The sequence below is a fragment of the Dendrobates tinctorius genome, unplaced genomic scaffold, assembly GCF_039654945.1.
Source record: "Dendrobates tinctorius isolate UK_male_01 unplaced genomic scaffold, ASM3965494v1 ptg000203l, whole genome shotgun sequence".
Taxonomy (NCBI): domain Eukaryota; kingdom Metazoa; phylum Chordata; class Amphibia; order Anura; family Dendrobatidae; genus Dendrobates; species Dendrobates tinctorius.
This window is the reverse complement of record NW_027361870.1, coordinates 26,599,872-26,727,518: the sequence shown is the minus strand read 5'-3', so window position 1 is coordinate 26,727,518 and position 127,647 is coordinate 26,599,872. Positions and strand designations below refer to the sequence as shown.

The 127,647-nt window shown below is 45.7% G+C and overlaps 1 protein-coding gene across 5 annotated transcripts; it reads right to left on the bottom strand.

Moving 5' to 3' along the window:
- Positions 1 to 6,143: 6,143 nt before the first annotated feature.
- Positions 6,144 to 66,991, bottom strand: RTN4 (reticulon 4). 5 transcript variants are annotated; one of them, XM_073553909.1, is made up of 9 exons: positions 66,460 to 66,991; positions 52,017 to 52,073; positions 48,526 to 50,586; positions 24,192 to 24,399; positions 17,817 to 17,955; positions 16,183 to 16,252; positions 13,048 to 13,094; positions 12,874 to 12,932; positions 6,144 to 7,274 (listed from the first exon to the last, which is right to left on the bottom strand). In XM_073553909.1, the coding sequence occupies exons 1-9, from the start codon at positions 66,818 to 66,820 to the stop codon at positions 7,232 to 7,234; spliced, it is 3,045 nt and encodes a 1,014-aa protein (XP_073410010.1). In that variant the 5' UTR covers positions 66,821 to 66,991; the 3' UTR covers positions 6,144 to 7,231. The 5 variants fall into 5 exon arrangements, with proteins under 5 accessions (XP_073410010.1, XP_073410011.1, XP_073410012.1 ...); XM_073553910.1 differs by lacking the exons at positions 48,526 to 50,586; positions 52,017 to 52,073 and adding an exon at positions 60,411 to 60,446 and having other exon boundaries at positions 66,460 to 66,975; XM_073553911.1 differs by lacking the exons at positions 48,526 to 50,586; positions 52,017 to 52,073 and having other exon boundaries at positions 66,460 to 66,971.
- Between the last annotated feature and the right edge of the window lie 60,656 nt (positions 66,992 to 127,647).

Genomic DNA, 127,647 nt, shown 5'->3' with positions numbered 1-127,647 from the left:
CAGACGGACAAAATTCCGACATCGATTTTTTGCGGTCACCCTAATGGACAGTGACAAGTCCTGCAGCGGTTCGAAAGGAGCCTCCTGTAAGACCCCCAAGAACCAGGTTAAGGACCCATGATCCCATTGGCCTTCTATAAGGAGGCGCCACATGGGAAACTCCCAGAATGAACGTCTTGACCTGAAGTTTGGTGGCAATTATGCGTTGGAAAAGTAGTGACAAGGCCGAAATGTGACCCTTGAGCGAGCTAAGCGCGAAGCTTGATTTTAATTCAGACTGAAGGAATTCCAATATGGCCGGAATGAAAAAAAAAACACCAGAGGTGATCGACCATGATCCTTGCACAGCGAAAAGAAGGTTTTGCCAGGTGCGGTGATAGATGCGCATGGACACAGGCTTCCTAGCACTAATCATGGTGGAAATCACGTCGTGAGAGAACTGAGCCTGTGGTAAAAAACCAGGATTCAACGGCCACGCCGTCAAAGACAGGACCCCGGAGTTCTGGTGGAAACTCAGGCCCTGCGAAAGTAGATCCATGCGATCTGGAAGTCGCCAGTAGATGTCGGCGACCAGTTGTATTAGTTCTGCATACCATGCTCGGCGCGGCCAATCTGGCACGACTAGGATCACTTGTACTCCCTTCCGCTCTGATCTTCTTGATGACCCTCGGACGCAAGAAAAGAGGGGGGGGGGGGGGGGAGGAAGATGTACGGGAACCGGAGCCATGGCAGAATTAGGGCGTCCACTCCGATGGCGCATGGATCGTGCAATCGAGCAATGAACCAAGGAACCTTGTTGTTTAGTCTTGAGGCCATGAGATCCACATCCGGAGTCCCTCAACAATGACAAATCTGCTGAAAGACTTCCGCATGAAGAGACCACTCTCCCGAGGCGATGCTTTGGCGACTGAGAAAATCTGCCGTCCAATTTTTTACTCGGCCCAATGGAGGATGTGACTCACTTCGTGCATGGCCCTCCTGCTACGGATACCTTCCTGGCGGTTAATATACGCTACAGCCGTGGCATTGTTGGATTGGATCCTGATGGGGTCATCTGCGAGGAGATGGTGGAAACTCCGTTAGAGCTAATCTGATCGCTCGTATTTCCAAAATGTTGATGGGGAGACGTGACTCGACCCTTGTGTCGTGTGAGACAAAAGACCGCACCCCAGTCGAGAAGATTTGCATCAGTGGTTACTACCAACCATTTTATGGGGAGAAAAGACTTCCTGTGATTCAGGGAGGACCTCAGTGTCCACCACCTGAGGACTTGCCTGACCCGCAGGGACAGAAGGATCCGACGATCCAGGGAGAACGGGTTCTTGTTCCAAGCCAACAGCAACGCATGTTGTAAGGAACAGAGGTGGAACTGTGCAAATGGAACTGCATCCATCCTTGCCACCATCTTTCCGAGAACTCCCATGCTGAAATGAATAGTGAAAAACCGGTTGATAAAGAGTCCGCTCTGCCCATAGTAAGGCTTGGGGCCTTTCTGGAAGGAGAATGACCAACTCGCAGGAAGTGTCCAAGATCATTCCTAAAAAAACACATGTGCTGAGCAGGTTTTGGGAAAGACTTTTCGAAATTTATGTTCCAGCCCAGGCGAGAAAGTGTATTACTGTTATGTCCACGGATTCCTCGCAGGCTGGGACGCCCTTGATGAGCAGGTCGTCCAGATACGGTAACACCGCCCCTCCCCGCGAGTGGAGAATGGCCAGGACCTTAGTAACGACTCTGGAGACATTGGCGAGTCCGACGGGCAAGGCAACGAACTGGAAGCATTGCTCGTGAATTGCAAAAAAACGCAGGAACTGCTGTGAGGCGGGCAGATCCGGAATGTGAAAGTAAGCGTCCTTGGTGGATGCTAGGAACTTTTCCTTTTTCCATGGAAGTGACAACTGACCGGAGGGATTCCATTCGGAGTCGCCGTACTTTGACAAACTGATTTAACAGTTTGGGATCCAGAATGAGTCGGATCGTCCCATCCTTTTTGGGAACCACAAAAAAAGGTTTGAATAAAAATTTCAAGAACCTCTTGTGATGAGGGCCCGCAATGATGACTTCGTACCTTATCAGAGCCTGAACAGCCCGAAGGAAGGCTCTTGTCTTTTCCTTGGGGGATAGGAAAGGAAAGAACCGAGTTGGAGGGGAGAAAAATTCTATCTTGTATCCGGAGAACACCAGCTACCTGACCCACTCGTTGTGGGCAACTGTGAGGTAAGTGTGGCTGAAGGAAAGTAGGCGGCCAACTTTGTCGGTGTCTACCGGAAACCGCAACAAGTCATTGGGTAGATCTATGAGATCTGGCTCCCCTAAATCCAGAAGCCCTAGACCTGGGTTTCCAAGAGCGGTTAGGTCTGTATGAGACCTGGGAGCCTCTGTCTCTTCGCGGGGACCGACCTGATCTGGAAGAGAAGGTAGAGGAGGACCAACCGGAATTGTTGAGTAGATCGAAGACGCGTCTGCTGTTGGTTGCGAAACGGCCGAACAGCCCTTGTGTTGACAAAGGAATTTACTTTTCCCTCCGGTAGTATCAGAAAAGAGCTGGTCCAGTTTCTCTCCAAAAGGACGACCCATTTGAAAGGGGAGAAAAGACAATGCTCTTTTAGATGTGGCATCCGCCCGCCAGCCGCGGAGCCATAGGGCTCCTGTAATGGAGGTCGCATTAGCGGCAGTTTGAGCCGCGCAGTTGGCAGCATCACCAGAAGTGTCTACTGCAAAGTCCTCTGCGCGAATTATCTGCCTGGCGACAGTGGTCGCCTCCGGAGGAAGAATGGTGCCCTGGAGGGAAGTAATTAAGGCTTCTGCCAAAGCGGCCATTGTCTTAGAGACCCAAATTGCCGCGACAGAAGGCAAGATAGTCAATTTGACGATCGGAGGGGTTTCTGACTGAGGAACCCTCAGCAACAGATAGGAGCGTTTTAGAAGCAATACGTGATACAAGAGGGTCCACCGGAGGGGACTGTAACCAAATCCTTCATTAGGTCTGTATCAATAGGGTATTTAGTCTGAGTAGACTGTTGCCCTGAGAACCATTTACGTGGCCGGTCCCTATGTTTCTGGATGGCTGGTAATCAACCTACACACACGCTTGGTTTTTGATAAATGAGAGTGTGTGCTGGAGCGGGAATATTTTCCTCATCCAACTTCAGAATTCTGTTGACTGAATCTATAAGAGAATCAAGCGACTCCTGATCAGATGTGGGATTCTTAGGGGCTGACGAGTCAGATTCAAATTCAGAGTCGTGCTCGCTGTTAACCTCAGAAAAAGGCGAGCAAGAGACAGGAGGCGCCGATGCTGAGGCGCGAACGTGACTGGACGTGTCATGGGTCAGCTTTTCCAGAGACCTGATCATCCCTTGAACGAGGATGGCCCCTGCTGGTGGTTCTGACTTAGTCCTCCCGGAGGGAGAATATAGCCTGGGTCAGAGACTTCACCGACCGTGAGAGGGACGCGGCCCCCTCAGGGGTGCCATGCGCAGGAAGCCCTTCAGCAACGCGCCGAGGCGTTGGAGCGCATGCCGGGTCACAGTCCATGTATAACAGATTAGTCTGTCCACTAGGTAATGCAGACTTGCAAATGGTACACACGGTAAAAAAAAAACGCAGTGTGCTTAATAACCGCCTGTTTAGCCTCCTTAGATTGAGGCATAGCGCTCCTGAAAGGGTTAGAGGCAGAGTCTGTCTGCAGCTGCAGAGAATGTGCAGGGAAAGGGTTAAGCTTTAATCTGAGGGCAGATGCAGCTTACCCACGGTCCAGTGCCGTGTCCCCCCGGGAGGGATAGCGGTGGTCCTGTGGTGTCACCCGGTATCCGGCTGTCCAGAGCAGGCCTAGAGCTCCTGAAGAGGTTAACGGCCGCTGATGGAAAAGGACATGGCCCCCGAGATTAGAATTGCGCGTCTCGTAAAAGGTGAGAGGTGCCAAGAGGAGAGGGCGGCAACATTAGCGCAGGCGGCGCTAGTCAAATTGCGGCCTAGTAGGCCGGAAAAGCCGGGGTAGGGGTCGGGGACAGGGAGAGGGCAGCGCTAGTGGGCGGCGCCATTTAAATTGCGGCCTAGTAGGCCGGGGGCTAAATTTCTGGCCTACCCGAGTGCTGAGAGCGGGTGGGGGCCACGATGGGGCGACGGTGCACCGCCGCTGACGCCAAGTCAGCGCTTCTCCCGAGGCAAGAACCCGACCCCATACCTCGACTCCTGAGCTCAGGCAGGTCGCGCTCCGCGTTCTTCCAGCTGCACGGTCCCATCCTCCGGGCGATGCAGCAGAGCTGGAGGAGGTCTTAAAGGGGTATTGCTCAATCGATCCACCCTGTGGTAGGGGGATGGAGCTGTGTGGGGCTGATTCAGGGCATCGGAAAGCGCTGCTCAAGTCCTTCTCCATGCACTAGCCCTCGTATCCGTGGAGTACCGTAAGGGAACCATCGTCAGAGGAATCAGCCCCATTCGTCGCAGGAAAGTGTACGTGAAGGGTTACTCCACGTGGTTGCCTGTTGTTGGTTCGGGGGAGAGCGGGCCGTAGAAAGGAACCGTCGCCCCCTTCTCTCCGTTAATTAAAAAATAAAAATTTACAGACAATTCAAAAATAAAAACGGTGGGGTCTGAACCCAGACCCAAGTGCCTCATACAGACACTAAGCAAGAACTGGAGAAATCCCAGCCAGCGAGAGGGTGTACACTGCAGGGGAGGAGCTAACTTTTTTTCTGGTTTACCTAGTGTCCTCCTAGTGGTAGCAGCACAACACCCACTTTCTCTGTGTCCCCCATTGAGGCGTAGGAGAAATTTTAGGGAACACAAGGTACACACATTTATTTCACACATAAGTATGATATTTTCCATGGCTTTTGACCTTTTTTCATATTCTCCATTGATGTCATTGTAAGAGTTAAAGCATATTTCCTCTTTAATGTCTCTTCAAGGCTAAGGCCTCATTCAGATGTATGTGAATCATGTAACTTGACCTATTTGTGATTTTTCATAGATCTATATTTAAAGGGGTTTCCAGGGACTACTTAAGGAAAGGCTTACCAGTGCAAAAAGAGAACCATGCATCAATTTTTTCATGTTAAACAAGACCCACAAGGTAATGAGTAATAACTCTGCAGCACTTTATATACATCATATGTCAATTCACAATCCCCCTTAACCAATGTTCTGCAGGCACGATCTGAGCAAAGCTGTATTCCATTAAGTTTCAGGCTGTAGAACAGTTTGGTCAGTCAGCAACTTGACATAAAAGGTTTATACAATGAAAAATAGTACATCCCATCCACAAGAAAGGTCGTAAATATTACTTACAAGCAACTATAGGACATGTCAGCCCGAACAGTTACACTGTCTTTTCTGATTGTAGTAGCTTTTCTTTTCTTCATTTGGTCCAATTTTCCTTTACCCAATTTTGTGCTACACTTGTAACAGGGGCCAAGGACTCCTTTGCATCAGCCAGAGCATGACATCATGGAATCCTGTGGGAACAGTGTCTGAAACCTGTCCTTCCAGGCGATCACTGGCCTCATCCTAACCCTAGTCTTTTGAACTGTCAAAGGAATCCCTTAGATGTTATAAAAAGAAATAAGAGCTTTTTATATAAAAGCCATCCTGAAGTTCTGACACTTCTTGAGTTTCAAGCAAAAGACCTCAAGAGACTAAAATCTGTACTTCCCGAATTAAATAGTTGTAATAAAGGTCATAAAACCTTAAAATCCAGGGGTTAGCGCCGATGCCTTGCAGCGCTGAGGTTCTGGCTTGAAATGCCACCAAGGACAACATCTGCAAGGAGTTTGTATGTACTCCCCGTGTTTGTGTGGGTTTCCTCCGGTTCCACAGATTTCCTCCCACGCTCCAAAGACATAGTGATAGTGAATTTAGATAGTGAGCCCCATCGGAGACAGTGATGATGTGGTCTATAAAGTATGCGAAATATGACGTCACTGTATAAGTAAGCATAATGAGGAGACATTTTGATAACCAAATTGCTTGATCCTTCTAGCCTCAAAAATCTACCATAAGGGAAGACACAGGAGATGGAAAGCCCTAAGGTAATTAATATCTAAGGTTAGCTTTAGAAGTGATACAAGTAGGCAGATAACCCACTCAGCCAGGTGAAAAATTCATGGATGTTTGAACAAAACACAAAACACGAGATCCAGCAAGTTTAAACAAGTTAAGGTCTACAAGCTTTATTGATACTTGTTTTTCTTATATTTATACATACAGTATCACAATGCATTCCATAGTCTTGCTTCAGCACATTCCTGCAGCTCAGAAACACTTCACGTTTATTATTTTTTATCCTTTTTTTTTTTTTTTTTGCAATGAGCGACTTTCACCCAAACAAATTTGCAGCGTTCAGCACTCGGTCCACAGAAAGCTGAAGCCGCTGTAAATGCATTTGTGCCAAAAACTCATCTCCAGAGCATTAAAAACGTGGAAGTTCCCAGCCTGGTATACATGACTACATTGTTCGTTAGATGCTAGTGTTTCTAGGAGTAGGATGTCCTGTAGGTGTATGTGCTATTGAGCTACAAGTTAAGAATGTCATTTATGGTTTGTTTCATTTCTAAAAATAAAAAATAAGGAAAGCACTGTGGGAGTGACTGACGGAGCCAAGCTCTCTGAACACACTATAGATATTGTCAATTGATAAAACAATAAAAATCACAAGGTCGAGCTACCATCATACCGAACAGAAGCCGTGGTTGTTTCTTTAGGTATGGGGGTTCGCTTTGTGGTGGGTTCAGTGCTGGGAGGGCTTAAGATGCAGAGCGCTGCGCACCTGGGGCGCCAGATCTACACTGAAGCAAATCTTCACTTGCTAGTCATACACAGTGCAAGAACGTGTTAACATTACGCCCATGAAAGCTCGGTAAGTCTACTTTTGAAGCACAATATACAGCATGCTAGAAAACTAAGAGGAGTTCTGTATTAAACAGTGCTTCACACAGGAGAAACAGAAAAATAGTTTCAAACCCTTACGTAGCAGCTTACAATACTTAGAATGAAACACATGGCTGTAAAAACAATTGTTTCTTCCTTGAACACTGCGTTGCAAAAAAAAAAAAAAAAAAAAAACACCAAAGGAAAAAAATGAATTGGGGGAAAAAAAATGATCTGGGAGATTGCACTGCAATGTCAAGGCTGGTCTTCCCTGACCCACCCTGTGTAATCCAAATACACAGCGCCTAAATTCACAGGCTCCTATTGGCGTCTGCGGCAAACTTGATTTGTTTAGTAGCGGTTAATCGGTTTTGCGTTTCAGTCCAGGGATTTTAGAGAGAATCCTATAAAGAAAAAAAAAAAAAAAAAAAGGAATAGGGAAATCAGTGCACACTCGTAACTACCACTTTAATTTTATAAGGAGCTTTCTGTGGAATATGACATTGGATGGCAGGTATCAAGGTATCATTCAGCTTCCTACGACCTACACTACCATATAGGCGGCTTAGGAGGGTGATATTACTGACAGAACAGGCTGCAATAAAAGGCACCATCTTTTGTGCTCTTATAATAACAGAAAAGGTAATACTCTAAGTCTGCAGTGTGATTTCTATAAGTGTGTTCTAGAAGTGTGAAGATTAATTTAAGAATTAAAACCAGAAGGATGTATACAGACTGTGCACTGCTACCTGCCACCATCGCACTCTAACAAGCATCTCTATTCTTCCGACAGGTATGTCCATCCACCCAGCTCTCCTGCTGTCTGTCTATGAAGGGCACACAGTGCATCACCCAGCTTTGCACATAGACTTGCCTCTGCACCTAGCATTCACATGGTATGTCCATCCACCCAGCTCTCCTGCTGTCTATGAAGGGCACACAGTGCATCACCCAGCTTTGCACATAGACTTGCCTATGCACCTAGCATTCACATGGTATGTCCATCCACCCAGCTCTCCTGCTGTCTGTCTATGAAGGGCACACAGTGCATCACCCAGCTTTGCACATAGACTTGCCTCTGCACCTAGCATTCACATGGTATGCCTTTCAGCTAACCCCAGCTTACCCCAGTGTTATTTATGACCTTGTTTGCTCTGGCTTGATCATATGCATCTGGTCCACTCTTAATTGTCTGACCAAGAAGAGTAGAGACCACTCCTCTCTGCTTCACACCTGACTGCACTTAGTTGTACATATATTGCAGAGCACAAGTCTGCATAAAGACTTCAGTCTGCAGTGTGATTTCTAGAAGTGTGTTCTAGAAGTGTGAAGATTAATTTAAGAATTAAAACCAGAATTGGAACTGAAGGTAACTGTACACAGTCACTGTAAACAATGTTTCTGCTTGTTTTCACCCCTATAATCCTTCACTTTCTGCTAATTCCCCTAATCCCTACTCCTAGTAAGGAACTGTTCATCTCTTCTTCAATCCTCCCCATCCACCTCACCTCCGCCTCAAAACTGTTCCTTAACATACAATCCTCTGTCTCCAAACACAGACAGCCCCCTCATTCCCTCTCCTCCTCCCACCTGCTAACACTTTCTCTGCTCCTTCTCACTGCTGGTGATATCTCCCCAAATCCTGGTCCTCATCACCACATTCCCACAGTCATTTCTACCTCCCATCCACGCTCTATCACAACCTTCCGTAACCTCTCCAACCTTATACCCATTCACCCAGCCCCGGCTTCCCCATTCCCACTAACAGGAGCTCTGTGGAACGCTCGCTCTGTCTGCAACAAGCTTTCCTACATCCATGATCTTTTTGTTACTACCAAACTTTCCTTCCTCGCCATCACCGAAACCTGGCTCACCCCTTCTGACACAGCCTCTCCTGCTGCACTTTCATATGGTGCCTTCCACCTTTCTCACACACCCCGCCCCAGCAGCAAACATGGCGGAGGAGTTGGTTTTCTCCTGTCAGATACCTGCTCCTTCACCCCAATCCCACTGCCACCCTCTGTTACCCTCCCTTCCTTTGAGGTGCACTCTGTGCGCATCTACTCCCCCTCCAACCTCCAACTGGCTGTCATCTACCGCCCCCCAGGGCCAGCCACCACCTTCTTTGACCACTTCACCACCTGGTTACTTCATTTCCTTTCCGCAGACATCCTTACTATCATCATGGGCGACTTCAACATCCCCATTGACACTTCCCTCTCAGCTGCCACTAAACTCCTATCTCACTTCCTCCTTCGGCCTCACTCAATGGTCTTCTACAGCCACCCACAAAGATGGCCACACACTGGACCTCATCTTCACCCGCCTCTGCTCCCTATCTAACCTCTCTAACTCACCTCTTCCTCTCTCTGACCACAACCTTCTCACATTCTCTTCCCTCTTCACTCTATGTCTACAATCCCCACCCCACAAACTCTCACACCCTCGCAGAAATCTTAAACACCTTGACCTACACTCATTCTCTGGATCCCTTCTCCCTCTCACAGATATAAGTTCCTTACACAATGCGGATGACGCTGCCGCTCTATATAACACCACAATAGCTGTAGCTTCGGAATCCGCTGCCCCACTTACACATACCAAAGCTCGCAAAATCAACAGACAGCCCTGGCACACCAGCCTGACCAAAGAGCTGAAGCGAGCTTCCAGGGCTGCTGAGCGCAGATGGAAAAGATCCCACTCCAACGAGCACTTCATCGCATTCAAACAGTCCCTCACTACTTTCAAGACCACACTCGCCACAGCTAAACAAACCTACTTCTCATCTCTCATATCCTCCCTGTCTCACAACCCTAAACAGTTATTCAACACCTTCAATTCTCTCCTCCGCCCCCCAGCACCTCCTCCCTCCCCACTCATCTCAGCTGAAGACTTTGCCTCATTTTTCAAGCAGAAGATTGATAACATCAGAGAAAGTTTTGGTCAACAACCCCCAGAACCCTTCCTCCCGACTTCCCAGCCCTCCACCTTCAAAACTAACTTCTCCACCATTACAGAAGATCGACTCTCCACTCTACTCTCAAGATCACATCTCACCTGTGCACTCGACCCGATCCCATCCCACTTCATACCAAACCTCACCACAGTCTTCATCCCAACCCTAACCCATCTCTTCAACCTATCACTAACAACTGGTGTTTTCCCCTCAAGCTTTAAACATGCCTCCATCACACCTATCCTCAAAAAGCCCTCTTGACCCATCCTTTGTATCTAGCTATCGCCCTATATCACTTCTCTCCTACGCCTCCAAGCTACTGGAACAACACGTCTACCTTGAACTGTCCTCCCATCTCTCTTCTTGCTCCCTCTTCGACCGCTTACAATCTGGCTTCCGGTCACACCACTCCACTGAAACTGCCCTTACTAAGGTCACCAATGACCTCTTAACTGCCAAGAGCAAGCGACACTACTCTGTCCTCCTCCTCCTGGACCTGTCGGCTGCCTTTGACACAGTGGACCATTCCCTATTATTACAGACCCTCTCATCCCTCGGCATCACAGACTTGGCCCTATCCTGGATCTCATCATACCTAACAGACCGGACATTCAGCGTCTCCCACTCACACACCACCTCCTCACCTTGCCCCCTATCTGTCGGAGTCCCACAAGGTTCAGTCCTTGGGCCCCTGCTGTTCTCTATTTACACCTTTGGCCTGGGACAGCTCATAGAATCTCATGGCTTTCAGTATCATCTCTACGCTGATGACACACAGATCTACATCTCTGGACCAGATATCACCTCCCTACTAACCAGAATCCCTCAATGTCTGTCCACTATTTCATCCTTCTTCTCCGCTAGATTTCTGAAACTCAACATGAACAAAACAGAATTCATCATCTTTCCCCCATCTCACGTGACCCCCCCTACGAACCTATCACTTACAGTAAATGACTGCCCACTCTCCCCAGTCCCACAAGCTCGCTGCCTCGGAGTAATCCTTGATGCTAATCTCTCCTTCAAACCACATATCCAAGCCCTTTCCACTTCCTGCCGACTTCAACTCAAAAATATTTCACGAATCCGTTCATTCCTCACCCAAGAATCTGCAAAAACCCTAGTCCATGCCCTCATCATCTATCGCCTTGACTACTGCAACCTCCTGCTCTGTGGCCTCCCCTCAAACACTCTCGCACCCCTCCAATCTATTCTAAACTCTGCTGCCCGACTAATCCACCTGTCCCCCCGCTATTCCCCAGCATCTCCCCTCTGTCAATCCCTTCACTGGCTCCCAATTGCCCAGAGACTCCATTACAAAACCCTAACCATGACATACAAAGCCATCCACAACTTGTCTCCTCCATACATCTGTGACCTCGTCTCCCGGTACTTTCCTGCACGCAACCTCCGATCCTCACAAGATCTCCTTCTCTACTCCCCTCTTATCTCCTCTTCCCACAATCGCAAACAAGATTTCTCTCGCGCATCACCCCTACTCTGAAACTCTCTACCACAACATATCAGACTCTCACCTACCATCGAAACCTTCAAAAAGAGCCTGAACACCCACCTCTTCCGACAAGCCTACAACCTGCAGTAACCACTGATCGACCAAACCGCTGCACGACCAGCTCTACCCTCGCCTACTGTATTATCACCCATCCCTTGTAGATTGTGAGCCCTCGCGGGCAGGGTCCTCTCTCCTCCTGTACCAGTTATGATTTGTATTGTTTAAGATTATTGTACTTGTTTTTATGTATACCCCTCCTTACCTGTAAAGCGCCATGGAATAAATGGCGCTATAACAATAAATAATAATAATAATAATAATAATAATAATAAATGAAAAATGGCTCCAAGCTGATATACGTGCACGACTGAGGCTGCAGCACCATCATGCATGAGGCTCGTGTAACCGGACCAAAATCCTATGACTTATCAGAGCAATGATTCAGCCTAGAATAAGGCTGAGTTCACACATGGCGTTTTTTTCGCGTTTCCGCGGCGGGTTTAACCGCGCGATTTTGACGTGAAAAATAAGCATCCCATGCATTCCTATGGGATTCCGCAATGCTGTGCTAATGCTGCGGTTTTTACCGCGGCGGAATCACTTCGCGGTAAAAAACGCAGCATGCTCATTAATTTTGCAGAATCACAGCGATCCCGCACCCATAGGAATGCATTGTTCTGCTTACTTTCCGCATGTGGCTGTGCACACCATGCGAAAAGTAAGAACATTTGCGGATGGTACCCACGGTCCGGAGGAGAGGAGACTGTCCTCCGGGCGGGGGTTACCATGTCCCGTAAAAAATAGAATTTAAAATAAAAAATATTGTTATTCTCACCTTCCGACGTCCCGCGCAGCCTTCCCGTCTCTCTCCACGCTCCCGGTCAGCCTTTGCGAGCGATTACGTCCGTTCTCGCGGGATTGCGAAGTCTCGCGGTCATTCGCGCAACGTCATTGCGCATGACCGCGAGACGTCACGATCCCGCAAGAACAGACGTCATTGCGGTAATTGTCACAAAGGATTACTGGGACCGGGAGCGGAGAGAGGCGGGAAGGCAGCGAGGGACGTCGGAAGGTGAGAACAATAATATTTTTTAATTATTTTTTACATTCTATCTTTTACTATTGATGCCGCATAGTCGGCCTCAATAGTAAAAAGTTGGTCACACTCGTCAAACACTATGTTTGACGAGTGTGACCAACCTGTCAATCAGTTCTCCAAGCGATGCTCCAGATCGCTTGGAAAACGCTAGCAATTCTGCAAGCTAATTATGCTTGCAAAATGCTAGTTTTTCCACGGGAAAATCGCAGGAATTTAAAATGCGATTTTCCCGCGGAATTAAATTCCGGAATTCTCGCGGTAATTTCTGCGAGAGTTCTGCTATGTGTGAACCTAGCCTAAAGGTTATATGTCTGCTTATACCTCAGGGCGTGCAGGCCGCTACCAGAAAATTGACTACTACAGCCGGATAATATACAATATCATAATTGTTTTCACTCCCGAGTTTAGTCATTTGTATAAGATAAAGATACTTACAGTTCTGATACATTTTTAACATTCTTGTTTACGATTGCTAGGTAGTGATCAATCTGAGTCTGGAAGAAAAAAAAAAAAAAAAAGATAAAATGGAGTTAGTTATTTCAGTAAGAGGACGATTCTCCAGGGCACAAGAAAACTACTCTGCTTTCAAAAAAATTATTGCTGTCTTACCTGATGTCTTTCATAAATTACTGGAATACTGAACAAAGAAATCAGTGCTGGGGAAAAAAAAAAATTAAAAAATGAATGCGTGAATAAAGTCCAAATGTTTTTTTCAATCAGAGTACAGTTTTATGTAAGGGTGTGTGCACACGCTGCAGTTTCTGCTGCGGTGTACAGTACCATTATTCCCTATGGGAATTAAAAATCGCTGTGCAGACGCTGCAGAATTTTCCGCGTGGATTTTGCTGCGGTTTCAAATCCGCAGAAAGAATTGCATGTCAATTCTTTCTGCGGATTCCGCAGCGGTTTACCATCTCCTCCATTGTGGAGATGATAAACTGCAGGCTAATTCGCAGGTAAAACCGCAGGTCTTTTGACCTGCGGATTTATCTGCGGATTTTGCAAAATCAGCGCTGATGAATCCGCAGCAGAATCCGCAGCGTGTGCACACAGCCTAAAGGTGAGCAGCAGCCGCCATCGATCATTAAGAAATAATCGAACAATTGACAGAAATGTAGCCAAGCCAAAAGGATCAATGCCCACGTTAGGGGCCTTACATGACAGCAATGTTATCTAGGACCTGCTGTCGCGCACTATTTTACAGCTTTGATTTAGAGCCAAGTTGCTACTTGCTTGGCACATGCAGATTGCATTGGAGTCTATGGAAAGCGAGTCACTGGTGACAGTAAAATCCAGCTCATTTGGAAACCTTTGTGAATTGTCGCAGCCATAGGAAATTAGGTGCTCTGTCGCCATGCGCGGCAATTTCAGTGTCGCCCGAGTTTTGCCTACAGATATCTCACTACACAGCCCCATATAAAACATAGGCGCAGACCAACTAAGCATTTACATAGGGCAAGTCACAGCCAGACTGACAGCAGATTCTATCCCAGGAGAACAAAAACCAGGAATGGAAATGAAAAACCTCCTGATCCTTTTTTACAGATCGATTAGGTGGGAAGGACCCACAGAAATCAGGTGGACAGTTGCTCCTTCCAATGTCTTCGGTTTGGCTGACTAAGGTCTAAGAGAGCCTGAGCAAACCTTCCTGCCATTTCACAACCAAGTAGACATAATAGTGCAAGCAGACGCTCCTACGACGCCACGGACAGCAGTGACCAAGTGTGCACACGTCCCAGATGTGGAAGGTACAGTGCAGCCTTCACTACACTTATCCAAAAACGCAGTATGGTAGGAATAGCCACCATGTAAAAGGTTATATGATTGGATGTGTCATCTATGCATCTCAACTGGAAACAGGTTAAGTAATAAGAGCTGAGGGAATAAACTACATGGGGCCCATCATTCAGTACTGCATTACTTACATCTATGTTGATCATGGCAGGGTTTCGCCAACTCAGTTTTGTGTTTATACATGCGGGGTATGCTGGCTCATTAAAGGCCTTCGAAAGAAAGCCATACTTCAAGTCACCAGAGGGTTCATTGGTGAAAGAATCTGACCAGTGTTAGGTGTAACATCAAGTGACAAGAATCACTGCTCATCTGCACACCTGAGGGAAACTCAGGAGTGAGCGCGGTCATCAAGGGTACATGCCCACCATCAAAAACAGCAGCATTTTGAACACAGGACACAATAGATATGTATTTAGGTGCAGTAAATCCACGTTCAGTGAACACATGGGAATTATCCTGCGCGATTAGAACGAATCGAAATTACACGGTGTCTAAAGAGCTGCTAATTCCTGCTCGTGGGAACGCAGCCCAACACTTCTAAATGACCATCATTACTGATCTTACTCTCAATAGACGCATGGACCGCCATGATTCAGTGTAGGCAACAGCCATGTACAGGGTGAAGCACAAACCGTCAGGATTCAGTGTGGGAGACAGCCATGTACAGGGTGAAGCACAGACAGTCAGGATTCAGTGTAGGCAACAGCCATGTACAGGGTGAAGCACAGACCGTCAGGATTCAGTGTAGGCAACAGCCATCTACAGGGTGAAGCACGGACCGTCAGGATTCAGTGTAGGCAACAGCCATGTACAGGGTGAAGCACAGACCATCAGGATTCAGTGTAGGCAACAGCCATGTACAGGGTGAAGCACAGACCATCAGGATTCAGTGTAGGCAACAGCCATGTACAGGGTGAAGCACAGACCATCAGGATTCAGTGTAGGCAACAGCCATGTACAGGGTGAAGCACAGCCCGTCAGGATTCAGTGTAGGCAACAGCCATGTACAGGGTGAAGCACAGACCGCCAGGATTCAGTGTAGGCAACAGCCATGTACAGGGTAAAGCACAGACCATCAGGATTCAGTGTAGGCAACAGACATGTACAGGGTGAAGCACGGACCGTCAAGATTCAGTGTGGGAGACATCCATGTACAGGGTGAAGCACGGACCGTCAAGATTCAGGGTGGGAGACATCCATGTACAGGGTGAAGCACGGACCGTCAAGATTCAGGGTGGGAGACATCCATGTACAGGGTGAAGCACGGACCGTCAAGATTCAGGGTGGGAGACATCCATGTACAGGGTGAAGCACGGACCGTCAGGATTCAGCGTGGGTGACAGCCATGTACAGGGTGAAACATGGACCGTCAGGATTCAGCGTGGGAGACAGCGATGTACAGGGTGAAACATGGACCGTCAGGATTCAGCGTGGGAGACAGCCATGTACAGGGTGAAGCACGGACAGTCAGGATTCAGCGTGGGAGACAGCCATGTACAGCGGGATAGGATTTTATCGCAATGTTGCCAACAATAAAATGAAGAAACCTAGGACAGCACAGATCATGGCGATGTACGCTGCTATGGAGAGCAAACGCTAACGACACTGAATTAGATAAACCATTGAGCAGACCCCTGCACTACAGGATTTTGTTTTGCACAATGAAAAGTAGACTTGAACATTACAAAATAAGGTTCAATGCTGATATCCCAGCACAGCTCAGAAATGCATTAGAAAGCTTGGGATCCCACCCTAACCAGATGAATCAGGAGATGTTACGGGGCTAAAGATTAAATTAACACATTTTATAATAATAAAAAAAATAAAAAATAATACGCTATCTCGTGTGTACTATATATCCCCCATAACTTGGCATTTATTTTTTTCTACTAAATACACTGATGTTTCTATAGTGACAATCATAGTAAAAATAAAAGCGGTCCTACTCACCCAGGATCAGTAAGGTCAATCCATTAAACAAGGCACCAATATAGGTGAACACCCACATCAGCACTGCAAACTGAACAGGAGACGGAGGTTAGTAAACTAACAAGACTGCACCGTCATAACACTAAAGTACAATGATAGATTTATTTAATGATGAGATTTATTGTGACAAAAGCCAACAAGAGTCATCAGTAACGCTCGCTGCTGATCGGCCAAAAAGTATATAGTGACCTTTAAGTAAAACTTAAGAACATGATTGAACATGGGAGAGTTTGAAGAGTCACTTCCAGAGAGCGGCATAGGCCACGGCTGCATAGGGTTACATGGGATCTGCTAGGAATAGGACTGAAGTCTGCCCACATGCCAACATGTCCTCAGGTTACAGGCTAAGGCAGACGGTCGTCCATGTCACTGCTGCTCGAGTCGCTATCGTCACAGACAGATTATCCTGTTATATAAATTCCTTGTTGTCATTAATGCTCCACTTACACATTATGTGACGATATGGCCACCTAAACTACCTGAGAAGTATGAACAGATTGATAAAAGAAAAGCAGAATCTCAAAAAGATCCAAAATGGTTTGGATTCAAAGATGCTTTTACCAGTATCTCAGGGGATGGTCTGAGGAGCAACCGAGCCCCCGAGGTTTACCCGGCTTTCTGGATGCTGCAGATTTCTCCCACTCAAAAAATACTGACAGGTGAGTACAGGAGGTACGTTTGCCAGGAATCTCAACCATAGGTGTTAGAGGTTGGGAAATCAGATAAGAAACAGCAGGGACCAACACTATCAATGAATCTCTGTACACCACTGCGGAATATGCTGGTGTTATATGGGCAACACAACATGGAGGAATAATCTGATGTGAAGGTGGAAGTGGCACGTTCTCTGCAGCCGGTTTACAAGGGTCTATAGATGGCGGGTGGTGAGGCTAGGAGCACTACTAAAATGAGAAGTCTGGTGAAAAATGTGGAGGTTTCAGGGTGTGTCACGCTGCTGGCAGAAGATCCAGGAGATCGTCTGCACTGTTAAAGCTTTATTAAAAGATACATCAATGCGTTTCAGGGTCACACTGAGCGCTTTGTCACGATATTATAGCATATACATAGACCACCTGAAACCCGGCAGAAGGCTGTCAGCAGCAGCTTTATGCATTTCCAGACACGTCTGATGTAGGCGTTGTGTGCAGGACTCATTTATTATGTAGTGTGAAAATGGAAAATCTAAAAAGATATAGTATAACCTGTCTATGGGACTGCCGGTCCAGCCAGTCCGACACTAAGCTCGCCTTTATCCGGCTGTCCAATGGACTGAATGAAGCAAAAGATTGAGAACCTGCCCCTCTGAGACATACAAGATGGGGCACCGCTGAGCATGGTTTTGGGTTATGGAGCCTCATTCCTGGAATCATAGAGGTCTCTGTGGTTTGATCCACAACGATCACTAAAGCAACCCTTATCCAGAGGGACTTACTATCCTGGGAAGAACACTTAATTGTTCTGCCTCTAGATCACTCCGTGACAGCACAGGGGAAACAGGAGAAATAAGATAGAACCGCAAAAGTATAAGTCTAAGTATATAAAAAAAGACACTCTAGATACACATCTATCCACTCACTGTCCATTGTGACACGTACCTTCAGAGAGTCCACCAAATCCTCCACCAGGAACAGGCGCCTCAGCTCCTTGATCGAGCTGTTGACGTGGGACAGGGCAATATTACAATACTTCTGGACCAGGTCTTCAGACACCACCACATTGGAATCTAAATAGGCTCTAAAGAAAAGCAGAGAACAGACCAGATCAGTGCCCAAAAGCCAAGCACACTTCTCACATGATAAACAATTACTGTACAAAAAAAAAAAAAAAAAAAATACTAAAAAATACTAAAAAATATATATAATAATTTGACAGTATATGCTCAGAGCTATCCAGCCTGTCTGAGCGGCAGGTGTCGCACATATTAGATGGTCGCCCATCTCAGCATCTTTGACACATTTAGGGTCTGCTCACATCAGATCTATATATCCCGACCACCCTTGCGGACTCCCCACACACAACGAAGATTTTTTTGCCTTGTATATCATTCATGTCCTGTATCTACTGTATACAAAGAAAATTTCCCAGAGAGCACAAACTAATGACATAGTGGAGTGCAATGTCCACGGTCTCAATGTCTGACTGCTTACAGGGATCCTACCAAAGATTTCACGCTGCCCGAAAAACAGATTGCAAGTCAAAGGAGTGGCGTGTGAGGTACCAAGGGAAAGGGGCGTATGACCCCTGGATCGGGGCAACAGAGGGCGATGGAAATTTTATTCATAGTTAGTGGAACCAAAAAATTGACAATTATGCAGCGACAAAATAAAAAAAGTGTTTCAACCCTACCAGGGTCTTTGTCACAAGGTCATCGTTTGTAGGGTAGGGTTACTCACAAGGATCTATGGAGTAACGTCCACAATATAGGGGTCTATAGGATGCCTTATGTAAGGTGCTGTATTTCACGGTTTCAATGGCGCTCCGGCAACCCTGTATTGGCATCTTGTGTGGCGGGAGCTGCTCTTCCTATACAGCAGCATCTACACATCCACCCCCCAACTAACGTAGAACAAGGAGCACGTCTAGACAAGTGTCGGCAGCAGCTTAATTTATCGGTGTGGTGACGCACACCAACCCAGCCAGGTGAGGATCACTCTCACCCCTTTCTCCACTTGCAGAAAATGTTATTACGCTGTGCGCTTTTTTTTGCCCCCAAACACAAGGCATGCTAACCTCACCAATCCGCCACCACTACTGCTCCAACACAACTCTGGATCGGTTTCTACTTCCTGGACATGTGACCACTGCAGCCAATCACTGGCTGTAATGGTATTACCTTGCAGCAAATACCCAGAGTACGTGAGCTTCTGTGGTGTGGCTCTTAAAGCAACAGAACGTCAATAAGTTTCCACTATTGTAAATGCGCAAAGAGAGCTCTGCACTAAAATCCATAGTAACACACATGTAACACAGATTTGTGATGGATCGGCAGCATAGGATCTGCATGTATTAGCAGGAAATCCATTACCCCAATGCATAAATATACTAATAGGGGAAACGATTCCCGTCTCAAACTCTTCTTGCTACCTACCCAAACTTCTACCCCTAATGCTCAAGTCCTGGAGAACTCGGCTGTCATCACAAGAACAGAAAAGCTGCTGCCAGATCTTGAGATGAATCCAGTGAGAAGCTATTAAGTGGTGATACAACATTACAGCTTCCCTCTCCGCCATCACCCAGCACGGGCTGTGAAGTAGCTTACCAAAAATAACTGCCCTCTGTAAAACGAGAACGCTCCTTGGGACCCCGACCCCGCACACCCTGCCATACACATTCAGCACAGGAAAGCACAGAGACTAAGCAGAATAAGACCCAGCTCACAGCTTCTGACATGTTCAAAAAGCTCCTGATGGGCGCACCAATACGTGTCCGTGGGACCCCTCCAAGGACCCAGCGCACATCAAAGGATGTGCTTCTGGGCTGTCCTGGATAGGTACGCGCTAGTGTACCTTCTCCCCATTATACAGTAAAAGGTTGTTTACAAAAAAGAACAGGACTTGAAAAACAAAAATAAAATTACAGTAGAAAAATAAAAATTCTAAAAAAAAAAAAAATATGAATACACCATGCTGTAAACCTTTAAAATGTGCGTTAATAACTAGCAATTTTAAGACTTTACCAAGACATACAAAAGGAGATTTCTATCGTACAGGTGAACACAGCCTCAGGGTGACGCAGTGGTACATTTTTCAAAATTCGGTTCTGATAACAATCGGCGGCAAATACTGTATTTGCAATATTCGCCGAACGTCATTGGAATCAATGGGAGTAGAAACGACCGAATATGTTCAGAATCAATCGTCAAACTCGGCAAGAATAGGGTATCCATATGGCAAATTCAACTTCCGAACATATTCACTCAACTCTACACATGGGTGGCTTCAATTAAACTAAATTTGCCAGCCACTGTTTGCCAGTCACGCGTTAAGAACCAAAGCGCTGCGGGAGCCATTTCATTGCCAAGTTCCTTTAGACATTTAAAAAGGGGTAACATGTTCATCTTCCACATCAGATGACACGGGGGGCCGGTAATGTCATGTGTTGCCGGGTCGTATGCACGTGTCCTATAATGAAGAGGACGGATGATTACGTCCCAGCTGATGATACGGATACGTGATGCGGCTGGCCCGCTCAGCTCCCGATGCGGAAGTGAGCAGAGCCGGTTTGCCACTTTAGGCTATAAGTTCAGCTAAACATTACTAGCACAGTAGGCTGAAAGGCCAAAACAGTACTGCAGAGAGGACTACATTGAGCTAATGGGGATATTTTTGGTACAGAGGGGGGAAGATGGGTCAAGCTGTTAGGCATTCCTGTTCTACATGACTCCTCAAGGTCACCAGGCTTACCCTAAACTGTGCGGTATGTGGAGCATGTCTCCATAAGGGGAATTCGCTAGAGACGCACTGTGGGGGCAACTAAAAAAAGGGCATCCATGGCAGTGAGCAGTGTCAGCATCTACACAGACAGGCGAATCACAAACTTAGATCTAATTGGACCACATGGATCATCTTAAAAGAAAGCGAGTGGGGATGAACCGGATTAAGCAAACAAATGAAAATTATATAGCAAAAATATAATATACACATTTTGCTTTATCCATAGAAACATTTTGCCCATGCACTGGTAACCCAGCAATTCAATGGATGAAGATGACAGTCTGTGGATGAGTGTGATACTGGAGAAACATCAGTAGAGATCCAGGGGGCTCCCTGCAGCCAAAGTAAAGCCCCCGTTACACACAGCGAGATTGCTAGTGAGATCGCTGCTGAGTCACAAGTTGTGACCGGCCCCCCTGCCGGGTATCGCTGATCGTGTTCGAATGGCCTGGACATTTTTTTGATCGTTGGTCTCCCGCTGGCCAGCACGCATCGCTGCGTGCGGCAGGTGGTTGATCAGCGACCTGGTAACCAAGGTAAACATCGGGTTTCTAAGTGCCGCGTGGCGCTTAGAAACCCGATGTTTACCTTGGTTACCAGCTCCCTGCACCAGCGCGCTGGTATCTTAACGTACACTGCAGGTAACTAAGCAACGTGCGTCACTTGTTACCCGCGTGTCGCTGTCCTGATCGCTGTGATCATGTAGCGACACACCAGCGATCCTGACAAGTTCATATCGTTGTCAGGATCGCTGGTGAGTCGCTATGTGACGGGGCCCTAAAATTTGCAAGAAACTTTTAGGATTAAGTTAGCCACTTTAGAAATTTCTGGCATGTGGCCAGTAAGAATTTTATGTTGGCTTTTTGCAGATTCTTACTGCAAAAAGTCTCCAGGGGGGTATGAAATCACCGTACATGGTGTCAGCCTGCGCCGTCTATTAATCATCACCGACTCATTCATTTGGCAGGAAGTTAGATATTTCTTAATATTTCTTAAGTAGAATTCCAAAAGCAGAAGTTTCAGTAGGGTGAAGGCGAGGGGACGGGCATGAAAGTCTGACTGAGCGCAGATTGAGTTTTTCAGCCTCCACCACTCGGAGACAAATTATGTATGAGACAAGACTATAGAATGGAGACAGTAACCCTGTGGCCTAAATATACTTGTATCATGGCTGGAAGAACAGCAGCTGCGGAGCTCGGTCCCACCACGTATAAATATATGGGGGGGTTTAGTGTACGCAAGTCAAGTGACACATGAGCAATGCTCTTTGCATAATAAATATTAATAGCAATGGGGAGATTCAGTGTGTGATATTACAGTCATGGATATATAAAATACAGCAAAAAAGGTTAAAAAAAAAATTGTGAATAGACAAATATTCACAGAGCACAGTGTGGTCTCCATGACCAGGAACAGACCGCTACCTCATCACAACCGACGGGTTACATAATTTCAAACACTCACAGAAAGAACAGATAATTTCCCGTATTAATCAGACAATCGTTGACCTCAAGCCTATAATCATAGATCGGCCCCAGGCGCGGCTCCACAAAACGCCCCACATGGAGGACTCTGCCCTTGGGTTAGGGTTAAAGTACAAAATCATTCCTGCTTCACTAATGTATTACACAGAGATGTGTGCGGTGCGATATCACAGGATGGTATAGAAATCGAAACGCGGCAGACTTGTGAGAGTGTCTGTAGCATCCAATCACAATGCAGCTTTCATTTCATATTCTGCTCTTCAACATTTAAAAGGTGAGCTGTGATTGGTTCCTACAGGAAACCTGGATTTCGAGAAAAGAAAAAAAATGAAAGCTGCTCTGTGATTGGACAGTTTTCAGAAGTTTCCCCAAATTGTGTGACTCAAGGCAGATTTTAACTTTGGCTACACCTGATGCAACACAACCCAAGGAAAAAAAGTAATAGGCAAAGAATGAGAAGTGTTCATTCATTGTCTTCTGCAATGTTGCTCAAGTGACCCCTGAAATATGGATACACCTTGTGGCGGTGCGATTGCTTTTACGCTTGTTTGATCAAACTTGTGTGTACTATTACTTTATATTTACTTATTGCAGGGTACTTGCACACTGTTATCTTGGATCCAGCGTTATTTCCCCTGATCCCCTCCTGCAGGATCAGACACACCATGAGCCAGGTGGCTAATGCTCCCAAAAAGATTACTGCAGGCAATAAGAGCAAGTTACACAGCCGATCATATGGCACCACAGCATCATTTCTCTGGCTTCTTAAAGGAGTTGTTCACTACTAGGAAAACCCCTTCTTAAAAATAAATGTTCAGCCCTGAGCCTATACTCCCCCTTCCGTGCCGGCGTCGTGCCAGCAGTGGAATGACACATGACGCCCGGCGCCCAATCAGCGTCCCTGTCTCCACCTTCAGACAAACTGAACATGAAGAGTAAGTCCATGCTGCAACTGATCCCGGACAAACTGATCATGGACAGGAAGTCTGGGATTAGTTGCAGCATTGATTTACACTTCATGTTCCGTTTGTCTGAAGGTGGAGACCGTGACGCCAGCGCTAATTGGGCATCGGGCATCACATGTCGTTCCACCACATCATAGTCCTGATGAGAGCAAGTGCCAGCAAGCTTAAAATGATCTTACCTGACGAAGGAGCGTTTTGCTCGTTCATCGGGCGATCGGCAGTCAGTTTACCTTGCCCGAGCGTTCCTAGGAATGCTCGTTCCCAATAACTGGCCAGTATAAAGATATCTAAACATTCATCAACATTGCTCAAGGTTAGGCCGTCATTGGCTAACGACTTATCTAACAGATAACACATTTATGGCACATGGAAACTTTGAGATTCCACGCAAAAGTCTTTTCTGCCTCATTACTAATAATTATAACCCCGATCGCACTGCCTGCTTTATGTTGGACCCACACACCAGAAATAGTACTTGTGACAGTCAAAAAGCTTTACAGAAAATTTTTTTTTTTATTCCCAAATAGATTTCATTGGAGATTTACAAAGAAAAAAAAACGTTCTGTATTCTGCTTGGTGCATGACATTCATAAAGTACCATTGCCAGTGTTTTTAGCTTTTCTGCTGCTGTGTAATAAACTGCAACACGAATAAGCTCAAGTGAACGCGACTGGCCGCCTGAAGGGCTGCAATTTAGGGAAACCTTAATAGGGCATTTACACTGGCCCATAATCTGACAGATTCTGATGGTATAAACCCATAATTCAGGACAACCAACCATTTTGCCTTCTGTAAACACTTGCCTGCCATTGTTTGCCAGTCGTGAGTTAAGAAGCAAAACGCTGCAGGAGCTACTTCATTACTAGGACTGGTGGGGGTCCCAAAGAACACCCCTTCTAAGCTGAGCTATTAACATTGGGTAACTCATTAACAAACATCATGAAGGGCTTTCCAATGGGATTTGTGGGCAATTTCTGTTTCAGAAGTACAGTGTAACGTTAGGTTGTACAAGAGCAGGGACCATCATGTGAATGAAGAGGCAAAAAAAAAAAAAAACCATTACATGATAATGTGACTATACCACTTACTTGAATGGGTGTCCTTCATCGGACTTCTGAATGGCTTGCAGAACCCCTTTGTATATTCTAAAGCTGATGGAGACAGAGAGCAGGCCCAGGGCGATATATGCAGCCACACTGACAATGCTAAAGACGGTCAGAGACAGCAGCAGGAAGAGGCTGACACCGAACACGGCTCCTGATTTCTTAATGTCCCGCCAGTACAGGAGGTCAACAACTAAAGAAAAGGAAAAAAAAAAGTCAGAGACAGAACAGTTTGAAACAGCAATATTTAAGTCCAGGAACACAGTAAAGTAGACAATATATGGTTTACCCAACCCGGGGAGCAGAGTATAACACAGAGGTACAACTTAGACAGTGGTCTTTCGAATACATGCTCAGAAGCTTATCCTCCCATCCCCTGTACACATGCACATAATCTGAGGGGTGTAGGACACCAAGCCCCTGCCAATGGTAATGGGAAGGTGAAAATCAACGTACCCGATGCAGATAGGAGTTCCTGCCCCTATACACATACCCAATGCTCATCCACTCCCATCAAAATTGGTTATAAAATTAATCTCAGTAAGATCAATCCGCCAAACCAAATATATGGTAGTCTATGAAATGTAAAGTCATTGACACCTTTGTATAGCCCATCAGTTGCTATTTGAAAGCGTTTTTATTCATATCAGGTCACTTAAGAAGCCGCCGTCTCCGGAGATTGCTTCCCTGGACAGCAGCAGCCACGCTAACTTGATAGTTCACTTTATATGTGATGTTCCGCAAAGCTGACAGACGCGGAGTTATTGGAGCAAAGGGGCTGGTACGCAGCTGATGTGCTCCGCCATACCCAGAGCACTTAAGCCTCATTTGCTTATAAGTGAAAATGCACATTACTCGGGGATGCAGCAACAGATAGACGATATAAAGGTGTTGAATCATTTATATTTCAAAGACCAGCATATGTCCATGAATGTGGGCTTGGTGGAAAGGTTGAATTTTATTGACAGATTTTCTTTAAATCTCAACATTTTGGCAACTTTCCTGTCAATTAGTTTTCTTCTCATCTATAGTGTTCACTACATGAAGCTGGGTACATACCAACAGTATGCCCCAAAACAAAAAGAAACAATGGTCTGTCCTTTAGAAAGCTTTATAGATGGTAGTGATCATTATAAAAGAAACATTGGACTAATACTTACCACTGGAAACCCCACCGCCACCTCCCATAGCCTCATCTTGGAATGGAAGTGATGATGTCCTGAAATCTGAGACCAGTCGATTGTCAGAGACCAAAGCTTGGGGACTCCCATCACTTCCACCTGTGACCAAGACCATCTGAGCAGGGGGCTTGCAGTGGCACCATTGCTCCCTTATAATGATCCCTACCCTCTAATAGTCTTCTAGAGCTGTAGACGACCCCTTTAAGCAGCACATTTAAAAAAGTGCAAGGAAAGGATTGAGAAGGCAGAGTACATCACATTGGGCACAAACAGGGTTAACTGGAAAGAGAATCAGATACACGTGTATAATATCCCCGCAGGATCACAGACGGTGTCAGACAATGGGTTTCATTTGCTTCTAAATATGGTTTAGTTCACAGTAAGATAAACATGGCAAAGCCTCATTACACAATAACGCACAGGGAACGTGCCAAGCATGAAGGACAGCAAGGCTCCGCTCCACCATGGATGAGAAGGTCTGCTGGTAGAACCATTAATCCAAGTCTCGTGCACTGTCTGAGCCACACGTGGTGAAACGCTCCTGGTGCTGGTCGGCGGTCGTTTAATAGCCGGTTTCCACTGGCAGACCGCTCATCAGACATGTACTGTAACCGGTCGGCCACATAGGCCACCATAGTGCTCGGCAGTGCGAGTCTTGTTTATAAAGCACAATGCATCGCCGAGAACCACCATCATTACATCCAAGGAACAATAGTTTTGCTTGCCCGCGACCAGCAGCCGGTTGACACTGCAAGATTTTCAGGAAGTGAGCGTTCCAAGGAAAGTTGGTTTACGGTAATCTGCCATTACCATCAGAGTGGTGACCCATAATCATTGTAACATTATTGCGTTAAAGGACTCCTGGATCGTGTCATCAACAGCATGAACAACAAGATCTGCTAACTTCCCATCCTCCACCCCGAGAGACTACCAGCTGGCCAGTAGTATGCCAACACCTCTGAAACTGGACTCTCTCCGCTTCTACCGGATACCGGTTGTACAGAAGTGTGACATGCGAGCTCTCAGGGCTCTGTTGGACATAGCTGGACTCACAATTGAATGGATGTACACTCCATTTATATGCCCCCATAAATGTAAAATGTAAATGTCGGCCAAATCCGCAGATTTTGATGGGACTGACTGATCGTTCATGTGTCCCCATCTCTGGACTGTCCCCTGATGTCGGGAAACGAAGATCAGAGGGTTGGATTTCATTATTCCGATCGTTTAGTTCCCTGGAAGATAAATTGCCACTAGGTGATTCTGGTTGAGCCTCCCTGAGAGAGAACACCGGAGAGCTTGGCCACACTAAGTATGGGGGTGAGACGACCTTTTAGCCAACAGCTATCTATTGTGTATGACCAGTTTACAGTGAATCCATCACCAGATTGCTATTGAGAGAGAGCAGCATGATGTAGGGTCTAAAAGACCCAGATTCCAGTGACTTGCTGGCCTGTTTGCTGCCATTTTTATACAATCAGTTTCCTCTGCTGCAGATCTAGCGGTGCTCACAATGCTGAGCTCTGTATAACTCCACCCAGATGATCAGTTGGCAGCTTTCTGTCAATACAATATTGGGGGCGGGGTTAAACAGTTGACTAAGGCATGAGACGCCTTGTCCTGTAGTCAATCTCCTGCTGATAAAATACTGATTTCATTGAAAGCGAAACACAGCCTAATAAGGGACATCACTGGAATCAGGGTTTGTGTCCCTACATCATGCTGTTCTTATATTACACAGCAATATGTTGACGGATTCCCTTTAACTTTAATAAAAACTAAAATATGAGCTAGGAACATAAAAAAGGACTTGTTCTCATACATAATAAAGCTATAATTTGGCACTAAACACCATTCATCCTCTCCACGGTACTGCAGACAATATGCCATAACTAACCCTCATCCAATGCCACATCCAGTCCTTTTCTAATAGGCAATCTCTCAGCAGATGATCATTACAGTAACGATAGTCAATGGGATTCCCGAAATTGGGGATTGTGGACCTTCTGGAGACAAAGCAGGCAATTCTAGAAAAATATCTTCCATATTTAATACAATACTCTCCAAGTGCCCGTATAATTGTGACTTGTGTAATGAGAATATTCCATCCAAAATACCTTTCTAGGTATGAGGAAAGGACAACCATGATGTAGATTACCTACAGGTCCTCAGAAACTAAAGCAGTCAGGCTAGAGGCAGACATAATCCGACAGGCCGGAAGGGGCTGCAGCCATTTGTTCTTCTGGCTCAGAGCAAATTCTAATGAGGCCGAGGAATAGACCCGGTCTATGGGGGAAGCAGGGAATGAATGTCACTAAGAACACATGGCAGCGGGAAAGTGACACCATGCTGACTCCGGTAATCTTTAATCCACAAATTACTGAGACCAGGAAAAGTCTGCAGCTCCCAACATAGAAGGCAATGACAATATTCCACTTGCGCCTCACCAGCAGCCATGGCTCCACAGACTAAAGATGTGGCCGTAACAGAATAAACCGTGTGCTAGATTAATATTGGAATGTTTCATAGCTCTCCTCTAGAGCAGACATCAATACTAGTCCAGGGACAAGTTCTGATGCAAGACCGGACATTAATATCAGCAATCATATAGCGTCCAAGATCTGATACGCTGGGCACGTGCCACCCTCCGCCATTTGTGGTAGCACCTCACATCACTGCCAGCTCAGGTTGTAGAGTGAAAGTTATAGGACGTGTAGGGATTGGGCGTGCAGGAGGGATTGGGCGCGCAGTATCATTGCCGTCTCCAAATCTCCCATTCATTCAAGTATATCGACAGCTGGCAAGTAAGGTGCCCACTAGTGAAATGGGCATTATGTCATTTAACTACAGGGACATTTTATTTTTTTTAGGCAATACTAAATTTAGTAAAATAACTACCACTGCTGGAATATATAAGGGCATCCACATGGCAATAGTAATGCAGACAGGATGCAGCACAGTAAGGTGTAGAATAATATACTGAGCCTCTATGTAATAGCAGTGCCGTCCTCCGACAACCCACAGTCACCGTTACCAATTATCCTCATCAGATGGCGAGTGACCCCCCCTCAAAGACCCTCCAAACACTGTCGATTGCTCATAAGAACAAAAATACGGAAGGATCAAAAAGGAGAACTTCCATATAGCGGCTGCAGCTGGCGACATTCGGTAAGGAGGGATGGAACAGAAGTGGCATCTGCTAGCACTAAAAATAGCCGCCTGCATCCATGCCTGCCATGTAAAGCTCAGGCTGCGGGAACACAGAGTCCACACTCCACCAGTGTCAGGAATACACTAGAATGTCACCCAGACTTTGCAGGATCAAAATGCAAACAAAAAAGAAAAAAAAAAAAAAACGACAAAGTAAAATCGGAATAAAAGAAAAAAGTAGCAAAGCTGCCTAAAGGGAAGGGAGAAAAAGCCAAATCCCCACTAATACATGAAGGGGGCCAGGAACGGAGGGTAGAAGGGGTTCATGCACACATCTGAGCCCACAGAAAGCACTGACCGGTCTTGGAGTCCATCTTGGAGCTGCTCGCATGCAGTGGGACCTTCCACAGCTGACTAACTGGAACTCCTATTACTTCCTGCTGGAGCTTTCAGGAGGTCACAGTGAACACACCAGTGCCTGCTGTGACTCAGCCATGGGCAGAACACACCCCCAGACCCCAGACTAGCAGCATTCACAAGCTGGACACAAGAGGGGGAGGGGACGGCTAGAGAGTCTGCCAGGACCAGATCATACAGCAGCTCTAATGAGGGTCTCACTAATGTACCACCAGAATGCTTCCCAACTACATGGCAGCAGCCAGGGAGCAATCCTAGTACTACACATATATAGCATCAGCACAATACCACCGGTATGGCCGACTTACAGACCCGGTCATGCCGTAAAGAAGCTCTGGTTCCCTTTGCTTGTTCTTACATGGTTACTTTATAAGGGAGAAGGAGACGTCTGGCAGCAGCTTATTTATCCGTAGAACAAAGATTGCCATTGTCTCCCGCTCTACAGATTGGATTGTTTGCGGATGCTGCCAAAAATTAGATTTCTATCTACTATGTAGCAAGTATGTAGCAAGGTGAAGGCGGAGAGCTCTGGATCCACAGATATATACATGTACAGCATTTTCCTATGAGGAATGGCTGAGGTTCTGCGCACATTTAACCCTTTGCATTGCAAAATCCAAAAAGGAAAATCTGCATCCTAGTTGCTTCATGAGTATGTACCTTGGAGACCGAAGAAAAAGAATGCCTCACAACTGCACAGAAATTCGCATGACAGGGGTCCCCCACATGTGCCCCCTTTACCTAACCTGAAGGGCACCCTGTCATCTCAGACGCCTGAGAGAGCCAGAGTTGCCCATCTCTTCCAAAAACACTTGGGGTCAGAGGCGTATCCGGGGGGGGGGCAGCCGGGGCAGTTGCCCCGGGCGCAGCCAGCAGGGGGGCGCAGTCAGGCCGCCTAATGCAGCGGTCCACAGTATCTCCCCCCGGCGGCTGCGTTCTGCCGCCCCCCCGTCCTGTGTGTCGGCTGTTCTCTGAGTCAGCTGTCAAGCTGACAGCCGACGCAGAGGAGGCCGCGCTGGCTCCCAGGCAGCAATTGTACTTGGTGTCTATACAGACGCCAGCACAACTGAAGCTCTAACTGCTGGTTCAGAGCGATGTCAGCAGCGTGATCAGGTCATGTGATCATGCTGCCGACGTCACTCCCCGGCACCCAGAGCGAACGCTGGTGGTAAGTGTGCTCCTCTGTGGAGCTGAAGAACCACCGAAGATGGGAGATGGGGCGGTGTTCATGAGTGGGGGGTTAATGAGTGGGGATGGGGGTTAATGAGTTGGGGGTACATAATGTGTGGGGGGATTTGGAGTGGGGATGGGGGGTTATTTATTGTGTGAGGGATTTGGAGTGGGGATGAGGGATTTAATGTGTGTGGGGGGATTTTGAGTGGGGATGGGGGGGATTTGAGGACACAAAATGAAGAGTATGTATGAGGGCATATATGAGGAAACAGTTTGCGGGATGGATGCAGACAGTAAGGGGTGTGAACGGGTAAATGTATGTGGACACAGTATGAGTAGCGATGGGAAAAATGTATGTGGACACAGTATGGGGAGTGAGGGTGATGGGATGTGTGCAGACACAGTATGGGGAGTCAGGGGTTTGTGTGAGCAGACAGTATAGAGAGTGTGGGGGTAAATATATGAGACAGTATGGTGAACAGGTGGGATGTTAGAGGAGACAGTATGAGGAGGGAGGAGAATAGTGTGAGGCGACAGTATATTGCAGATATTTGTATTTAGGGGCATTATAATGACACTTCTATCTTTAAAGGCATTGTGTGGAGATTTGCTGCAGAAGACGGGAGAAGATGGAAGTCTGCAGAGACGAGATGTGGATGAGAAAACTCATCATGGGGTCGGGACAAGAAGAAAAGGAGAACGACTCCAGAGACGACATCATCTATAAGGTACCTGGATGTAAATGTTATTTGTGCTACTGACTTATTCTCTTGTTTTTATTTATGTTAGGAACATTAAAGGGGTTGTCCAGGTTTGTGATGAGTCTGCAGACATTCTATGACTGCAGACTTCTGAATTCTCACAGTGCTAACTAAACGCTGTTAGGATTCTCTTGTGCCGGTAATTTACATACATGCGGTCACATGCTGACTAGACATGGCCTCACTCAATGAAAATGAACGGAGCGAGGACGGGCACGTCTAGTCAGAATGTGGTCAGAAGTATATAAATCACATACCTGTGCTGACCTGACTGTCCATCGGCAAAGGAGAGTCCTAAAAGTGTGCAGTGCATTCGTTGTGAGAATTCAGAAGCTGCAATGTCAGGATTCAGCTCTGCAGGTTCCGGTAGTCATCACATGGACACTTCACTCATATGCAGTTTTCATAGTTATGGTCTTGTGACAACGAGCTTCTCTTCCTGCTTCTCTCAGTTTTTTACTGAACATTGAGAGCATTAGGGAGAACAGCTCGTGGGTACATGACTAACTGTGCAAGTCCCATATGTGCTGGGGGGGGGGGGGGTGCCAAAACAAAATTCTTGCCCCGGGTGCCAGAAAGCCTAGATACACCTCTGCTTGAGGTACATGGTTATTTCACCAGGAACGCAACTACTAGATGTCTCTGGTTAATTTCACTGCCTGGAGAAGGAAGGATCAGAGAGGATAGCGGTGAGGGGAGAGAAAAAAAAACAACAAACTTTTCAATAATATTGAGGGCATCCATAAATATAAGGTCTCGAGTGACCGTTTTGGCTGATGACTACATCCTCCGACTCTCCCATACATAGGAACACTCGGCTTGGTTGAGCGCTCCCATCCTCCTCCTCATCTACCCAAACAAAAAAAAGGATCAGATATTTCAAAAGGAGTAACCGCCATTTACATTTTGTTTGAGTGATTTGGTTCTCTCTGTGCCAGAAACTCAAAATTCTCAGTTCTGAGGTAAAATCTGTATTCAGTGCAGACACTTTCCAGTTACTGTGTAACTGCAGAGCCTTAAATTCTTTGTGCGTAATTCACTGCAGATTTTACAGCTCATAAGCTGCTACATGTGAATATCCTCTCACAATTCAACTATGGGATCAAAACCAGAATGCAAAATCCTAGTGTATATCACTTTAAATTTCTTCTGCACCTTAAGGCCATGTTCACACATCAGTATTTGGTCATTTTTTATTTCAGTATTTGCCAAAACCAGGAGTGGAACAATCACAGGAAAAGTATAATAGAAACACGTCATCACTTCTGGATTTATCACCCACTCCTGGTTTTGACTTCCAAATACTGCGGTAAAATACTGACCAAATACTCAGCGTGTGAACATGGCTTTAGGTTCATTTACATGGGGCGACGGGCCCATCAACAAGCGATGCTCGTCCATATAGAGGCTGGTGGGTGCTTGCATGGACAGGTGAAATGTTATGGGGACAGAAGAAATGTTAGTACAACCATTCTCTCCTTACAGGATTACATCATCAGCAGCATATATCGTAATAAAGAAGCTTTTGCCCATTTACTGGGTACTGGCTGGCATGTTGACACGGCCAATCAGGGATGAGTGTGATTTGATAAAACAGTTTCGTACTCGAACCAATAATATTCTATGGCACACGTCAGAATTTTTTTTTCCTTGGACAGGGTGGGGCAGAATGGCAGAGTTTCATCCAATGTTCAGATCACACTTGGCTATGGAAGTCAACGAGTCTGCGGAAAACATCGGCCTGCACTCTGATGACGTCTAAGTGCAGTCCGATTTTCGCAGACTGACAATGGAGAAGACAGAAATTCTCTCTCCATCTTCTCATCCAAGGGAATCAGACTACACTGACACAGATTACATTCCGATCAGAATGTCGTTAGCATAAATCGTCCCGATGAGAGAATTTATGACGTCCATATGCATGAGCCCTAATATTTGGTGACAGACTCCCAGCCCATCTAGATGCGCCTAAGCATTTGTGCTTGATGACTTGATAAGATTAGGAGTAATAGGAGGGGGTGGGGGAATAACACAGAGTTATGGACCTTTGCACTGCAGACTAATTCCTCCATAAAAATTGCAGTTTAGTCTGATAATCAGGGCCAAAAGCAAAGGTTTCTTGATCCCTTGTCACAAACCGCCCTTGTGAGGTCATTTTTTGCACCGTCCACACCCCCTACCCCCACACATTATATGCAATAATTATATCACTCCAAGACTGGATAGGTATTGTACATAGACAAGCAGAACATCAATGCAAGGGTTAATTTATAAAGGGCAACACATATTCTAAGTGAGCAATATCTGTCCTGAGTGACCCATGATGGACACATCCTTGCCAGCAGGGGAGGCAGATTAGTGCCAGCAGGGAGCACATTATACTAGATGATTTTCATGTAAAGGCCGAATGTCAGCAAAACACAGAACAACCAAGGTGCAAACTGTATAAAAGGTGGTGGGAAAATAAATGGTTAAAAAACAAAGAAAAAAAAAAAACAAAGAAATTAAATCTGTAATTCTGGTTGCTGCAGCAAAATGCACATACTCAGAGGCAAAAGCTGATTACCACGTCTTAGACTAAACCTTTCCTAAGGACAACAGTAAAGCAACAAGCGGCTGCGATTTCCAAGGGTAAATGGAAAAAAAAAAACACACAAACAAAAAAAAACAAAAAAAAAAACCCATGAACAGAACCTGTACCTCTTTTCCTCCAGGTGCTCAGCTCGCCTGCCATCTCTGATGAAGAATAAGACCTTGGTTACAATGAAATCTGCAGCATACCCCTACAGCAGAGCCGACGCAGCCTGCAAGCCTCACACACGGACTGTGGACTGGCGAGCAGACAGATTACCCTCTGCTCCAGTGCTCAAGGGTCACCTGACTGCCACATGGGCGTGCAGCATGTGATGTAAACAGGAGCCGGCCACCGGGATCACTAGCCAAAACCCCTCTGCTGACAAGCAGTGACTGACTACAACATAATATAGCACTTTCCTAACTCAGGTCTATGGCCACTTTTGTTAAAGGGTGCGTACCAAGTTAAAGAAGCCCTCCTCCTCCCATCAAAGGTTTTATCCTCTTAATATATTGCAGTCATCATATTATATAGCATTGTGTACTTACAATTGCTCATTTTCCCTTCTGCCCAGCTGATTCTTTTCTTTGCAGAAACAGGAAGTCTCTTTTCCGTCCAGTTATCATTCCCATCTCTTGACCTAGCTGCTCCCTCCACCTCTGCCAGGTACTTTTGCAGTGACTTATGTCTCCTGCAGGGAAATATTGACCTCCTGTTTCTACAGAGCTTGGGATTCAGCTAGTCAGCTTTTAAATCAGTGATTTCTCTGAACTAATGAAAAAGAGAATAATTATCTGGGTAGAAAGGCAAAATGAGCAACTGTAAGTACACAGTGCTATATAACATGATCAATTTGAAAAAGGGGTAATTCAGTGATCACTGAGGGTCTGACCACTAGAGATCTTGAGTACACAGATCCCCAATCTGAGTTGTCAAATACATGCACCACAGCTCAATTCTCCCTCTACAAGGCCGTCGCAGATTGCCGAGTACGGTGCTTACCAACGCCGGCTGCCCCCACCTACAGTGAATGGAGTGGATATGCAGACACTGGACCATAGGATTCTATGCTGATGGTGCTCTTCAGAGCCCCGTTCTCAGGATTGGTGGGGTTCCAATCAATAATTTAGCCCCTACCTAGCCTATTGATAGCTGATTACCTTCGTTCAGACCCTCTAAGGCCACGGACACCTATTGCGGCTATATTTTTTTCATGCCAGGAACTGTGTTTGTAATACAGATCAGAAAACATGGCTGTAGTACGGTAATGTGAACCTCACCTTACATTAATGTTGGTGGCATTTAGGGTATGTTCACACGAAGTGAAATCTGCTGCGTTTCCGCAGCGGTTTTGGCTCTGCGGAAACGCAGCAGACTCTGCTGCGTTATACAGTACCTTTATGTTCAATGGGAAAAAAAAACCACAGTGCACATGCTGCGGATTTTTCCGCGTGGTTTTGCTGCGGTTTACAATCCGCAGCATGTCAATTGCTTGGTGCAGAAACACTGCAGTTTTACACCTCATCCATTATGAGGTGTAAAACTGCAGGACTTTTGTCCTGCGGATTTACCTGCGGTTTTGTCTCCAAAATCCGCACACCCAAAAAAACTACGTGTGCACATATCCTTACCGGCCAAGTGATTATGCGTATGGGTATCTGACTCTCCGCATAGCTGTCGACAAAGGGGGGGGGGGGGGGGGGGGGGGGGGGGAAATAAAAAATGATCGGACCTGTTAAAATTTTAATATGACCAATCGTTTGATTGCACTGACAGGAGTGTATGTGAAGTCCAGCATGTGGTTAATAAGGGACAGAAGAGGGAGAGGTCAGTCGGCAGCCCCCCTTTATTCCTGATACATCCAATATTATGGCTCTATATTAGTTTTTTATAGTTATTTAAAGGGAACCTGTCATGTTGAAAATGTTATCTGATCTGGAGGCAGAATGCTATAGAGCAGGGGGAGCTGATCAGATGTGATTTTTTTTTTGCAGGAAGAGTTTCAGTAAAACTTGCAGTTTGCATACATTCGAGCCGATTCAGTGATTGACAATCTTCACTGTATGATTCGATATGCACAGATAGCTGTCAATCACTAGTAGAACCGCCCACTTGACTCATGTGTGTATACAAACAGCAGTTATACTGCGTTTTTTCCAACAATCCAATATAGGATTCTGCTCAGCTTCTGCTTCACTACACCATGGTGTCCACAGATGGGCCTGCATGTACAGTGTGACAGGTTGCCTTTAGAGGCGTAATACAGAACCCATACATCTATAAATCCACTTATGCTCTACTCATTCCAAGGCAGATGGGTCAGAACGTCAAACCCTCCACACAGTACTAGGAGCAATAGAGAAATCGCACTAGAATCTAGAAGACCCACCTCCCTTCTCAAGCAAGGTGTGATCAAGCCGAAGAGTATGCTGAACAAATAAGCTTCAAAAAAAAAATGTTTGGACACATTGACTGATATGCACAGTGGCTCAGTGGTTAGCAATGCGCGGTGGCTCAGTGAATAGCACTGTTGCTTTTCAGCGCTGGGGTCCAAGGTACAAATCCCACCAAGGACAACATCGGCAAGGAGTTTGTATGTTCTCCCTGTGTTTTGTGTGGGTTTCCTCCGGGTTCTCCGGTTTCCTCCCACACTCCAAAGACATATCGATAGGGAATTTAGATTGTGAGCCCCATGGGGACAGCGATGATGTGTGCAAACTAAAGCGCTGCGGAATATGTTGGCGCTATATAAAGAGATGATTATTTTATTATATGATTCAAGGCAGATCATAGGCACGATTCACTTTTTTAATCACTGTGTGGTGGGAATAATGATTATGATGATCATAGAGCAGAAGCGGTTTTCATTCATGATCTTCCATGTAGCCTTTATAAACTAACATTTCATAAAACAAAACAGTGGCCAGATTAAAAAAAAAAAAAAAAAATTATATATATTTTATATACCTACAGCCACCCACAAAGATGGCCACACACTGGACCTCATCTTCACCCGCCTCTGCTCCCTATCTAACCTCTCTAACTCACCTCTTCCTCTCTCTGACCACAACCTGCTCACATTCTCTTCCCTCTTCACTCCATGTCTACAATCCCCACCCCACAAACTTTCACACCCTCGCAGGAATCTTAAACACCTTGACCTACACTCATTCTCCGAATCCCTCCTCCCTCTTACAGATATAAGTTCCTTACACAATGCGGATGACGCTGCCGCTCTATATAACACCACAATAGCTGTAGCTTTGGAATCCGCTGCCCCACTTACACATACCAAAACTCGCAAAATCAACAGACAGCCCTGGCACACCAGCCTGACCAAAGAGCTGAGGCGAGCTTCCAGGGCTGCTGAGCGCAGATGGAAAAGATCCCACTCCAACGAGCATTTCATCGCATTCAAACAGTCCCTCACTACTTTCAAGACCACACTCGCCACAGCTAAACAAACCTACTTCTCATCTCTCATATCCTCCCTGTCTCACAACCCTAAACAGTTATTCAACACCTTCAATTCTCTCCTCCGCCCCCCAGCACCTCCTCCCTCCCCACTCATCTCAGCTGAAGACTTTGCCTCATTTTTCAAGCAGAAAATTGATAACATCAGGGACAGTTTTGGTCAACAACCCCCAGAGCCCTTCCTCCCGACTTCCCAGCCCTCCACCTTCAAAACCAACTTCTCCACCATTACAGAAGATCGACTCTCCACTCTACTCTCAAGATCACATCTCACCACCTGTGCACTCGACCCGATCCCATCCCACTTCATCCCAAACCTCACCACAGTCTTCATCCCAACCCTAACCCATCTCTTCAACCTAACAACTGGTGTTTTCCCCTCAAGCTTTAAACATGACTCCATCACACCGATCCTCAAAAAGCCCTCTCTTGACCCATCCTCTGCATCTAGCTATCGCCCTATATCACTTCTCCCATACGCCTCCAAGCTACTGGAACAACACGTCTACCTTGAACTGTCCTCCCATCTCTCTTCTTGCTCCCTCTTCGACCGCTTACAATCTGGCTTCCGGTCACACCACTCCACTGAAACTGCCCTTACTAAGGTCACCAATGACCTCTTAACTGCCAAGAGCAAGCGACACTACTCTGTCCTCCTCCTCCTGGACCTGTCGGCTGCCTTTGACACAGTGGACCATTCCCTATTATTACAGACCCTCTCATCCCTCGGCATCACAGACTTGGCCCTCTCCTGGATCTCATCATACCTAACAGACCGGACATTCAGCGTCTCCCACTCACACACCACCTCCTCACCTCGCCCCCTATCTGTCGGAGTCCCACAAGGTTCAGTCCTAGGGCCCCTGCTGTTCTCTATTTACACCTTTGGCCTGGGACAGCTCATAGAATCTCATGGCTTTCAGTATCATCTTTATGCTGATGACACACAGATCTACATCTCTGGACCAGATATCACCTCCCTACTAACCAGAATCCCTCAATGTCTGTCCACTATTTCATCCTTCTTCTCCACTAGATATCTGAAACTCAACATGGACAAAACAGAATTCATCATCTTTCCCCCATCTCACGTGACCCCCCCTACGAACCTATCAATTACAGTAAATGACTGCCCACTCTCCCCAGTCCCACAAGCTCGCTGCCTCGGAGTAATCCTTGATGCTGATCTCTCCTTCAAACCACATATCCAAACCCTTTCCACTTCCTGCCGACTTCAACTCAAAAATATTTCACGCATCCGTTCATTCCTCACCCAAGAATCTGCAAAAACCCTAGTCCATGCCCTCATCATCTCTCGCCTTGACTACTGCAACCTCATGCTCTGCGGCCTCCCCTCAAACACTCTCGCACCCCTCCAATCTATTCTAAACTCTGCTGCCCGACTAATCCACCTGTCCCCCCGCTATTCCCCAGCTTCTCCCCTCTGTCAATTCCTTCACTGGCTCCCAATTGCCCAGAGACTCCATTACAAAACCCTAACCATGACATACAAAGCCATCCACAACTTGTCTCCTCCATACATCTGTGACCTCGTCTCCCGGTACTTTCCTGCACGCAACCTCCGATCCTCACAAGATCTCCTTCTCTACTCCCCTCTTATCTCCTCTTCCCACAATCGCATACAAGATTTCTCTCGCGCATCACCCCTACTCTGGAACTCTCTACCACAACATATCAGACTCTCACCTACCATCGAAACCTTCAAAAAGAGCCTGAAGACCCACCTCTTCCGACAAGCCTATAACCTGCAGTAACCACCGATCGACCAAACCGCTGCACGACCAGCTCTACCCTCGCCTACTGTATTATCACCCATCCCTTGAAGATTGTGAGCCCTCGCGGGCAGGCTCCTCTCTCCTCCTGTACCAGTTATGACTTGTATTGTTTAAGATTATTGTACTTGTTTTTATGTATACCCCCCTCACATGTAAAGCGCCATGGAATAAATGGCGCTATAACAATAAATAATAATAATAATAATAATATACACACACACTACCTCCGATATATTTTTCTAGATTGTGTAGTATTCCTTACTGAACTGCAGGTGGCGCTACAGTCACAAATTTCTACACCCACACTACCACAAGAAGTGGAGATGCTGCAGTTTTTAAAAATAGACAACCTTTTGCCCACTCCCACTTAAGGAGCCTAGGGAAGAAAAAAAAAAAAAAAAAAGTCTAAAATTGCCATCTATATACACCGGTAATTTTTTTTTTTTTTAAATCACTTCCCAAGCAATTTTTTAGTTTTGCCCGAACCCTTCTTCCGAGAGCCATAACTTTGGTTTTCTAAGTTTTTCTGCCAACATAGCCACAAGGGAGCTCGTTTTTTGCAGGAAGAGTTATTTTGAATACCACCACTAAACTAACAAATGAGGGGGGGAAAAAAACGCCAAGGTTGGTAAAGTGGTGAAAAAATAGGCAAATACGCCATGGTTTATAAAGTTTTGCTTTTTAGGGCATTTGTTGTGCGGTAAAAATGACCTGGATTGACGATCAGTACGATTACTGAAATTCACAAGTGTTTTCCAAGACCCCTAACATTTTTACCTTTCATTGATGTCGTCTGTGGGTACATACAATAAAAATACTGTTTTCCTTAGGGAGGTGGAGACTGTAAAACTTCAATCTTTTTCTTCCCCCTCTGAGTTTCCCGTATGGGTTACTGCAGGTTAAATTCATAAACTGGATTTTAAAGGGTTACAGGAATAGCAAACTTTTTTTTTTTCCTTTAAATGGGGGGGTTGGAATTTCAGCCCCCAGCACACATTTTTTTAATCTTAACCCCTTCCCGACCTGTGACAGCGTTTGAGTCATGAAAGTCTGTGCCAATCCGACCCATGACGCACACCCTGTGTCATGACTTCAAAGCCCCCGTGCGGGTTGGGTGACCAGGGTCAATAAAAGGTCACCTGACCCGCAGGTACAGGGGGCTTTGTAATTCACCACAGGGGGCGTGGCTTCGCCACCACGAGGCTACGATCGCTCTGATTGGCTGTTTCACTTTTAATAGCCAATCAGAGCGATAGTAATATTTCATCAATGAAAATTGATGAAATATTACAATCCAGCCATGGCCAATGCTGCAGTAGCATTGGACATGGCTGGTGACACCGATCTGACCCCCTCCCCCCACCGGCGATCGCCCCCCCGCCACTGAATGACAGCGGTGATCTGCCGCCGGTGTCATCATCTGCCCCCCCCCCTCCCCGCCAGCTTCCGATTCCCCCCCAGGTACCTTCCCTTCTGAGTCCCCCCGTCGCTCCCGGTGTCCCGCGGGTCCGGATCATGGGCGCCACCATCCTGGAAAATGGCAGGCGCATGCACAGTGCGCCCGCCCGAATCTGCCGGCTGCAGATTCCATTCTTTCATTTTGATCACTCTCACAGTGATCAAAATGAAATAAAAAGTAAATAAACCCCCTGATTATCACCCCCATAGGTAGGCACAACTAATAAAATAAAGAAAATAATTTTATTTTTCCATTAGGGTTAGGGTTGCAATTAGGGTTATGGCTAGGGTTGGGGTTAGGTGTGTGTTGGGGTTAGGGTTGGAGATAGAATTAAGGGGTTTCCACTGTTTAGGCACATTAGGGGTCGCCAAACGCAACATGGTGCCACCATTGATTCCAGCCAATTTTGCGTTCAAAAAGTCAAACGGTGCTCCTTCCCTTCCAAGCCCCGACGTATGCCCTAACAGTGGTTTACCCCAACATATGGGGTATCAGCGTACTCTGGAAAAATTGCACAACAACTTTTGGGGACTAATTTCTCCTGTTACCCTTGGTAAAATAAAAAATTGGGGGCTAAAAAATTATTTTTGTGGAAAAAATTTTTTTTCATTTTCACATCTGCATTATAAACTTCTGTGAAACACTTGGAGGTTCAAAGTGCTCACAACACATCTAGATAAGTTCCTTGGAAGGTCTAGTTTCCAAAATGGGGTCACTTGTGGGGAGTTTCCACTGTTTAGGCACATAAGGGGCTCTGCAAACGTAACGACGACCGCAGACTATTCCATCAAAGTCTGCATTTCAAAACGTCACTACTTCCATTCCGAGCCCTGCCGTGTGCCCAAACAATGGTTCCAACCCACATATGGGGTACCAGTGTACTCAGGACAAACTGTACAACAACTTTTGGGGTCCAATTTCTCCTTGTGAAAATAAAAAAAATTGCGGACTAAAAAATATTTTTCTTAAGAAAAAAACAATTTTTTTTTATTTTCACGGCTCTGCGTTATAAACTTCTGTGAAGCACCTGGGGGTTCAAAGTGCTCACTATGTATCTAGATAAGTTCATTAGGGGGTCTAGTTTCCAAAATGGGGTCATTTGTGGGGGTGCTCCAAAGTTTAGGCACACAGGGGCTCTCCAAACACAACATGGTGTCCTCTAACGATTGGAGCTAATTTTTATTTCAAAAAGCTAAATGGCGCTCCTTCCCTTCTGAGCCCTGCCGTGCGCCCAAACAGTGGTTCCCCCCCCACATATGGGGTACCAGCGTACTCAGGACAAACTGGACAACAACTTTTATGGTCCAATTTCTCCTGTTAGCCATGTGAAAATAAAAAATTGCGTGCTAAAAAAAAATTGAAGAAAAAAAATGATTTTTATTTTCACTGCTCTACGTTATAAACTTTTGAGAAGCACTTGGGGGTTCAAAGTGCTCACTACACGTCTAGATAAGTTCCTTAAGGGGTCTAGTTTCCAAAATGGGGTCACTTGTGGGGGGGTTTTCACTGTTTAGGCACACAGGGGCTCTCCAAACGCGACATGGTGTCCAATAACGATTGGAGCTAATTTTTCATTCAAAAAGTTAAATGGCGCTCCTTCCCTTCCGGGTCCTGCCGTGCGCCCAGGCAGTGGTTTATGACCACATATGAGGTATCGGTGTACTCAGGAGAAATTGCCCAACAAGGATCCATTTTATCCTGTTGCCCATGGAAAAATGAAAAAAACTGAGGCTAAAAGATGTGTGAAAAAAAAAAATACTTTTTTTACAGATCAATTTGTGAAGCACCTGGGGGTTCAAAGTGATCACTATGCATCTAGATAAGTTCCTTGGAGGGTCTAGTTTCCAAAATGGGGTCACTTGTGGAGGAGCTCCAATGTTTAGGCGCACAGGGGCTCTCCAAACGTGACATGGCAACCGCTAAATATTCCAGCATATTTTCCATTCAAAAAGTCAAATGGAGCTCCTTCCCTTCTGAGCCCTGCCGTGCGCTCAAAAAGTGGTTTATAACCACATATGAGGTATCGGTGTACTCAGGAGAAATTGCCCAACAAATTTTAGGATCCATTTTATCATGTTGCCCATGTGAAAATGAAAAAAAATGATGCTAAAAAAATTTGTGTTGGAAAAATTAAAATGTCCATTTTTTCCTTCCACGTTTCTTTAGTTCCTGTGAAGCACCTGAAGGGTTAATAATCTTCTTGAATGTAGTTTTGAGTAGCTTGAGGGGTGCAGTTTTTAGAATGGTGTCACTTTTGGGTATTTTCTGCCATATAGACCCCTCAAAGTGACTTCAAATGTGAGGTGGTCCCTAAAAAAAAAAAAAATGGTTGTAAATTTTGTTGTAAAAATGAGAAATCGCTGGTCAACTTTTAACCCTTATAACTTCCTAACAAAAAAAAAAATTTTGTTTCCAAAGTTGTGCTGATGTAAAGTAGACATGTGGGAAATGTTATTTAGTAACTATTTTGTGTCACATAACCCTTTGGTTTAACAGAATAAAAATTCAAAATTTGAGAATTGCAACATTTTCAAAATTTGTCCCAGATATCTGATTTTTTCACAAATAAAACGCAAAAATTGACCTAAATTTACCACTAACATGAAGCCCAATATGTCACGAAAAAACTCTCAGAATCGCTAGGATGCGTTGAAGCGTTCCAGAGTTATTACCTCATACAGGGACACTGGTCAGAATTGCAAAAAATGGCCAGGTCATTAAGGTCAAAATAGGCTGGGTCATGAAGGGGTTAAGGCATTTGTACTACATACTGCAATAGCACAACAAGGCTGTGCACAGTGTGTAAGTGACGGTCTCCTATGAAGTAACCGCACTGCCATGTAAATGTTGTCAGAATGGCAGCCGCGATCGGCTCCGGCTAGTAAAGGACAGATGTTAGTTATACTTGTCAGCATGTTCCGAATGTGGAGAGGAATCAGCTCCCGAACCCTCGCCACACAGACACCAGTGTGGACATACACTTGTGACCACATGCACCAAAGGGGTTAAAGGGAAACAGTCACTGGATTCATGCTGCCCAAACTTCAGGCACCAGGAATCCGAGGCAGGCTGTGCCATCGCATCCAGGTACGTCTCTCTTAAATCGCATAGTTTTAGAAAAAAAACAAAAAACACCGGTTTGACTAGTATGACGTGCCCCCAGACAGCTTCTTCCTGCACCCATTTGTTGACAGGTCTCTCCCATGTGTGTACAGAGCCTGACCCATAAACAGAGTAGATCATATGCACAATACTAAATGAATGGCCTGTAGGGGGCGCTGTGAGAACACCCAAGAGAAACCTGGCGTCATGTTCCCTCAGCTGCGTATATTAGTTTTGCTTGCTAGCACGTGTTCATTATAAGGATAACGTCCTTCATGCCTTCAGTTGGTTTTTCCTCGCCTTCTTTCGAGAGCGATAACTTTGATTTTTTCCGTTGAAGTAACTGTATAGCGGCTTCTTTTTGCGGGATGAGTTGAAGTTTTCAATGACACCTTGAAAGTCAACATACAATGAACTCAAAAAAATTGGAGTGGGGATTCAAGGGCGGTAAAATTGTGGAAAGAAATGCAATTCAGCTATTGTGTTTTTGTTCTTGTTTCTACAGCAGCATAGATTGTGTGGAAAAAAAAAAAAAAAAAACACCAGACAATACGATTCTCCAGGTCTGACCAGTCCGAGATTTTACTTGGAGCTTTGTGAAGGCTTTTTCTCTTACCATTTTGGGGTACATATGACATTTTGAACGCTAATATTGCATTTTTGGCAGAGTTGTGGCAACTGAAAATGCAAATTTGACATTTAGATTTTTCTTATCTTTACAGAAGCAGAAAAACTAAAATTTATTTCTTATACAATTCTAGAGTATTGTTTTTAATGACGGTAAAAAAAAAAAAACAAAAAAAAAAAACACGTACTTTATTCTACAGCTACCTTAAAAATAATGGGTGCGTGGAAGAGCACACCGCCAGGACTAAGCATGTTAAATGCCGCTGTCAGAAACAGACAGCAGCATTTAAGGGATTAACAGCAGCAAGTGGAACATGACAGTGGACATACCAGTACGTCCAGTGTCAAGAAGAAAAAAAAAAAAAAAAAAAAAAAAAAAAAAAAAAAAAAAAAAAAAGGGTCTGCCCTCTCCTGCCCATTTAAAATCTTAAATCAGGAGACAGAAGTCTAATAGTGGACGAAGGGCAACGGTCCAGAGTAGTATACTTTATTGTTTTTGCATTTATTTTTTAATTTATGCCGCACACTGGGCTATGCGCTCACGATCAGGATTAGTAGCGTTTTGGATACAGCGCATTTTTGCTGCATCCAAAACGCTGCTTTCTAATCACGCAGGTAAATATACACGTGTTCACAGTTTCCCTCAAGTTATCTGCAGACGCACAGTGGACAAGGGAATTTCCAGAAATCGCATCCACTATGATGTAACATCTGGTCGCTGCGGTTTTGATGCTGCATATATACTACTGTGAGTGGTGGCAAAACTGCAGCAAATCCTGATGGTGGGCATGCACCCTAATAAAAGGGGTTGTTCAGTAGTGGGCAGTCACTAACCGTGCCATGAAAATATAAGCAAAGCCATCTCATTTTATAAGTGAACTCCTGGCCTAGCATTATTTCTCAGAACCTCATCCCTTCCCCCCGCACCCAATGCACCGATACCAGCTGGATCATGCCTACTACTCCATTTACGGGAAAGAGTGGCTGGACCGTGCACTTTCCACAGCTTTTTCTTCACAGGATTGTTTAGCCTGATTGTCTAAGTTGTTAATTTTTACATCCAATTTAGTTAGTACCTGTAACCTCTGAAATGTGAAGTGCTGTAGAATATGCTGGTGCCATAAAGATTGTGATTTTCCGCCCTACCGGTTAGGAGAAAGTGTAACACCGGTGTTCTATATGTGAGCAAGGCTAATCGTTATAAGAACATGCTGACTGTTCTGCAAACTATGTGTAAGTTCACACAATACAGTTTTTTTGGGGTTTTTTTTTTTTGCACATGATTAAAACAAAAGCGAGAAGTTTATGGCCACGTGCACACATTGAGTATTTGGTGAGTTTTTTACCTCAGTATTTGCCAAAACCAGGAGTGGAACAAAGGAAAAGTAGAATAGAAACACATCACCACTTCTGTATTTATCACCCACTCATGGTTTTGGCTTACAGATGCTGAGGTAAAAAACCTCCCTAAATACTCAATGTGTGCACGTGGCCTTAACAGAAGGCGTTTCCAACATTTTTTCCCCATGTTCAAGTAACCTCTAATAGCAGGTGGGGAAATGCCTAAAGGAGCTGCCCAATGGACGACTCTTCCTACAAACCCAATCCTTTGCCATGCCAGCCAGACTAGGTGTCGTAGCCTCCTGTAATGAGGGGACCAGTCTGTAGTCCCGTGGGCAGCATGAAATGGCTGTCAGGTTCCTATTAATCAGGCAGCCATAACAACACAACACTCTCCCTGTTTACAGAGATGGCCTTGGGAGAAACAACAAGCTCCATCAACATAGACAACTGTTTTCCCTGAAGACCAGCATGAAAATAGAACAAAGTACAAGAGACTCAGCACAATGTTTTACAGGTAGATTAGTAGAGGCCTCCAAATAAAGCTTAAGGGACTATGAGCACAAAATGACTGTTCAGACTAAGTACAGGCGCTCAGTGCTTCATGGCGGGGCCAATCATGTACATACACACACACGGTCAAAATTGTTGGTACCCCTCATTTAATGACAGAAAAACCCACAATGGTCACAGGAAGAACTTGAATATGACAAAAATCAATAGTAAATAAAATCTATGAAAATGAACAAAAGAAAGTCAAACATGGGTTTTCAACCATGCTTCTGCAGACTTTTAAAAAACAAACCTCATGAAATAGACCTGGACAGAAATCATGGTACCCCTGAAAGTGAAAAAAGGGACATGTTAAATGAAGGCGAGTCTACTAATTAACATCACAGGTGTCTACAATCTTGGAGTCAGTGAGTGGACATGTACAGAGGGCTACAGATACTCACTGTGCTGTTTGGTGACATGGTGTGTATCACACTCAACAAGGACCAGAGGAAGCGGAGGAAAGTTGTCTCAGGAGATTAGAAAGAAAATGATAGACAAACATGTAGAAAGTTATAAGACCATCTCCAAGCAGCTTGATGCTCCTGTGACTACAGTTGCACATATTATTCAGAAATTTAAGCTCCATGGGACTGTAGCCAACCTCCCTGGACGTGGCCGCAGGAGGAAAATTGATGACAAATCAAAGAGAAAGATAACAAAAGAGCCCAGAAAAACTTCTAAACAGATTAGGCCTGTTTCACACTTCAGTTTTTCACAATCAGTCAAGATCCGCCGATTTGCCAAAAAAACAGATCCGCCATTTTTATTGGCGGATCCGTTTTTTTCCCCATTGACTTTCATTATCAGCGGATTTTGACTGATGATCGTCCGTTGCGTCCGTATTTTTGGCGTCCGCCGAGATCACCAAACGGACCATGCAACATTTTTTTGCTGTCCGGATCCGCATTTTCCCCTTTTAACCCTGAATCAAGTCTCGCTGCTGGATGAAATTTCTCTCTCTGTACATACCTTCCCTGCCGTACTCCCGCGACTTCAGCCATTATCGCGCGATACCTTCACTGCTGTACTCCCGCGACTTCATCGCGCGATGCCTTCATATCGCAGCCATGGACCCCCGCTCCAACATGCAGGTACTCTGCTATATCGCGCCGATACGCTCTCTGCGAGGGTTCCTTTAAATTTTAACCATCGGTGGATCCGTACATCCGCCATTCCGGTGACACCCGTTCCTGTCAGTCTGCCTGCGGATCAGTTTTCCGCTATTTTGGCGGATTTAGACTGACAAGAAAAACTGATGTGTGAAAAATGCCTTAAAAGGTGAACTTCAAGCTCAAAGAACATCAGTGTCAGATCGAACTATCCGTCGTTGTAGGAGCTAAAGTGGACTTCATGGGAGACGAACAAGGAGGGCACCATTGTTGAGAAAAAAAAAATAAATAAATAAAAATAAATCATAAAAAAGCCAGACTGGAATTTGCCAAACTACATGTTGACAAGCCACAAAGCTTCTGGGAGAAAGTCCTATGGACAGAAGAGACAAAAATGGAACTTTTTGACAAGGCACATCTGCTCTATGTTCACAGATGGAAAAGTGAAGCATATCAAGAAAAGAACACTGTACCTACTGTGAAACATGGAGGAGGCTCTGTTATGTTCTGGGGCTGCTTTGTTGCATCTGGCACAGGTTGTCTAAAATCTGTGCATGGTACAATGAAATCTCAAGACTATCAAGGGATTCTAGAGAAGAAATGTCCTGCCCAGTGTCAGAAACTTGGTCTCAGTTGCAGGTCATGGATCTTGCAACAGGATAATGACCCAAAACACACAGCTACAAAACACCCAAGAATGGCTAAGAGGAAAACATTGGACTATTCTGAAGTGGCCTTCTATGAACTCTGACCTAAATCCTATTGAGCATCTGTGGAAAGAGCTGAAACATGCCATCTGGAAAAGGCAACCTTCAAACACGAGACAACTGGAGCAGTTTGCTCTTGAGTAGTGGGCCAAAATACCTGTTGAGGGGTGCAGAAGTCTCATGGACAGTTACAGGAATCATTTGATTGCAGTGATTGCCTCAAAAGGTTGTGCAACAAAATATTAAGTTAAGGGTACCATCATTTCTGTCCAAGCCCATTTCATGAGTTTTGTTTTAAAAATTCTGTAGAAGCATGGTTGAAAAGCAATGTCTGACTTTCATTTGTTTATTTTCATAGATTTATTTATTACTTGTCAGATTGAAGTTATTTCTGTCACCATTGTGGTTTTTTTTGTCAAACAAGGGGTACCAACAGTTTTGACGACGTGTGTACACCTTCCCAATTGCTTGGTTTCCATCTATCTCCACTAGTGAGGAATAAACATGCAAAGACATGGTGTTATTTGAGCATGCTCGGGTGCTAACCAAGTGACTTTGGTGTGCTAAATATGTTTGAGTCCCCAGCGGCGGTTTGACAGCCACAACACATGCAGAGATTGCCATTTTGTTAAGCAATCCCTGCATGTGTTGCAGCTGTCGAACAGCCGCGAGACATGCATCCACGGGGACTCGAACATATTTTTGAGCAAGCCAAAGTTACTGTTAGAACCCGAGCATGCTCGGAAGCACTGAGGGACTTCGTTTAAACTGTCCTTCTGTGCCGGCAGAGCCCCTTTAAAGTATGGTGGAGAGGAAACCTAGAGACACATGCACACACCGTTAGTAAAATATTAACTAAGCTCAAAGACTGGCAGAACATGACAATCATTACCTGAATTCTGGAATTTGCCAGATGCTGGAGAAACAGTAGATGGAGAACCATCTTTATCTTTACTGTCAACACTAGTTTCTTTTGCAGGTGTCAGAGGCTTAGAAACAGGTTTTCCAATGATGACTGGATCAGACTCTGCTTTGCTCAAGTCCACTATATTATCAAAACTTTCAGTTTTGTCCTTCACAAACACTTCTTCCTTCACCTTAGGCTGTTCCTTCGGGATCTTGTCTTCCAACCATTTTGGCACCTTAGTACCTACTTGTATGTCACTAGAAGGCGCAGAAATCTCTTTAATAGGTGCAATAGTGGATGGAATCTCAAAGTCTTTGAAGTTATCAATCGTTTCAAATTCTTCCATTTGGTGACGCTTCTCTGGTTTCAATATTTGGGCAACTGGTTCCTCTGCTACAATATCAGACACATTCTCAGAGCTGTAGGACTGTAGGTTTGACTTGACCGGTGAAAAGTCCTTCCATTTTAGATCACTTATCTGTTCCTTTTCTGAGGCAATGTTGTGTTCAGTACCCAACATTGGATTAGCAGCTTCCTTAGAAATCACTTCAGCTTCCCAGAGCTTGTATGAAGGTTCGCTTTGTTCAGACTCTGGGGAGCTTTCATCAAAGTGTGAGGCAAACTGAGAGTCAAACTCACTCTTTAAGGCCTTTGAGAAATCAGTAGCCACCTGCTCTGGAATGGTTTCCTTCACGAGGTCACACGCTATAGATATGTATGACGTTTCTAGCTCTACTGGTGCCTCCTTTACAGCTTCCACATGGACGGGAACTTGTTCCTGTGCTTTTGAGCTTGCTTTATTGATAGCTTCTTCATAAGAAGGTGGCTTTTCAGACTCAAACTTTAGCTTTTCTTCATTCACAGGGGTTATGCGTCCAACAGGTGAGACGTCAGGCTGAGGGGCCACAGCATCAAGACTAACAGAAGCTGATGTGAGGGGAGCTTCCATGACAATGTCAGGCAAAATCGGTGAGGAAACCGTATCTGAATCCTCAAACAGTGCCACATTCTGTACTGAAGGACTGACATTTTCTTGTGAAACATTAGCAGAAGTTTGCACCAAATCAATTTTTGGTTCATAGGAGAGCTTAGGTACACCAATGTCACTTTCATATGCCTCTTGTACGATATCTGGAGTAAGCCCTTCAGGTTTGCTCGCAGCGCTTCCATGTACATTAGTCGTAACATAGTCGACTTCTTGGTCAACAAGGAATGGGTTAACTGTTGCAACATTTGAACCTAGGCGAGAAGAAGGGATGTAAGACTTACATTCTTCCATTTTTTTCTCATCAGTTATGTTGTCAGACACTTGATTTCCGCCAAACGCAAATGGATTTGTCTGCTGTAAAGGAGCAAAGATTTCATAATTTGAGGAATCTGATGTTGCCTCAGGCGAGGCTGGAGAAATATCATCCGATATATCTACATCCCTTTCTTCATTATATTTTTCAGTGGATTCAAAATTCAGCATAGCAATGTTGCTTTTAAGGTCTACAGAAGCATCTTTTAGTGCAAATTCAACACCGTGGCCCCCTTTGCTTGCAATAGGCTTAAAATCCACATACTGTTCATCAAGACCTTCTTTGAAATCTGTAAACTCTTCGTGAGGTGGCCCAACAGATTTAAGCATTCCTGAAAACATCTCTTTAGCAGACTGCCCAAATAATCTTGTGGGGTCAGCAGAAGCAAATTCAGGAATAGATGTTGGGTGTTCGATAGCATGACCTCTCTCAGAATAGAAAAGATCCTCCATTTTGTCTTTGTGGTCTGTGACTTCAGCAAAATAACATTCCCTGCCACTACTCAACTTCTCTACTACAGGGAAATCATCTATGGTCCTTGACATTGAATGCTCATCACTAATGAGATCTTTAAAAGCTTCTTGTGTAGTGGAGTCAACAGGAAACCCGACAAGCTGCTCTTTGGAAGAATTGGCAGAAAGAAGAGGCAAAGAATGAAGGAAAGAAGACTCAGGCAGCAAAGATGGAAGCTTCTCTTGGTCAGAAGGCATAGTGCTAGAAGGCTGCTGCAAATCCATTACAATGTCTGTGACGACGAACAGAAAAGGAAAGGTCAGTAGAAGACAGAAGCAAGTTACGTCACAGTAATCTCAACATGCAAGAGATAAAAGACTGAGATTATGTCAATGTCTCTAACAGATCGGTACCAGTCACCACAGATTTTACCAATGAGTTCCATCACTGTTTCCTGAACTCCAGTCCTCAGGGCCACCAACATATGATTCAGGATTTCCTTCATATTGATTGCACAGGTGAGAGAACCTGTAGCAATGTCTAACACCTTGATAATTATTCCATTACCTGTGCAATAGTAAGAAAATCCTGAAATCATGAATTTTTTTTATGGGGTTGTAATGGCTGGAGTTTTGAAAACAGTGAGTTACATAAATCTTCCTTCACTAATCTCCTGGTAAACAATATATGGCATTATGGATAGGTGGAGCCCTAGAGATACGTTTCACATTTATGCAAGTGTTTTTCCCATGTTTAACATACACGGTCCCCGAGTAACCCAAGTGGGGGAGGTTGTATGTCTTTTTGTCCCTTCCACTGTATAGGATACTGCCATATGACTTTTTACAATAGGCCCCTATCACTTACGCATGAATCCGTTTACATATGTGCGTCAGTTGTACGACTCTAGACTAAATCTTTATCATGAAAAGGGCCCGACATTGTCTTTTTATGGATTTTTTTTCCCTACTGCCATATGAATGAACTAAGTACAGTAATGATTGCTAGGGAAGAGATGTAGGCTAACCTTGGCAAAAAGATGTGACATATGGGCCCTCAAACCACACCCGATGAACGGGATGTCAAGAAAACCCATGTCATTATGCCATATTGGGAAATACAGATGTCATGGGGGAATGGTGCCCTGATCAGGAAGAAAAAAACCCTCTGATGGCCTTGTAATGTTACTTGTGATGAGTGAACGAGCTTGGATAAGGTGTTAGCCAAGCATCTTGGGCGTGCTCGAGTAATATGTTCAAGTCCCCAATTGCTGCATGCGTTGGGGCCGTCTAACAGCTGTGAGACATGCAGCCGCGGGGACGCAAACATTTTACTCGAGCACGCCCAAGATACTCAGATAGCACCTTATCCATGCACGTTCACTCATCACTAAATATTACATGTTCATTTTTCCTCCAGAAACCACGCAAGGACAGAAGTCTGGCCAGCTGAGCCCATCCCATGAAACATCAACTCTTGGCTGGGGGCGTTGAGAATGTGGTGATCAGCCGATTGCCTTTCATACTAGTGTAGACAATTTTTATGAAGAGCGGCTTCATAGTGTTGAAGGTGATAAAGAGCCGCAGTGTAAGCTGTAACACGTTCATCTGTTCTAAAATCTGTGGTGAGCAGTACACATGGATGTAGTTAGAGAATAGAAAGCTTATCTAGCCCTTCAGCTATAGAGCAAGAGTGTTAGTGCCATGAAAGTACAGAACTTGCCTGAAGAGGAGTGCATCAGAGGTGCAGATGAAGCAGGAATAGGAAAGAGGTTCACATCTGAAAAACAAACACAAAGAACTCAGCAGAATTACACACCATGCTCCGCACCGAAGAGAGAACGGATGCAGAATATCAATCTGGAAAATGCATGTCAATCTCAAAAAAAAAAAAAATAAGATGTGACTGCATTTTAATGGGGGGGGGGGGGGGGGGAGGAATTAAATATAGCATGCAGCCATATTCTTCCTACCAGAAAGACTAAAGTTATGACGGACTCCAATCTGGAGGATTCATTGGGTGCCACAGGTGGTTGTCATGCGAAATTGTGCTGTGGGGTTTGTTGCTTTTTTTTTTAAAGTAGTAAAAATGCAAATGTGCAGTCTAATACTAATCTCCCCAATGTTATCTTTACGATAAGCCAAGATGATCACACCTGAGTTTTTGACTTGAAAACACTTCTCATACATTCCCAATCATGTACATTAATATGTTAGGAATTCTTGATTGCACCACATCCGATCAGCAGTAATATGAAGAAGCAGGCACAGCCCTTCCCACGCCAAGAGCATTTTCAGCACATGTAACAGAGCTGACTTTGCCTTTTATTTTTTTGAAGTGTATTTTCTATGGTGAATGTATTGTAACCTTATGTAAAATCACAGATCTAATGCTACTGATTTATGCGCTGGTGTGCAGTTTCTCCTGTCCCCAGGACAGGATGCTTTTCTCCACGACTCGGAGCAGCTGAGATTGGCCTGCTACCACCTTCTTCCAGGACATGACAGCATCCTGAGACTTTTTTGCAGACTGATGATTGAGAGATGGCAATGTGCACCAGTTTCTCACATGTCATGTACAGCAAGTCCCCTGTAAGGCTGCGTTCACACTTCGCGGGTTTTTTGCGGCGGTTTTAAACACGCGATTTTGCCGCGAAAAATGAGCATCCCGCAATGCTGTGCTAATGCTGCGGTTTGTTCCGCAGTAAAAAAACGCAGCATGCTCATTAATTTAGCGGAATCGCGGCGATCCCGCACCCATAGGAATGCATTGTTCTGCTTACTTTCCGAATGTGGCTGTGCCCACCATGCGAAAAGTAAGCAGAACATTTGCGGATGGTACCCACGGTCCGGAGGAGAGGAGACTGTCCTCCGGGGTGTGGGTACCATATCCCTGTAAAAAAATAGAATTAAAATTAAAAAAATATTGTTATTCTCACCTTCCGCCGTCCCGCGCAGCCTTCCTGTCTCTCCATGCTCCCGGAATCTTCCGGTCCCAGAAATCCTTTTCGAGAATGACCGCGATGACGTCACGGTCTCGCGGGAGCACGACGTCTCGCGGTCATTCGCGCAAAGGATTACTGGGACCGGAAGATGCCGGGAGCAAGGAGAGAGGCGGGAAGACTGCGTGGGACGCCGGAAGGTGAGAATAACAATATTTTTTTACATCCTGTTACTGCTGATGCTGCATAGGCAGCATCAGTAGTAAAAAGTTGGTCACACTCGTCAAACTCTGTTTGATGAGTGTGACCAACCTGTCAATCAGTTCTCCAAGCGATGCTCCAGATCGCTTGGAAAACGCTAGCATTCTGCAAGCTAATTACGCTTGCAAATCGCTAGTTTTTCGGCGGGAAAAATCGCAGGAATTTAAAATGCGATTTTCCCGTGGAATGGAATTCCGGAATTCTCGCGGTAACTTCCGGGAGAGTTCCGCTACGTGTGAACGTAGCCTAAGACAACCATTCAAAACTGCATTGAACAAGGAGCTCCTAAAAGGGTGGACTCTTCAGAAGATGGCTAATATGTACAAAATATACCAACATTGAAAAACATACTGAAAAATCAGATCTGGATAAGAGTCAAAGACGTGGCCATATAGAGAGGTTGCACAAGTGACAAAAAAAAAAAAAGTGTCCTGTGCATTTTAACTCCAAGTAGGGGCTCATTCACATGTCCGATTTTTCCATGTAAGGGAAGACATCTAAAAGACAAAATTTCTCCACCTTCTCTATTGTTACAGTCTGACAATGAAACCACACTCAGAAATCCTACGTGCTTGTTGCCATTTTTTCACAGACCTACTGATTTGCACTTTCGATTTCGTTCCAACCCTTGGAATCGGACATGTCTAATATAAATGGCCCATAGCCTATCACAAATACAAGAGCGAATTTTGAAAAACCAGCACCGATGCGCAGAAATCGGACACATGAATGAGCCGATATTACCATGGCAGTCAATATGCCCGCATAGCTGCATCGTGGCGTGTGGTGCACCTACACATTAACACTATGCACGCAGCAGTAACAATGCCACACTAACCTTATAGGCCTCTGTAGTGTAGGAAAGGTCAGGATTTCAGAAGTGACAATTTCTACTTGTGCAAAATGCCTTGTGGCAACCAAGGGACAAACAGTAGCCAGTCTACTAACACTTTAGAAAAAAATAAAATAATGGGGCAAGTGACACTAACCACATCACAGAAGGAACGCCCCATCTGTAGGACTCCACGTCCGGTATAGTCATTCATTCTTTCCTCATCATGTACAAGCACGAAATACAATTCTGCAGTTCCCCCTTTCAGAATTGAGTAGTAGTTTCCAAAACTAAATAGGGAAATGAGATTGTCGCATTTCTACTTCCCCTTTATAAAGGCCACAAATAAAGAAATAAAGGGGAGCTAAACATGAAACAAACCTGAGAGGCCACTTGCAAGCAATTTACTTCATCATACGGAGAGCGATCAACAAGGAAATAATGGAATTTGTCCAAAGAAATTACTCGATCGGTACTAGATTTCTAATCAGACGCCCAGTCCTTGAGAAAACATACTTTGAAAATGTGATTATATGAACATATTGGGAGAGACCTGTCAGTTTGAGAGCGGAGTGATTAGAAGCTGAGGGGATGGGCCTTGTACAGGTCATCCAAGATGCATTGTCTCCAGTACGGCTTTTCAAATTAAGTTTTCTCTGAAACACTGCAGCAACACGGCCGTGTCCAATTCATGCTAGCCTTGGTTTAAGTCCAGACTTGGCAGATTAGCAGATCTATGCTGTGAACGCCGCAACATGTTTTGTTTTCACAGCACAACCCTGTGAAAGTCCTCAAAAATATATACTTGAGCTGCCAGGAGGGCTTCTCTGGAGGGATTGTGTATTGGGCCTTGTCCAACAATAAAAAGGTTTGCGTTTTTGGTAGATATCTGATGTCCCATGAAGGACTTCTTATCCAGGTGTCTCAGCACTGGGACACTGGATGTGCACATAAAAAGGTATCATTTTTCACGTCAGGCCTATACAGCCATATCACAACCATTAGTAACTTCCTCCTGGTGGGTTCCCTTTAGGACCACCACAGGAGGGTCAAGACTAGAGCAGCAGGTCTGATGTCAGATGGTTGTGGAGAAAGTGGTGTGAAACGTAGCAAGAATTAAACAGAAATGGCTTATTAATTAGACAGCTGCCGTGGGCCACATTTCACTTGTGATTACACATTTGGTCGTTTCTTTGCGCACATAACAGAGGCCATTGTCGGAAAATGTTAGGAAGGACAATGGTGTCATCTCATAGTACTAGGGGCGACGTGTGACTGTGCTCAGTTACATAACCCGAAAACCACAATATTACACAACTTATACTGAAGGAGATAAATCTCACAAACAGACAAACCGGACAACCACAGACAAGAGGACGTGACTGTAGATGTATTGTGAGGAAAGGCTGGTGACACAACCCAACATGTCACACAGGACGTCAACTCACCATAACCCCCAACATGGAAGTACAAGCAGGAAATGGGACGCACAGTTCCTGCACACAATTATTTGGAGAGGGTGAGGGGATGGTGAGGGAGACTGAATGTATGATTAGGAGGCACTCTGGTAGGTAAAATTATTACGTGGCACTATTACTGACCAAAAGAGAACATCTGCTTAATCATTTTTTCAGACACTAAAGCTGGAGTCACACATAGCAATCTCAATAGCGAGATCGCTGCTGAGGCACAACTTTTGTGACACAACAGCGATCTCACCAGCGAGATCGCTGTGTGTGACAGCGAGCGGCCCCCCTGCCGGTATCGCTGAAAGAAACCTCTGGACTTTTTTTGTCGCTGGTCTCCCGCTGGCCAGCATGCATCGCTGCGTGTGACAGGTGGGAGACCAGCGATCAGCTGTAAAAAAAAAAAAAAAAAAAAAAAAAAATATTGTTGTTCTCACCTTCCGACGTCCCGCGCAGTCATCCCGCCTCTCTCCACGCTCCCGGTCCCAGTGATCCTTTGCACGAGTGACCGGGAGACCGTGACATTCTCGCGGTCATTCTTGCAAAGGATCACTGGGACCAGGAGAGTGGAGAGGCGCGGGATGGCTGCGCGGGACGTCAGAAGGTGAGAATAATATTTTTTCTTTTACAGTAATTCTATTTTTTTACAGGGATGGCATCAGCGCTAACGAACACAGCGATGCCGCGCGCTCGGCATCGCTGTGCTAATCGCTGGTGAAGCTGTCTGACAGCTCACCAGCGATCACATAGCGACTTACCAGCGACCCTGACACGTTGATATCGTTGTCAGGATCGCTGGTAAGTCGCTATGTGTGACTCCAGCTTTACTGTTGGGGGGCACTTTCTACAATTTGACACCATTATAGTTGGAGGCAGCACGTGTATGGTACTATTGTTTCTGGAGCACAATCGGCATTGCAACATTTTTATTTTTTAACAATTAGCATTCAACATAATGGTGACAGAATTATAGGGTGTTAGGGAGCACAGAAGGTACAGTGTCAGCAGCAGGAAAACACTATGGACATGATGTAAAGAGTATTAGAAGAAAAAAAAAAAAAAAAGTTATAACTAGGTAAAGAGGAGTTTTGCACTGAAGCAGCATCATGGTGTTGGCTGGCCAAATGGAGAACGTGAGGAACAAATATCTTGCAAGGCATGAGATGCAACTGTTGGGCATTTTGCCTGCAATTGCATAACATTATTACTTACTTCCCATGTGCTTTGTTGCACTGAATTTAACTTAAATACTAGCACCCACCGATATCTGACATACCAATCCCCTGTGATCTTGTTCAAACTCTATGGCTGCTCAAAAAAATTAAAAACAAAACAAACAGTACATGCCCCACAAAACCCAGTAAAAGGACCAGGTAGTTTTGGATGACCAGTGCTCAGAGGTAACCGGACAGAAGACACTGAACTTTCACCTGTGAGATAACAGGATGCTGCATCCAGGTACGATCATGTCCGTTCAGCTCTAGTAATCTGCCATCAATAGATTCCTCCATTTTATGTGAGACTAATGATTGCACCAGAACACACCATTTCTGTATACAAGATTTGCTTTCTTAATTTAAGGAAATTATAAACGAGGTCTGGAAGGGGGGAGGGGTGAATCAGTAAAATCAAAAAGGAGGACAATATCCATTAGATTCCCAGTAATTAACACCCACACATTACCAGAACGCCTGTGCCAAATGCACAGAACTACACATTTATCCAAAAGATTTCAGCCCTTTGATTCTGGAGAAGTTATGTAAAAAAGGCCATTAATCCTAAAATACAAGAAAAAGACTTCTTATAATTCTCAGTTTTTTTGGTTTTTCTTTCATTCTCGTAGTCCATGGTTATCGCCACTACCAGATAAATTCAGTGTGATGATTATTCTCCTCCGGAGCCCGTGGCAGGTAAACCACGTATATATAATGTGCCCTCAGCTCTAGTGACTGCACCGCATCTGTAGAAACTCGTGGTGGACGTCTCTCGGGGTGGGAAGGGGAATCCACGCTGCTCTACAGATGGCCGATTCATACAGTGCCTACAAGTAGTATTCAACCCCCTGCAGATTTAGCAGGTTTGATAAGATGCAAATAAGTTAGAGCCTTCAAACTTCACACAAGAGCAGGATTTATTAACAGATGCATAAATCTTACAAACCAAAAAGTTATGTTGCTCAGTTAAATTTTAATAAATTTTAAACATAAAAGTGTGGGTCAATTATTATTCAACCCCTAGGTTTAATATTTTGTGGAATAACCCTTGTTTGCAATTACAGCTAATAATCGTCTTTTATAAGACCTGATCAGGCCGGCACAGGTCTCTGGAGTTATCTTGGCCCACTCCTCCATGCAGATCTTCTCCAAGTTATCTAGGTTCTTTGGGTGTCTCATGTGGACTTTAATCTTGAGCTCCTTCCACAAGTTTTCAATTGGGTTAAGGTCAGGAGACTGACTAGGCCACTCCAACACCTTGATTTTTTCCCTCTTGAACCAGGCCTTGGTTTTCTTGGCTGTGTGCTTTGGGTCGTTGTCTTGTTGGAAGATGAAATGACGACCCATCTTAAGATCCTTGATGGAAGAGCAGAGGTTCTTGGCCAAAATCTCCAGGTAGGCCGTGCTATCCATCTTCCCATGGATGCGGACCAGATGGCCAGGCCCCTTGGCTGAGAAACAGCCCCACAGCATGATGCTGCCACCACCATGCTTGACTGTAGGGATGGTATTCTTGGGGTCGTATGCAGTGCCATCCAGTCTCCAAACGTCACGTGTGTGGTTGGCACCAAAGATATCGATCTTGGTCTCATCAGACCAGAGAACCTTGAACCAGTCTGTCTCAGAGTCCTCCAAGTGATCATGAGCAAACTGTAGACGAGCCTTGACATGACGCTTTGAAAGTAAAGGTACCTTACGGGCTCGTCTGGAACGGAGACCATTGCGGTGGAGTACGTTACTTATGGTATTGACTGAAACCAATGTCCCCACTGCCATGAGATCTTCCCGGAGCTCCTTCCTTGTTGTCCTTGGGTTAGCCTTGACTCTTCGGACAAGCCTGGCCTCGGCACGGGAGGAAACTTTCAAAGGCTGTCCAGGCCGTGGAAGGCTAACAGTAGTTCCATAAGCCTTCCACTTCCGGATGATGCTCCCAACAGTGGAGACAGGTAGGCCCAACTCCTTGGAAAGCGTTTTGTACCCCTTGCCAGCCTTGTGACCCTCCACAATCTTGTCTCTGATGGCCTTGGAATGCTCCTTTGTCTTTCCCATGTTGACCATGTATGAGTGCTGTTCACAAATTTGGCGAGGGTCTTAAATAGTCAGAAAAGGCTGGAAAAAGAGATAATTAATCCAAACATGTGAAGCTCATTGTTCTTTGTGCCTGAAATACTTCTTAATACTTTAGGGGAACCAAACAGAATTCTGGTGGTTTGAGGGGTTGAATAATAAATGACCCTCTGAATAAACTTTTCACAATTTAAAAAAAAATTAAACAAAGAAATAACATTCTTTTTTGCTGCAGTGCATTTCACACTTCCAGGCTGATCTACAATCCAAATGTCACAATGCCAAGTTAATTCCGAATGTGTAAACCTGCTAAATCTACAGGGGGTTGAATACTACTTGTAGGCACTGTATGTATGTTCACATCTGTGTAATAGAGCCTGCATGACAGGCACATTTCTCTGGCAGATCCTCCCAAGCTATCTGTAGATCTGCTACAGGAAACAGACACCGATGTGAACAGAGCCCTAGTCAACAGGATCCTTTAGGATTCCTTGAGATTTATTAAAAACTGATCTGTCAGATGAGAAAAGCATTCTTGCGTTTGGAGGATTAGGGACAGGTTGTACCAATAGTGATGGTTTTCTTTAAAACCTACTTATGTTACTTGACAGGTGACCGCACATGGAGTCACTGGGATCCCAGTAAAAGAATCTTCACACAAACATAGTAAAAGATCCATTCATGTGGGGAAAGGGGGGCCTTAGGCCTTCACCGAGATAACATTTGGATAGGATGCTTTTTTGGAAGCCTCCCTTGCATATTCTATCTGATCTGATGGAAGGAAAAGCCTTCTCAAATCTGCAGACACCAAGACAAAACCCCACCAACCCCATTATAAGTCGATAGGGGCCAGTGGTGGCAGCACTGCACCATGATTTACGCTATGAACGTAAGGTATGACAGATTGCAGTAAGGCCTGGAGCAGATACTCTATATACGAAAAAAAAAAATTCACATCACGTCTTTGAAGATCCTAATTGAATCTGCTCCAAACTGAGCATTGTCTAATCAGAAGGTTGCAAAAAAAAAAAATAAATAAAGTTTTCAGCAACAGCCTGAAGCCTCCATGTGAACGTAGCCTTAAATATACAAGGAGTAGAACTTGCCAAATCCTCTCCCTCCATGAATGAAGCAGCCTTCATGATGGAGGGCTGAAATATGAGAGGAAGTCTCCTCACCGCTCTCACATTTCATCCCATTCACTGGCACAAGCTCCAATGGCACAGCTACCAATTCATCAGAAATTTCCTTGTATTTTAGCTTTAATGGCCAATAAACTGATTGTATTATAGGACATTATTATGATCAGCAATATTCTCATTATCTCCACTTTACCTTCTCCTTGAAGATATTGTGCTAAAAATGTATACCCTGGAAATGAAATAGAAGATGCAAGTCAGACAACATTCAAAAGAGGGAAAAAAAACAGACACTGAGCCCTAAAGCCGTGATTTACTATGAATGCCACTGCCCGGCTAATGCATATACTGCCTGTGCGTACGCTGGGAACATGAGAGCGGAGGAGTAACATGAAACATGAATGTACGAGCTCAGGCGTCAACTACTCCAAAATAGCCCCTACACTCCCTTACTACTGAGGAAGCCCCCTGTGACGACAGCATTTAATCTTAATTATCCAGACGTTAATTCCGTAGCCTAGGAGACATACGCCATTATCTTTATGTTGACTTGAGTTTGTGTTAATCGTTGGTTGGTCAAGAAACATACTATTGTTCGTATGAACCTTTAACGTTAACTTTTTAGTTATGTTTGTTGCAACTTGTTTCTGTTATCATGGATGACAGGGACACAAAGTAATTGAAAAATAGATGTGTGTTAATATGTTGATTACACATTGTACCAGGAGAGCTAGTTTGTTGACCTGCAAAACAGGATGAACAATGAAGATTAATTACATGCTCAAAAACTGAGAGTTAAACTCATCCCACCTTCATGATCTGAACCACAGAAGTGTGAATAAAAAGGGATTTTTTATTTTTTTTTAATCCTGCTGAAGAAATCAAAGCCTCTTTAAAAAGCCACAGCCAGGCACACTCTAGAGGACAGTAGCCAGGACATCATGGCTCCATCACGAGGGACACAGTTTTGACATTCTACAGCATGTCACCTTAGGGATCACAGCCCTGGATGAAAGAACACAGATTTGCTCTATTAAACCATCACTGAACCCCTTGAAAACTTTGGAGAAGCCAGGATTTGGACTCCAGCCACCTGAGCCCTATGGATACATTTGAAGAATCCAGGTTTGGACAAACAGGTCACCTGGCCCACCTACCTCACTGCTGTGTCAGCTTCCTAAGCTTGTTGTTACCTCCCCTGTTGCCACAGCGTTTTACCCTCACCCAAGGGGATGAGATGAGTCCTGGTCTATGCAGTCTCAGGCCAGTGAATGAGAACACCCACTGAAGCACCCCCCTGACCCCATGTCTCCATACAACACCTCAATACCAGGGCTCAGGACTGGCTCAGATGCTACACAACATGGGCACTTAACTACTGTAGCACAGACATCAAAAAATGAAGGCCACATGTTCCTCCATGTCTGGAGCAATGCTCCTAGGAGAGAAACGCTGTGCCATACACCAAGAATTGGAGCACAGATCAGCAAAAAACCTGCTGTCAGCACATAGTTATCCAAAGGCTTCATATTTAGGATCCATGACATGCATCAGCATTGAAGCTCATTGGCAGACATCTCCTCAGGATGTAGTTCTGTGACTAGACAACACGCTTTCAAAATTAGCTTGAAAAACAAAAGTACCGGCGATGTACCTAGAAATTTCTTAAAGGGAACATGTCAGATGGTCCATGCGGAAGAACCAAGGGCAGCATAAATCAGGGGACAGATCACCCATAGCACACATGTACATTTTACTCTAAAAGGCTGAAGAAAACACACATTAAGATGAGGGCAGGGGACGGGAGACTCCGATTACTAGTGACAGAGGTATGTCTCCATCAATTTCTAGCTGCCAGGCTCTGCATGACTGACAGGTCTGTCCCCAGACGTGTTCTAGAGAGCCCCGTCACTCTAGCTGGAGGGGACATACCTCTGTGACTGTTCCTTTAGTTGTTATCTCACCCCTGGCCACCATCTTAAAGTAGATTTTCACATTCATAATCAGCAATTATGGGGCCGGTTATCCCATGCCCGAAGGGCCATAATGGACCCGGTCTCCCATCCCTACAATGCATTAATGGAGCCGGTTCTCTCATGCCCGAAAGGCCATAACGCGGCCTGTCCTCCCATCCATACAAGGCATTAATGGAGCCGTCCTCCCATGCCCGAAGGGCCATAATGGACCCGGTCTCCCAGCCTTGCAAGGCATTAATGGAGCCGGTCCTCCCATGCCCACCGGAGAGGTAGCATGGATCATCTTACTGGTTGCCTTATCTAGGACAAGAGATGCAACTAATATTAAACTATACACATTACTGATCTCAACCCCCTAAAGTTTCAGTCCTGATGCTTCAGTCCTCCCCGTCTGCCTGATTTCCAGCGGCGGTGCTATGTTCATCCTGGTGCCATACACTTTACTGTCACCAGTGTCCTCTAGCAGGGGTGTAAGACACTGGAGTTTTATCTCCTCTGATAGGCATATTGGAAGTCCCTACCCCCAAACCACATTTCCTTCTACATCTGGGGGACCATCGGAACAGCAGATTAGGGTGCTGGCTTCAGCAGAGGTTCGTGTATGGGGCACCTGAGGTTGCAGGTGATTCAGGAAAAGCAGAGACGGAGGTGTAATGGCTTCCGTACCCTGACAATGTAGGCGCTGCCCTTTCACAGGATTTTCTTTGTACGCTCACACAAGTAGAAGGATCTCTGAGAAACTGTATGAAATCTGCACATTAACCATGATAAAAGGCTTTCACTTAAAGGATTAATGTCATCTATAGAAACACCCCGGAGTAACCAGAGGACGCAGGGCCACCAAAAGTTCAGCCAGCGTTAGTCATGTGCAGCAAACATTAGGCCGCCTCGTGCCAACTCATTAGCTAAAATGTTTGCTTGGAAACTGTATCAGAAGGAATATGACGGTGAGATGTCATATTCAGTTACAGGCGGGCCAGGAGAAAAGTGCTGCAATGCAATATAAGGGATGTCACAGATGGGCCCATTTCCGAGCTGTCGATGTACCCAGCAACGTGACACTAGTACCAAAGTTTAAAGAGGTAATGTGGCCATACTTGCTGCAACGGGCGGTGACGGGCCGGAAACTCAACGTCGAAAAACACGCAAGAGGGAAAATGACTACTAATGAATAGGACAGGTCCACAATACCAGCCACTTGCACAAGCGAGGAGGGAGATATCTGTACATGCGACATCACCGGGCCCGATCACCACTTGTTGCCATAGTGAGTAAGGCCGGATTGTTCACCTGCACTATCTATAGAGATTACTTGCCCCAATCTCCAAATGCACTCATGCAACCAGAATCCTGTAGTTATGATGTTACCAGCCCCCACACACCCTATAGAAGTGATCCTCTCGGTTACATCAGTAGTAAGATACAGCAGAATGAAGACTGAGGGTGGGTGCAGGATACTAGCCCACCAATTGATACAGAAGGTTTATGCTTGCATGAACATGGGCAGCCATGATGGCAGCCAAATCTGAGATACAGCTGCCCATTGCCATGTGGGATATTTAGTCGATGTGGCCATTGACATATCAAAACTGGGGATTACAATGCTACATGAAGTGCTAATTTCTTTAAATCTGTTAGTATCTTCCATCGTAATAGATTTCTGATTAGCGACCTGACTGCACATCAGGGCGGGGTAATGATCTCTTTCGACACTTTGGAGGAATAAGAAATGCGCATCTGACAACATGATACGCTAAGCTGTAAAAATCTGGTAGAGACAAGCACTCATTGTATTCCAGTGTTTGTGCCACGGAGGTCTTGTGATGGTGAGCACGGCCGCCGTGATGGAGCGGCTGTACTCACATCAGACAAGCTGATCCGCGGAGAAGCTCTGCTGCCAGCTGGACACAGGGGCAATATTGTCCTGGGTCAGAGGGGCACACGGAGCATGGGAGACCGTCCAATGCCCGTCAATAGACTGCGTGTAAACCTGTCAGCCAAGGCAAACAGCCCACAGCCAACGTAACCTGGGCCTATTACTACATCAGTATCACAAACACTGAATAAACCTTATCTGTATCAGCTGTAGAGTAGAAAACAGATCCATCTACAGAAGGGACTGAAGAACAATTTAGGATATTCTTAGCAGGTCACAATATTATAGGGGTTTTACACTTTCAGGAAAGTGGACCCCAAATCCTCTAAAATACCTAAAACGGCATGCACCTACACTAAGTAATCACGGAGTTCAGAAGCTGTAGGTGGCTCACGCTGCTGTGGTGACGTACGACCGATGTCAGCCAGAATGCCGATACCCGAGAAGCGCGAGTACCCACTGTTATATTAGAGCATTTGAGGGGTCCACTTTCCCAAAAGTCGTAAATCCCCCCAACCATCACTAGGACAGGCATTTTCTGACCATCATTTCTCCTTACTCTCAAAAGGAGAGGTAATTGCTGAAGTGGGAAAGTCATTCGCAGGCACCTAGCTGGAGTTGTGTCTGCAAGCCTCGTTCAGAGCTATAGGACCCCCAATTCCCTGCTCTACATGAAAAAGTGACCTACAATGCGAGGACCCCAATAAAGAGTGGCCTCGTAGCGTACTGAAGAAGCCACGTTTCAAATGGGCCTTGGAGCACAAAGATGAGCACACTACCTATAGAGTCAAGGGGTTGTCCTGGTCCCCTCATGAGCCAGTCCTGGTTATACAAGGCAGCTGCAGAAACATACAGGACGTGTGCCAGAGACCGGTACACCTCAGTGTCCATGTGCCGTCCTACCTGACCCTGGACCCCATGTTGACTCTGTATAGGCAGGTATGGTCTATTATATAACTATTAGTTCATTTAAAAAAGTGTTCCAGTAAGTAGTTTTTAGCCATCCATAGACTAGACCACATCTAGATTGATGACTCCTCCGACTACTGTGGACTGAAGGGAGAGGTGCCATGCAAGCCTGACCGCTGCTCCATGCAAATGCAGGGACAGATTCCCTATTCTGGGGAGTGGCTGTGTCTCAGCAGGGCATCACCAGTCATCTAGAAAAGTTCTTCTTACAGAATAACCCTTTAAGGCCCATTTCAGGGAGTGCCATCTATAGAAAGCCAATCGCCTTCTGAGTGACCGCATGGCGGTGGTTTAGGGTCCGTGTACTTGACAAGCTCCTCTCAAACATCAGGGCGGTCTCAGGCACACTGGCCACTGCCCTTCAGTTGAGACAGAACTTCATTCCTTTACTTTCTATATTGAAAGAAAATATAAAGAACAAAGACAATCAACAGTACAAGCAGCATGCCGGCTGTATACTAGAAGTAGATGTGACGCAGATGTCTACTGCATACACAATACGCCATGGTGATAACAGGAGGGACGTGATGGGGGTGTCTGACACTCTGCACCCCCCCAACACTTCTCCAGCGGTGAATCAGGTTTCTCCCAGCAGCTGGCACACAACAGACCCCACCCCACCATCTCTGTTCTGCACACTCACTGCCCACACTCCACCCGTCAGACCAAAATGCATGAACACACACGGTAGAAAGCTAGATGTAGTCCTTAGACACAGGGTGAGAGGGCCGCAGCCCGCATGCCAGCAGGTGGGCACACGCCTGGCCTGTCTTACAGCCCTCGCCAAATGTGATCTCATCTGGAAGAAAGATGGTGCCTGCCACATCTGGTCTCCCCTGCCCACACATAATAGAGAACTGGTGGACATGAGCTAATGGGATGCCATCTAATGAGATACCCCCTAATAGCTGACCCCCAATAATCACATCAGAGGATACAAATACCACATCTTCCGATCACAATGAGCAGGCAGGGGTGAGGGGATGTAAAGAGGTATTCTTACAGTTTGGACATCATCCCTATCCATGGAATACGGGATAACTTCCTGATCGATGGGGTCCAACAGCTAAAGACCCCCCTACTGATCCCGGATCAGAGCTCTGAAGACCCCTGTGAGAATAGAGCGGTGCTTGGTCACATGCACTGCAGCTCCATTCATTCCTATGGGAGTGGCTGCTTTCTTCCACAACCCGGGCTGCACCTGTACATGCATTGTGTCTGGTATAGAAAGAGGTGAATGGTGCAATACCAGACACAGCCTGCAGACAAGGGTGGCGCTGTTCCTTAGAAGACAGCAGCCATTTCTCCCCTCTACTCCTTTCAGTGGCAGATGAGGCTGGCATCTAGTGACACAATCCCCCTGGGGATGGCATATAAGGGGCTACAGACACACATCGGAGGGGGTGACCTTCACAGCATCTTACCCACTGAGCCGGCCTTGGAGGGGGCGCTGCCCGGTGCGGCCGGCCGGTCGTGCTCCTCCTCCTCGGGGGCGCTGGGGATGACCGGGGCGCTGGGCAGGTCGCTGCCGATGCTGCTGGCCTCCTCCTCGGGTGACGGCTCCAGGCTGTCGGAGTAGCTCTTCCTCTCCTCGTCATCCTCCGCCGCGGGCTTACCGGGGAAGGAGACGGAGAAGGTGGGATGAGCCATCTGCCCCACTCCCCCGGTCAGGTCCAGCACGTCGTCCATGTCATGCCGGGGCTTGGCCTCCTCCGCTCCTCGGTGCTGATCCGAGTCATTCCCGAAGCTGCTGGATGATGTGACAAACGGGGACTGGTCCTCCATGGCGGCTGCGGGACGGGGTACAATGCGGGATGCCGGCTGCGGAGAAGTGCGCCACCCGTCTGCGCGGCAGGGGGACTGGAGCGGTAACAATACAGAGAGGGAGGAGGCGCCAGCCACGCCCTGGTGACTCACACTCTGCCCGGAGCCTCAGCATGGCGGGGATGCTGCTGCCCCACCCAGGCCCCCAGGAGCCAACCAGCCGCGGCACTGGGCGGGACTACAAGCACTTGACTGACGACCTGGTCTACCAATAGAAAGCTAAGAGGGGCGGGACCGCAGTGTTCCCTTAGCCAATGGAGCAATGAGTTCGCGCAAAGGATGGTGGTTGTCATGGTAACAGACAGGACCCGCTGCTGCTCATTGCTGTTGTGCTGTGCGCAGACATTCCGGAACAGAGGAGAGGCAGTGCCGGTGGCTCCATGTTCAGGGAGGGTGACGGCTGTCTAGAGTCCAGTCATCCCGTGACACAGGCCTCATCCCAGGTCTTGACCATGGGGCACAGGTGCCAGCGTGCCCACAACGTAATGGGCGCTATCCTAATATCACAAATCGTCCAAATTGTGTCTCCGCTCATGCTGAGCCTTGAAGTCTACCATAAGATCGGGCATATCGGTACTCAGCATGCCCAATCCTCGGCCCACCCCGACATCTGCCCTCTGGAAAGAGGTGGCATTGTCACAAATGACCTGTACATGTTCCAGAAAATATAGCTAAAACCCCCCAAGCTGCATTTTGTTGAGGAGCTGCTGGAACTCTTGAAGGCAGGGGCGGCCATACCGCCGCTGCAGCCAGTGCAACTGCCCCGGGGCCCAGAGGTGGAGGTGGCCCCTGCAGGCAGGAGCGTACTGCCCATAGCGCCAGAGTCAAGATTACGGGCGGGAGTGTAAGGGCCCCGGTGTGATGCAGCATGGAGCCCATCTCTGGAGACACCTGGACATGGCTGTCCACCAACATTCACCATCCAACCTGATGGAGCTGGAGACGATCAGCAAGGAAGAATGGCAGAGGATCCCCCAAATCCAGCTGTGGTCACTTTCCTGAATTGGCTTTACCAGTGTCACTTTTTATATTTTTGTTAGCTCACATACTCCCTGGGTGACAGGGTGTGGCTACCTATCCATCCATCTACCTATCTATCTATCTACAAATAGAAAAAAGAGGCAGCACGCCAATACTTCTCCACTGTAATGGCCCTGGTGGCGTGGCAACGTTTAGGCACACTCATTCCTGTGACTGGATTATATAAAGTGACAGTGGAATATCTCATATACGATTTCAGAGTATCGTGAATATCATACAGTGTTATCCATTTAAATTGGTCCATAATTAGTCCATGTGCTGAATATTAGAGCAGGGGCTCACCCAGCTGTACGCCGTTGTAGCATGAACAGAACTTCTCCAGGCGCCGCGCTCAGCATCCCAATATGTCCACTGCGCATGTCTGCGCACGTCATTAACCAGAAGCCAATCGAAGGACATCTAAGTTACAATGTGGTATTAATATGTTTTAATGTAACGCCCCTTTAAATACTTGTCTATGTATCCTAATCACAGAGTAGCCGAAACGTTGCCAGGCCACCAGGGCCATTAAAGTCCTTTTTTCACTTGGAGAAGTATTGGAGGGCTGCCTCTTTTTTCTCTTTTTATATTATCTTGTAAGAAAGGGATTCCAAGCTTGGGAGGCCTTGCACCCTAAATACTTGTGTATTTGTGCTGTTCCAGCATTTGTTTGATATCTATCTCTTTTGCCAATACAATGATATGGTCCCCTGGACATTCATTAAAGGGGTTGTCCGGCCCTAGGGTACAAGTCTGCAGTCCCTCTTTGTGAAAACTCACATCCTGCGCACTAAGAGGATTCTCTGGTGTCAGGAGCGGGCGGTCATGTGACCACTACTGCACGATTTGCATCCTTCCGGCCACATTCTGACTAGACGTGTCTGGCCTTGCTCTATATACTTGTGTTGAGTGAGGCTGTGCACTCCTAGTTGGCATTTGACTGCATGTATGCAAACACATTTTCACTGTCCCGTGTCTGCTGGCACCAGAGAATCCTTGCAGTGCGCACTGTGCTCACTGTGAGGATTCACACGTCTGCAATCGCAGAGAACCACAGAGTTGTAGCCTAAAGCCAGAGAACACCTTTGGGAATGGCGCCCCTATGCCAATCTTAATTGGGTTGTCCGTTACCCCATTGAATGTGCTCATGGTGGTCTTAAAAGGTTCCTCATTTTCTGTTCCAGTGTGACAGCTGCCGCAAATGGGCTGCAGCCTTGACGCTCCATCCGGGCCAGAAGAAAGCTTTCGTCTTCCAATGGAACGTCATGGCTGCAGCGACCATGTGACATCCCCCTGTCAAATCAGGAAGCGAGGTGAACCAGCGATCAGAGCCTGACCCTGGCGCCCCAACACGGAGCTGATTTTATGGTAAAAGTTAACATAGTGTTACATATAAAAAGGGGGAGAAGCCAGCGCTGCCTATGGTCAGGACACAATACATAAAGTGCATATGCACGTATTGATTTCTAACTGTAGTTTAAAATGACACATTTAGCAAACAATTGATCAATTCTTTGAGCCACCCCGCCATGCCAAGGCATTCTCATATGGGGCAGTCCTACGCTACGTTTTTTATATTGTGCCATTATGGCCTCCTAAATGTATTAGAAGCAAGACTATATAAAATGCAAAATGTACCTGAAGCGTTTCTGAATCACTCCCATGACGCCAGAAAGGGCGAGCGCAGATAAAGGCTGACTGGGTCCAGACATGGACATTTCAGATCTAACCTCCGCACTGCCAAACCAACAACCACAGATGAAGGGTGAAACAGGCCCAGACACAGGTGCATAATCAAATAGAGCCTGGGGCAGGGTAGGGCATATGCACTTTATGTATTGCATTCTGACCACAGGCAGCGCTGGCTTCTCCCCTTTTTTATAGTGTTACATATAGAACATTTAGATAAATGGACGTCCAAAAAATACCGCTACAGTTTATAATGGGATGCGCTTATAGAGGGGTGGACCCACTGTAGGGTGACCATACGCCCTAAGAGGTTATCTTCTCGGGGAAAACAGACTTCACCTGTGATATGCAATTATAGCATTTGGAAGCTGTATGTAAATGCATTGTTTGCCTGGACATATGTACATCTCTTTTAATGCTTAAGGAAAGACAGAATTCCAAAGTGTCTTTGATGTGGGTCAGAGGCTTAAGGCCCCATCACACACAGCGAGATCGCTGATTTTGTGACGCCACAGCCATCTCGCCAGCGACATCGCTGTGTGTGACATGTATCAGCAACCGTCCCCCCTGCCGGGTATCGCTGATCGCGCTCGAACATCCTGGGCCGTTTTTTGATCGTTGGTCTCCCGCTGGCCAGCGCCCATCGCTGCGTGTAGCAGCGGGAGAGCAACGATCAGCGACGTTGGGAGCTGGTTTCCAATGTAAACAGCGGGTATCTAAGAGCCGCGCGGCTCTTAGTTACCCGCTGTTTACCTTGGATACCAGCTTGCTCGCTGGTCATCTATGTTCCAGCGATCCCATCCACGTCGGATCGCTGGGACATTGATGCATGTAACGGGGCCTTTAGACATACTGCTGATTGATGAATAACATACATATCACCATTGACCGGTTTTAGGACCTTCTTATCCATGTGGTTTTCTTAAAAAACGCCATCTTGTCCCGTGATGTAGAAAGCAGAAGCAAACATGAAATTGTGACTGATGGGAGGTCACAAAATCAGTAGTATAAAGCTTGTAACAAGAGCGCAAGGCTCATGACATGATTATAGGGTCCGAGTCCTTACTGATCCCAGGATGCGGGCGGTGGGTATATCGGTGTCTCTGGGCCTCGCCGACTGGAAATGCCGTCCTCAGGCTACAATGACTCCTTATAGACAGACATTTCCTTCACGTTGTAAACTCTTGTTTTCTGCCACGTGGATCACTGTCACGAGCGATCGACACACGAACAGTCATTCATTCTTCTGTAGGATAATTGAGTTAGTAAGAGTCAGTTGTGGAGCAGGTGATGACTCCGAGCTCCTGATATCAGCCGGCCGCTATGGAAAGAATGCCAGTGCTATCATACGGATGGAATGAGCTGCCATGTATGCTGGCTTCTGTGCACCGCGCAGGTTATAAATATGCTTGGGGTGGGGGGCAAAATGAGCTTTTCTATTTAGACAGACCCCAGCCATGTGCTGTGTTAGACGGTTTTCATCCACCAATGCCCTCCGTTAGCCATTGAGAATTATTTTCTGAAAGACCACCAATGTGCATGAAAATCAGTGGACATCTTGGATATTTTTTATTTTTTCAACCAGACTATATTATTAGACCTTTAGGTTACTAACTTCTCTACATGATACACAGAATTTCGAAAAAAACAAAAACATTTTGAAGTACCCTACGTCATACAGCAAAAATGGCGGCATGCCACACTTGAAATAGTGAAACAAGCGGGGGCCTTTATTCACAAATCTATGCGCGAAATCTCAGCTCTTAAAGGGAACCTGTCACCGGAAGAAAAAAAAAAAGATAATTTTCTGCCCACAGCGTTTGGCCAAGAGCAAGCACCAGGCAGGTTAATAACGCTACCGGCAGATTAACCCCATATCTGCAGGTTAATAGTGTTTTTTTCTGGTGACAGGTTCCCCTTAAACCTGCGTGCCTTTCTCAAGCCATGAAGCCTTCGACTCCAGATTAAAGGGACTCTGTCAGCCCAGAATGACTGTCCAAACCAAGTACAGTCTCTCGGTGCCCCATGGCGGGGCCAATGATTTATATACACCTTCCCCTACCTCTGCCATTCTCTGGCTTTATGAAGCCAAGGCTGTCAATCAAAGAAAAGGGGGTGGAGATTGAGGGAAAACAGGCAGGAAGGTGTATATAAATGAATGGCTCCTCCATGAAGCATCGAGCGGAGGGACTTAGTTTGAGCAGTCAGCATTGTAATGTGTGTTGGGGTCTCTCCCGGTGGCAGATTTCTGATGAAGGAGGGATCAAGCATGTAGACATTTGCGAAGCTTGTGTATGGGGGTGTGGGGAGAGATAGTGTTTGGCCATCAGATATCTATGGCTATGGCCTGCTTCACTGCATTTATAATGATGTTGCGGGGATGGGCATTATGATCGTGGTGATGGGCATTATGATCGTGGTGATGGGCATTAGGATGGTGGTGATGGGCATTATGTTCGTGGTGATGGGCATTATGATTGAGCTGTAACATAGGGGCCCTGAGTGAGCTTCAACCTGCCAGTCAGCAGATAAGTGGTTAAATTAACATAACTCCCATTCTACCACTATTCTCCAGCATGTGTAGTCCGCATGCGACCTACAATAGCAATCATTGTTGGAAAGCCTTCTGCCTTTCGTTCTTCTTCGTGCTTATTGTGAATGAGGCCATTATGTTACGCGGGGTAGGACCGAGCTGTGCAAATCAGGTTTATAACCAGAGAAGACATTGCATCTGTTCAAAGAAATCCCAAAGGTTTCATTCTGCAGAAACACAAAGAGGATGTATTTGAGGCAGATTCATTTTAGTAGCAGGTCGTCACTGCCAGTATTTTAGGAATGAGGTCAACGCTTGTTCTGGAGGGTCGAATGATTCAGCAGGATGAGAATCCTCCGCTCTCGCTGTCAAATTCAGAAGTGAAGACATTACTGATCGTGGCCGCGGTGTGCGCAGAACAGCAGCATGGTGTATGCAGTATTGGAGTCACTGGCATCACACCCATACCCAGATAAATGCCCCACTGAGCCCATAACCCTGGCTGCTAGAGGTGTGGTCAGGGGCCAGAGAGCCTTGGTCCCCTGGGGGCCCAGACCCCGTCTATCTGCATGTGCTCGTAGCTGCGCTGTGTTTTCTCGCAGAAACCGCACACATCTATATCATCAGCTGAAAGTTTATGGCCAAACAGAGCATCCCTGACACAGCCCAAAACCACAGCCGCCGCCAGCAACTGCTGTTCTGTGATGTTTCTCCAGCAATCACATGATTTTGCATCTGAAATAACCATTGACTTTTACCCTCAAAGACACTGATAAAGAGGACCTGTCACCAGATCAAGTGCTCAGCTGGCGCTTTTAGTTTATTTCCGCTGCTTCCCTGAGTAATCCAGGATCCCTGAGCATCTATATATACACAGCTGTTTGGTTGACCATTTAGTATAACTTGTAATTTATTGATAAATTGATAAAAATCTCTTCTTTTTCCATAGTAAAGCAGTGCACCACCTCAGTCAGTGATTGGCTTTCCTGTATGAGCATGTACGCTAAGCTGTCAATCACTGATAGGATGCCCAGCTGACAGTTAATCACTGATAGGACCGCCCAGCTAACAGTCAATCATGGAAAGGACCACCCAGCTGACAGTCAATCACTGATAGGACTGCCCAGCTGAGAGTCAATCATGGAAAGGACCACCCAGCTGACAGTCAATCACTGATAGGACCGCCCAGCTGACAGTCAATCACTGATAGGACCGCCCAGCTGACAGTCGATCACTGATAGGACCGCCCAGCTGACAGTCGATCACTGATAGGACCGCCCAGCTGACAGTCGATCACTGATAGGACCGCCCAGCTGACAGTCGATCACTGATAGGACCGCCCAGCTGACAGTCGATCACTGATAGGACCGCCCAGCTGACAGTCAATCACTGATAGGACCGCTCAGCTGACAATCACTGGTAGGACCTCCCAGCTGACAGTCAATCATGGAAAGGACTACCCAGCTGACAGTCAATCACTGATAGGACCGCCCAGCTGACAGTCAATCACTGATAGAATATTTTGGCCAAGAGATGCAAGCTCACAACCCTGTATTAATTCTTGAATTTTTGGAGGATTTTTAGTCCTTTTTTGTGGCTTTGCTATTTAGTTTAGTGTTAGGAATCGCAAGTGTAAGGACCCTTGTCTCGGGTTGTAAACTTGCATATCTTGGCCAAAATATCGACCAATTCCTCATATATTATGACAATATATATACTTTTGCCCTTTTCAGGGTGCAGCCAGGCCCATCATGTTTGGCCTTGTAAACTAGGGTGTCTGTCCTTGTGGGGTGCACTTATGTAGCACTGGGCAGCCCACCTGATCTAATAGTATGGGCGTCACTAATAGGCTGTAAGCCAGACACTGTGCATTACCTGTGTGTGACCAGCTCCCTATACAAGCCTCTTTTCTGCAATCTGATACTAAGCAATCACACCCTCCATGTATTGGTAGGTTGGGAGTGGTTGTCTCATCAGTGTTTTGCCCCTTTGTTGCCACCATCTTTACTATATGGGTTTCCTGCCTCCTGACAGTGCATTAGTTCGGAGACCTGGGCAGGTAAGCTCTGCCGCCCCTTGTTTTGCCGTATTCTTGAATTTTTGGAGGATTTTTAGTCCTGTTTTTGTGGCTTTGCTATTTAGCTTAATAATAAACACTTTCATTTCTAAACTGCATTTTGTGTCTACCTGTGTTATCTTTGTCTAATATTTACATTTCTTCGGTGATCTGAAACATGTAAGTGTGACAAACATGGGAAAGGATCGGAAATCAGGACGGGCGCAAAGACTTTTTCACATAACTGTATATACTGCATCTTCTCACACAAACCTCTATGCAGCGAATTTATTTTGGCGTTCTTGTCAGGATTCTTTTGGCGTTTTCACTTTGCTCCACCAAGATGAGTGGGATGTATCGTGGTGAAGCCCACCCAGCAAAATCATCCAAATGTACACCTCTTTAATGGTGTAAATCACAACTAAAGCTCTGTAATGTCCCTGAGTGGAGTAACGTTGGCGGAGGCGCACTGCAAGTGTAGGATGCGGGCATCGCACTCCGGCACTGTCGTCATTAGGATTGGGGTACGCTGCTCGGCGTCTCTGATCCATCTCATGCTGAGGACTGATAAGCTTGTAATGAATGAACCCTATAGCCTGTGGCCATATGCAGACATTTGTGGTGGTGCTGTCTGGGTGATGTGGTTGTGTGCTGGGTCCCAATCTCTTACTAATGACAATATTTTATGTCTACGGCTTCGGGGCCTCGTGTATGATTACAGTGTAAAGTTTGTTTTGGAATATTTTCTTCTACACATTTTGGACTCTGTTAGTGAGACTGAAACCACACGACCATCATACCAATGTCCGTGTGCTGTGTGATGCCGCTAACGATGTGTAATAAGACTGTACATTACAATAGGGTCGGGTTTATGGGCTTTGTGTGAACCATATGTGTGGTTAGGAAAACAAATGGCATCCATATGTATCAATGTTTGAGGTTAACATGTGGACACTTCACAAAATACAGCCTGATGTATTAGCCAATACTGCAAATAAGCATCATTGCCATAAATTACCATTTTTGTATATATGGAAGGAATCTGTCACATTTTACATGCAGCTCTATCTATGGCTGCCATGTATAGGAGCAGGGGCGAACATATCAATAGTGCACTTGGCCCCAAGAGGGAAGAGGGTCCACTGTCTCGTCCAAAGCAGTAAAGGGCCCATACAATATACTGTTCTTGCTCTGGGGCCTTCTCTGTTTGTCCACCATTGTATAGGAGGTGTGCACAGATTGATATATAGGTTTGTGGGTAGAGATTAATTATATGTTGTATGTATTTAACCCCTTCCTGACATCCATCATACATTTTAGGGGCTGAGTCCTTATCATTCACAGTGGGTGCCAGCTGTGCTATACAGCCAGCACCTGCCACCAACCACAGTGATTGGCACTGACACAGTATGAGAAACAAAGAAATGGGGGCACCACCGAAAGGATACTTAAGGGGATCCAACCTAGACCTAAATAGTACATATGTATGACAAAAAGGAGAGAAAGAAATAGGCCATGAGCAGGGGATCACCCTGAATAGGACATAGCATATATAATACAAATTTTATTAAACACAGCAAACAGCAAAAATTCTTAAAAACATTAAAAATGGTCACAGATGTGACACATACACAAATAATACAATGCTCATAATAGAGCAACCCACCTGCTACCAACTATCACCCTCACCGAGAATGATGCCTATATCCCTAGGTCCATGTAAATAGGATTCTCAATAGGAGAATTAGTAAGCCCACACATAGGTAATATAGAGCATATGAGTCAGAAACACCAATAATATACAATTACAATGAAAAAATGATGCAATTCCAACCCAATAATTACAAAAAAACAGTACAAGGGATAATGTAAACCCAAGAAGATGCTGATTACTATGAGGTGTACAAAAAAGATAGAAATGCAAACTAAATAGACCTCATATATGCGTAGAGGTACCAAAGCCCAAGATCAGGCATAGAGAACATCAAGGACCAGATCAGCCGGACCATTAGGGGCTGGAGAGGGTCTAAGTGGACAGAGAAAATGTCATGATCTGACAGTTTTAAATTGCACTGGGTGAACTTTTTTTACTTTGGAAAGTTCAAAGGTGTTTTGACTGTCCCCGGTGGTGGTTGTGGTATTGCACCTTAGGTTAGGTTTGTGCACTTAATTATGAATCAGGTGTGACACCCTATAAAGGTGTGCTAGGGGTGTGCAATCACTGCCTGTGATATTGTGAGTTTGTGTTCACTCTGTTTTTGGAGAGCCTGGAGGAAGGATGGAGCTGGTGAGGAGTCCTGCGCAGCTTAGCCAGGGGGGATGTGTTTCAGCTATGGTGTCTGGACGAAGGGCTGGCATGGCGTGGTGGAGTCGAAGTGATGGTGTCAGCGGGAAGTGTCTGCATGGGCTGGTGGAGTGGCGACTATGGAGAGTGGCACTCACCATGTGGGACTTGGCTGCTGAACTGGACTCAAGCATGCTTGACTTCGTGTCAGAAGCTGAACTCATCCTTGGGACTCTGGTTCTAAGCAGCTGCAACTGGTGGTGGACTCTGCTCCGAGGCTGCACTAAGGTGAAGGATCCTTTTATGGTGATGGATCCGGGTGGAGGAGAAGACGCACGCAGGTGGTGGGCTCTGTTGCTGGGAGCGCACGCAGCAGAGCAAAGCTAAGTGGTGTTTCCCCTGTATTGTCTCTTTCCTCATGTGTGTTATTAGTGCAGTGGTGGGATTAGTCTCCGCACCAACCCATTCCCTAGTGAGGGTTTAGGGTCAGGGTGAGCAAGGGCGTTAAGGTACGCGTGCGGCGACAGGTGCGGAGCCTGTTTAGGGAATGTAAGGAGTGCAGGGACACTGGCTCAGGGGAGCTTAGGAGGTCTCCATGTCCCCATTCCCTATCGCAGGGCCCACCATTGTTAAAGTTTCCCAGGTTCCCCCATTATTATTTGATTATTGTATGTGTAATACCTAAATTCGCCAGGTGGAGGCGGCGTATCCACCTGCACGTTTTATTATTTAAATGCGCCCCACTGGAGGCGGTATATCCAGGGTCACGTGTGTTATGGGTCCGCCTTGCAGAAACATCTGCGTCCTGACACACGTGATCATGACATTAAATCTCCATAACCACCCCAAATGATAACCACACATACAAATCAGCACAATACAAAACCCATGAGAGGTGAAGTGGGGCAGGTAGAGCCAGAGACCCGACGCCACCTAGAGTGGCGACACGCGTCGGGTCTCTGGCTCTACCTGGGGTGGTTATTGAGATTTTCTCTAGCTTTTTTGTACACCTCATAGTGATCAGCATCTTCTTGGGTTTACATTATCCCTTGTACTGTTTTTTGTAATTATTGGGTTGGAATTGCCTCATTCTTTCATTGAATTTGTATATTATTGGTGTTTCTGACTCATATGCTCTATATTACCTATGTGTGGGCTTACTAATTCTCCTATTGAGAATCCTGTTTACATGGACCTGGGGATATAGGCATCATTCTCAGTGAGGGTGATAGTTGGTAGCAGGTGGGTTGCTCTGTTATGAGCATTGTATTATTTGTGTATGTGTCACATCTGTGACCATTTTTAATGTTTTTAAGAATTTTTGCTGTTTGCTGTGTTTAATAAAATTTGTATTATATATGCTATGTCCTATTCAGGGTGATCCCCTGCTCATGGCCTATTTCTTTCTCTCCTTTTTGTCAAGCACTGACACAGTATAACTATAAGGGTTAATAGATTATTTGTGAATAATACCATAAGAAGAAGACCCTCGTGGCTCTATAATCCACTCCCAATGGGACTGCAATCTGCTGGACCTTTGAGGCTCATTATTATGTCAGAGTTTGGGCCCATCGGAGAATCCCCCAGATGACAGCTGGAGACCCTCTATAATGCTAAAGGGGTTGTCAAGGACTAGAAAAATGAGTCTGCTCACCTCCCAGAAATCAGGGGGGGGTAACAGTCAGAGGAAAATTATTATAGAAACGCGTGCATTTCTGACCCTGGTTTTGGCTTACAAATACTGATGTAAAATACTGAATGTGTGAACGTGGCCTTAGTCTGTGTCTTAAGTCACAGCTCGTCCTCATATAGAATACAGAACTATTGACTGACAAGCAACATGCAGCAGTTTTTTTTTTGGAAAAAAAATCCTGGCTAACCTATTTTAACATAGATGCCTAGAGGTGCTAAATGTGTAGTTTTTACAAGCTTGTAAAAACTGCTCTGAATCTGGAGGACGGCTGGGGCATACTGTCAGCTGGCAGTAGATACCAGCTTCAGTGACACTGTGCTCCCTTCATGCTGCAGAGGCAAAGCCATTTGCAGTATTGGAGAGAGTTCAACCCAGCAGGCAAGGATGTCACTGGTCTGGACTGTCAGTCACACAGGAGCGCATCGCCCCCAGGAAACCAGAAGCTGGGGGCTGAAAAGTGGTGCACTCCTAGGACATAGTGGAAAAGGAATCAGATTCTCTGCATTGATCACCCAGACTCCCTGGGCAGATTATACAGTAGATGTGACTTTATTCTTGTCACAAGTGTAGCCTATAACATGCCTCAGCTCCAAAGAGGAGACATCATTGGAGCTAATACACAAGTATATACAGTATATACCCACTGAGTCTGGGCTATCATCAAAGGTGACCAGCACTGAGAATCTGGATCCTTTTCCATCATCTATTCCATTGTGCATCGGATCCCTGTGGATGAATCTGAACTGGAGAATCTTTTGCAGATGTGCAATTTGAACTATCATGGATCCACAAAAGAATTAGTCCCATTGGCCTAGTACATGATGACAATCTTTGGCTTTTTGTGGGCCATCAATGCAAATGAGTAGCAGTCAACTTACAGTATTTACAAAGGGATTTTTTTTTTTTTGCAGCAATGTGAAGATTTTCTTTTGCGTTTAAAAGAAGTTGCAATTCCCCAGTCATTTGCCCAGGATTGGATTGTTGAGCAATTTGATGTGAACTTCAAAGGGAAATCTGCAGATAAATCCATGGCAAATCTGACATGTGGAAATCCAGCATTTTAGACCATATTCACACAGCAGTATTTTGGTCAGTATTTTACATCAGTATTTGTAAGTCAAAGCCAGAAGTGGGTGATAAATGCAGAAGTGTTTCTATTAGGCCGGGGTCACAATTGCAACTGCAATGCGAGAAACTCACGCAAGTCTTTCGCCTCAATACCCGGCACTCGGGACTGGAGTCTGCGGCTTCATGTGTTTCTATGCAGCAGAGTTCTCCGGTCCGAGTGCCGGTGGCAGTATCGGGTATTGATGCGAGAGACTTGCGCGAGTTTCTCGCATTGCAGTTGCAAGTGTGACCCTGGCCTTATACTTTTCTTCTGACTATTCTTCTCTAGTGATGAGCGAGCACGCTCGGGTGTTATCCGAGTATCTTGGAAATGCTTGAATATTATATTCGAGTCCCTGCGGCTGCATGATTTCCGGCTGTTAGGCCGGTTTCACATTAGCGCATTTTCAGCGCGCGCACGGCCGGGGGTAGCTCCGCCCCCGAGCCGGCTCTCTGCCCGGCGTGCCCGCCCCTTCCTTGTAGCGCCGCCTCCTAGCGGACGGCGGCGCCTGCGATCGGCGCACCCTATCTTTAGCATAGGGTGCGCCGATCGTGCGCAGGCCGTGCGCTAGTTGCGCTTTGACCTGCGCTGCGCACTTTTGACGGTGCGCCGTGCGCGCCAAAATCAAACTTTTCGGATTTTGGCGCGCACGGCGCACCGTCAAAAGTGCGCAGCGCAGGTCAAAGCGCAACTAGCGCACGGCCTGCGCACGATCGGCGCACCCTATGCTAAAGATAGGGTGCGCCGATCGCAGGCGCCGCTGTCCGCTAGGAGGCGGCGCTACAAGGAAGGGGCGGGCACGCCGGGCAGAGAGCCGGCTCGGGGGCGGAGCTACCCCCGGCCGTGCGCGCGCTGAAAAAGCGCTAGTGTGAAACCGGCCTTAGACAGCCTCAACCTGTTTGGGGGTTTGCCTGTTTGTTAGGAAATCCCCACCTGTGTTGAGACTGTCTAACAGCCAGAAATCATGCAGCTGCAGGGACTCGAATATAATATACAAGAACTACAAGATACTCGTGAAATACCCGCACATGTTCAGATAAATAAGACGTTATTGAGCACGTTCACCCATCACTATTGCTCTCCTGATTTTTACAAGTACTGAGGTGAAGTACTGACCAAAAATACTTTTGTGTGAATATAGATTTAAAGTGAAAGTTTGGATTTTGGGCATTTTTATCTTCACAACAAATATAGCTTTTGCACCATTTTTACGCATTTTTTTTACAGCTTGGTTTTTATTATTCGGATGGTCTTGTTTAATTCATTGAAGTGTTGCCTTTTTTTTCTGCAATGGTGCTTCTGTACCTTTAGTGAAGTAAAAAATTTTTTTTTTTTTGCAGTTAGAAACTAACATTCAACATTTCAAAGTTCATTGCAAGGATCATGCAGGATTTCACCCTAAAGAAGTATCTTTCAGTTTGCGCCTAATTAATGGTTCGCCATTGTGATGAACTTAGCGCAAGTCCACCAGTGAAAACAGAAAGACAAGACATCAAAATCACTTAAAGGGAATCTGACAGCAGATGCAAACTACCCGATCCACAGGCAGCATGTATCAGGCACTGGCTATATAATACAGCCGGGTATGTATCACTCTGAAACACGGCGGCATTTTACAGAAATACAGACCGATCAGCACTGGAGACTAGTCAGACAGGTGGGAACCTGGTGGCCTCTCCCTGCCCGCTGCCCTGGAGTGACAGGTCTCTACCTATACTCGCATGCATAGAGAGACCTGTCACTCCAAGGAAGCAGGTAGGGAGAAGCCGCCAGGTAACCGTCTGTCCCGATTAGTTTCTCGTGCGGTTTGGTCCCGGCAGCTTTTAAAGTTTTTTTTTTGTTTGTTTGTTTTTTTAAACGCTGCAACATTTCAGAGTCCAACATACCTGGCAGCCAGTGTCTGATACATGCTGCCCGTGAATGGCAGTATGTATCAGTTGTCGGGTTCATTTAAAAAAAAAAAATACAAATGGTGATTAGAGCTTTGTCTTGAGATTGTAATATACATGTGAAAGGTTTGCGTTACGTAATCCGCCTTCCATAATTCGTCTCTTGCCTGCCCTCATATCGTTTCTTGCAATCTTTAATCTCTCCCTCTCCTCGGGCATTTTCCCATCCTCCTTCAAACACGCTATTGTTACTCCATTACTAAAGAAACCTGCTCTCAACCCATCCTGCACAAACAACTACAGACCAGTCTCCAATCTCCCCTTCATCTCTAAACTTTTGGAACGCCTAGTTTACTCCCGCGTTACCCGTTACCTCTCCACTCACTCCCTCCTAGACCCTTCACAGTCCGGCTTCCGCCCCCTACATTCGACTGAAACTGCACCCCTCAAAGTGACCAATGACCTTCTGACAGCAAAACGTAACAGTGACCACTCTCTGCTCATTCTTCTTGACCTATCTGCAGCTTTCGATACTGTTGACCACCATCTCCTACTCTCTAGGCTCCAGTCACTAGGCATTAAGGACACTGCACTCTCCTGGTTCTCTTCCTATCTCTCTGACCGCTCCTTCAGTGTTTTGTTCTCTGGCTCCACGTCATCTACTCTTCCTCTTGCTGTCGGGGTACCTCAGGGCTCAGTCCTTGGCCCCCTTCTTTTCTCTCTCTACACGGCCCCAATTGGACAGACCATCAGCAGATTTGGCTTTCAGTACCATCTTTATGCTGATGACACACAACTATACACGTCTTCCCCCGACCTTACCCCCGCTGTACTACAGAACGCCAGTGACTGTCCGCAGTCTCCAATGTTATGTCCGCTCTCTATCTGAAACTCAACCTCTCTAAAACTGAACTTCTTCTGCTCCCGCCGTCTACTAACCTCCGTAAGTCTGACATTTCCCTCTCCGTGGGTGGCACCATAATAACACCCCGGCAGCAGGCGCGCTGTCTGGGTGTTATGTTTGGCACCAATCTCTCCTTCACATCCCATATACAATCTCTTGCCCGCTCTTGCCGCTTACACCTAAAGAACATCTCTAGAATTTGCCCTTTTCTCACTATGGAAACAACAAAAACCCTCACTGTAGCATTGATCCACTTCCGCCTGGATTACTGCAACGCTCTATTAATTGGCCTCCCCGTCACTGCAGTCCATACTTAATGCAGTGGCCAGGATCGTCCATCTGGCTAATCGGTACTCGGACACGTCCGCTCTTCGCCAGTCCTTACATTGGCTTCCCATTCATTATAGGATCCAATTCAAAGTACTTGTTCTCACCCACAAAGCTCTCCACAGTGCGGCACCCCCTTACATCTCTTCCCTCATTTCTGTCTATCGGCCTAGCCGATCGCTGCGCTCTGCAAACGACTTTCGACTAACCTCTGCACTAATCCGTACCTCCCACTCCCGACTCCAAGACTTCTCCCGTGCTGCTCCTATCCTCTGGAATGCTCTACCCCAAGAAATCAGGACTATCCACAATTTGCATAGTTTTAGGCGCTCTCTCAAAACACACTTGTTCAGAGCGGCCTATCACGTTCACTAATCAAAGTCATTCTCTGTGTAAGTGTGCGTGTGTAGCCCATTCACTATCTCCATCCATCCTTCACTCCCTCAAGATGGCTGGACCATCATTATAAATACACCATTGTAAATACACACCTGTACTTTGTATCTCCCTCACCTCATTGTAGATTGTAAGCTCTCACGAGCAGGGTCGTCTTATTTCGTCTTATTTTGCTTTCATTATTGTATTGTTAACGTTGTTACTTATGACTTTTGTTTTGAAACTGTTAAACTGTAAAGCGCTGCGGAATATGTTGGCGCTATATAAATAAAGATTATTATTATTATTATTGCACAGTGCGAGTGATGTATTATCGGTGATCGTGCAGTGTACGGATGGGGAGCTGTGCCTGCCGCTGCCTCACACCCTTGGAATCCGTCCCGCTCATCGTTATGGTTCCTCTTTGATGACGGATGGATCATGGCTCAGACCCTGATAAAAGTGTAAACAGGAAATGATTCCACACCCAACATTATATCCTGGCATAAGTAATATGAATTAAATATTATAACTATACCGTAAGTGCAAATTAAGGACGACCTGTTCGCCTACATATGTGCACTCTCTGGACGTAGGAAGCCTACAACAACATCAGAAAGTGTAATACCGACACAACGAGTTTCTACCGTTACACTACACCCTGGAAATGAAAGCAGCTCCTCCAAAACCCTGAGTTCCCATTGTGATTTTTCATCCAGTCGTTCAGACTTGGTTATGTCCGAGCCTTTGCTTAGCAACTGCCGCTGCAGGGAGCCGAAGACACCGACAGATCTGCACCCTCCTGTGGGGATCCAGATGTGCTTGCTGAGGGTCTGGTGAGGGTACAGGCACCAGGTTCCCATACTGACACCAGCACGTAGGAAGATTTTCATAGACATCAGAGATGAAGTTTGATAATTACTTGAGCTACTTTAGTTTTTATTGTTTTTTTTAAGAGGATTCTATGCTATCCAAATAAACACCGTAGCCATCATTTTCATGTTTCACTCCTTTGAATTAAATCTAAAATACTTTCAGCTGCATCCAGGGCTGCCTCTAGGAATTTCAGGGCCCCCGCACTGGCAAAATTTTTGGCCCCCATTGAGACTCCGTCCATACTCACCATAGCTCCACCTCCACCCCTCAAACCTTCCACAGTCCAATTGTCCACTCTAGGAAAAACTCCACTTTTGCACCTCATCGCCACCAATCACACACTAAGGGTTCTCATCAAACACCATATCTCATACAAAGGCATCAGCTTTTGTTTTAGTCAAAATATTTTTTTAAGTCGCCTTTTGGAAGGGCCATACTCTACTCAACCTATTAGAAACTTTTTTAAATATCCAATATTCTTTTTAGGTATATTATATTTATTTTTGTTTAAGGGAATGTGTCACATACATTTTTTTTAAATGACCAATAATACCACAGATACCGTCACACCATGGCCGGACCACATATTGCAACCACATAGTAACCAAATAATGCCAGGTACAAGGAACAAATACCACACCTTGACCAGATCATATATTGACTGAATACTACAATACTGATCATTAAAAAAACCCACAATGCTAATATTACCATATGTGCCATTATACACAGGAGCTCTGTACATAGTATACAGTGTATATTGTCAGTGTACAGGTAATACAGGAATTACCAGTGACATTATATATTGGAGCTCTTTACATAGTATACGGTATATAGTGTCTGTCTACAGGTAACACAGGGAGAGCTCTGTATATATTGTAAAGGTAATACAGTGATCAATAGTGACATTATATACAGGAGCTCTGTATATAGTGTATACTGTACAGGTAATACAGTGCTCACCAGTGACATTATATACAGGAGCTCTGTATATAGTGTACAGGTAATACAGTGCTCACCAGTGACATTATATACAGGAGCTCTGTGTATAGTGTACAGGTAATACAGTGCTCACCAGTGACATTATACACAGGAGCTCTGTATATAGTGTCAGTGTACAGGTAATACAGTGATCACCGGTGACATTATACACAGGAGCTCTGTATATATTGTCAGTGTACAGGTAATACAGTGCTCACTAGTGAAATTATACACAGGAGCTCTGTACATATTATTTACTGTTATGAATGAGTCACCGTAGGAGGCAAAAGCAGAAATACAAGCTAAGTCCAGAAAACCAGAGAAGTTGGCAACTATCAGATTGCAGACCCCTGAACCTATCAACACAACTAGCAGTAGCCGTGGGGGGTTCCTACGATGCCCTAGACCCCTCGATCACAGCCGGAGAATTACATAGGCCTAAAGAAAGAAAGGGGAAATCTAAACTGCCCCAGAGCAGACCCCAAAGCAATAGGCAGCCCCCAACATATAATGACGGTGAAGCAAGATGTTCAATAAGGAATAAATTCTTGGACTTTAAGTGCGCTGCCAGACAGATTCCATAACCACACAAGGTTAAAAAAGTTAACCCTTTAATCCCTACGCGTTTCGAAGCATAACGCTTCTTCATCGGGGTTGACACATGTGTCAACCCCTGATGAAGAAGCGTTATGCTTCGAAACGCGTAGGGATTAAAGGGTTAACTTTTTTAACCTTGTGTGGTTATGGAATCTGTCTGGCAGCGCACTTAAAGTCCAAGAATTTATTCCTTATTGAACTGTGGTGCGGTTCCGCTGTGGACCGTTGGACGTGCAGCAGGCTGACATACTATGCAGGCTTTACTTTCTCTTTGAGAAGGTGAGTATAATACTTTTAGTATTTGTACATTTTACCTGGATAAGACCCTATTGCGCTCTTGTTTCAACCTTTTAGTGAATACAATTGGTGAAGCAAGATGAAAATACTAACACAGACAGAAAGATAGACTGAGCAAAGACGGGGCCCAAAACTACCTAGATAGGAAAGGACAGGAAGGCTGCTGTCTGCAATCTGCCAAAACCCTATCAAAGACATAAGCCAACAAGCTGATATGAAAAAGGCCCTGAAGCAGCTAGGCTTCAAAAACTAAATCAGCACTCAGGTATTTTCAGAAGACAGAGCTAAATGAATTCAGCACACCCCAGCAGGGAATGGCAGAAATCCAGAAAAACAAAGCAAAACAAAGTCAAAGCACCAAAGCAAAAGGCCGAGCAGCAAACTTAGCTTTAGAGGAGCAGGAATTCAGACTGGTCTCCAAGGATCCCACAGAGAAATCACCCGCAGGGCAGAAGGGCGTTGGCAGCTTTATATTCAGTCAGTAACTCCACTCAGCCAGTCATCATCATCAGCCTCAGGTATTTGATAATCAGGCTCACTACCTTTCTTTACCAGAAGAGGGAGTTCCTCGGGCCTCAGTAATGAAGGGGAAAATGAACTCACAACAATTTACTGTATAATGTCGGTGTACAGGTAATACAGTGATCACCAGTGACATTATACACAGCAGCTCTGTATATAGTATATAGTGCCAGTGTACAGGTAATACACTGACTCACCATTGATGTCTCTAGTTTAAGTCCTTCATCTTCTCTTTCCTTCTTGTCTAGCGCAGACCACCATCACTTCTTCCAGCCAGGACTCGCCTCTATATAAAACTAGCTATGAACCAACCCGTTCTACGCCCGGGTGGCGAGCATTTTAATTGGTATATGGTCTCCCATCCTAGTATGTGCTGCCACCCTCCTATCCTGGTACGCATGGCACCCCTCATTCCTATCCTGGTATGCATGGTCCCCTCACCCCTCAATCCTGGTATGCATGGTCCCCTCACCCCCTATCCTGGTATGCATGGTACCCTTCATCCCCCAATCCTGGTATGCATGGTACCCCTCATCCCCAAATCCTGGTATGCATGGTACTCCCTCATCCCTATCCTGGTATGTATGACCCCCTATCCTGGTATGCATGGTACCCCTCATCCCCCAATCCTGGTATGCATGGTACCCCTCATCCCCCAATCCTGGTATGTATGGTCCCCTCACCCGCTATCCTGGTATGCATGGTACCCCTCATCCCCCCAATCCTGGTATGCATGGTACCCCTCATCCCCCAATCCTGGTATGCATGGTACTCCTCACCCCCCTATCCTGGTATGCATGGTCCTCTCACCTCCCCTATCCTGGTATGCATGGTACACCTCACCTCCCCTATCCTGGTATGCATGGTACCCCTCACCTCCCCTATCCTGATATGCATGGTCCCCTCAACTCCCCTATCCTGGTATGCATGGTACCCTTCATCCCCCAATCCTGGTATGCATGGTACCCCTCACCCCCCCTATCCTGGTATGCATGGTCCTCTCACCTCCCCTATCCTGGTATGCATGGTACCCCTCACCTCCCCTATCCTGGTATGCATGGTCCCCCTCACCTCCCCTATCCTGATATGCATGGTCCCCTCAACTCCCCTATCCTGGTATGCATGGTACCCTTCATCCCCCAATCCTGGTATGCATGGTACCCCTCATCCCCCAATCCTGGTATGCATGGTCCTCTCACCTCCCCTATCCTGGTATGCATGGTACCCCTCACCTCCCCTATCCTGGTATGCATGGTCCCCTCACCTCCCCTATCCTGGTATGCATGGTACCCCTCACCTCCCCTATCCTGGTATGCATGGTCCTCTCACTCCTATTAAAACTACACACATACAAAAAACAAGCAAACATTTATACTCACCCTTCTTTCCTGTGCTCCTGCACTGTCACCACGTTCTGCTGGAGGCCGGGGGAGGAGTCTGGCGCCGGAGTACGCGCATGCCCATAGCGTTGTTCGGCGCCATATTGCTGAAGACACACTGCAAGTGTGTGTTCAGTTAAATGGTGCCGTATCGCGCTGTGCGCATGTGCGATTCTGGCCGCACTCCCGCCCTGGTCTCTGCCCGAAGAGAAGCACCGCGGCAACACTCCTCCTGGTCAGGTAAGTATGTAAGTATGGCGTCAGAGATGGCGGTATGCAGTGTGTACGGTACCGCCATCTCCGGCGCCATACACACTCCTCACTGCTGGCTGCCTCATTCTGTCTGGAGCCAGACTGCGCAGGCGCGTCGCGCTTGCGCAGTCTATAAAGGCTTTGAACAGAGTGACGCTTACAGCGTTATAGATAACACAGTTATCTAGAGCACCACTTCCAGAGGACATGCCACACATTTTCTCCAACCTCTACACTATGTCAGATAAAGAAAAAAGTGACAGTGCTGCCCTGCACAGTAACCGGAACACACCCTCCATAAGGGTACCGTTACACATAGCGATGCACCAGCGATCCCGACAATGATATGGATCGCTAGTGCATCGCTAAGTGGTCGCTAGTGAGCTGCCATACTGGCAGATCTCACCAGCGACATCGCTGGGGTCGGGGGTCGCTACTTACCTGTCAGACGCGGCGATCCTGACATCCTCCCGCCCGCGTCCAGGACCTTCTCGCACGGCCAGCGATAACCAGCGGGGGAGCCGGTCGGAGGTAAGTATCACATGCAGCGATATCGCTAGCAATATCGCTGCTACGTCACAAAATCGGTGACTTTACAGCGATATTGCTAGCGATATCGCAGTGTGTAACGGGGGCTTTAAATCATTTTCTCTTCCCCACCTTCAATACAGGATTATTTGCTGTTCCTCACCTGACAATCTCAGTTTATAATCATTTGCTCTCCTCCACCCCAATACAACATAATTTGCTCTCCCTCACCTTCAATACATCATTTACTCTCCCTCAACCCCACTTCATTATTATTTTCCCCCCAAACCCTAATTTATTATTACTTGCTCTCCTCCAACCTCAACTTATAATTATTTGCTCTTCTCCTCCCTCAATTCATTATTATTTGCTCTACTCACCTTCAATTCATCATTTGCTGTCCCCAACCCTCAATTCATATTTTGCTCTTCCCCACCTTCAGTACAGCATCATTTGTTCTCCCCACCCTCAGTTCATCATTATTTGCCCTCTCGCACCCTCATTGCATCATAATTTGCTGTCCCCCACCTTCATACATGATACCGCATTTCCAGCCTGAGATGCTTTGTCCCATTATTGGAGGTTTCTCTGTTGCAACAGTGGCACATACGTGAGCTGGTATTAGTGAGGACTGCCTCTATACAATGAGCGGGTGGTGAGGTATGCATGACAGCTTTTTTGGAGAAAAATCAGGTACATCCTCTTATAACATAAATGATCTTGTATTTCAGATCCATTAAAAACAGTTCTGTCAGCTCACCCAGACATCTCTGAGCGCCCTTAATCCCATAGAGCTCTACGACTAAGAGTGTCCAGAAACACTGGGAAAGAGTCAGAAATGTCTGTATGAGCTGACAGAACTGTTTTTAATGGATCTGAAATAAATCATATTATTTTTATAAGTGGAAGAACCTGATTTTTCTCCAAAAAAAGTTTACAAATCTGTTACTGCTGGGCCGCAGTCTGAGGCGAGTCCTGCATGTGAGGTGACACATACTAATAATCTTTATATAGCGCTAACATATTCCGCAGCGCTTTACATTTTGCACGCATCATCACCACTGTCCCCGATGGGGCTCACAATCTAAATTCCCTATTAGTATGTGGGAGGAAACCCACGCAAACACGGGGAGAACATACAAACTCCTTGCAGATGTTGTCCTTGGTGGGATTCGAACCCAGGACCCCAGCGCTGCAAGGCTGCAGCACTAACCACTGAGCCACCGTGCCGCCCTACATGTGATGTCGGCCAGTTCATTCCTTAGGGCACGTACTCACATGCGAGAAACTCGGACGAGTCTCGCACATCAATACCCGGCACTGCCGCGCCACTCGGATAGAAATACATGCAGATGAACGCTCCGATCCGAGTGCAGTGCCGGGTATTGAGACGCGAGACTCGTCTGAGTTTCTCACATGTGAGTATGAGCCCTTACACTTTGTATTCTCTAGGAAGGTTCTGCGTAACGGACAGGTTCGTATGATAGATGCTCACGTCAGTGGGCTTAGGGAGAAGGATACTTACTGTACATTGTAAAGTCCAGAGGAAAAAAGTGTAAGAGTCTCATGTGAGAGATTCGGCTCAATTATGCTACTGACACTGGGCTCCAACTCTCATCCGATTGTCAGCTTAGTGTGCTCCAAGTCTCTTGGATGAGAGAATAGGAGAACATTGAGAAGACAGAGAACTTAATTTCTCTATCTTCTCCATTGTCTGAGGCCGTGGATGTCAGACTGCACTCAGATGACAGCTGAGTGCAGTCCGATGTTTCACACGCAACTATATACTTGAGTAGGTGCCTGTGATCTGAATTTCGGAGTCACTCATACTGCAGATTATTTTTCCACTGACCAATTCGGTATAGTATAACATTGGGCCAGTGATAAAATATAAAATGTCAGATAGCACTCGGCCGTGTTTTACGCTCGTCTGAGCGAGTTAAGACCCTTTATTCCCCCTGCAGATGTTCTCCAATTACCCTCTCATGCTGGAGTCCGGCCTCAGTTACTTTTTTTTTTGCAATACTGTGGAATTTTCGCATGCTTCTACATATACTGTGCTTGTGATATGTGTACACACATAATAAATGTATTGTATATTTATGTTTCCATGACATCTCTTTAAGGTGAGTCTATTTGTCAGCTATAAATCCTGGTGAGCAGCGTCCTGGTGACCCTCTCCACCCTGCAGAAACACATAAGGCTGGTTGTGCCCCATTTGCCCCCTGATAGGACACAGGAGCTCAATTCTGAAGACTAAAGTTTTTCAGAGCAGTTTGGAGAGAAAATGACACCTGTGGGAATCTTGAGAGGGGGCTGCTGTGTCCTGTCAGGGGGCAGATTGGGCACAGCCAGCTGTTATGAATGAGTCACCGTAGGAGGCAAAAACAGAAATACAAGCTAAGTCCAGAAAACCAGAGAAGTTGGCAACTATCAGATTGCAAACCCCTGAACCTATCAACACAACTAGCAGTAGCCGTGGGGGGTTCCTACGATGCCCTAGACCCCTCGATCACAGCCGGAGAATTAAATAGGCCTAAAGAAAGAAAGGGGAAATCTAAACTGCCCCAGAGCAGACCCCAAAGCAATAGGCAGCCCCCAACATATAATGACGGTGAAGCAAGATGAAAACACTAACACAGACAGAAAGATAGACTGAGCAAAGACGGAGCCCCAAAACTACCTAGATAGGAAAGGACAGGAAGGCTGCTGTCTGCAATCTGCCAAAACCCTATCAAAGACATAAGCCAACAAGCTGATAAGAAAAAGGGCCCTGAAGCAGCTAAGCTTCAAAACTAAATCAGCACTCAGGCATTTTCAGAAGACAGAGCTAAAGGAATTCAGCACACCCCAGCAGGGAATGGCAGAAATCCAGAAAAACAAAGCAAAACAAAGTCAAAGCACAAAGCAAAAGGCCGAACAGCAAACTTAGCTTTAGAGGAGCAGGAATTCAGACTGGTCTCCAAGGATCCCACAGAGAAATCACCCGCAGGGCAGAAGGGCGTCGGCAGCCTTATATCCAGTCAGTAACTCCACTCAGCCAGTCATCATCATCAGCCTCAGGTGTTTGATAATCAGGCTCACTACCTTTCTTTACCAGAAGAGGGAGTTCCTCGGGCCTCAGTAATGAAGGGGAAAATGAACTCACAACAGCCAGCATTATCCTTCTCTGCAGGAGGGGAGGGGGAGAGGGGTCACAACCACAGACCGCGCTGTGCTCTTCTCAGGTCCTATAGCTTACACATAGACCGGGGTCAGGACATAGCTGTTATGAATGAGTCACCGAAGGAGGAAAAAACAAAAATACAAGCTAAGTCCAGAAAACCGGAGAGGTTGGTAGCTATCGGATTGCAGACCCCTGATCCTATCCACAACAACTAACAGTAGCCGTGGGGGGTTCCTACGATGCCCTAGACCCCTCGATCACAGCCGGAGAACTAAATAGGCCTAAAGAACGAAAGGGGAAATCTAAACTGCCCCAGAGCAGACCCCAAAGCAACAGGCAGCCCCCAACATATAATGACGGTGAAGCAAGATGAAAACACTAACACAGATAGAAAGATAGGTTGAGCAAACGATGGGGCCCAAGCTAACTAAAAAGGACAGGATAGAAAAGCTGCTGTCTGCAATCCGTAAAAAACCTACCAAAAAATGTTCCAGCCGTCTGATAGGAAAAACAGGCCCTGAAGTCGCTAGGACTTCAAAAAGACTATATCAGCACTCAGGTAAATTCTGAAGACAGAGCAAAGAGACAAACTGATCAGAGACAAAAATGGAACTCAGCACACCCCCGACCGGGGATGGCTGAACTCCAAAAAACAAGGTAAACAAAACAAAACTAATAAGTTCAATAGCAGCGCAAAAACTTATCTTTGGGAAGCAGGAATCAGACTGGTCTCCAAGAATCCAGCAGAGAAATCACCAGCGACTCAGAAGGGCGTCGGCTGCCTTATATCCAGTCAGAATTTCCTGTTACCCAGTCATCATCTACCAGATCAGGTGTTTGGTAATCAGCCTCACTACCTTCCTTCACCAGAAGAGGGAGTTCATCAGACATCGACGGTGAAGGGGAAAATGAACTCACAACACATAGCAGCATCCACCAGCACAGGCTCAGACACTCGCTGGACGGGGACTAGGCTGCTACTGCTGCTCTCTCTGTGATGACTGACTACGGATAATACTACAGGAGCATGAGCTCAGCAGGGATTGGATGGTGGAAAGTCCCGCCCTCCTGTGGCCTCGCCTTCCTGTGGCTCAGCACTGGCTGCCTTTTCTGGTTGCCAATCACAATGAGGCTCCTCCTCCTGGTCCCTCCACACACCGCTCCTGTTTATGAAAACCCTGACACCGGGCCCCATCCACCAGTAAGGGTAGTAATTCCCTGATGGCGGACCTGGCTGCATCACTTCTAAGGTAGTTTACTTAATTACGGTATATGTACAAAATGACCAACCTTGGGTCTATTTGTTGGGGAGACGGTACAAAGACTTACAATGAGGATGAATTCTCATCGCCACACAATAAAAAAAAAAAATCTACCTGCCAAAGTTTTTTGTAGCCCTGACCACAGCATAATGGACATGAAAATGCTGGTATTGAAAGGTAACATGAAATCCCAGAGAGACAGAAGAGTCTGGGAGTATAAACTTATGGCAACATGACACTCAGAGGATGAATGAATGTGTCACATGGATTTATGGCTTTCTACATCAATTAAGGAATGTGCTCCTCAGACCAATCGGGGGCATCACAACCCTGGACCAGACCTCAATCATAGGACAATAAAACTTTCACCCTCCTTATCTATGAACTGCTCCAACATTTAAGGCTACCACTGTTTCTCCTCCTCCTGTACTTGTAGTTCTTCTTCATATCACTTGTTTTATCTATTGCATTATTCCTGTGTCTTGTGTATAAATAAGTGACTCTTCAGATTTTGTGCTTTACTATGCCTGATGAAGAGACCTGAGTAGTCTCCAAAGATGCTATTTATTATCATTTATGGACCCGTAGAAGCGCAGTTGCGCGAAACGGCTGTCGTCCATGGCACTCCACATGGGACTCCCCTGCTGAGGATGTTTTAGACTGTTTCATTAAACTGGATTTTATGGGACGGTGAGCGCAACCCTCATTCTTTCTTCACACGGACTGTTGGTATTGTTTTTTCTGGGTTGGCACCCGAGAGCCCGAGCATGAATGCCTACAGCGATTTTGACTCCGGAGTTGGGCGCTTTGGCACAGGTGCTGCAGTGGTACGGATTGCTTTCTTCTTTGCTTGTGGACTGATATTGATAACCAATCCTTGGAATAGCTCATCAATATCAGAATAGGAATTAGTTAAGATAGGAGGGGCCAACTGGGATCAGTTAGTGAGCTTCCTTGCTTTTAGTCAGTAGGGTCTGGGAGCCCGGACAGGGCAGTTGAGCCCCGTAATGTTACGTTCAAGTACAGGAGCCCAGCTCGTCCAGGGCCTAGGAGTAAAGTTTGTCAGAGAAACCAAGGAATACAGGGCAGCTTTGTCATGATGGCGGTCAGCTATTTAGGAAGACGCCTGCGTGTCTGGGGTGAAACGGACTGGGAACTCCTACAATTAGACTGGTCAGACAGAATTCTGCGGTACTGGGGACAACGGTGAGACCCTGCAATATTCCTGAAGTGAGGGACAGCTCAGGGACAGAAAATGTGGTGTCTTGTATAGTATCTTGTGTTGTACCTAAATGTGAACTGGATGAGCTGAGAAAGGAACTAAGTAAAATTGTTTGTTTTAAGCTGGAATTTGACTCTGTTTCTATTTGTGTCGAACCTCAAGAAAGGAACCCCCTCTCCAGTGGACCAGAGAGGACCCAGATGGACGGGAAAGTGGACAAAAAGGTACGCTACCACTGGGACATTGTGTGTATGTGACGATGGGCCAGGGTGCAACAACACCCCCATTGAGAGCCACGACTACAGCCCTGGGCCCCGTTACAGCTATACAATTGCAATCTTGTATATTTTTCTCCCAAAAGCTCGAGAGAGTTTCAGATGAAATATACTTTAAAGATGCCAGCACTGATAGCACAGGTCTTTCACATAGAGAGAGACCTGTCAATCAACTCTAGCAGTGCTGGGAAGGGCCAGCCAGGAGTGGAGTGGTTCAGACATAAATATACTTGGCTGCAATCAGTGGTTTGGGCAGCATGAATCAGATGACCCCTTCCTGACCTGTGACACAGCGTATGCGTCATGAAAGTCGGTGCCAATCCGACCCATGACACATACGCTGTGTCATGAGTTTAAAGCCCCCCTGGGGGTCGGGTGACCGGGGTCACGGAAAGGTCACCCGACCCACAGTGACAGGACCCTTTGTGCTTCACCACGGGGGGGGGTGGCTTAGCCCCCCCGTGGCTACGATCGCTCTTATTGGCTGTTGAAAGTGAAACAGCCAATCAGAGCGATAGTAATAGTTCATCAATGAAATTTGATGAACTATTACAATCCAGCCATGGCCGATGCTGAAATAGCATTGGACATGGCTGGAGACACTAAGTTAACCCCCCCGCCGACTGACGGCGCCGATCGGCCGCCGCCACCGACTGACGGCGGCAATCAGCCGCCGCTGTCACAATCTGCCCCCCTCCCCCGTCCCTCCACTCCCCCACCTTCCGATCCCCCCACAATACTCACTAACCCCCCCTGGCCGTCCCGGGGTCCCGCCGTCCTGCCCCATGGGCGCCGCCATCTTGGAAAATGGCGGGCGCATGCGCAGTGCGCCCTCCGGCATTTCCCGGTGGCAGATTCATTTTTTTTATTTTGATCACTGTGATAAACTCTCACAGTGATCAAAATAAAAAAAAAGTAAATCACCGCCCCCCCTTATCACCCCCCATAGGGACAAATAATAAAATATTTTTATTTTTCAATTACGGTTAGAAATAGGGTTAGTGTTAGAAATAGGGTTAGGGCTAGGGCTAGAGTTAGGGCTAGGGGTGGGTTGGGGTTATGATTACGGTTGGGATTAGGGTTAGGGGTGTGTTGGGGATAGGGTTGTGATTAGGGTTATGATTAGGGTTGAGATTAGGGTTAGGGGTGTGTTGGGGTTAGGATTGGAGTTAGAATTGAGGGGTTTCCACTGTTTAGGCACATCAGGGGCTCTCCAAACACGACATGGCGCCACCATTTATTCCAGCCAATTTTGCGTTCAAAAAGTCTAACAGTGCTGCCTCCATTCCGAGACCCCAACATGTGCCCAAACAGTGGTTTACCCCCACATATGGGGTATCAGTGTACTCAGGAAAAATTGCACAACAACTTTCGGGGTCTAATTTCTCTTGTTACCCTTGGGAAAATTAAAAATTGGGGGCTAAAAAAATAATTTTTGTGGAGAAAAAATTATTTTTTATTTTCACGGCTCTGCGTTATAAACTTCTGTGAAGCACTTGGGGGTTCAACGTGCTCACCACACATCTAGATTAGTTCCTTGGGTGGTCTAGTTTCCAAAATGGGGTCACTTGTGGGGGTTTCCACTGTTTAGGTACATCAGGGGCTCTGCAAACGTAACTTGATGCCCGCAGACCATTCCATCAAGTCGACATTTCAAAACGTCACTACTTCCCTTCCGAGCCCCAACGTGTGCCCAAACAGTGGTCCCCCCCACATATGGGGTACCAGCATACTCAAGACAAACTGGACAACAACTTTTGGGGTCCAATTTATGTTATTACCCTTGTGAAAATAAAAAATAGTGGGCTAAATATCTTTTTTTGAGGGAAAAAAATTTTTTTTATTTTCACGGTTCTGCGTTATAAACTTCTGTGAAGCACTTGGGGGTTCAGAGTGCTCACCACACATCTAGATAAGCTCCTTAAGGGGTCTAGTTTCCAAAATGGGGTCACTTGTGGGGGAGCTCCAATGTTTAGGTACACAGGGTCTCTCCAAACACGACATGGTGTCCGGTAACGATTGGAGCTAATTTTCCATTCAAAAAGTCAAATGGCGCTCCTTCCCTTCTGGGCCCTGCCGTGCGCCCAAACAGTGGTTTATGACCACATATGAGGTATCAGTGTACTCAGGAGAAATTGCCCAACAAATTTTAGGATCCATTTTATCCTGTTGCCCATGTGAAAATGAAAAGACTGAGGCTAAAAGAACATTTTTGTGAAAAAAAAGTACTTTTTTTTTTAACGGATCAATTTGTGAAGCACCTGGGGGGTTCAAATTGCTCATTATGCATCTAGATAAGTTCCTTGGAGGGTCTAGTATCCAAAATGGGGTCATTTGTGGGGGAGCTCCAATGTTTAGGCACACAGGGGCTCTCCAAAACTGACATGGCAACCGCTAAATATTCCAGCATATTTTCCATTCAAAAAGTCAAATGGCGCTCCTTCCCTTCTGAGCCCTGCCGTGCGCCCAAACAGTGGTTTATGACCACATATGAGGTATCGGTGTACTCAGGAGAAATTGCCCAACAAATTTTAGGATCCATTTTATCCTGTTGCCCATGTGAAAATGAAAAGACTGAGGCTAAAAGAACATTTTTGTGAAAAAAAAGTACTTTTTTTTTTAACGGATCAATTTGTGAAGCACCTGGGGGGTTCAAATTGCTCATTATGCATCTAGATAAGTTCCTTGGAGGGTCTAGTATCCAAAATGGGGTCATTTGTGGGGGAGCTCCAATGTTTAGGCACACAGGGGCTCTCCAAAACTGACATGGCAACCGCTAAATATTCCAGCATATTTTCCATTCAAAAAGTCAAATGGCGCTCCTTCCCTTCTGAGCCCTGCCGTGCGCCCAAACAGTGGTTTATGACCACATATGAGGTATCGGTGTACTCAGGAGAAATTGCCCAACAAATTTTAGGATCCATTTTATCCTGTTGCCCATTTGAAAATGAAAACGCTGAGGTTAAAAGCAAATGTTTGTGAAAAAAAAGTACTTTTTTTATTTACGGATCAATTTGTGAAGCACCTGGTGGTTCAAATTGCGCATTATGCATCTAGATAAGTTCCTTGGAGGGTCTAGTTTCTAAAATAGGGTCACTTGTGGGGGAGCTCCAATGTTTAGGCGCACAGAGGCTCTCCAAACGCGACATGGCAACCGCTAAATATTCCAGCATATTTTCCATTCAAAAAGTCAAATGGCGCTCCTTCCCTTCTGAGCCCTGCCGTGCACACAAACAGTGGTTTATGACCACATATGAGGTATCGATGTACTCAGGAGAAATTGCGAAACAAATTTTATGATCCATTTTATCCTATTGCCCATGTGAAAATGAAAAAATCGATGCTAAAACAAAATTTTTGTTGGAAAAATTAAAATGTCCATTTTTTCCTTCCATGTTGCTTTAGTTCCTGTGAAGCACCTGAAAGGTTAATAATCTTCTTGAATGTAGTTTTGAGTAGCTTGAGAGGTGCAGTTTTTAGAATGGTGTCACTGTTGGGTATTTTCTGCCATATAGACTCCTCAAAGTGACTTCAAATGTGAGGTGGTCCCTAAAAAAAGGTTTTGTAAATTTTGTTGTAAAAATGAGAAATCGCTGGTCAACTTTTAACCCTTATAACTTACTAACAAAAAAAATTTTGTTTCCAAAATTGTGCTGATGTAAAGTAGACATGTGGGAAATGTTATTTAGTAACTATTTTGTGTCATATACTTCTCTGGTTTAACAGAATAAAAATTCAAAATTTGAAAATTGCAACATTTTCAAAATTTTCACCAAATTTCCGTTTTTTTCTCAAACGCAAAAATTATAGACCTAAATTTACCACTAACATGAAGCCCAATATGTCACGAAAAAACAATCTCAGAATCGCTAGGATGCGTTGAAGCGTTCCTGAGTTATTACCTCATAAAGGGACACTGGTCAGAATTGCAAAAAATGGCCAGGTCATTAAGGTCAAAACAGCCTGGGTCATGAAGGGGTTAAGGCCTGTTTCACATTTCAGTTATTTGACGTCAGTCAAAATCCGCCAGGTTGTGAAAATAACGGATCCGTTCCCATTGTGACACAAACGGATGCCACCGGATCCGTTTTTTGACGGATCAGCTTTAGCAGCTAGTGACCGAAATTTAAAGGAAAACGAGTCTGGGAAGGAGAGGGAGAGAGAGATTAAATTTCGGGCAAGGAAATCCTTCCGGGCATGTTCAGTGTAAAAAAGCGGATCCGTTGCCGGATTCCGTCAATTAACGGTTGGCAACAGATCCGCTGCCCATAGGCAACCATGATAATGAATGGCGGATAGCGGCGGATCCGTTGCTATCCGCTGTTTTGATGCAGACAAAAAACGTTTCATTGTCCGTCAACTCAAGACAGCGGACGCCAAAATTACGGCGGATCCGTCAAAAAACGGATCCAAAGGATGACCATCCGTCAAAATCTGCCGCTAATGCAAGTCAACGGGGAAAAAAAACAGATCCGTCAAAAAAAAATGGCGGATCCGTTTTTTTGGCAAAACGACAGATTTGAAGTGTGAAACAGGCCTAAGATAAATGTCCCAATTCTCCTCTTTTGGCTGCATTCGCACAATGCAGTCTTGATAATACAGGTACAGCAAATTCAAGACTATTTTTAACCTCCTTTCCCAGTTTTGTGGCCTGGGTGTGGCAGTATCATGTTTATACAGTGATTTAATCTATGTATAGAACTTTTTATCAGTTAGGTCAGTACAGACACCTTTGTATGTAGATGCCTGAGTTCATATATACTGTCATGTCCCACGACTTGGGAAATCATTTAATATTTGCATTGTTTGTGTTGCATCATCTGTTGCTAGGCAGAAGTTTGCCTTTCCCTGTATTTTGTTCCAACTCTCTCCCTGTAGTCCTGTGATGTATGTTTGTTCCCTCCTTCATTCTCCATTTTGTGATCGTCCCTCCATCTGTATGCATCCTGTTACATGTCCTCTGAAGAATATTCCTTTTTTACCTGCTGCTTTCATCATAATACAAGAATTTCAGTTAAAGCATCCCTCTTTTCCTGGAGTCTTCTTACATGAGATCGTGGCTGAGTTAAGCTGTCTGATTAATCGGTATGAACGTGAGTACAGGTCGATACAGAAGGGGCCCAGAAAGAGAGGTCTATCCAGGCACCATACGTTCTACATATCCATGAGTCAGAATAGTAAAAAGGAATAACCTGCCTTCAGAGACAGTAACTCAAGGTCTGTGCTAAATCTCAGTGGAAAAAGACATTTCCCAGATAGACTGTAACCCAGTTCCAGCCAGACCCCAGCGTGCATAGAAGCCACACACTGCAGCTGAACAGAGAGGAATATAACTCCCATCAATACACAGGACCCTGCAGCTGCTCCAGCATTAGATACAAAGTATCAACTCTGTGCAGAGTCTCTGTGTATTTCCTGTTGCTGAACAGTGGGAAGTATAACCCCCATCATCAACTCTTCCTGCCTGCAATCTAATCATGTCTGAAGCAAGGAATACAATGTCCCTACCAGACTTACAAGCACAGGAAAGAGACCCAGACCCCCATCCACCATCTAGCGAAAGGGGAAAACGTACAGTCAAACCCACATGGAAAGTCATGGAGAATTTAGAGACTGCAAAATGTGAATTATATAGTGATGTGTCTTCAGTATGGAAGAAAGTGCTGAGTCATATAGACACTGCATCAAGGCCTGCTTCTCATGAGTTACCACCAGAAGGAGTCCTAGAACAATTATGCACAGCATACCAAATGTATATGGAGAAGAGTGACCAATACATTATTCTCCTGAAGAAACTGAATCTCCCAGAGACTTTAAACGAATTGCAAGGTTTCCAGCAGCTTAATTCTGAAAGAGACTGCACTGTACGTGACATTAAAGCCAAGATAGAGGCTAGAATCGCACGAACACCAGATGCATCAACTCGCTCATCCAAATCGCGTAAGCACTCAAAACGTTCATCTAGATCAAGTTCATCAAAATATTCTACTCTTACTGAGCAGCTTATAAGAGCACGTGCTAAGGCTGAAACTACTAAGGTACAAGCTGCCTTTGCACAAAAGAGAGCAGAAATGGACGCAGCTGTTGCACAAAAGAGAGCAGAAATGGATGCAGCTGCTGCACAAAAGAGAGCAGAAATGGACGCAGCTGTTGCACAAAATAGAGCAGAAATGGATGCAGAAGCGTCACGCGTGAAAGCGGAAAAGGAAGCTCTAGAGAAGGAATGTGAGCATGCAACAGCCATGGCAGAATTAAAGGTACTCGAGCAGGCTGTCAGTGGGAGTCAAAGAGACAGCGTCAGTTTGTGTGAAATGGAGGCAGAAGACCCTATTGAACGCACAAGAGACTACGTGCTAAGCCAAGATGGCGAACCGCAGATCATCACTAACACTCTTGATGGTGTTGACGCTTCTCTAGAGCACCAGGATGCCGATCCACTTACAGAATCCTGCATTCAAGGTCATTATACCCTCGACAACCACACAGTGCCACCTCCACATGTAGCAGAAACTATACCCACCAAACCAGTTGCTGGACTAATGCATATGCCACTCCATACTTCCCCATGTTTCAAGGCCAAGTCGTCTCCACCTCTATGTACAACACCGCTCAGCCTACAATTGTGCATCCTAAGTCAGAAAGAACAGACATGTCCGACTTCGCAAGGTACATGATTCGCCGTGAACTTACTAAAACCGGTCTCACAAGGTTCGACGACCAACCTGAAAATTACAGAGGTTGGAAAAGTGCCTTTAGAACTGTAACTGGTGACCTCGGCATCACTGCTGCGGAAGAGCTGGACCTGCTGATCAGATGGTTAGGACCACAATCCACAGAGCGTGTCAAGAGACTCAGGTCTGTACATATCAGTAATCCAACGGCTGGTCTCATGGCTGCATGGGAAAGGCTAGAGAGAAACTTTGGCAGTCCAGAAACCATAGAGGATGCACTGTTCAAGCGACTACAGAGTTTTCCAAAGATATCCAGCAAGGACAGTTCAAAGTTCCTAGAGCTCAGTGACCTGCTGTTAGAGCTCCAGCTGGCCAAGGCAGACACCCACCTACCTGGCCTTAGCTACCTGGACACTGCTCGTGGAGTAAACCTCATTATCTCCAAGCTACCATACAATGTACAAGAGAAGTGGACTGCAATAGGGTCAAAATACAAGAAAGACCATCAAGTGTCATTTCCTCCGTTCTCCTACTTCTGTGAGTTTATAAAAGACATTGCAGAGCGTAAGAACGACCCAAGCTTTTCCTACGGAGAATCCAGTGGCCCAGCTTCACCTCCCTCTAAATACGTGAGCACACGCTCGAATGACAGAAACCGCAGGGGTCCAGTGTCAGTGAAGAAGACGGATATTCTTCCCTTACCAACATCAGCCCCAGGCAAGAGCAACAAGGGTGAAAAGATAGAGAACCCAAATCGTGAGTGTCCCATCCACAAGAAGCCACATCTCTTAAAAAAGTGCATCGGCTTCAGGAAGAAACCGCTCCAAGAACGCAAGGAACTTCTAAAGAAGTTCGGGGTATGCTACAGATGTTGTGCTTCTACTGAACACCTTGCTAAAGACTGTAAAACTACAATTAAGTGTATGGAGTGTGACAGTGAGGATCACGTACAAGCACTCCACCCATACCGTCCTGACTCTACACGTACTCCTTCCCCCACCACGAGCCATGGCGGGGAGGACGCAGCTCAAACTGCAAGTCATACCACAATATCTTCTTCATGCACAGAAGTCTGCGGAAAAGGTCTCTGGGACAAGTCCTGTGCGAAGATTTGCCTGTTGAACGTATAGCCCAACGGTCACCCAGAGAAAGCCGCGAAGGTGTACGTCCTCTTGGATGATCAGAGCAACCGATCACTTGCAAGGTCAGAACACTTTGATATGTTTAACTTAAAGGGAAATGCTTACCCTTACACCTTAGGTACCTGCAGCGGTGTTACAGAGGTCTCTGGGAGAAGGGCCAGTGGTCTTATAGCGACATCTCTCGACAACACCATTGAGATACCCTTACCCACACTTGTCGAGTGCAACCAGATTCCATCCAATCGAGAAGAGATCCCAACGCCAGAGGCTGCTCTTCATCACCCACATCTCAAGGGGATAGCAAACAAGATACCAGCCCTCAACAACAGCGCAGATATCCTGATTCTGCTTGGCAGAGACATTCTCCGGCTGCACAAGGTACGTCAGCAAATTAACGGACCACACGACGCACCATTTGCCCAACGCTTTGATCTAGGCTGGGTAATTATAGGCGATGTTTGCATACACAAGATGAAGAGACCTAATAACATCTCCTCTTACAAAACACACATCTTGCCAAATGGTCGCAGCACTCATTTTCAGCCATGCCCACATCATTACTGGGTGAAAGAGAAAGTGAGCAACACCAAGCGGCAACAGGAATCCTTCAACAACATGAACATGCTCCAGCCCTGGGACGAAAACCTCGGGTCAACAGTGTTCGATTCCACAAGTGAAGACAACAAGTTAGCACCCACAAGGGAAGATAAAGAATTAATAAAGGTTATGGACAAAGAATTTGTTCAAGATGACTCCAACAGTTGGGTAGCTCCTTTACCCTTTCGTTTCCCAAGAGCGAGGTTGCCAAACAACCTGCAGCAAGCAACTGCAAGGTTCTCATCCTTAAAACGTACCCTAAAGAGGAAACCAGAGATGGAGAAGCATTTCATTGACTTTATGCAGAACATCTTTGACAAAGATCATGCTGAACCTGCGCCACCACTGAAGGAAGGAGAAGAATGTTGGTACCTTCCATCCTTTGGTGTCTATCACCCTCGCAAGCCTAACCAGATCAGAGTGGTGTTTGACTCCAGTGCTCAGTATGAAGGTCTCTCTCTCAACAACCTGCTACTAACTGGACCCAACCTGAACAACAGCCTCCTTGGAGTATTGATCCGCTTCAGACAAGAACCTGTTGCTATAATGGCCGACATCCAGCAGATGTTTCATTGCTTCATCATGAAGGAAGACAGCAGAAACTATCTTAGGTTCCTATGGCACAAAGACAACAATGTCAACAATCAAGTCATAGACTACCGGATGAAGGTCCATGTCTTCGGCAACAGTCCTTCACCTGCTGTGGCGATCTACGGACTGAGACGGACAGCCCAGGAAGGTGAGAGAGAGTACGGATCCGATGCTCATCAATTTGTAGAGAAGAACTTCTACGTAGACGACGGCTCAAGTCCTTGCCCACAAGTGAAGAGGCAATTGACCTACTCTCCAGGACACAGGAAATGCTATCCACATCAAACCTCAGACTCCACAAGATCATCTCTAACAGTCAAGAAGTAATGAGCGCATTTCCATCTGAGGACCATGCCACGAACCTAAATGACCTCAACCTAGGTTCTGATGTTCCTCCCACACAGCGCAGCCTTGGTCTACTGTGGGATATCAAACAGGACACCTTCACCTTCCAAGTGTCGCCCTGTGACAAACCCTTTACCAAACGAGGAGTCCTATCTGTCACAAACAGCATCTACGATCCTCTCGGGTTTGTAGCATCCATCACTATTCAAGGCAAGATACTGTTAAGACAGCTCACTGCCGAGAACACTGATTGGGACACCCCGCTTCCGACTCAGAAACAGCAAAGGTGGGAGACATGGAAGAAGTCCTTGAAGTTCTTAGAGCAACTCCAAGTCCCACGTTGTTATTCTCCAATGATTCTTACCCCAGCTACACTTCTTACACAGAAGATTGGAGCTGCTGCAGTTCCTCCCGGGAATTTCGATAACAAGGACATTTACAAACGTCAGTGGAAGCAAGTACAACACATAGCCAACGTGTTTTGGCACCGTTGGAAGACCAAATACTTGCACCTGCTTCAAAACCGTCACAAATGGCAGACACCCAGTCCTAATCTCCAAGAAGGAGACCTTGTTCTCTTAAAAGACAAAGAGGCTCATCGTAACGACTGGCCAATGGGTCTTATCACCAAGGTCATGCCCAGCGAGGACGGAAAGACTCGTAAGACAGAAGTTAAGGTGACAAAAGGGAGCTCTACCCGAACCTTCCTCCGTCCGGTCACCGATCTCGTGCTGCTACTGCCAAAGGAGGACGTCACATGAACTGAACATTGCTCCTGGACGTTGCTCACGGCGGGGAGCATTCCTCCTCATTCCCCAGTTTTTTATTGAACATTGACAGTTTGCCTTTCCCTGTATTTTGTTCCAACTCTCTCCCTGTAGTCCTGTGATGTATGTTTGTTCCCTCCTTCATTCTCCATTTTGTGATCGTCCCTCCATCTGTATGCATCCTGTTACATGTCCTCTGAAGAATATTCCTTTTTTACCTGCTGCTTTCATCATAATACAAGAATTTCAGTTAAAGCATCCCTCTTTTCCTGGAGTCTTCTTACATGAGATCGTGGCTGAGTTAAGCTGTCTGATTAATCGGTATGAACGTGAGTACAGGTCGATACGGAAGGGGCCCAGAAAGAGAGGTCTATCCAGGCACCATACATTCTACATATCCATGAGTCAGAATATATACAGTATATACATGTATATATAGGTAGCAAATTATATGGAAAACCAGGTGCGGTGTTCAAAGTTGTACTTAAATGGGTGTGCTTGGCTGGAAGAACGAGATCAGTAGGCACACTTCCTCCAGGTATTATTCCCTGTCTTCCATTAAATGAACATACTTGTACTAGTATGTTTTAAAGACTATGTACACTTTTTTATACTGTTTATTTTCTTCAAAAACGTAAAGTCAAACAACTTTCTAGTCTCCATTTAAAATTTTCTACCATTTTGCTGCTGCTGATTTTAAATCCTTTATGGAGCTGATATGTTTTGTAAAAATGTTACAAATCCGTCAGAGCTCCTGCTCAGTTCTGGCTGCTCTCTCTGCTCTCCCCTCCATTTTCTCAGTGTGAGAGATAGCAAAAGGAAGAGAATTAGGCCGGGGTCACACTAACCGGCGCAAAATACGGTCCGGTGTTTACAGGCGTAATACGGATGAATGACCCCTAAATAGTGCTCCGTAGGTCATCCGTAAGCAAGGTGTGGTTGCGTATTTTGTGAAAGTCTGCATCCGTATGGCGAGATTTTCTCGCCGCCTTGCAAAATGGACATATAAAGGAGCCCTATGCAGGGTCGGACTGGGGTGTCTAGGGCCCACCAAGGGAATTAATTTTAGGGGCCCACCTACAGTAATGTACAACTCAACATTTAGGCTTTGAGACCGCGGAATTACACCATGGGTTCTTTTGCCGTATATCCCACGCCAAATCTGCATCATTTCAGCATCCTAATTCTACTAAAAGCTGCACCGTTGTTCATATGCTGCAGATCTTTCCGCACTACGATTCATTTAATCCTTTAGGGCCGCAGGCCTGTTTTCACCTTAATGCCCAGGCCATTTTTTGCAAATCTGACCTGTGTTACTTTGAAGTTAAAAAGTGACCCCATTTTGGAATCTACACCCCCAAGGATTGACGTAGGGGGTATAGTGATCACTTTGTCCCAACAAGAGTTCCATGGTAGATGCTACACAGCCCAGCCAATCGAAGCGTTCGTATCTGCAGGAGGGGCTAAAATTCGCCCGGACCAGCCAGGCAGCGTCGCTGCCTGCCGGTCTTAGCGGGGAAAGCCTCCCGGTACCCGGGCGATTAGCTGCCCCAATAGGCAGCACAGGTCCCCAATAGGCAGCATTGGTCCCTATAGGCAGCACAGGTTCCCAATAGGCAGCACAGGTTCCCAATAGGCAGCACAGGTCCCCAAAAGGCAGCACAGGTCCCCAATAGGTAGCACACGTCCCCAATAGGCAGCATTGGTCCCTATAGGCAGCACAGGTTCCCAATAGGCAGCACAACTCCCCAATAGGCAGCACAGGTCCCCAAAAGGTAGCACAGGTCCCCAAAAGGCAGCACAGGTCCCCAATAGGTAGCACACATCCCCAATAGGCAGCACAGGTCCCCAATAGGCAGCACAGGTCCCCAATAGGCAGCATTGGTCCCCAATAGGCAGCATTGGTCCCCAATAGGCAGCATTGTTCCCAATAGGCAGCACAGGTCCCCAATAGGCAGCATTGTTCCCAATAGGCAGCATTGGTCCCCAATAGGCAGCATTGGTCCCAAATAGGGAGCACAGGTCCCCAATAGGCAGCACAGGTCCCAATAGGCAGCACAGGTCCCCAATAGGTAGCATTGTACCCAATAGGCAGCACAGGTCCCCAATAGGCAGCACAGGTCCCCAATAGGCAGCATTGTTCCCTATAGGCAGCATTGGTCCCCAATAGGCAGCACAGGTCCCCAATAGACAGCACAGGTCCCTATAGGCAGCACAGGTCCCCAATAGGCAGGCACAGGTCCCCAATAGGCAGGCACAGGTCCCTAATAGGCAGCATTGTTCCCTAATAGGCAGCACAGGTCCCAATAGGCAGCACAGGTCCCCAATAGGCAGCATTGTTCTCTATAGGCAGCATTGGTCACCAATAGGCAGCACAGATCCCCAATAGACAGCACAGGTCCCTATAGGCAGCACAGGTCCCCAATAGGCAGCACAGGTCCCCAATAGGCAGCACAGGTCCCCAATAGGCAGGCACAGGTCCCTAATAGGCAGCATTGTTCCCTAATAGGCAGGCACAGGTCCCTAGTAGGCAGCACAGGTCCCCAATAGGCAGGCACAGGTCCCTAGTAGGCAGCACAGGTCCCTAATAGGCAGCACAGGTCCCTAATAGGCAGCACAGGTCCCCAATAGGCAGGCACAGGTCCCTAGTAGGCAGCACAGGTCCCCAATACGCAGCACATACAGACAGTAACTCACTGACCCGGCGTTGGCCTGTGTACCAGATACACAGGCGACAGGCTGCGACGCGTCTGACTCTGAAGAAGAAGAAGACTGTCACTGTAATCCCACGGCCGTGGTTGAGGCCTCCTGGATGGCCAGGCCCCACACCGCCCGTCCTGCTCCTCCGGCCTCCGGGTGTGCGCAAATCACCGGTCCGTCACGCTGCCTAGGCTCAGCTCACATTGACTTGACAAGTCTGGGCAGTGGCGGTGACTCCTCCAGCGAGCTCCAGTTACCCGCCAATGCCGCACTGCGCGCAGGAATCAGTGCGCGGGGCGGGGTCCTCCGGGGTGTGCTTTGCTCTGTCTGGTAGTCAGAGACAGAGCAGAGAACGACCCGACGTATCAATGCGCGGTATCCGGCGCGGCGGGCGGGACTAGGAAGCAGAGCAAGAGTCCTCCTCTGCTCCTGCTCATTGCCGGCTGCACTGCAGGAACATCAAAGTACCGGATCGCGGCTGTGAATCTCCCTGGTTCGGGGAACTGGCTGCTTTTTTAACAACCGGTTCCACCGAACCGGGGAGAACCCGCTGAATCCCACCCCTGGGCAGGGCCGGCTCCAGGTTTTTGAGGGCCCCGGGCGAAAAAGTCTCAGTTGGCCCCCCTTAACACATACCACGACTCATGCCGTGTGACATCCGTGGTGACGGCCAAAAACGGACTTCTCTCTGTGTGGATCACACGGACACGCATGTGATCCACACGGACACTCGCTCTGTGGCAAAACACGTTCATGTGATGGAGGCTACTGATTAGTAGTGTACGCATGAAAGAAAGAAGAGAGGGGAAATAAAGAACAGAGAAAGAAAGAGAAAGAATGGAAGGAAGAACAGAGAAAGATACAGAGAGAGAAAAAAAGAAAGAACATAGAAAGAACGAACAGAGAAAGAAAGAAAGAAAATAAAGAACAGAGAAAGAAAAGAACAGAAAGAAAGAGAAAGAAAGAGGGTAAAGAAAGAAAGAACAGATAGAGAAAGAGGGGAAAGAAAGAACAGAGAGAAAGAAGAAAGAAAGAAAAAGAACAAAGAGAAAGAAAGAGTGGACAGAAAAAAAGAACAGAGAGAGAAAGAAAGAAAGAAAGAAAGAAAGAGGGGAATAAAGAACAGAGAGGGAGAGAAAAAAGGGGAAAGAAAGAACGGAGAGAGAAAAAGAGTTGACAGAAAAAAAGAACAGGGAGAGAGAAAAAGGAGGGGAAAGAAAGAACAGAGAGGTAGAGAGAAAAAGAAAGAGGGGAAAGAACAGAGAGGAAGAGGGGAAAGAAAGAACAGAGAGAGAGAAAGAAAGAGAGGAAAGAGAGAACAGACAGAGAGAAAGAACAGAGACAGAAAGAAAGAAAGAGAACAGAGAGCGAAAGAACAGAGAGAGAAAAAAAAGATTAGAGCGAAAGAACAGAGAGAGAAAGAAACAGAGAAAGAAAAATTCTATTAAGATACTATAGCAGCCCAGCTCCCATTGTAGTGCCCACCTGAGCCTCCTGGTGCAGGACATATCATGATCCGCTCACATGGCCGACATACCCGATTCCAGGGCGATCTCGCTGTCCGCTGTCAGAGGAGGACACGGTGATGGATCTGAAGCATTCCCTGAAGTGCCTCCATGGTTCCGTCACAATCTCCTACTGAAATGACCTAATTTCTGGTCAGCTTCCAGCACGTCACTTCCGGTAGAACGTTACGTGCAAGGTTTAAATTGCTCCTTGGGGCTCCGCTGTGTACTCCTGTGTCCCACGGGGAAAGTATGCTCCCGGCTGGGGCAGTCTCTCTCTCAAAATCGGGATTGTCTCGCTGGATCCGGGACAGTTGGGACTCGGGAGGTATAAATGCTCCCCACCATACACCTCGTACACACACGGCTCCGCTCCGTACACCTTGTACACACGCAGCTTCACTCCGTACACCCCCGACTCTGCTCCGCTCCATAAACACATGGCTCAGCTCCGTACACAGGGCTCCGTTCCGTACATCTCATACATACACGGCTATGCTCCATACACCTCGTACACACACGGCTCTGCTCCATACACCTTGTACACACGCAGCTTCCCTCCGTACACCCCCGGCTCTGCTCCGCTCCATAAACACACGGCTCAGCTCCGTACACCTCGTACACACACGGCTCTTCTTCGTACATCTCGTACACACACGGCTCTGCTCCATACACCTCGTACACACACATGGCTTCGCTCCGTACATCTCGTACACACACGGCTCTGCTCCGTACACCTCGTACACACACGGCTCTGCTCCGTACACCTCGTACACACACGGCTCTGCTCCGTACAACTTGTAAAACCCTCCTGACCGCACCCAAGAACACACACGGCTCTGCTACATCCACCTTGTTAAACCCCTCCCTGACCCCACACAAGTACACACACGGCTCTGCTACATCCACCTTGTAAACCCCTCCTGACCCCACACAAGTACACACACGGCTCTGCTACATCCACCTTGTAAAACCCCTCCCTGACCCCACACAAGTACACACACGGCTCTGCTACATCCACCTTGTAAACCCCTCCTGACCCTACACAAGTACACACACGGCTCTGCTACATCCACCTTGTAAACACCTCCTGACCCCACACAAGTACACACACGGCACTGCTACATCCACCTTGTAAACACCTCCTGACCCCACACAAGTACACACACGGCTCTGCTACATCCACCTTGTAAACCCCTCCTGACCCCACACAAGTACACACACGGCTCTGCTACATCCACCTTGTAAACCCCTCCTGACCCCACAGAAGTACACACACGGCTCTGCTACATCCACCTTGTAAACCCCTCCTGACCCCACACAAGAACACACACGGCACTGCTACATCCACCTTGTAAACCCCTCCTGACCCCACACAAGAACACACACGGCACTGCTACATCCACCTTGTAAACCCCTCCTGACCCCACACAAGTACACACACGGCTCTGCTACATCCACCTTGTAAACCCCTCCTGACCCCACACAAGTACACACACGGCTGTGCTACATCCACCTTGTAAACCCCTCCTGACCCCACACAAGTACACACACGGCTCTGCTACATCCACCTTGTAAACCCCTCCTGACCCCACACAAGTACACACACGGCTCTGCTACATCCACCTTGTTAAACCCCTTCCTGACCCCACTGTCCCACACATAAACGTTACCTCATCCATCCAGACCAGCACCATAATGACAAGCGGCCAGCACAGCAGAGTCCTGCAGCCACCCTGATCATGTGACCCGACTCCTCCCCTCCTGTGACCGCATCACAGGTCCTGTGCTGACACAGCGTGAGTGGGCCCTCCCATCTCGCCAGGGCCCCGGCACTTGCCCGGGTGCTGACGCCGGCCCTGCCCTGGCCTGGGTACGAGTGACCAGTGAGTGACAGTGACATTCGGGGGCGGGGCCCACCGAGGGATCCAACGGTACCTCGGTGGGCCAGTCCGAGCCTGGCCCTATGACAGGGTTTATAACAGAAACCAAAGAATAGATATAGACACATAGAATGCATATATATATATATACCCACAAGTCATTGAGATAAACATATATATATATTTCACAGAGTTCTTCATAGCAAAATAGCCGCTAATTAAATTGCCGACTTCTATCAAATCCTTCCCCAACCCGACATGAAATGACACATGGTTTACATTCGGTAAAGCATTTCATTTCATGTTTTTTTTTATGCCCCTGACTAATAATTAGATGCGGGTTTGTGTGCAAAATTTGGGAGTTCTAGTTGTTATTTTAAGGGGTTAATTCATTTTTAAAAAATGCGTGGGCTTCCCATTGCCCTGTAGCGGTGGCGAATGGGTTAATCTAACAGGGTTAATGCCACCTTACAATCGAATGGTGACATTAACCCTTTGTTAGATTAACCCACTCGCCACCAACATAGGGCAAAGGGAAGCCCACACATTTTTTAACACCGAATTAACCCCTTAAAATAACAACTAGAACTCCCAAATTTTGTACACAAACCCGCATCTAATTATTAGTCAGGGACAAAAAAACATGAAATGAAATGCTTTACTGAATGTAAACCATGTGTCATTTCATGTCGGGTTGGGGAAGGATTTGAGAGAAGCCGGCAATTTAATTAGCGGCTATTCTGCTATGAAGAACTCTGTGAAATATAAATATATATATATGTTTGTCACAATGACTTGTGTGTGTGTATATATATATATATATATATATATATATGTATTCTATGTGTATATATATATATCTACTAGATTATGGCCCGATGCTATCGCATCGGGAGGATGCGATAGCATCACACCTCTTGCCATGTTAACCCTCAACACACACACTCCTCTCATCTTTCACCATCTCCACTCACTCTTTCACTCCACATACGACCCCTTCTCTCACTCCGTCTCTCATACTCACGCCGTCATCGCCGCTGCTCCACGATCCCCGACATCTTCCGCCGACGCCATTTTGGATCCCGACGTCCTCCACGCCGGCGACATGTTCTTGCGGCGACGCCATCTTGACTATTGTGGGATTTCGCCGATCCAAAATGGCGTCGCCGCAAGAACATGTCGCCGGCGTGAAGGACGTCTGGATCCAGGATGGCGCCGGCGGAAGAAGATGTCAGGGATCGTGGATCAGCGGCGATGACGGCGTGAGTATGAGAGACGGAGTGAGAGAAAGGGTCGTATGTGGAGTGAAAGAGTGAGTGGACGTGAGTGGAGATGGTGAAAGGTGAGAGGAGTGTGTGTGTTGAGGAGGAGTGGTGTGTTGAGGGTTAACATGGAAAGAGGTGTGCGGTGACGTCACCGGTTACAACTGGACGGAAGTTGTTACAACCGGAAGCTGCTTAGGGCATTTATTATTATAGATTCTTTCGTTTCTTTATTAAACCTGTCAGTGTGAGTTTACTGTATAGCGCACTGAATTGCCGGCTTTTCTAAAAGACACCGGGTGCGTATTTCTCGCAGGTCACATGTGTGGTCCATGTGTAATCCGTATTTTTTGCGCACCCATAGACTAGCATTGGCGTACTACGGGCGTAGTACGCTGACAATCGCAGCATGCAGCGATTGGCACGGACCGTAAATACGCCCGAGAAATATACGGCTGTTGGGAGCAAACCCATAGAAAATCATTTGTCGGTGTGTAATGCGTGCTTTTAGCGCCTCTCACTTGTCCGTATTCGTCGCCAGTGTGACCCCGGCCTCATATGCAGAGATGGAGATAGAGAAAAAGTGTCCTCGGGACAGCGGAGAATACAGGAATATAGACAAGCAGCAAAGTACTCGAAGAAGAAATAATTGCAGTTCTGGAGCTGTGCTGAGACATGTAAGCAAGTGAAGGCAGTACCCTGGATACACAAAAATCACACCCAGCATGTATTACAGGGAAGGACACTCCCAGAAAAAAAAAATCCTACTTCACTAGCTTGGCTGTGTTGGGAATTTTTTTTTAATTAAAAAAGAGAATAAGGAGAAACTGTTATTTGATACATTTCCCAGCACACTATAACACACACAAATCCCTTATATCTACTTGCCCACAGTAGAGCTATATATCTTAGCAAAATTACATAAAGTCCAACATTATATGCTAATTGGGGCTGAATTCCAGTTCAATCAGCACAAACGCAGCCAATCTTTGCTAGAATGACGTGGAGGACTCCTACGCAGTCCATTACGTTGCGCTCACATAGTGAATCCTCTGCCAGATTAGGAAATTCACATTAATTTTGGGCATTTTCCAATTCCCCTCCACCTAACTAGTTCAGAATATTTCACTTCTCGTATGAAATCGTTCACATTATTGCAATATGTTGTATGGTATGAAGTTGAGCCCGAGTCCTCTCTTCCTGGGATATTAGATGCAGCCAATGTTACTGATTATAGATTAATATGGACAGTCTCTGACTTTTGGAATGGGCCGGCAAAAAGAGAAGACATAACTGTTTTATACAATCAAATTGAATGTTGGCTAAGTAACACGTAAATGCTTTGGCTATACAATAAGGGCATGTGCACACTTTAAGTATTTTGGGGAAAACACTTCTGCACCAAAAATGTATCTTTTGGCAGGAAAAATGTGCGCGTTTGCAGGCATTTTTTATTTGGATTTTCTCGTTCATTTGAATAGGTGAAAAATGCTGCAAAAAAGCTGATAGAATGGACATGCTGCATATTTCAAAGTGCTTCAAATCTGCAAGGAAAAATGCAGACGTGTGCACGAGGTTTCAGAAAACTCATTCACTTTCACAACAAAGAAAGGCAATGTGTGAACAACCTTAAGTCACTGTTTTTTTTTTCTTTAGTTTAATTATATAAGCCTTTATATATGAGGCCTAAAAAAGATTGTACTCTGCTACCATCTAGATACACAATCCTGTATACGAGCTGTAGAAGCAAAAGAGTAGAAGATTTCTAATCAAAACTATTTGCAAAGCTGCTTATTTGATTTTATAACGGTTGCAAATGAATCGAAGTACACAAGCCCCTAACCAAAAAAGTACTATCCTATGATATGTCTCAAAGACGGAGTGACCATACACCTTAAAGAAGCACACCTATCAAAGTTTTTATCCTCTTAATATATTGCAGTTGTCAAATTACATGGCACTGTGTACTTACAATTGCTCATTTTGCCTTTCTACCCAGCTAATTCTTCCTTTTTCTACAAAGAGTAGAGAAATGAGAAGTCTCTTGTCCCTGCAGAAATTATTCCCCTCTTCAACTCCTGATCCAGCTCCTTCCTCCTCCCCTGCCAGGGCCTTTGCAGTGACTTATGACTTACATAGAGAAAATTGTCCTCCTATTTCTACATAGAGTTTAGGATTCAGCTAGTCACGTGATGTTTTAGATCTAATGGAAAAGAGAAGAATTAGCTGGGTAGAAAGACAAAATGAGTCATTGTAAGGACACAATGCTACAGTATATAATATGATGACTGCAATATATTAAGAGGATAAACACTTTGATGGGAGGAGGAGGGCTTCTTATTTACCATAATTTGTTCTGTAAGGGGTACTTCACACATAGCGAGACCGTTAGCGAGATCCCTGAAACGTCACAGGTTTTGCGACGCAACAGCAACCTCGCCAGCGATCTCGCTACGTGTGACACATAGCGGCGACCGGCCCCCCGCTGCGATATCGCTGATTGTGCTCGAATGTCCTGGACCATTTTTTGATCGTTGATGTCCCGCTGGCCAGCATGCATCGCTGTGTTTGACGCCATAACAAAGACGAGCGACTTCGTTGGAACTCAGGGATGCGAGGTCTGAGTCGTCAGAATAGCTGCTGTGTGACAAGGTCCCAACGACCGCCGAGGTCATTATACAGATCGCAGCATCGTTGCTGCGTCGTTGAGTAGATCTGCCTGATTGACGGCCATGTAGCGACCATGTAGCGTCGTACCAGCGATCCTTACCAGGTCGTATCGTTGTCGGGATCGCTGGAGCGTCGCTATGTGGAACGAGACCCTAAGTCATCCCATAAGCTCAGTCCCAGAAGACACAGGTTGCAGTCTACATTACACTGCCGTCTCCGCTTCCTTTTCCTGGCAGTGTTTCCGGCTACTGAATTCTGTGCTTCTTTAATGTTTTCTGTCCAGATGAAATCAGAGCTGTTAAACCCTCTGTAGAGTCGCAGGAAGCCGCTGCAGTCACAGCCCCGGCCACTCCAATGAAGTCATAGTTTGGCCCCAGACTGCTATTTGCAATCCAGGCTGCTTTTCAGCTGTGGTAGAAACCTTGAGCTGTTTTGTTCAACGCCATAGAGACAATGCCCTGGTGACCAGGCCAAATGTTTCATCTCCGAGGCTATTTTCCAAAGGCTTCCTATTGATGGCTTCCTGTTATCATAGATACATAGCTAAGGAATTAGTTTATAAACCATTGTATATGGCTGTCAGGATATAGATAGATAGATACATAGAAAGATAGATCGATAGATAGTTAGAAATAAAGGAAAGCTGAAGCAGCACTGTAGAGGAAAGGGTGCAAATCCAGGGGCTTCAATCAAATCCACATGTAGGTAAAAATGGCAGCATGCCAAGATTCAAGGAAAAATAAAAATTTGTTCCTTTATTAAAGGGTTTATCCTGGAGCTTTTTTTTTTTTACTAAGGGCCTAAAAACTAACAGACATATAGCTGCTAACTACCTGACTTTTTTACACAGCGCCAGCACTGAATGGCCACCGACCGCTCCTGCCAGCGATTCAGCTGCTCAGCGTCAACAGAGCAGCTCTTTCTCTTGTGTGCCGACTGTCAAATCAGCATGAGCTCGGCAGTGACTCCCCGTCAGCAGAATAGAGCAGAAGAGAAGCCATGAGCTGTTCATGTGACGTCAGTGGAAGCTGTTGAATCGCTACTGTGACCGATCTGTGCAGGCAGGGATTGGCGTCAGGCACAATAGGCAGCAACTACCTGCCTGTTAGTTTTTAGGCCTACATTAAAAAAAATAGTCCTGGATAAACCCTTTAAAGGGAACCTTTCACCAGGTTTGTCCCATATGAGGTAAGGCCAGTACCTTTCAGCCCTGTTATTCAGCATTCCAATATGCTGTATATGTGCCCCAAACCCGCCTGCAAAACAAGAAGACCATTTGTGATACTCACCAACCAATCTGATGAGTGTCGCTGGTCTTGATCCGATGCCTCCTCTCTTCTTGTGATGCATTCCTCTTCTCTGCTTCATTTGGATGACGCATCCATCTGACTGGTTTTAAGTATTTGGTATTGGTGACGGTGCGTACCTGGTATGGTTTTCATATACACCAGAGAGGTCTTTTATTTATGTGGGGTGACTTCTCATGATTTTAATGTATTCATGCACTTGGTGATACTGATTATCCACTTTAGCAGCTTTATGCACTTTATACACATTATCTTTAGACCTTTTGTAGCTTTTTCATATTCTTAATGGTATTATATCATCATGCAACATTGATGGCTTCCTGTTATCATAGATACATAGCCAATTTAATTCTTACCTGTATTATGTAATAAAAACACTGTTTTATGTTTTTTTAACCTTTGCACTAAATATCAGTTATGCAATTGTTGCCACGCCTGTCCTGTTTACATGCACTTGTAACACCATGTGATGGCTTGAGAAAGGTTCCAGGAGGAACTGAAGTGTTGCTGTAACCACACAGCTTAATAAAGGCTAAAGGCACAATTTTTATTTTTTACTTGAATATATATATATTCAAAATATACTAATCAAGAAATATTTGGACAGTGGCACAAGCTTTGATATTTTAGCTGTTTACCAAAAAATATTCAAGATGCAATTATATAATCAAAATGAGCATAAAGTGAGTGCAGACTCTCAGCTTTCGACCGGGGTCACACTTACGAGTGCAATGCGAGAAACTCGCGCAAGTCTCTTTTCTTGCATCAATACCTGGCACTGCCGCCAGCACTCGGGACCGGAGTGTGCAACTGAATGTATTTCTATGCAGCTGAAAGCTTCGGTCCCGAGTGCCGGCGGCACTGTCGGGTATTGACGCGTGAGACTCGCTTGAGGTTCTCGCATTGCGCTCGCAAGTGTGACCCTGGCCTTAATTTGAGAATATTCACATCCTAATTGGAATAAGGGTTTAGTAATTACAGCTCTTCAGTATGTAGCTGCCTCTTTTTAACCCCTTAACCCCCGGAGCTTTTTCCAGTTTTGCGGTTTCGTTTTTCGCTCCCCTTCTTCCCACAGCCATAACTTTTTTATTTTTCTGTCAATATGGCCATGTGAGGGCTTGTTTTTTTGCGGGACGAGATGTACTTTTAAACAACTTCATTGGTTTTATCATATTGTGTACTAGAAAACTGGAAAAAAAAATCCAAGTGCGGTGAAACTGCAATCCCACATTGGTTTTTTGTTTGGCTTTTTTTACTAGGTTCACTAAATGCTAAAACTCACCTGCGATTATGATTCTCCAGGTCATTACGAGTTCATAGACACTAAACATGTCTAGGTTCTTTTTTATCTAAGTGGTGAAAAAAATTCCAAACTTTGTTAAAAAAAAAAATTGCGCCATTTTCCAATACCCATAGCATCTCCATTTTTAGTGTTCTGGGTAAAGGCTTATTTTCTGCGTGCCAAGCTGACGTTTTTAACTATACCATTTTGGTGCAGATACAATCTTTTGATCGCCCGTTATTGCATTTTACTGCAATGTTGCGGCGACCCAAAAAACTTAACTCCTTTACCCCCAAGGGTGGTTTGCACGTTAATGACCAGGCCAATTTTTACAATTCTGACCACTGTCTCATTTTGAGGTAATAACTCTGGAACGCTTCCATGGATCCCGGTGATTCTGACATTGTTTTCTGGTGACATATTGTACTTCATGTTAGTGATAAAAAATTTCTTTGATATGATTTGCGTTTATTTGTGAAAAAGACGGAAATTTGGCAAAAATTTTGAAAAGTTTGCAATTTTTCAACCTTGAATTTTCATGCCCTTAAATCACAGAGATACGGCACACAAAATACTTAATAAATAACATTTCCCACACGTTTACTTTACATCAGCACAATGTTGGAACCATTTTTTTTTTTTTTTGTTAGGAAGTTATAAGGGTTTAAAGTTAACCAGCGATTTCTCATTTGTACAACACCATTTTTTGGGGGGACCACAACACAATTGAAGTCACTTTGACGTGTCTATATGATAGAAAATACCCAAAAGTGGTACCATTCTAAAAACTGCACCCCTCAAGCATGGTCAAAACCAGATTCAAGAAATTTTTTTAACCCTTCAGGTGCTTCACCTTAAATTTTTGAATGTTTTAAAAAAAATGAACATTTAACTTTTTTCACAAAAAAAAATATTTCAGGTCTAGTTTTTTATTTTCCCAAGGGTAACAGGAGACATTGGACCCCAAAAGTAATTGTGCAATTTGTCCTGAGTATGCTGATACCCCATATGTGGGGGGGAACCACTGTTTCGGCGCATGGCAGAGCATGAAAGGGAAGGAGCGCCGTTTGACTTTTTCAACGCAATATTGGCTGGAATTGAGATCGGACTCCATGTCGCATTTGGAGAGCCCATGATGTGCCTAAACAGTGGAAACCCCCCACAAGTGACCCCATTTTGGAAACTAGACCCCCCAAGGAACTTAACTAGATGAGTGGCGAGAACTTTGAACCCCCAAGTGCTTCGCAGAAGTTTATAACATAGAACAATAAAAATAAAAAAATCATAGTTTTTTCCACAAAAATGATATTTTTGCCCCCAATTTTTATTTTCCAAAGGATAACAGAAGAAATTGGACCCCAAGAGTTATTGTGCAATTTGTCCTGAGTACGCTTATACCCCATATGTGGGGGTAAACCACTGTTTTGGCGCATGGCAGAGCTCAGAAGAGAAGGAGCATCGTTTGACTTTTTCAATGCAGAATTGGCTGGAATTGAGATCATACCCCTAGCCCAAATGGAAATAAATACATTTTTTTATTTTATTATTTTTCCCTATGCGGTGATAAAGGGGGTTTGGTTTACTATTTATAGCGGGTTTTTATGTTTGGCAGCTGTCACACGCTAAAAGACGCTTTTTATTGCAAAAAATAGTTTTTGCATCACCACATTTTGAGAGCTATAATTTTTCCATATTTTGGCCCACAGAGTCATGTGAGGTCTTATTTTTTGCGGGACGAGTTGACGTTTTTATTGGTACCATTTTCGGGCACATGACGTTTTTTGATCGCTTTTTATTATGATTTTTGGGAGTCAGAATGAACAAAAAACAGCATTTCATGAATTTCTTTTGGGGGGGGCATTTATACCGTACCGCTTGTGGTAAAATAGATAAAGTGGTTTTATTTTTCTGGTCAGTACAATTACAGCGATACCTCATTTATATCATTTTTTTATGTTTTAGCGCTTTTAAACAATAAAAACAATTTTATATAAAAATAATTATTTCTGCATCGCTTTATTCTGCAAGCTATAACTTTTTTTTTCCGCTGATGACGCTGTGTGGCAGCTCATTTTTTGCAGAACAAGATGACGTTTTCAGCGGTACTGTGTTTATTTATTTCCGTCTTTTTGATTGCGTGTTAATCCACTTTTTGTTAGGCGGTATGATGATAAATCATTGTTTTTTTGCCCTTTTTTTAAGGGGTTCACTAAAGGGGTTAACTAGTGGGACAGTTTTAAAGGGCGGGTCGTTACGGACGTGGCGATACTAAATATGTGTACTTTTATTGTTTTTTTTACATAAAGAAATGTATTTATTGGGGAATTTTGTTTTTCTTTATTTAGGAATTTTTAAAAAATATTTTTACACTTTTTTTTTCACTTTTTTACTCTGTCCCAGGGTGGTACATCACTGTATTATATCAGATCGCAGATCTCACACTATGCACTGCACTGTGTCAGATCAGCGATCTGACAGGCAGTGCAGGAGGCTTGCCGGTGCCTGCTCTCACCAGGCACACAAGCCACCTCCCTGTAGGACCTGGACGGACCCCGCAGCCATCTTGGATCCGGGGTCCTGCAGGAAGGAGGCCCTCAGAACAATGCGATCACATCGCGTTGTTCTGAGGATCTCAGGGAAGCACGCAGGGAGCCCCCTCCCTGCGCGATGCTTTTATATGCCTCCGGAACACTGCGATCATGTTTGATCGCATTGTGCCGGGGGTTCATAGTTTGTAAGCTTGCGAGCAGGGCCCTCATTCCTCCTGGTATCTGTTATGACCTATGTGATTACTGTTATGCTGTTATGTCTATCGTCTGTACAAGTCCCCTCTGAAATGTAAAGTGCTGCGGAATATCTCGGCGCTATAGAAATAAAATTATTATTTGTTAAAGTGTCGGGAGCGGTCCGCGACCGCTCCTGGCACTTAGTGCCAGGTGTCAGCTGTGATAATCAGTTAAAACCCGGCTGCGATCAGCTGCGCTCCCCCCATGAGCGTGGCTAATCGCGTATGACTTACTATCCCGTCCACGGGCATTAAGGCCCAGGGCACATGGACGAGATAGTATGTTATATGTCAGAAAAGGGTTAATTCTGGCGTTTTGATTTTTTTTCTTGCTACGCCATTTAGCGATCAGGTTAATCCTTTTTTTTTATTGATAGATCAGGCAATTCTGAACGCGGCAATACCCAATATGTGTATGTTTGATTTTATTTTTATTGTTTTATTTTGAATGGGGCGAAAGGGGGGTGATTTGAACTTTTATTTTTTTTAATTTTTTTTATATTTTTAAAAACATTTTCTTTTTACTTTTGGCATGCTTCAATAGCCTCAAGCTGCCACAACCCGATCAGCTCAGCTACATAGAGGCGATGATCAGATCGGCACTGACAACCATAGAGGTCTCCAGGAGACGTTGGGTTGTCATGCCGACACCTCAGTGACCTACGATCACGTAACGGGGGTCACTGATGTGCATATTACCAGGGCAATTGCCGGAAGCACTTGTTAAATGCCGCTGTCAGTTTGACAGCGGCATTTAACTAGTTAATAACTGCTGGTGGATCGCGATTCACACACTTTCTGAAAGGCTATGGATTCTTAAAAGCATACAAGGACCAAACGTATTAAAGATTTAATCTTTAATATAAAACATACATTGCTTACAAGAAAAGGTATAAATAGATAAAAATAACTCAACACCCAAATATGCAAAACAGTTATAAAATATAAAAAGAGAAATAACAGAAATGTCTAAACGTTTCTGTCTAAACTTATGTTCTGTTTCCTTGAGGGAAGGAGAAATGGATTATGGATCACATTCAGTTAAGTCCGACCCCCACATAGAATCATAGAATGTTAAAGTTGGAAAGGACCTCCAGGGTCATCATGTCCAACCCTCTGCACAATGCAGGAGTCACTAAACCATCTCAGACAGATGTCTGTCCAGCCTCTGTTTGGAGACTTCCTTAGAAGAAGCACAGACCACCTATTATGGCAGCCTGTTCCACTCATTGATCACCCTCTCTGTCAAAAAGTTTTTTCTAATATTTAATCTGTATCTTCTAGATTTCAATTTCATTCCATTGCTTCTCATGTTTCTATGTGCAAATGAGAATAATGATGGTCCCTCTACACTGTGAAATTCCTCCAGATATTTGTAGACGGCTATTAAGTGTCCCGTTAGCATTCTTTTTTGCAAGCTAAACATTCCCAGATCCTTTAACCGTTCCTAATAGGACATACTTGCAGTCCGCTCACCATCCTGGTAGCACTTCTCTGAACCTGCTCCAGTTTTTCAATGTCTTTTTTAAAATGTGGTGCCCAGAACTGGACACAGTATTCCAGACGAGGCCTGACAAAGAAGGAGTAGAGGGGGATAAATAATTCAGGAGATATAAAAACTCTAACCTTTTGTTAATACATCCTAGAACTGTGTTTGCTTTTTTTGCAGCCGCATCACACTGTTCACTAATGCGCAATCCGTCATCTATTAGTATATCCAAGTCTTTTTCATGCGTGCTGTTGCTTAGTTGCATTCCTCCCATTCTGTAGTTGTAATTTTCATTTTTATTGCCCAGATCTAGAATCTTGCATTTTTCCCTGTTAAAATTGATGTAAATACTTGTATGCTGTACGATGCCAAAAATATTCTCAGAGAGATACCTTTATTGGCTAACCAGAAATAAATATGTTTGCAAGCTTTCAGACCACAGAGGCTCCTTCTTCAAGCTGGATTACAAATGAATTAAGCTATTGTCATCTTTGGGCATCAAAATTATTTACATCGATTTTTCTGGCTAACACAGTACCACAATATAATTTGTTATTGTACGTCCCTGTTAGAATGGTATTCTCTTAGTCGCTGCCATTGTTCAAGCTTATCTAGATCCTTCTGAATCCTTTCTCTGTCTTCTATAGTGTTAACTATCCCTCCTAGCTTTGCATCATCTGCAAATTTGATTAGTTTACCTTCACTTCCCTTTTCTAGATCATTAATAAAAATGATGAACAACACTGGGGCCAGGACAGATCCATGGATGTGTATCCATGTGAACACCTTTTAATTGTTTAATCCATCTTTTATATGGCTTGTCCTGACTGAGCTCAAATGTAAAGGTTATAATTAATATAATTTACAGATTATAATATTAAAATTTCTGATCTGTGATCGGACATGGGCTAATTTAGGAGCAAGCACCTTGCATTTTAAATATCTTGGGTCTCCAACCACCCCCTTCCATTTAGGATATATGAAACATCCTGCCTGGTTACAATGACCATCTGCTCACACTTTGAAGCTTGGCTCACCAGGCCAAGGTATCACAAATTAAATCCTCAGTATTATTCCAGAAAACACCTATGGTTCTGAGTTCCTGTAATAAGAGTAAATAGAGGTTATGCCCTTTGTGTAGTGTCAATCTTGTAAATGACAGACTCAAATTAATGTTACTTTACTGATGTTATACATTTCCTTTACAGGCTGCATGGGCTAATCCCTAATTAATCTGTCATCAGTTAAGCAGGTAAAATGTCTGAAGGTGATTCCAGGTGTGGCATTTGCATTTGGAAGCTGTTGCTGTGGAGCTCTCAATGGAAGAGAAATGGAAGAGAAAAAAAACACTATTAAGATGGAAAAAAAAAATCAGAGAGATAGTAGAAATGTTAGGAGTGGCAAAAACAACACTATGTACATTCTGAAAAAAAAGAGCGCACTGATGTGCTTAAGAACTTAAAAAGGCCTGGACGTCCATGAAAGACAACAGTGGTAGATGATCGCAGAATCCATTCCATGGTGAAACAACATCTACTCAAGTGAAAAACACTCTAGGAAGTAGGTGCTTCAGTATCTAAGTCTACTATAAAGAGAAGACTTCATGAGACCAATAGGGTTCACCACAAAGTGCAAAACATTAATCAGCGTTGAAAATAGGCCAGGTTAGACATTGCCAAAAAAGATTCACAAACAAGCAACAACTGAAGTCAGCTGCAGTAAAGGCCGGCAAAGCATCACAAAGGAGGAAACCCAGCGTTTGGTGACGTCCATGGCTTCCAGATTTCAGGCAGTCATTGCCTGCAAAGGATTCTCTACAAAGTATTAAAAATGAACATTTTATTTATTTTGCCAAATTACTTCTGCGCCCCTGAAATGAGGAGGCTTTGTGAAAAATGGGTGCAATTCCTTATCATTTCACAGGATATTTTTGTTCAACCTCTTTAATTAAACATGAAAGTCTAAACTTCAATTACATCCCAGTTGTTTCACTTTAAAGAAAAAATAGTGTCCGTCAGAGCTGAAATCACGAAGATTTGGTCACTGTCCAAATATTTCTGGACGTCACTGAACAAACACGTGGTCAAAATTGTTGGTACCCCTCGTTTAATGACAGAAAAAACCCCAATGGTCACAGAAATAACTTGCATCTGACAAAAGTAATAATAAATAAAAAATCTTTGAAAATAAACAAATGAAAGTCAGACATTGCTTTTCAACCATGCTTCCACAGAATTGTTTTAAAAATAAAACTCATGGAATAGGCCTGGACAGAAATGATGGTACCCTTAACTTAATATTTTGTTGCACAACTTTTTGAGGCAATCGCTGCAATCAAACGATTCCTGTAACTGTCAATGAGACTTCTGCACCTCTCGACAGGTATTTTGGCCCAATCCTCAAGAGCAAACTGCTCCAGTTGTCTCGTGTTTGAAGGTTGCCTTTTCCAGACGGCATTTATCAGCTCTTACCAAATATGCTCAGTAGGATTTAGGTCAGGGCTCATAGAGGGCCACTTCAGAATAGTCCACTGTTTTCCTCTTAGCCATTCTTGGGTGTTTTTAGGTGTGTGTTTCAGGTCATTATCCTGTTGCAAGACCCATGACCTGCACCTGAGACCAAGCTTTCTGACACTGGGCAGCACATTTCTCTCTAGAATCCCTTGATAGTCTTATCAGCAATGGCGTCCTCCTTGGTCGTCTCCCATGAAGTCCACTTTGGCTCATATAACGACGGATGGTGCGATCTGACACTGATGTTCCTTGAGCTTGAAGTTCACCTTTAATCTGTTTAGAAGTGTTTCTGGGCTACTTTGTTACAATTCGTATTATCCGTCTCTTTGATTTGTCATCAATTTTCCTCCTGCGGCCATGTCTTTTAACTTTTACCTTTAACATGTTTGTCTATAATTTCTAATCTCCTGAGACAACTCTTTCCTTTGCTTCCTCTGGTCCATGTTGAGTGTGATACACACCATGTCACTAAACAGCACAGTGAGTATCTGTAGCCCTCTATACAGGCCCACTCACTGATTCCAAGATTGTAGATACCTGTGAGGCTAATTCGTGGACACACCTTGATTTAAGATGTCCCTTTTGTCACATGATTTTCAGCGGTACCATAATTTCTGCCCAGGCCTATTTCATGAGTTTTATTTACTTTTTTTTTATTCTGTGAAGCATGGTTGAAAGCAATGTCTGACTTTCATTTGTTCATTTTCATAGATTTTTCATTTATTATTACTTTTGTCAGATTCAAGTTATTTCTGTCACCATTGTGGGTTTTTCTGTCATTAAACGAGAGGTACCAACAATTTTGACCACGTGTGTATAGACAGCTGGACTGAGAAATAGTCGAACAGCGACATCATTTTCATAATTCAACCAATGTGCCTTAGTAGAATTGAAGCAAACCCACCAAGATTGTTCTGGCTCCGACTTAAGAAATGACTCTTAATTACCTATTTTTGAAAACATACCATATTGCTGTATGTCCAGGATGTTCAGTTCTTCCTTAGATAATGTTTACTGTTTCCTTAGCTCCATCTAGTGGCCAAAAGATATAACTGTATGATGTCATATATTGTACTTCCTGATTAATTCCCTCCAATTCCCAATGTATCCTGGGTAAGTTACAAGGCATCATGGTCTAAGACTGCCCCCTTTCTCTGTCCAGTCTGCCATTTTCTGCCAAGCCTGCTTCATCATTTCTCTACCTCCCCTTGTGTCAGCATCGTCGGTACGTAATTGTCATGTCCGCCATGTCTGTCATGTCTGCCCTGTCTGTTTTCTCTCAAGAACTCCTGGAGCGATGTGCATGCGCATATCTTGTCTGCTATCCTGCATGTTCCTTAGAGCAGTGTGCACACTCACATCTGAGCTGCAGGATGCCTGCGTTTCTGCTCTGCCTTCTGTGATCTTCTCGTCATGTCTAGAATCCCTGGTCATGTGTCCCTGCCTGGATCCTGCACTGTCTGATTCTCCAATCATCTCGTCATGTCTGAAACGCTGATCATGTGACCTTTCCTAGGATCCTGCAATGTCTGGTTTGGTAATCATCTCGTCATGTCTAGAACTCTGATCTTGTGACCTGTCTAGGTTTTAGCACTGATTCTGCAGTCGTCTCGTCATGTCTGTAATTCCAATCATGTGACTACGCTCTGTTATCCTGTGGATCTGAACCCGGAAGTGCTCCCCTGGTCCTGACCTGGAAGAGGAGGAGCTATGCCCTATATCTGGCTGCCCCTTCCTATGCTCTGGGCCTGAGTATTGTGTGGTGTCCCTGCATGGCTGCTTGGTCTGTGGGGCGCTCCCTCTATTCTGTGCCCTTGCACTCTGCTCTCTCGTGCATCTAAGCACACGCTCCGTGCTCGTATTCCATCTCTGGTCTCGTGTCATGTCTTGTGTTGTCGCTTGTGCCTTGTTCTGTCCCTACTCTGCCTTGTAGTCCTTGTTTGCTCTTCTGTTCCGTGTTTCTGTCCTCGTGTCATGTCTCACTCTGCTTTGTGGCTTCAGGTACCCTGCCTCTGTCTCTGTCCCTGGCGTGCCTCTCTGCACGCGCAGGACTCTGCCTCGCCTGTCCCTGGCGTGCCTCTCTGCATGCGCAGGACTCTGCCTCGCCTGTCCCTGGCGTGCCTCTCTGCACACGCAGGACTCTGCCTCGCTTGTCCCTGGCGTGCCTCTCTGCACGCGCAGGACTCTGCCTCGTCTGTGTATCCTGTCTAGTCCCAAGGTCCTTCCTTGGCCCGGCTCTGGGCTTCGGCCTACGCTCCGCTGCTAGACTGTCTCTGTCCCTGGCATGATCTTGGCATGCGCAGGTCTCTGCCTAGTTCTTTGTATTGTCCCTGATGTTTCGTGCTCCCTTGCACATTTCATACTAGGCTTTGCCATGCTGTCTCGCATGTGGCTCTGTCCTGTACCCTTTGCCTAGCCCTGCCTTGTGGCTCCGTGCCTCCGCACACGTGCCTGGTCGCCTGTGCCTACCTGGTGTGCCTCAGCCGTGCCGCCTCTAGCCGTGCTCGCCTGTGTGCCCCAGCCGTGCCCCGTCCAGTGCTATAGTGGTCTGGCTGCGTGGCCCCACAGCGGTGTCGCCTCTAGTCGTGCCCGCTTGCAACTGCCATCGTCAGTTCCACCTGCCGGTGCTCCCAGCCGTGGTCTCTGTGCTCCCTTGCACTCACACTGGTTCTCGCACTGTGCCTTTTCGTGCTACTCTTGCACAAAGCCTTTGTCTCCTTTTGCTTCTTTCTGTACCCTAGTTTGCCTGCCGGATTCCATAACCTGCCGACCGCTGCCAGAGGTCCGGACCTAGATGACTGCGGCCTGCTGTCCGGAGCTGATGTCCGTAGCCAGATACCTGGACCCTGTCGGTCGATGCCAGCACCCTGGATTCCGATGCCATTGAACCTGACCCGTCCCTGGCATGCCCCTTGGCATGCGCAGGCCACCGTCCTGTGAACCTGACCCGTCCCTGGCTTGCCCCTTGGCAAGCGCAGGTCACCGTCCTGTGAACCTGACCCGTTCCTGGCATGCCCCTCGGCATGCGCAGGTCTCTGTCCTGTGAACCTGATCCTGGCGTGTCCGTTGACACGCACAATGTCACTAACTCTCTTGTTTCCTTGCATGGAACCCTGGCTACTTACTGGATGTCCGGATCCTGCCGATCACCCTCTGAGCTACAGACCCTGATGCCCTGGTTGATCGTGGACTGTTGTCCGGAGTCCGATGTCCGTGTACCATCTGCACGTTCCATGCCTGGACCTCGGCGTGCCATTGCACGCACCCTGTTGCATGAACTCTGTGTTCACGTTTGCTGTTGCACCCTGAAGAGTTCCACAAGTCTTGGACCTCGGCGTGCTCTTGCACGCACTTTGTCTTATGTTCTGTGTGTTCATGTTTTGCACCTGTTGTACCTGAAGTCTTCCTTAATGAAGTTCCTTTGAATTAATGACTCGTCTTACCTTGTCTTGACTTCCTGAGCCGGCCGTCTGGTCCAGCAGCCGTGGTGGCTCACCCCCTTGGTCTTGCCCCTGACACTCCCTGTATAGGGGGTGGTTCTCACTAGGTCAGTTCGCCCTAGGTGGGTGGGTGCCACGGTCCAGAGGGTCCACTCTAAGAAGAACGACTCAGCGTAAGCTGACACTTCGTCACAGTAATCACTCTTCTTTCATCTAAGCGCAGGTAATCTGTAATGTATGTATGTATTTTATGTAGCCACACTGATTGTTTGTATTATGTGCTTATTTGTAGTTTCACCGTGTATCTATATACCATCACGTTCAATAAACACGGATTCAACCTACAGTCTTCTTATTGGACCCCCGGTATAGCGGTATACACACCCGTATAAGCTATATGAACCCCGTGCATTTAGCTGAGGACGGAATAAAGATGTTTGTAGACTTTCAGGTTTAATCCAGGGGGTTTAGTGCCTCTTTTCACAAGACCTAAATGAATGGGAACAATTACTGTAGTTCTAAATATGTTTATTTTTAATCCCTGGACACAGTTTGCAGTCAATAACTGCCCATTGTCTGGAGCACACAGACATCACCAGGTACT

Bases quoted from the DNA above. Each gene is read 5' to 3' on its own strand.
- RTN4 (XM_073553909.1), bottom strand. From the start codon at position 66,820: ATGGAGGACCAGTCCCCGTTTGTCACATCATCCAGCAGCTTCGGGAAT. The intron at 17,956-24,191 runs GTAAGTGGTATA...GCTTTTCTTTAG, and splicing joins GATGAAGGACACCCATTCAA to AGCCTATTTAGATTCCAATG. The intron at 12,933-13,047 runs GTAAGACAGCAA...TTTTTCTTCCAG, and splicing joins TAATTTATGAAAGACATCAG to ACTCAGATTGATCACTACCT.